The following is a 144,179-nucleotide window of genomic DNA, read 5'->3' as shown; positions in this document are numbered from 1 at the left end:
AACTATCATTGGCTCTCGGTGAAAAATCGTATAAAGTTTAAGGCACTTTGTATTGCCTTCAAGGCCTCTCGTAAAACCGGACCCCAATTTTTAATAAATCATTTAACAACTCACATTCCAAACAGGACACTTCGCTCATCCACCTCATTTCAGCTAAAGATGCCACGTACAAAAACAGCTTCTTGGGGTGACAGACGCTTTGTGGTCACCACGGCAAAACTCTGGAATGCTCTCCCGTTGGAGATCAGATCCTTTCAGTCCTTGCTAACTTTCAGAAAGCTGATAAAAACGTGGCTATTCAACCAATAACATTCTTAACATGGTTTTTGCTTGCTGTCCGTAGTGCAGAGACGCTCTAGGGTATTTGTGCGCTCTATAAATCTAAAAAATAAAATAAATAAATAAATAATAAAATTAGATCAAATGTGCTCAGAAACTTGGCAGAGGCCAAAGTATCTATGAGCTCATCTGCTCTGGGAATTGAATGGGCATTAGTCCTAGTGACTGCATTGAGACCTCTGTAGTCAACACAAAATCTCATCTCTCTCTTACCACCCTGAGTGCGATTTTTGGTACCAAGACTACTGGACTAGCCCAAGGGCTATCTGAGGGTTCAATCACTCCCAAATCCAACATTTTCTGGACAAATAGGAGCTCCTCCACCAAGTTCCCGGGTCGGGGAATACTTAATCGGTATTTATCCCCCCTAAAATCATCCGATCCTCCCGACCATAGCAGTGCAACCAGTAACCAATCTCGTACACACTTTCTAAGGAATCTGGAAGAATTTGTGTTTTTAAGCGACTCACCCCTGGAATCGGTGCAGAGGACCACTGCTGCTCCCGGATTGTGCCCAACTGCTCCTGGTCATGAAAATTCCCCCTGTGAGTCTCTGGAGCCGACGCCCGGGACAGAGACCGCTGTGTCCCGTGGCCATCGCCTGGAACTGGGGGCCTCCAAATCCTTCAAATCGCTCCTGGTCCGACCAAAGCGGACGCCCTGTACAAAAGCCGATTCAAAAGCTGTGGTGCCTGTGGCTGTCGCCTCCAACTTCGCTCCGGAGCAGGTATGCAAGTTAGTATGGCGGACGCCAATTAGATCAGCTCTGCCAGACCTATCTCAAATCCGCCTAAATCAGTGAAGGCTGGCTGCCTGGATCCTATTAATCAGCTCCACAGGTGATCTGGACATGGGGGTGTGGGCAGAGTGTCGTCGTGAGTCTCTGCGGTAGCGGCTGTTGTCCAGGAGCGCTGCCTGAAACGATTATCGAAGAGCCAAATGGAGCCGTTGAACGTGTGCATGCAGTGGGGCTCTGATTATGGCTCGCGACCAGCGCTACTGCTGTAAACCCTCAGAACAAGGAGAGCCGCACGGTTGATGTCCCCCGCTCAGACCAGATCTTGGATTGCGGAGCGGGTGGAACCTCTTGTAGCAGCAGCGGTGTCAACCATGCGGTGTGGTCCGGATCACAGCAGGGCCTGCCACCATTGGGAATGGAAATGAATGGACACCTTTTCCCGTGATGACCACGTCCGCCGTTGCTGGCTCCCACCACGAGACGGAGGACGGTGAGCTGGGGGCATTTTGGTGCTGCTGGGGGACACTGCTGTGCTGTGGGCTCTTGCTACCTGGACCCCAATCCAGTTGACTCACCGGGGCGGACTCATAAAACCGGATCCCAGGAGACCCGACGTTGCTGCACCCGGTCTCCCTCACACCCTGGCCTGAGTCCTGACTCTCGGGCCTGCATCGGCAATTGCGAACTTAAGAACTCTCTGAAACTAGTTTCTGGCGATACCACCTCCCCCTCGCAGCACAACGTTCGCAAGGTGAGTCTGGGCAAATCACCAATGGAGACACACTCCACAACATCCCATCTATGTGGTGTACTGGACAGTTTGGTGCACTCCTTAAAAAAACAAAATAATACGTTTTTGGAAAAAAGTTTGTTACATGGCTCGCCCCCATTTTGTTTTTTGTTCCTGAGACTGGCGCCCCTTTTGTACCTCCTCTACAACTAATACGTTTTTTTTTTAAAGTTGAAAACAGGACGTCTATGTAAATCACGCCCAGTTTGAACCTTCCGATCTGGTGGCCCTCACTGGACCTCCTCTGACCCCTCAAATCGCCTTATTTTTAGCTTTAATTCACTACTATGGTTATTCTTATGACATCTATCTGTTGCCATTATAATTAGTCCTTGAATTAAAAATACGCTATTTTTGTTTATTTTAAGTCACTTCCTAACTGCCTTTTAATTTGACCTGCTTGCACGTCCAATAACCTGTACCGTTCTTATTGATGCCTGAATGCTACCACTTTTATTATATTTTATTTAGCTCTACTGCTCTCACAACTAGGCTTAAACCTTTAACTAAAATACGCTACGATTGATATTCATGTTACCTCCTAAATGCTATTTATTTTGGACTTTATGCACTTTGTATAATCCTGTACTGTTTCGCTCTGTTACCTGAATACTTTTTGCTTGAATGTTTAATTTGACCTGCTTGCACTTCACTTTAATTAAATTCTAGCTCTACTGGTCTCACTACTAGGCCTCAACCTTATAACCAAAATACACCACGATTGATATTTATGTTAACTCCTAAACGCTATTTAATTTGGCCTTTATGCACTTTGTATAATCCTGTACTATTTCGTTCTGTTGCCTGAATGCTTTCACTGTAATCTATACTCTGGCTCCACCGCTCTCACAACTAGGCCTACTATTCATACTTTCCTCAAAACCCCCCTTCTGACCTCTCCCACCACGCCCATATGCGCCCTAGCTCACTCATATTCTTACTTTATCACACTCATACTTTCCTTTTTTGCTAATCCTCACTGTAGTTATGTCTCTCTCTTCCTTTATCACTCTCCCCATGCTACTCCACATAAACTAACCTCTCCCTACTCAGTACAAATCCTCACCATCCTTTATCTCCCTCCCCACCCTCCTCCTTGCAGTGTCCTTAAATCTCACTACACCACTGCACCCACCCCTCTTTACTATGACTCTTCCTTCAACTAATTTGACCTATCATGTCCTCCCACAATCATGCTCCTACTTCCCTCTCTCCCCTCTAAACATCCCTCCAAACACCCCTTCTTCACCAAACACAGTCCCAAATCCTGGAACATTCCTTACCCCCCCAATTCTTACCAAAAATGCCAAGAAAAAGCTTAAACATAAACCCCTTATTGTTGACAACTACCACAGCCTCACTTCCCCCAGTAACACTAATTATATCTTCTACTCCAAACGCCCCTCCAAATGGAAAAGCACCTTCCTACACCACCTCCCTATATCTAAAATGTGTAAAATTCCTTATGGTTTAAAACTTTCCACCACCCCTTCTCCACTTTTCCCTGGTAAAATTGACATTTCCATTTTCAAAACAGGTAACATCTCGATACAAGCCTCCTAACACCACCTCACTATTTTTTAACATCATTTCAACACCCTCTCTCACCAGATGTCCATAGCAACTCCTCTCCCCACACCTGCTGAACCCCAAGACCCCTCATGGCTCTCTCCTGACTCCCCAACGTCAACCCTCACCACACGATTACTCCAAACCTCAATGACATACCCCTCCCCCTGAGCACCATGCTACCACACTCTCCTGTCCTCACCCCCCACATCTCACCTAAATCAGTCACCACACATCATATCACCTTGTCCACTAATGCTTGTCTCTCCTTAACCCCTTGTCATATCCCAACCTTCCCCTCTCTCCCCCAGCGCTGCCCCTAGCTCTAACCTGCACCCCCCACCTCCACCCTTCCTCCATCTCAACACACACAATCTCACACTCTCCCCCCTACTCCACCCCGTAGCCTCAACTGTGATCCCCATCTCAGCCCTTCCCCATCCCAACATACACCATCTCGCACACTCCCCCTAGCTACTACACCCCCTCCTTCCCCTTCTCCATCCTCACAGAATCCCACTCCAACCACCAACCCTCTCACTATTTCTCCTCAATCACCGTCCTCCACTTCCCCTCGACAGGCCTCCACTTCCTCAAGCTCAGTATCACCCCTATACCCCGCCCCTCGCCCTTTGCCCTCTCTGACGTCCATTCCGCCTCCCACAGACAACTCTCACCTCACCCCTTCCCCTTCTCTTGCCCCTACACCATCCCCCCTGTCCCTTACCCTCTCCTGATCCCAAACCTACCACCCCAGCAAATTATGACCATACTCCCTCCCCTCCCCCGGCCCCTACCTCATCCCATCTCTCTTTTTTAACTCAGACTCTTTGTAACATTGAACACAAGTGTTCAAAAACATCAAGTCCCATAAACATAGAACCCCCTCATGGGCCTCTTTATACTATGGCCCTAGCAAATACCTGTATCCCAAACGATGGAAATCCACCCCACTTCTCAACCGCTCACACAGATCTCTTCGCACCTTAAATGACTACTCCGCCTCCAATCTAGCTGACATCTGCGACTCATACCGTAATAAGCCCACCCTCAAGGATTCTTCCTTCCTCCAATCAAACATCCCCGTTAATATAGGGAACAGCAGAATCCACTCTCCTCCTGAATCCAACCTAGCTGACATCTGTGTCTCTAACCCTAATAAGCCCTCTCGGGAGGATCCTACCTTCCCTCAAACTATCATCCCTGTTATTATGGGGATCAGCAGAACCCACTCAGCCCCAAATCTCCTAGACCAACCCAACTCACCACCATCCCTCCATGCCTTCCCCCCAACTCTAACCCTAATCCCCTGTCCTGCATGCTCATAAACTGCCGCTCAGCTGTTAGACAAGCAACCGCAATATCTGAAACCATCCTTTGTGAAGATAGACATCGCCTTCCTCACAGAAACTTGGCTCAAGGACCACTCAACCCCCATCCTTGACTTACTAACCCCCTCTGGTTACTCCATTATAAGGAAAGACAGATCTGAGCAAATAGGAGGTGGTCTAGCAATCATTTTAAAAAAAGAACTCCAAATCTCCCAATCCAAGATTACGGACTACACAACCTTTGAATATCTTGGAGCAGAACTTAATTTAGAGGGCTCACCTCCAATATGACTACACAATATCTACCACCCTCCTGGTGAATCTCTGCCCTTCGCTGAATCACTACTTTCTAACTCCAAAAATCTATTTCTTGGTGACTTTAACCTTCACTGGAATGAACCTGATGATCCCACAATCAAGCTTCTCTCTAATCTTCTGGAGATTAGTGACCTCAAGCAACTCTGCCACTCCCCGACACACACCAAAGGGGCTACTCTCGACGCTATCATCGCAAATGAGGAATTAGCCTCCCTATCCAACATCATCCCTATTGATTAGTCTGACCACCACCTCATATTGTTCAAAATTTCCCCACCAACCCCACCCGCCCCGACTAGAAACAACAAAAACAAGATCACGACTAGAAATCTTACAAAAATCCCTCCAGGTACACTTGAGTCTAAACTCCAAGCACAATTCTGTCTCACCCCACCCTCTCTCAATGCAAAAGAACTCACAGAGCACTACAACATATCAGCCTCTGAGGTCTTAGACCAACTCGCCCCTCTCACAACAAAAACACTGAAAAATATTCCCTCCAAATCCTGGTTTACCTCTGACCTCAACAATGGAAAGACGCTCACTTAGACTCGCTGTAAGAACGTGGAGACATCACCCCTCCCCTGCCCATCTAATCCTCCTTAGAAACGCTAGAGCTACCTACAAAAACACGTTTTCTCTGAAAAGGCTTCTTTCTTCCGAGCACAACTCTCCCGGGCAAAGAACCAACCCAGAGAATTATTCAACATTGTTAGAAACCAAACATCGACGCCCCCCCGCCCCAAAACCTTCTGGCCTCCACCAACAAATGCGTTGAAATTGCAAGCTTTTTTAGCGAAAAAATTGCTAAAATTTATAAATCCTTCCTGATTACACATCCTCCCAATGTCCTCCTGATGCAACCCTAATTCCACTCTCCCTCCTACCCCCACCCCTCACACCGTCCCTTTTCCTCCCCTCACCCCCCCCTACCTGAAGCTAGCCCCACTGAACCTCTGCTTAAAAACAATGCCTCTTGGCATAATTTCAATCCCGTATCAGAACTAGAAGTCTTTAACATCATATCCAAACTTAAGCCATCTTCTCATACAAAAGACCCACTGCCATCTCCCCTCGTCCATGAACTAAAGCACATCATCGCCCACAGGGTGCGTCGCAGTTTCCCTCCAGCTTGGCCAAATCACACCCATTCCTAAAACCCTCAAAGCCGACCCTAATGACCCTAATAACCTCTGCCCCATCTTTAACCTCCCCTTTCTCTCCAAAGCCCCCGAAAAATGTGCCCTTCTCCAATTAGATAAACACATTGAATCCTCCAACCTACTCAACACTCTTCAATCCGGTTTCCGCAAAGGTTGCAGCACAGAAACAGCATGGCTTAATATAGTAGATGATCTCCACCTCGCCCTAGATAAGGGAGAGTCCTGCATACTCATTCTTCTTGATCTTACCACTGCATTTGACACAGTAAACCACTCAACCCTACTTAAGGTGCTCCAAGATCGTTTCGGCTTAAATGGCGCTGTCCTTAATTGGTTTACCTCCTACTTCAAACACAGAACCCAACAAGTTAAAATACAAACCCACCTCTCCTGCCCCACACCTGTCTCTCTTGGTGTCCCCCGAGGATCAATTCTCTCTCCCACACTTTTCAACCTCTTTATGGAACCCCTGACCCTCATACTCAAACAAGCCGGAATAAATTACCACCTATAGGCTGATGACACCCAACTGTACTATAAAATTAAATCACACGCCCATATTCTCCACCTCAACTCTGCCCTAATCAAGATTCAAGCTTGGTTCTACTCCAATCACCTTAAACTCAACCCCAGCAAGACTGAAATCATCCTCTTCACTCCTGACCTTAATGCCCTCAACTGCTCTATTTCCCTCGCTGAAACAGTTAAATCTCTTGACATCACCATCAACAGAGAGCTAACGCTCAATTCCCGTATAAAAAACTTGGCAAAGGGAGCACTTCTCACACTCCGGCATCTTAAAATATCAAACCGTTTATACCAGATGAAGATTTCAAATTAATTGTCCAATCTTTAGTCCTCTCGAAAATAGTCTACCGAAATGCTTTAATCGCCGGAACTCCCAAAATTCACCTTACCCCCTCAAATATGTCCTCAACTTAGCGGATAGGCTCACAACGGACTGCAAATGCTTCAATCACATATCACCTGCCCTCAAGGCCCTTAATCGGCTTCCTATTGAAGGATGTTCCTCCTATAAAATAGCCTGCATTACGCATGAAGCCCTCTACCAAAAAACCCCACCTTACCTCTCAAATAAATTCAAGAAAGCGGGTTGCGCCCGCCAGCTGAGAAGCACCAACTCTCTTCTCATCATCCCCCCGCTTTTAAAAAACAAACCTCAAAATCCCGCTCCTTCTCTGGAAAGGCCCCCAGCACCTGGAAGGCCCTTCCTAAAAATCTACGAGAAAGCCCCTCCTATCTCAACTTCAAAAAATACCTTAAAACACACATGCACAACAAATACTGGGGCTCTTAAGCCCTTGTGTACTACACTTACTACACCATCCCTCTCTCCAATGTTCTTTCCCCCACTCACTACATACCCCTCCTTCCTCCCCCTTCTACCCCTTTCCTTAAACCTCTCCCCAAACCATATATGCCCGGCACAATACATTTACGAGAAAACCCCTCCCATCTCAACCTCTCTCCACACTTCCCAACTCCCCCCCTTATAACCCTTACCCTTATCTTCGCAACTCAATTCAACTCTCATCTCACCTTATTCATGCACCTTACCTGCCAGCCTGAGTCTGTTAAATTAACCTAGCTGAATGCATACAGTTCTAATAATATGTTACAACATCCTCTTAATGTTATATCTTCTTGCTGATCATTCCTTATCTGATCTCTCCAATAACTTTTACGTTCATTATGTTATTTCTGTGTACTTTACTTGATTGCTTTTTTGATACACTTGTCCTGTATTCTTTTGACTAGCATACCTACAATGTTAAGCGCTCCTATACCCTTGGGTGAAGCCAGCGCTATATAAAACTTCTATAAATAAATAAATCACTCCCAAATCCAAAATTTTCAGGACTTCAGTCCTGATACAGTCCCTGACATGAGCAGGTTGCCTGTAAATGTTATTTTAACAGGCAGACCGTCTCCAGTGTCCACTTCATGAGTGCACCAGGTAGTCTGACTTGGAGTCAGTAAAAACATATGTCTAAACTGTTTTAGAACTTGTCTGCAATCAGTTTGATGCTGATCACTTAGGCTGCCTGCTAAGGCTACTCCATCAACTGATCCATCATCAGGGTTCTGAGAGAGCAGGTCTGGGAGAGGGTCACTCTCTTCCTCCTGTCCTTCATCAGCAGCCATGAGCAAGCCCATGTCTGCCTTGTCAACATATGGTTTCAATCTGTTGACATGAAGCACCCTATGGGGGCTCCTGGGAGTTCCAAGATCTACCAAATAGGTAACCTCTCCCTTTTGTTCAACAATAGTGTGGGGTCCACTCCACTTGTCTTGGAGAGCTGCTGGGGCTGCAGGCTCCAACACCCACACTTTCTGTCTTGGCTGGTAAACAGTCAGTACAGCCTTTTGGTTATGCCAGGCTGTCTGTAATTCCTGGATAGCCTCAAGGTTTTTGGTTGCCTTTTTCATATACTCAGCCATCCTGGAGTGGAGACCAAGTACATAATCCACAATATCCTGTTTAGGGGGTTTGAGAGGTAACTCCCATCCCTCATTCACCAGACAAAGTGGTTCTCTGACAGGGTCTCCAAACAGAAGTTCAAATGGGCTACAGCCAACTCCCTTCTGAGGAACCTCCCTGTATGCAAACAAAAGGCAGGGTAGCAGAATATCCCATCTCCGCATGAGCTTTTCTGGGAGACCCTTAATTATACCCTTTAAGGTTTTGTTGAATCTTTCAACTAAACCATTGCACTGCGGATGATAGGGTGTGGTGAATTTATAGTTCACTCCACATTCCTTCCACATTGCAGTCAAGTAGCTGGACATAAATGTTGATCTCTGTCAGATACTACCTCCTTATGAAACCCCACGCTTGAGAATACTCCCAAGAGGGCTCTTGCAACAACAGGTGCTGTAGTGGTCCTAAGGGGAATTGCCTCTGGGTACCTAGTGGCATGGTCCACCACCACTAGGATAAACCTGTACCCAGATGCAGTCTGAGGATCCATTGGTCCAACAATGTCAATCCCCACTCTCTCAAAAGGAACCCCCACCACAGGTAGTGTTATCAGGGGGGCCTTTGTGGTGCCACCTGCCTTACCACTGGCTTGACAGGTTACACAGGAGCGACAAAACTCCTTTGTGTCTTCAGACATGTGGGGCCAGTGAAAGTGGGGGACAATTCTGTCCCAAGTCTTGTTCTGGCCCAGGTGTCATGCTAAGGGAATATCATGGGCTAGTGTCCGTAGGAAGCCCCTGAACTTTACAGGTATAACCAATCTCCTGGTTGTACCAGGCTTGGGGTCTCTACTCTCTGAGTACAGGAGTCCATCATCCCAATAAATCTTATGGGTGCCACTAGCATTCCCAGCAGCCTCAGCAGCAGCTTGCTGTCTGAGGGGTTCAAGAGAAGGGCAGCTCAGCTGCTCCTGGCTCAGATCTGCCCTGGAAGGGCCCCTTGTCCCCAAGAACTCAACCAGATCAGGCTCAAGCTCCTCTGGGACTATTCCTTAATCAGGCTCACAATCAGCTCCCTCAAGAGACTGATACTTACTCTGAGTCAGGGGGGAAGGCACTGCCTTAACCCTACTACTCCTTTTCCTGGAAGTCACTTGGTCCATTATTCCAGAATCCAGGGCCTGTTCAGTGTTAGACTTTCTGACCTGTGACCTAGTCACAGCAAACACATGTGCATGGATCAAAACAAGGCAGACGGTGGAACCTTCTTTGTAAATGCACCTAACCAAGATAACCCCAAGAGTAATTTCCCCTTATGTTCTAGACTGGGGCTTGTGTGCACACCGAATAACCACCCACCATCACAGTGATAGTTCTAAATAGAACCTAACATAATTTCATTCATAAGCACAGGTGCACCACATATAGAAATTGTGAAATCTATATCACAAACTTATTGCAAAGACAATGCGAATAATGTCCAATTTTTTAGAAAAATCCACTTTATTGTTCCAATTGTAAGCAAGAACAGCCGACGCGCTTCGTCCCAGATGGGACTTCTTCAGGGCTGTATTATGATAAAACAAAACATATAAACATAAAATTCAAATCATGACCAATTAATATGCTCAGCCGAGCAATAATAGTCACAAATTAAAAACAGGGCTACTGGTGTTACAATATTCAATCATGTCTGAATATGCATTTGGCACCTCTGATACCAGGCCATCGAACCACGGCCTCCCCAAATCCAGTACAATATCATAATAACAATACATACTGTTAAATAACTCTCATTACATTCCTAATAAGGACATGAAAAAGGATAGATCATACCAGGAAAAAAGGCATTTGTATGAAACTCATTAAAGATGGATCACAATCAGAAATATCATCTGCCTACACCATTATCATTAAAATAGAAGAAAAGTGAGCGCTAGAAAACATTTCATGGCAGCACTGCATACCGAGAGAATTACATGGATAACAATGGGACCTACCGTAAATGATCCTTGTGGGCAATTCAGCCGGTAGTGTCGTGGCGAATAGGTGTTGGAATAGCTGCTGCTTGTTGCACTGTCCGTGTTAATCTATACCAAGACAAAGGAATATCTAAGAAACCAACCTGTGCATGGATCCCTAACATTTCTGCATGGGTCCTCTACTCCACTTCAGACCAGGTTGAAGTCTCTAAGTCATTTCCAAGCAAGCATTCTACAGGGAGGTCTGCACTTATCACAACCTTCTTAAGGCTAGTCACCCCTCCCCAGGAGAAATTAACAACTGCCAGGGCATGTGTGGTCCTGACAATGCTAGCATTGATCACTTGGTAAGTCTCAACAACTATGACTTGTCCAGGGTCCACAAAGTCTGGTGTCACCATTGTGACACTTGCCCCTGTTTCCTTGTAGGCCAACACTCCTTTTTATTTATCAAAGGCCGTTGTCTGTACTTGCCCAAGTTACTGGGACTCACAGAGGAGGTCATATCCATGTCTCCATCACAGACTAACACAGCCTGAGTTGGAACTCTGACTAGGCCAGAGTCCATCTCAGTACCCAGGGTTAACCATACTACACCCTCCTGCTGAGAACCACCACTTGGAGCTGTACTAGGGGGAACAGTTGCCTTAGGGGCAATGGTGGCTGGTGCTGCATCTTTCTTGGTGCAGTCACTGGTCAAATGGCTATTCTGTTTACAGACTTCACACCATGGTTTTCTTTGGCCTTCTTTCTTTTCGGAAGATTGGGATTTGGGGATCTTGTGAAGACTTCTGGTCTTTACCCTTCTCCCCACCTTTTTGATCTTGCTTTTTCTGGTCACCACCTTGGTTCTGTACCTTCTGCTTCACCCTGGTTCTGACCCATTTGTCTACCTTCTTTCCCAATTCTTAGGGAGAGGTCAGATCAGAGTCTACCAGGTGCTGATGCAACAGCTGATTTTGACAGTTATTAAGGTTCTTCTCCCTCATGATCAGATTATACAATCCTGTATAGTCACACACTTTACTGCCCAATAACCAGCCTTCCAGAGCCCTAGTAGCACAATCTACAAAGTCAACCCAGTCCTGTGCCTGTGCCTTTTGAGTATCTCTGAACTGTGTTCTATACTGCTCAGTGGTTAGGCCAAACCCATCTATCAGGCACTCTTCAGGACTTTGTAATCATCAGCATCCTCTTCTCTAATAGTGAGGAGCTTGTCTCTACCTTTGCCTGTAAAGGAGAGCCACAAGATTGCTGCCCACTGCTCCTGGGGAACCTTTTGTACTTTGCAGGCCCTTTGCAGTGCAGTTATCCATTTGTGGATATCATCCCCATTCTGATAGGGAGGGACAATCTTGTTAAGGGGTCTATGGCTATGAGACCTTTCCCTGACACTAGGGAAGTTGCTGCCACGATGTTGAGCTTCTCCCATTCTCACCTGATACTCTCTCTTCTCCTGGGAGGTAGCCCTCCTATGGGAAGAGACAGAGGACACTATGGATGGGCCAGAATGATTAGATTCCAGTGACCGTGATATTGGTCTTCTGGGCACACCACCAACTCTACCTGGGAGGACAAAGAGAGGGCCATTATGGCCATCTTCATCTCCAGTAGGCGCTGGGTTCTCCAGGTCTAGGTCATTGTAAACCTCCTGGTCAGCATCAGAGTCTGAATCCTGTGGGATTGGACCAATGGGATTCTCCTACTCTGCTGCTTCCACCCCACTGCCTTCCCTGGCAGGTTATGTAGCCTTACTAAGGTCATCTAACAGTAATACCTCTCTGAGGCGTTGGGTGTTGGCACCTTTGCCAGTCTTCCGTTTTCTCATAGTACACAGAGCCTTTAGCTCAGCAAAAGGGAATGTGTCATACTTAGATGTCTGTAACATACTGACATCTGGCAAGGACACACTTGGTCCTGGCACTGAAGTCATTACTAGTGAGGGGTGGTGTATGCACCTACCTACTCTAGTTGTTTACTAAACTCTCTTGAGTTGTGAAAAGGGTGTGCTAAGCCCTTGACACACAACTCTAAGTTCAGTAGAACGGACTGTATTTTAAGCTTGTATTATATATACCTATGGTACCTTTAGTGGTTTTCAAATGATCAAACACTTGATATTATCTGGTAAAACAATGGCAAGCTGGAATCTCACACGCTGCACACCAATGTGAGAAGTTGGCCTGGCATATGCTGTCCACTATTCTAGTGGGCACTTTGCACCAGTCCAAATGACCCCTTATTGATGGTAGGTTTAAAGACAACCATATAGAAAGCTATCCTAGTGGTAGCTGTGGAGAGCAGCCTTCAGGCTAAGTCTTGAAGGAATGTAAAGCAGCTTGTTTTACCAGTCCATAATCTCATGAATGACCAAAGGAAAGGAGAACCACACCAGGTATATATATCAAATATATGTATTTAATCTAAACACACCCCTCTTGTCTCTTTATGAGGCTAGAGGCAAAAGTACAATACAGGAACTTAATTAGCACACAGTAAATTAGCACAGTATACGTTTTGCCCTAGGGGCCTCACAAACCATACACTAAGAAAGTGGTATAAGAACCACATGTGACATAGAAACAAGGCCTAGGGCCTGTAGAACCACTGGGGCAACCAGGAACCACCCAAGGTAGGGACGCAGGAGACCCACGTGGGACGCATGCAGTGTCTAAACACCATTGACTTCCATGGAGAAAGTTACGGTTAGAATTTTAAAGATTAGGGACACTTAGGAGGAACAAAGCCCTTCAGTACTGAACACTTCGAGAGTCAAGACCCACGTGAGCACCAAAGTACTTGTGTTACCTCACCTAGGGAAGCCGAGTGCATAGGTGTCTTTTCGTGTCGGGTTTCGTTGTCGTTTCCTATGGAGAGCTGCAAAGAAGTGCTGCAGGCGAGCAGAGGAAAAGTGTCTGGATGGATCCATGGGTGAATCGGAGATCTGAAGAACCTGAAAGCAGAGGGGACAGAGTCTGGGTCACAAGCCAGTGACCAGGAAGGCAACAAGAAGATGTCAGCCGATATTGGGTGATTTCAGGTGATGTAGGTGAAGCTTGACTCGTCAGCCACGAGGTCCAGGAGGCGTCGACGACAACCAGGAGCGGGATTAGAGCTGTCCCACAAAGAATGTCGAGTGCTGCAGCATCGGTATCCGGATTGGACCCAACAAGCCTTGGCAACAGCAACCCATGCAGGAAGTAAAGACGGGCTTTGGTGCAGACCAGCAAGGTCTGAGGGACTCACCCTTTGGAGGGGAGTCAGGGCACATCTGGAGCAACCAGGAAAGCCCAAGAAGTAGAAGAGTTAACTTCGTGGGGACCCACCAGTCGGCGGACCAGGAATCGCAAAGGCACCTCAAGCAAAAATGTTAGAAGAGGGCCCACGGAACACTCGTGGAGTGTAGGCTCACAATCTTCAGTACAAAAGATGCTCAGGGCTTGGACTACGGGTCCCGTAGCGCCCCATATCTACTGTGTGCTGACCTGAGGGAGAGGAGCTGTGACCTCGGGGCGCGTGGAGCTGCCGGCAGGGCTGCGAGCTTGGAGGCAGGGACTCAATCTACCAGGAGTCCCTGCGAGCCCTATTCGTCACACCTGGGCTGCTCTCCCTGCTGGCCCCGCCCCCCTCCCACGGAGTAAAAAGCGGGTGAGGAGTTTGCTGTTGCGGGACCCTTTTGGCTGTTGTTTGCGGGCCATTCCTATTGCTGCCTGCCATTGACTGCTTGCCTTCGTGGTTGACTTTGTGGGAGTGAAAGACCTCGCCGGACGCGCTTCGCGGGTCCCGCAGCGCCCCGTATCTACTGTGTGCTGACCTGAGGGAGAGGAGCTGTGACCTCGGGGCACGTGGAGCTGCCGGCAGGGCTGCGAGCTTGGAGGCAGGGACTCAATCTACCAGGAGTCCCTGCGAGCCCTATTCGTCACACCTGGGCTGCTCTCCCTGCTGGCCCCGCCGCCCCGCCCACGGAGTAAAAAGCAGGTGAGGAGTTTGCTGTTGCGGGACCCTTTTGGCTGTTGTTTGCGGGCCATTCCTATTGCTGCCTGCCATTGACTGCTTGCCTTCGTGGTTGACTTTGTGGGAGTGAAAGACCTCGCCGGACCCGCTTCGCGGGTCCCGCAACGCCCCATATCTACTGTGTGCTGACCTGAGGGAGAGGAGCTGTGACCTCGGGGCGTGTGGAGCTGCCGGCAGGGCTGCGAGCTTGGAGGCAGGGACTCAATCTACCAGGAGTCCCTGTGAGCCCTATTCATCACACCTGGGCTGCACTCCCTGCTGGCCCCGCCCACCCGCCCATAATCTTTCCTCCTTTCTTGTTAAAAGGAACTATACAGGCAGCGGCGCGGGAGCGTCTCGGGAGAAGCCCGGGACAAGGGCGGGACCGTCTGTGGCCGTCAGGGGCCGTAGGAGGCCAGGCTGGGCCCACTCTCTTTTGCCTGTACTTCTTTGATTCCACATGGACTTTTATATAGGTTTTGGATATGCCATCACCGGCTCGGGAGGGAACACCAGCGAAGGTGGGAGGAGGTAAAAATGGAACTCTGGATAATTACTTCACAAGGGCACAGGGTGAGGGGGATAAGGAAACCTCTCTGGAGAAGCGTAGGGCGGAGCGCCGCCGCTCTATTGAGAATATGAAAAATAGGCCTCTTAGTGACATTATTCCTTATCCTATCTCCCAAGAGGGAGGTTCCTTTAACGTTAGCCAGGACTTATTATCCCAAGAAGGCGTCCCTTTATTACTGCGGGATAGTATTCCCAACCTTTGCCCATTTACTGAACAGACCACTGATGTTATCCCTCTCCCCATTCCTAGCAGTACGGCTGTTGACTTAGTCACTCAAACGCCCCCTGTAGTTAAAACAAGGAAAACCAAGCCAAAGCAAATAGTTGTGGCTGAGGTGCATGGCCCACCACCAAATAAGCGTAGAAGGAAGTTGAGGGGAGGTCAGGGCAAGACCAAAATCCCCATTCCGACTTCGGAAAAGCACCTAAGCCCCCTCCTACTTCTGATAGGTCAATATTGAATGTGCATAATGCTATTCCTGTTAAGGGTACTAACACCAATATTACTGATTCTATTAGCGTCCAAGGGGATAATCCACCTAATATATCAACCCCTGTTACTTTTATGGGGAATATAGAATTTTTACTTAGATCACTGCTTCTGCCCATTAGCGAGAGCCTGAAGAAAGTAGAGATCAGACTCATTATCTTGTAGGCAACTATAAGCAGCCTGAAAACCTCGGCTACTAAACAGAGCATACCCCTCGAGCCTAATCCCCCAACTAAAACTCCCCTTAACACTCAAAACCCTCCAATTAATGCGGGACCTTCCTTGGTTACTGCAGCCGTCCCCCTCCCGCAGCCACTCATGGCCAACTTAGTTCCAATACCATCTAGCAAATCTAATATTTCATCTCTACAATCAGTAGGCCCAGTTCCCCCTGGCATAGCCCCCGGCATAACCTTTGGGGATATACCTAATGATAGTATTGTTCTCCTACTCCCTGAGAAGCCTGCTCCCAGACCACGGAGACCCAACTTGCCGCCTGAGGCTAACAGCCTTATGGTGGATTTGGCGGGTGCTCCCCCTCTTGAAGTGGGTGAAGGCGAGAACTTTCACACACTAAAAAGGAAAATTATTAAATGGTTGAACTGGAACAGACCCCTCCCGGCCCATCTCAACAATGAAATTATCATGGTGAGAAGGGTACCTTGGCTGGGGAAAACCAGAAAATCAATAGTAGGGGACTGTATTATGGTGACTTTCCGAGATCCTAGGACAGTATCACACATATGTGCTGGGTCAAACAGATCTCCTGATTCTACCATACAGACTTTGCCAGTGTCTTTTTTCTTTCCCCCTACCCGTATGTATGATGATCTATTACTAGGCAATTGGACGAGGGTTGAACGGAGATCTAGACACCGGGGGTATGCTGCACGACCGGTCTATCGACCTCCGGAGACACCCTTCTATGACTATAACCGATTTAATTGCCTTGATGGATTGGAGGGGGTTGATTGACTGTCCTCAGCCCCTGATTCAAACCTTGTGAATCCTGACAACGGTGAACCATCTGATCCAAACCCACTCACCTCTGACAATGGTCCTGGTGTAACACCTGGTATTAGTTCTCCTCTTACTCCCACCATTGTAATCCCCTCCGCTGCTGCTCCGGCGCATCTGAGGCTAATCTGGTGGAATGTGGCCGGCCTAGCTAATAAGCTGGACACACAAGACTGGGTTACTTATATTGAGACTGGGGATGTTTGTATGTTCCAGGAGACCTGGGCAAGGGAAGAACATATTCAGCAGGGCTACCTGTCATTTTCTATTCCGGCTAGGTGGGAGGGTAAGGGCCGCCCTTCAGGTGGACTTACAACTTGGGTGGCATCCCACCTTAGGTGCCAGGCCTCACGCCTACCGGTGCCATCGGATGACATTTTAGTGGTCCTATTGGCCTGGCCAAATCTAGCGAAACTTGCCTTGATAAACATCTACTCTAGGCCAGTGGGAGTTTCGCGAGAATCTTCCACCATAGATGAGCTTTCAGCTTATTTGTGTGAAATTCCAAGGGGCACCCCCTATGTAGCTGGAGGGGATCTAAATTCTCATTTTGAGCCATTGGCTGGTCTTCTAGAGGGATTTCCCATGGAAGAAGAGCTCAGGTGGTCAGTACCTTCTGTATTAGCACCTTCCCCGAAGGCATGGACACCTTTAGCACTCCAGATTACCGCCCTAACCTTAAAGCATGGAATCAGAGCTTGCAAGGGGCGTATTAAGTCTGATATACCAAGCAAACCCACGTATAACAGAGTGGGAAGAGAGTCCCACTTGGACTACGCCCTTGTACAGCTAGCGAACTGGCCATCCATTCTGGACTTTAGGGTTACCGAAAGACTAGATAGTGACCACAATGCCCTAGAACTAGATCTTATCCACCCTGGTATAGAAGCCTCTATCACAACTAAGGAGGAGAACAAACCTGAACTTCTACTAGGTAACAACAGGAGAAGAATCAGGTGGGAAAAATTAGTCACAAGCCAAGTGAAACTCCCGAGGCTCTACGCAGGATTAATTCCAATTTTGGAAAAAGTGGGAGATTTAGCTAATGATGTGGGCAATAAAGATTCCCATAATAAATTATATCAGGCACATGAGGACCTTATAAAGGGAGTGGCATCTGAGCTCTTTAGTAAGGTACAGAATCCGAGGAGGGGGCAACAATACAAATCCTCATGGTACAATGCTGCCTGCAGGAAGGCAAAGGGAGAACTCCTCAGAAGCATCAAAGAGGGAATAGGTGGAGAGAAGCTTCGTGAAAGTAGACAGGCATATAAAAAAACTAGTTAGTCACGCTAAAACTGAATGGGAGGAGGGCCAATGGGAGGAGCTTACTAGCTCCCTCGCAACAAGAGACTACCGAATGTTTTGGCGAGTAGTAAATGGGGGATCGGGGAGCCTCCATTCGGCAATAGAGCCAAATATTGCAGCAGGGATGTGGCAGGCACATTTTCAGTCACTTTATAGTTCAGAGTTGGGAGAAACCATGGATGCAATCGGTAATGGACTGGCTGAGTATGGCGGGGACTTGATCACAGTGGGGGAGGTTATGGCAGCAATTGCAGGTCTGGCATCGGGAAAGGCGCCAGGATTGGACGGCCTCCCCGGGGACCTGTTCAAGCAGGAGCCCGATGTTTGGGCCCCCTACCATGCTACTATATTTAATGCAGTCCTGCATGGCATGGAAATCCCGAATACTTGGCTGGGGGCAGAGGTGGTTCCAATATTTAAGAAGGGCTCGCCTCTGCTCCCAGCCAACTACAGACCAATCAGTCTAATTGACGTGCCCCAGAAGCTTTTTGGTAGGATACTGTTGAATCGCCTTCAAGACTGGGCGGAGGAAACTGACACCCTTAGCCCATACCAGGCGGGCTTCAGGAAGGGAGTATCCACAGTGGATCAGGTTTTTCGTTTGAACATTATCTACTGGAGGACAGCGATATTCGAAGGCGGCAGCCTGTATACCATATTTGTGGACTTGCGGGCCGCCTTCGACCTGGTGCCCAGAGGGAAACTCTGGAGTGTTCTGGCCGAGATGAGGGTCCCCCCGGACATTCTGGTAATTTTACAGAGACTGCATCAAAACAACTATGCCCGGGTTAGGTGCGGGAAGCTTGGGGAATTAACTGACAGATTCCCCGTTGACAGAGGGGTTAGGCAGGGTTGTGTACTGGCACCGACCCTGTTCTGCCTCTTTGTCAACGGGGTAATCGCCCATCTCAATGGCATTGAATACACTGATGCTCCAAAATTGAACGGCAGCAGGGTACCCGCAATTATGTTTGCGGATGATACCCTGCTGCTGTCCAAAACCCCCATGGGGATACAGAGGATCCTTGATTCTTTTGTGGTTTTCTGCACGGAAAGGGGGTTAGAGATCAATGCTATAAAAACTAAGTTCATGGTCTTGAACCCAACCCAAAGTTCACGCCCGAACCCCTTGCTGGGATCATCACGTTTAGAGAGAGTCTCCACCTTTGAATATCTGGGTGTAACGTTGAATGAAACCATGTCCTGGGGAACACACCAGACTAGGGCAAACCTTAAATTAGTGCAGACCACAGGTGGCATCGTACGGATGATGAAAAGTTCCTCATATCGTCCACTGGGGTCGGTTATCCAGATTTACAAGGCACAGGCCAGGGGTGCCATCACATATGGGGCGGAATTGTGGGGCCATACACCTGCCCACAATTTGTCTATAACTGAGAACAAATGTATTAGACAGATAGTTGCACTCCCGCCTAGTACACCGCTCCTCCCTTTGAGGATGGACTTGGGCCTGAGACCCATAGCAGACGAATTGGGCCTCAGACCCATAGCCTTCTGGCGAAGGTTATGGAGCAGTGAGGAACTCTTTACCTACAGGGTAGAACTGAGGGAGTTTCTAACCCACCCCAAAGCCTTACAGATTCCCTGGATAAAATATATAAAAAAGTCCTGTGTGAGAATGGGGTTCCCAGATCTATGGTCTGATCCAGCTAATGCGTCACTTAGGATCCCACGAAGAGTCTTGGCCAATGCTTATTATGAACAAAAATTGGCCATGGTTTTAGATTGCCAGGGCGAGGGGTCATTAACATCTGTATTTATACAATGCAAGGATTCCTCCAGGCTGGAGAGGGTTTTGGATGGGATGACTCCTGCGCTGGCCAGGAAGCTATTTCTCCAATGGAGATATGGCACACTGCCTCTGCGGTCATACACTAGCTCCTGGTCAACACCGCCCTCTACTAAGCAATGCCCGGCATGTACCTGTGCTGAGGAAAGCGACCTACATGTGGTCTTGTTTTGTCCAACTTACAAGGCCGCTCGGAAATATTGGCTTTTATCACTTATCAGAAACTTTGGTTGTAGGGAATATCTCCAGATGTATAGAATTTTAAAAACTGATGTCTCGGGACCATTGGTGTTTGCACTAGCCAAATTCGTTACAAATGCCTGGCATATTCGCACCCACATTTTAAAGTCGCAGTCGACCACTTCACTATAAGATTATGAATTTTAAAGTATGGCCTTTTATCTGTTTTTCACTCAAGAAGTACTTATTTTTCTAGGGCGGAAAGGTTTTACATTGTATAACATGCGTTTTACTGTATATCTTTGATGGTTTTATATTGTACCATATGTGTTTTACTGCATATCTTTGATGGTCAAATTGGCCGAAATAAAGATTGAAATTGGATATATGGGAATTTCAATGGTTTTGTATGATTAAATTATCCAGCTAACTATATATGGTTTCAAACCTATGGATTTTTCAGTGAATTTTCAAGGTTTTGTAAATGCAAATTCCTAACTATATATGGTCTCAAACCTATGTTTTTTTCAGTGAATTTCAATGGTTTTTTAATAGCAAATATCTTTAGCTGTAAAATATATTCTTCTTTATAATGAATACTATATTTTCTATGCATATTTCAATGGTTTTGTGTGAGTAAAATATCAACTTTAAAGGTTTTCTAAATGCTAATTCATAACTATATATGATCTAAAACCTATGGTTCTTTCATTGAATATATATATATATATATATAGCAATCCGCATTGAAGAATAAGTGGATGTATAAGTGTCTGGATAGAGGATTTAGTAGCAGTGTGATTGACTGTTTACTTGACTAATTTGTAGTGTGTCACTTAATATATTGGATAGTGACTAAACTGTGTGAATACTATTTTTTCCAATTTATTTAATTTTTTTTTTGGATGTATGGAAGTTTTTTGCTTCGGTACGCTTCCGGTGCGTGCCCCGGGGTGCGCCCCGTTAGCGAAACTTTGGATCGCGCACCGGTTCGCGCCCCGGGAAACGTTCCGTTAGCGCAACTGACGCGATCAAAAACAACATCGTGACGCGTCGCGTATGTGTGACCTATCGCGTAGCCGCGTGATGCGTCTTAAGACGCGCTGCGTTAGCGCACCCGGAAGCGCTCCGGAGCACTACAGAGCGCGACGCACAGCACCCCGGAAGCGCTCCGGGGCGCGGCGCGGGGCACGGCGCGGGGCGCGTAACGTAAGCGTAACAGGTCATGTGACCTGAAAATAACACTTTTCATTGGTTCAGAACATTTTTTTTTTCAAAATGATGAAAGCCCCCACCTTTTTACCTCATTCTTACTTTCTACTTCCAGAGAGCAAGACCTGTTTTTGACAATGGCTTCTATAATAGCTGCAGCTGGTGCTTCTCAGCAACCACCACCACCACCACCAAAAGGACCACCTCCAACACTGGACTTTGGTGGAGAGGAAGATAATGAGGACGAAGAGGAGGAGGAGGAAGAGCAAGTAAGGCAGTTCCTGACAGAAACACCAAGGCAGAGCCATATTAAAGAGCACTACATATGGCAATTTATTAAAATTCCACCTGGACTAAAGAAGGTCAATGCACCCCAGGTGTCTTGTTTGATCTGTGAACATGTACTTTCTCGTGGCAACCCCAACATGAAATACAGCTTTGGGAATCATACAATGATTCGCCACATGGAGCGGTGGCATCCTAATAATCTTTCCCAAGCACAAGTAAGGGATCTTGCTGCCAACCCCCCAAATGTCATCCCCAGCACCACCAGTGGACAAAGCTCATTCGCCGGACCAGAAGGCCGAGAAATGGTCTACAATATTCAAACTCCTTTTGAAAACTACAAAATAGTTTGTATATATTGTGGAGGAACTATCAGTTATGGAGAAAAGAGTATTACTTTGATTAACCGAGCTGGAGAAAACCATAAATGCAACAAGAAGACAAAACAATGATTCCTTTTTATTTTTTTTTGCTCCTGTTGAGACATGTTCAAACTCTGCTTTTTTGTTATTTCCCCTAAAAAAACACAAAAAAACCACAAAATAGTTTTCAAAAATCCTAAAAAATCATAAAATTGTTCAGAAAATTAATAAAAAAAATAAAAAACAAGAAAAAGAATTAAAAAACAGTTCTTTTCAGAACTACCTTTTATTTATAACAAAATTGCTAAAATTTTTACACCCTGTCTTTCTTTTTTTCTCTTTGTTGCGCTTCCCGGAGCGCTGCCCGGTTCGCGTACCGGGCGCTTAACCCGCGAAAATATAAAACATTTATTTTTTGCTTTATATGGGCCTTTTCAGCCACCCACTTCAAATCTAGGGGGTCAGGGGGTGTCTACCCTGCCCCCTTTAATTCATTTCCCCTTTCGTTATTGCCACCTCTTGTCTCTCGATCTTAGCGAGAGACAAGATGGCGGCCGCTGCGGACTGTTTAGAATGTTGCCAGACACCGGAGAGCCAATCCGCTTCTCCTCGCGAATTTCCGTGAAGCGCCCGGTGCGCGCACCGGAAAGCTTACCGGAGCGCGCTTACAGATATATATATTTTTTTGAACTTAAATTACACAAAATCCACTGGAGCACATATCTTGAGACCTAGCAAAGGCACATCGGGCAAACAGTCCCTACAATTTTGCCAAGTTTCGTGGAAATCCATTCAGCCGTTCGAGCTAAAAGTGAGTCCAACCACCCTATGGAAAACTCAATGTTAAAAACACGTTTTGGGACCCCCCTTTTTTTACAACCCCCAGTTGATGAAACCCCCCCAAACTTTCAGGGGACGGTCGGAGACAAAATGTGCCATTTTCCTAAAAATTTCAGGCAATTCCGTCAATCAACGCCAAAGTTATTCAACATAGAATTTTCGGAAAACCCTATTAAAAAAAATCCTAACTATATATACCTACTGGCGACCGCCAGTAGGTAATATACATACATATATATATATATATATATCATTTTAGACATCGAAAAATTTGCGGGAGTCGCGCACCCACTGCGTCCAACATGTATATGACATCACACGCAAGCTAGTGAGCGTTGCGTAAAGTAATACGCATGTGTTCCGGATTCGCCTGTAGTCGTGTACCAGTTGCATAGCAATCGCACGGAAAAATATACACCCATCGCACATCCTAGACAACAATCCTAAAATGGAGGCTAGGTTCCACGGAGTGATCAAGAAATGTACGCTTTGGGTGCGCGACTCCGAAAAAAATGTGAAAAATAAATAAATAAAAATAAAGTAAATATTATAAATATATTTAAAAACAATTATAAAACAAATAAAAAACATTAGTTTCAATATTTTAAAAAACATTTTTTTTCCATTTAGATTAAAAATATATAATGTAATTAAAAAATAAAATATGTAAAAATAAATAGTTAAAAAAATGTAGAAAATCAGTATCAAAAAAGTAAATATAAAATGTATTATATTTAAAAATTGTCATTTAAAAAACATTTGAAGTTCACTGAAAAAACCATAGGTTTCAGACATGTTATAGTTAGGAATTAGCATTTAAAAAACCTTAGAAATTCACTGAAAAACCCATAGGTTTCAGGGGTGTTATAGTTAGCTGGACATTTCACTCTTACAAAACAATTGAAATTCCTCCGTTATAGAAAGTTTTACCCCAAAAAGAAATGGAATCAAAAGAACTGAAACCAGCATATGATAACAGCTTTGCGGTGGTAGGTGATTCATCTGTCGTCAATCTGACTACCGCTGCTCTCACCAAACATGATGTCAATGTTTTGTCGCTTGGACTCGCATATAGCCCAGCGAGCAACTTCAATTATGCCAAGACCAGAATAGATGTGTACAAATACACACGCAAATTGAAGTTAAAGAAATATTTTTTGAGCAATAAACACCAGTCGAGAACACAGGAAGCCCCTTTAGACCAAACAACATCGGGGTTGGTTGCCAGAGACTTGGGTCTATTTCAAGATTTGGTAGCATTACGCAATGAAGTTGCACCTACAAGATCATTGGAGGAACAATTGGTTTTGGATTTACTAGGGTATACAAACTTTAAACCCAAATCAACTTTTACACCGCTCATGTTATATGATAACATTGACATTTTTCACGAATTAACAGCAGGGATCCAAAAAAAAACTCCATATTACAACACTAAAGCAGAAACAGAGATTTGGGGCTCACAATACCCATTATAACAACTTGGTTAAGAAATTACAGGCAGACAATACTATCATCGTTCGCCAGGCCGACAAAGGGGGAAATGTCGTGCTCTGGCCACGCTCTTTATATAAGGAGGAAGCCTACCTCCAATTAAATGATTTATTGCGCTACAAACGCTGTGATGTGGTTACCGTCAGGCGAGTTCAGATTGAGTTGCACAAATTGCTGACGGGTTGGAAGAGTGCAGGTTTGTTAAGCCTAGACAAATTCAAATTTCTTAAAAAGGATTTTCCTGTGATGCCTGTTTTTTACTTGATCCATAAGAACTCTGTAAATCCCCCCGGCAGACCAAATATATCGGCCAGGGGTGGACTGTTGGAAAATGTTACTATGCACATTGACTTCTTTCTTCAGGATTTTGTGAACATTTTACCATTGTATGTACAAGATTCTGGTGATTTTTTAAGAAAGTTGAAAAGTGTACATTGGGATGCTGATTGTTGGTTGGTTACACTAGATGTTTCAGCTCTATACACCAGCATTCAACACATGGGCGGATTGAGAGCTATACAGTTTTATTTGGGTAACAGACCAATCCAATTGTCTGAACATAACAAAATGTTAATAACAATGATTTCCTTTTGCCTACACAACAATATTTTTATGTTCAACAACCAATATTTTCAGCAGATCAGGGGTGTGGCCAAGGGGGCCTGCTTCTCTCCCCGTTATGCCTGTTTGCCTATGGGCTACTGGGAGGAGCAGGTCCTCTTTGGCACATTCCATGAGGTGGTAGTTGAGCATGTGGTACATTGGTACTGCTATATTGATGACATTTTTCTTATATGGCGGGGTACCAAGCAGGAGGCTGTTGATTTCATTGACAAGCTTAATCAGAATACTTTTAATCTTGCTTTCACCCATAACATGAGCCAGGAAAGAATTTGCTTTTTGGATTTAGAGGTTTTGGTGAACAATAACAAATTGGAGACTGTGCTGTACAGAAAGCCTACAGCTGGCAACACAGTGCTACACTCCAAGAGTCACCATCCAGCACCTCTGATCCGCAGTATCCCCTATGGGGAGATGCTGCGGATCAGAAGCATTTGCAGCACTGAGGTTCAATGTGGGTTAACACAGGAGGAGAGCAAAGCACGGTTTTTGGCCATGGAGGATTACTGGAGTTATTGGTTCGAGTTGTTTTTGCATATATATATATATATATATATATATATATATATATATATATATATATATATATATATATATATATTTGCGGGCGCGCCAGTTATAGTTAGCTGAACTAACTAGAACGGGGGAATTACAAAGGTTTTGTATGAGTGAAATGTCCAGCTAATATACATATTACCTATATAGTTAGGATTTTTGTGTTTCGGTCAAATTTAATCACAAGATGGAGGAAAAACAATGTGGGAAATGGGTGGGACACCCCCGCGCCGCACGGCCACCAGCTGCTGCGTGTGCCCCTTTGCCCTGCCACTTCTCCTCGCTGCCGCTGCTCGCTGCCGCTGGCCACGCCCCCTCCGGCGCGGTCCGTGATCGCCTGCTGCTGCTAGTTGTTGTTTTAGCCCTGTTTTTGCCCCCATTTGTGCCTGTATTTTTATTAAGTTTTAAGTTTAAGTTTGTTGTTTGTTGTGCCTGTGATTTCGTTATCCTTCCTGTCTGTCCGCCTACCTCGCCGCCCTCCGCTCTCCCTTCCCGCCACCGCCGCTTTCCCCGCCCCTTTTTCTCTTCTGTACCCTCCCCGCTCCCGCCTCCCAGCTGCTCCGCCCACCCGCGCACTTCGCCTTAAATGGCGACCGTGCGAACGCGCAGCGGTCACGCTCAGCGGGCGCGCCGATTGTGTGCCGAAGGCGCGCCAAAGGTAAGCCCATCTGCGCCCGTCCGCGACCGGATCGTGACCAGCGCCAGGACCCCTGGTCCACGAAGACCCCGACCGACCCGCCTGTCGTACTCCTCCGCCACCCTCATCGCACTCAACACCGGCCGACTCCCAGAATGCCACCAAGCCACTCCACGACGCACCCACGGACCTTTCAGCTGCCACGCCTGCAAATTCACCTGCATCCGAACCTGCCTCGCACCAGCACCCGCCAAGCCGAACACCAGCAGCACCCACCTCAAGTGCATCCTGCTCAACACCTGCTCCATCCACAGACACGCCATCAAACTCTGGAACCTTCTAGACGCCACAGCCCCTGACGTTGCCTCCCTCACGGAGACCTGGATGAACGCCTCTTCAGCTCCCGACATCGCCATCGCTATCCCAGAGGGCTACAAGATCGTCCGGAGGGACCGCAACGCCAACCAGATGGGAGGAGGCATCGCCATCATCCACAGGAACACCATCCGTCTCACGACCAGCACCGACAACACCCTGACCAGCGCCGAACACCTGCATTTCCAGATCCACACCAACCCGAACACCACCCTCAGAGGCACCCTGATCTACCGACCTCCGGGACCACGCACACAATTCAGCGAGGACATCGCCGACTTCGTCAGCCCGCACACCCTCCCCTCCGCTGACTACATCCTCCTGGGGGACCTCAACTTCCATCTGGAGAACAACAACGACCGCAACACCAGCACCCTGCTCGACAACCTCGCCAATCTTGGACTCAAGCAACTGGTGTCCACCCCCACCCACCTCGCCGGACACACACTCGACGCAGTCTTCTCTTCCAGCACAGACATCGTCTTCAGCCACGCCACAGAGCTTCAATGGACGGACCACAGCTGCGTCCACTTCACCTTCAAGAGAACGACGACCCACCACCACCAGCAACAGGCCGCCCGCAGAAGCTGGAACTAGATCACAGCAGACCAGCTCGCCACCTCCCTGAGCCAGCACCCTCCTGCCAGCTCAGCGAACCCCAGCCAGGCCGCCGACAACCTCACGAAGTGGATCAGCATCTGCGCGGACGAGCTCGCCCCGCTGAGGACCCCGCCCAGCAGACCCGGCAGCAAGAAAGCCCCGTGGTTCACCGACGAACTCAAGAGCTCCAAGAAGAACTGCCGAGCCCTCGAGAAAGTCTGGAGAAGGGAACCTACACCGGACAACAGGACCTCCTTCAAGCTGGCCAACCGGAAGCACCACCAGTTGATCCGCGCCGCCAAGAAAACAGCATTCAAGGACAGGTTGGACAACAACGCACACAACTGCAAGGAACTCTTCAACATCGTGAAAGAGCTTTCCAACCCCAGCGCAGGAAACAACGACATCACCCCATCGCAAGACCTCTGCAACTCCCTCGCTTCATACTTCCACAACAAGATCGCGGACATACACAACAGCTTCAACAACCAACCAACGCACACCATGACCGAACAACCACCCCCCACCACCACCCTCCACGCCTGGACCCCGATCAGCACCGAAGACACCATCCGCACGATGAACTCCATCCACTCCGGATCACCGACCGACCCCTGCCCTCACCACGTCTTCAACAAGGCCGACGCTGTCATCGCACCCCACCTGCGAGACATCATCAACACATCCTTCGACACCGCCACCTTCCCTGAGAGCTGGAAGCACGCCGAACTCAGCGCTCTACTCAAGAAACCAACAGCGGACCCCACCGAACTCAAGAACTACCGCCCCATCTCGCTCCTCCCGTTTCCAGCCAAAGTCATCGAGAAGACTGTCAACAAGCAGATGGCCGCCTTCCTCGAGACGAATGGATCCCTCGACCCCTCACAGTCTGGCTTCCGAGCCAATCACAGCACCGAGACCGCCCTCATCGCCGCCACCGATGACATCCGAGCCCTGATGGACAATGGAGAAACAGCGGCCCTCATCCTCCTAGACCTCTCCGCGGCATTCCACACTGTCTGCCACCGTACCCTAGTACAGCGCCTCAGCAACATCGGAATCCAGGACAAGGCGCTGGAATGGATCATCTCCTTCCTCGACGGAAGAACACAGAGAGTCCGCCTACCACCGTACAAGTCAGAGGCCTCCGAAGTCATCTGCGGCGTCCCTCAAGGATCATCTCTGAGCCCCACCCTCTTCAACGTCTACATGAGCCCCCTCGCGGCCATCGCACGCAAACACAACCTCAGCATAATCTCCTACGCCGACGACACCCAGCTGATCCTCTCCCTGACCAACGACCCCGCCTCCGCCAGAGCCAACCTGCACGAAGGGATGAAAGAGGTAGCCGAGTGGATGATGACCAGCCGCCTGAAACTGAACTCTGACAAGACGGAGGTCCTCATCCTCGGCTCTTCACCCTCCGCCTGGGACGACTCCTGGTGGCCTCCCGCCCTGGGCACCGCACCCAAACCGACAGACCATGCACACAACCTGGGCTTCATCCTGGACTCCTCCCTATCCATGACCAGGCAAGTCAACAACGTCTCCTCGGCGTGCTTCAACATCCTACGCATGCTACGGAAGATCTTCTGGTGGATCCCCACCGAGACCAGGAAGACCGTCACCCAAGCCCTCGTCACCAGCCGACTGGACTACGGCAACGCCCTCTAAGCCGGTACCACCGCCAAGCTCCAGAAGAGACTCCAGCGGATCCAGAACGCCTCAGCCAGACTCATCCTCGACATCCCACGAACCAGCCACATCTCCGGACATCTGAGAGACCTTCACTGGCTCTCCGTCAACAAAAGAATCACCTTCCGCCTCCTCACCCACACACACAAAGCCCTACACGACCAAGGCCCGAGCTACCTCAACAGCCGGATCAACTTCTACGCTCCCAAACGCCACCTCCGATCAGCCAACCACGCCCTCGCCGCCGTCCCCCGCATCCGAAGAGCGACTACAGGAGGAAGGTCCTTCTCCTACCTGGCCGCCAAGACCTGGAACTCCCTCCCGACCGACCTGCGCCTGACCCAAGACCACCTCTCCTTCAGGAAGAAGCTGAAGACCTGGCTGTTCGAGCAGTAGCGGCACCCCTCCCCACCCCCCCAGCGCCTTGAGACCCTACGGGTATGTAGCGCGCTCTATAAGTGTCATTGATTGATTGATTGATTGATTGATTAAGGGGGCATGGGAGACGTATCCTGACCCCCTAGGTTTTCTGAGGGTGGCTGAGGAGGCTCATATATGTTGGAAAAAAAATTTGAATTTTTTGCGTGGTTAGCTGCCGGTACGCGAACCGGGTAGCAAACCGGGAAGCGAACATAAGTGAAAATTAGTGAAAAAAGGTACATTCGAAATTTTAAAGAGTAATTATAGTTAAGGTGGCTCTGAAAAGAGCTTTTGGGTTATGTGTAAGTTCTAGGTACTTATAAGTAGGTACCAATACACAGTCTTAAATTTTGTATGAAAACTCTGTTGCCCTCATCTGAGAAGTGCACACCATCTCCTCTGTAGATATCTTGCATGTAGTAACGCAAGTTATTGTTGTAGATGGCGCCCATTCCATGGTCTCTCATATAAGCTGAAACAGACTTATTTACATGCTTCCTCGCTTTCTCAATTTGTGGACAAAATTGATTGGACCACCTCCATTTCTATCTATGGCATATATTGGAATATACCAAGGCAGTTTGAGGAAAAAGTGCCATTAATTGCTCAAAGGTGTCCTTTAAGAGCATTTCCAGACCTACCCCAGTCAAAGTGCCCAAATCATTTCCTCCACAGTGCACTATTATGAGGTCAGGGTCTGGCAAATGCAAAAAGGTTTTCACCAATGGTATCAATTGGTGACATCTCAATCCTCTTTGCCCTATCCATTTGATTTCCACATTTTGTAAATTGAGGTTGTGTAAATTTCTGTTATCAGCATACCTGTGAGCCCAGTGGATGTAGCTATGTCCAAGAATCCAGACAGAAAACATGTTGAGAGGAGGTTCTGTTGCAGTCAGATGAAGTGTGGGAATGAAATGGCAGTTGAAACAGTAGGAGTTTGTAAAGAAAAAAAACTGCGGAGTTTGAGTGCTCATGATTCATTAGCAGTGATTGGTGGATTTCCATTGCTGAAAACAGAATGTTAGGGTGCATGGATGTGTTCTTTGAAAGATGTAATTTGAATGGTTAATAAAAAATGATTTTAAGAAAGATTGCAGTGGATTAGCAGGTGTACTGAGAGTTCAGAGTTCATTTGAAACATTGTTGTGTGAACTTGTAAACATGAGAGGTCTGTCAGGAGGTAGTTGCTATGGAAAAAGGGCAGAAAGGGCAGAGGGGGGAAGGGTGTTGATTTGAAAAAAGTGAGGGAAGAGTTTTGATTGGGTGAAATGAGAGATATGTGTGATGAATATCAGCATTTCTGTGCCTTTGTTGGTTGCAGCCTCTGGAGTGCATACCTTTTGCTCTGCTAAAGAAAAATTGGTGTGTTTCTGAGACTGTTTTGAAATTCAAAAAGCATTTGCTAAGGTGAGATATGGTTCCTTTACTTTAGAAAGAGACTAGTACGCTTTTTGGAGAAAATAAGGAAGCCAGCTGTGCATTTAAAATGTTGTTTTGTGTCAAGTGTTTGCATTATGTTTTCCAAGAAGATTTTGCTTCTTTTACAAATTGTAATTGTAGATAATGTGAAGTATTAGTACTCACAAGGTGTGGTTGTATATAGGAGCTGTGCTGTGTTTTCAAATTATGACCAGAAAATCGTTTTTAAGGAAAAGGAATGCTTTTTAAATTAATGAGAATTTATTTACTTGCGATGTGACTCCTGCAATGCGTCGCTTTTGCGGAACAGATGCATGATGCATCTGTGCTGTTTTTGCCCCATGGTGCTCCACATTGTAAATGTTAAAAGTGATGCATAAGTGGTGCAAGGGCCTTGTAAATACACCCCCCATGTGTGCTTGGCCATTTTAAGTCACTTCCCCCTGGTGCAAGGGCCTTCTAAATATGCCCTCATGTGTGCTTGGCAATTTTAAGTCACTTCCCCCTGGTGCAAGTTCCTTGTAAATACGCCGTCATGTGTGCTTGACCATTTCAAGTCACTTACCCCTGGTGCAAGGGCCTTGTAAATACGCCCCCATGTGTGCTTGGCCATATTCAAGTCACTTCCCCCTGGTGCAAGGGCCTTGTAAATACGCCCCCATGTGTGCTTGGCCATTTCAAGTCACTTCCCCCCGGTGCAAGGGCCTTGTAAATACGCCCTCATGTGTGCTTGGCCGTCATTTTCCCCTGGTGCATGTGCCTTGTAAATACGCCCCTATGTGTGCGAGACAATTTTATGTCACTTCTCCCATGAATCTGGGAGACTAATTTGGTAGAGACTAGTATGCTTTTTGGAGAAAATAAGGAAGCCAGCTGTGCATTTAAAATGTTGTTTTGTGTCAAGTGTTTGCATTATGTTTTCCAAGAAGATTTTGCTTCTTTTACAAATTGTAATTGGAGATAATGTGAAGTATTAGTACTGACAAGGTGTGCTTGTACATAGGAGCTGTGCTGTGTTTTCAAATTATGACCAGAAAATCGTTTTTAAGGAAAAGGAATGCTTTTTAAATTTATGAGAATTTATTTACTTGCGATGTGACTCCTGCAATGCGTCGCTTTCGCGGAACAGATGCATGATGCATCTGTGCTGTTTTTGCCCCATGGTGCTCCACATTGTAAATGTTAAAAGTGATGCATAAGTGGTGCAAGGGCCTTGTAAATACACCCCCATGTGTGCTTGGCCATTTTAAGTCACTTCCCCCTGGTGCAAGGGCCTTCTAAATATGCCCTCATGTGTGCTTGGCAATTTTAAGTCACTTCCCCCTGGTGCAAGTTCCTTGTAAATACGCCGTCATGTGTGCTTGACCATTTCAAGTCACTTACCCCTGGTGCAAGGGCCTTGTAAATACGCCCCCATGTGTGCTTGGCCATTTCAAGTCACTTCCCCCTGGTGCAAGGGCCTTGTAAATACGCCCCCATGTGTGCTTGGCCATTTCAAGTCACTTCCCCCTGGTGCAAGGGCCTTGTAAATACGCCCTCATGTGTGCTTGGCTGTCATTTTCCCCTGGTGCATGTGCCTTGTAAATATGCCCCTATGTGTGCGAGACAATTGTAAGTCACTTCTCCCATGAATCTGGGAGACTAATTTGGTAGAGACTAGTATGCTTTTTGGAGAAAATAAGGAAGCCAGCTGTGCATTTAAAATGTTGTTTTGTGTCAAGTGTTTGCATTATGTTTTCCAAGAATATTTTGCTTCTTTTACAAATTGTAATTGGAGATAATGTGAAGTATTAGTACTGACAAGGTGTGCTTGTACATAGGAGCTGTGCTGTGTTTTCAAATTATGACCAGAAAATCGTTTTTAAGGAAAAGGAATGCTTTTTAAATTTATGAGAATTTATTTACTTGCGATGTGACTCCTGCAATGCGTCGCTTTTGCGGAACAGATGCATGATGCATCTGTGCTGTTTTTGCCCCATGGTGCTCCACATTGTAAATGTTAAAAGTGATGCATAAGTGGTGCAAGGGCCTTGTAAATACACCCCCATGTGTGCTTGGCCATTTTAAGTCACTTCCCCCTGGTGCAAGGGCCTTCTAAATATGCCCTCATGTGTGCTTGGCAATTTTAAGTCACTTCCCCCTGGTGCAAGTTCCTTGTAAATACGCCGTCATGTGTGCTTGACCATTTCAAGTCACTTACCCCTGGTGCAAGGGCCTTGTAAATACGCCCCCATGTGTGCCTGGCCATTTCAAGGCACTTCCCCCTGGTGCAAGGGCCTTGTAAATACGCCCCCATGTGTGCTTGGCCATTTCAAGTCACTTCCCCCTGGTGCAAGGGCCTTGTAAATACGCCCTCATGTGTGCTTGGCCATTTCAAGTCACTTCCCCCTGGTGCAAGGGCCTTGTAAATACGCCCTTATGTGTGCTTGGCCGTCATTTTCCCCTGGTGCATGTGCCTTGTAAATATGCCCCTATGTGTGCGAGACAATTGTAAGTCACTTCTCCCATGAATCTGGGAGACTAATTTGGTAGAGACTAGTATGCTTTTTGGAGAAAATAAGGAAGCCAGCTGTGCATTTAAAATGTTGTTTTGTGTCAAGTGTTTGCATTATGTTTTCCAAGAAGATTTTGCTTCTTTTACAAATTTTAATTGTAGATAATGTGAAGTATTAGTACTGACAAGGTGTGCTTGTACATAGGAGCTGTGCTGTGTTTTCAAATTATGATCAGAAAATTGTTTTTAAGGAAAAGGAATGCTTTTAAAATTTATGAGAATTTATTTACTTGCGATGTGACTCCTGCAATGCGTTGCTTTTGCGGAACGGATGCATGATGCATCTGTGCTGTTTTTGCCCCATGGTGCTCCACATTGTAAATGTTAAAAATGACGCATAAGTGGTGCAAGGGCCTTGTAAATACACCCCTATGTGTGCTTGGCCATTTTAAGTCACTTCCCTCTGGTGCAAGGGCCTTCTAAATATGCCCTTATGTGTGCTTGGCAATTTTAAGTCACTTCCCCCTGGTGCAAGGGCCTTGTAAATATGCCCTCATGTCTACTTGGCAATTTTAAGTTACTTTCCCCTGGTGCAAGGTCCTTGTAAATACGCCTTCATGTGTGCTTGGCAATTTTCAGTCACTTACCCCTGGTGAAAGGTCCTTGTAAATACGCCGTCATGTGTGCTTGACCATTTCAAGTCACTTCCCTCTGGTACAAGGGCCTTGTAAATACGCCCCCATGTGTGCTTGGCAATTTTAAGTCACTTCCCCCTGGTGCAAGGGCCTTGCAAATATGCTCTCATGTGTGCTTGGCAATTTTAAGTCAGTAACAATAACATCAACAATGTCTGTTGTGGAACAATCTCTAAATAGAAATAGAGTCTCGAAATTAGTTGAGATTAACATATAACAGAGCACAGGTCATATGTAGAAGGATTGCTATTTTCTACCATCAAGTATGTTGCAAAATCCTTCCATTCAATTGTTTGCTTACTGTTATTGATTTACTGTTTGGAAATAGTATTTAATAACATTTTTTTAATACATTTTCCACAGATTCAACTCAAGATCTTCATAAAAATTCAAACATGCCCTCAAGGCAAAGAAAAAAGAAAGAAGCAAAGCGACTTACACCCCACCTTGGTAAAAATGGAGATAATGGACCTTTGCAGCAGTCCTCTAGAATTAAAAGTTGTCAAGTCACCAAAAAAATTCCGGGTAAGACAACAAAATCTTTTTTAAGAAAAATTTGCAGACGAAAAAGTATCACTAGTGAATATGTTTTAGTTCAGAAGAAGAGAGCCAATTTAAATGGGAAGGAAAGGCCCCTCAAAAATGTAACTGCTAGAGCAGGAGATAACTCTGTGCATGGTAGTAGAAGGAAAAATCTGTTTAGAGACATTCGTAGACGAATGTTCCGCAACAGGATAATTGGCAATTTGTTAAAAATTTTTAAGAAAGGCCAACAGAAAGTGGCTTTTTATAAGAGAAAGAAAAATGTAGAGAAAATTATTGATCAGGCTTTTGAAATTAAGCGAAAGTTATTTATTTTGGTAATCAATAGAATTAGGAAACTAAACAAGGTAATTTATGATTTCAAATCAAATAGTAGATGGAAGAGAGTAGTTAATCGTAGTAATTTTTGTGAAGTTTTCTCAGGAGAATGGATGCATAGTTCAAGTTGTGAGGCATTTTTTAATGAGGAGAGTTATTTTCAGGACAATGATTTGGTGCATGCAGTTGACACCAGTGGTCGAGCTTATGAGGTGAAAGATGGTTGTCCGGTTGAAAAAGAAAAACTTGAGTCAACAGAGGCAGAAGAGGTGTTAGGTAATGAAGTTTTAGGGAGACGTCCTAAGGGACCAGTGTACACCTGGAAGTGCAGTTCTATTTGCAGTGTGCGACAGGATTCCATCAATTGTCTTTGTGATTTTGTACGGACATTTAATAAGAAAAGTTTAAATCAGAAAATAAAATTGTTGCAAGAATTAGATCCTTGCAGAGTGAGAGAAGTGACAGGTTTGCATGGTCATTCACTGGCTTGTCTTTCCAGGAGAGTATGCCAGAGTGTTTTTCATCATTTCAGGATGCTAGCAGTGCATCATAATAAAGTGAGGAAATTAGTGAGAATGTTGTATTATGCTAAGAGTCCAGCAATTATGCTTAAACAATTTAGCACTGCTCTTTTGCATGGTTCTGAAGTAGATGTGAAGAATATTTGTGAAGAAATTGAGTTCTGTTACTTTGCTGGTAAAGAGAACAATGTTGAAATTGACCCAGTAGAAGAAGGTAATGTGGAAGAGAGTGTACTGATTTCTAATATAGATAAGTTTCACAAGGAAATTTTCAACTTTCAGGTGAAATCAAGTGAGAGGCCTAATTTCACTTGTGTGTGTTGTCGACGGACTTATTATAAGAATCAGACTAAGTTAGTGGATTTATATGCAATAAGTGAAATGGAAAACAATAGTGAATGGAAGGATTTTACCACATACTTGATGGTAGAAAATTGTTTTGATTTGGGATCGGACCAACGTATGTGTACTTATTGTTTTAACAAATTAAACCAAAACCGGATGCCTGCTAGAGCGGTTCATAATAATCTGGAATTGGTTGACATTCCTTCTGAATTGAAGGATTTAAATACTTATGAATCTATTTTGATTCAAAGTGTCCATCCCTTTCAGGCTATTGTACGAATGGAGCCCAAGACAGGGAAATTGCCTCCATCAGATTTACAGAGAGAATTAAAGGGAAGAGTTGTTTATTTGCCTTTAGATTTGAAGAAAAACATTAATACAATTGGAGTAGAGAAAGTGGAAGAGGAACCTCTGGTTATCCTAGTTAATGGGGTTCCAACAAAGAGTAAGAAAATCTGGCAAGATTTAGTGGATGTTAGGAAAGTCAAAAAGGCAACATTGTATTTGATAAAAAACAATGAGTACTACAAGAATGTATGTGTTGCAGAAGAGGAAGTAAGTGAAGAAGAGGACAGCGATTTGTGTGCTGGGCAAATCGAGAAAGTAGAAGCCTCTAAAAATGAAGAAATATATGAACATTATAGTGTTCATCCTTTGCATTCCAAGGAAGTCATGGGGAATGCTATTGAGTTGTTTCAAATGAAACAAGCCAAAGGGAGTCCCATTAGTGTTTGGGAGGAAAGTTTGGAAGCTCGGTGTTTCCCACAGTTATTTCCCACAGGTCGAGGAGGACGATATGATGAGCGACCTGACCAAATTCCTGCTTCAGAATACCGGACTTTACGATTGTATGCAGAAGATCCTAGGTTTCGTCAATGCATTCCCTATTTGTTTCATCTACTGTTTGAAAGTGATCTGTCTGGACTGTCTTATGCAGTGAACCACATCTTGAAAAGTGGTGTACAACTGCGAAATATCTCGGCAAGGGACTTTATGGATAAAGTCAATGTGCAAGACAGTATTTTGGATTCTCACCTGATTAATCTCATGGCATGTCAGTGTGGTACTAATGAGTATTGGTATCGTCGTCATGGTGACTTAAAATGTATGCTGAGGAACTTAGGAACTCCCACTTGGTTCCTCACTCTCAGCTGTGCTGAGTATGGCTGGGAAGACTTACTTGAATTTCTACGAGAGGCAAATGGAAACATTGAAAATATTGAATTCAAGACACCTGGAGAACTGTGCTCTTTGGATCCAGTGAATGTATGCAGGTACTTCAATCATAGATTTGAAGCTATGATGTCTTTCATCACGAACAAGAAAAATCCACCTCTTGGAGAGGTGTTGGATTTCTTCTGGAGAAAGGAGTATCAAGCAAGAGGTGCTCCTCATATACATATGCTGCTATGGATCAAAGATGCTCCCAAATTTGGAACAGATCCGGATGACTTAGTATGAGTTTCATAGAACAGTATTCTACATGTGCTGTTCCAAAGACAAAGGAAGACAAAAGTCTAAGAGAACAAGTTTTATGGTTTCAAAGCCATCGTTGTGGAAAGTACTGTCGTCGTAAATTCAGAAACAAGGGCAAGTACTACACCAAATGTCGTTTTGGATTTCCACGATCGGTGATATATAAAGGAAGAGTGAACAATTTGATGTCTTCGCTGCGACATAATGTGAAGAGGAAATCACCCAAAAACACATACAATTTGAAAAGAAACGAAGAGTCCAAGTACATCAACGACTACAACCCAGTGATTTTGTCCACGTGGAATGCTAACATGGATATACAGTTTGTGGCTGACAACTGTATGGCTGTGGCTCGGTATGTGAGGTCTTACATCACAAAAAAAGAAAAGACAGAACTGAAGGATATGTGGGAGGACATTTCCCATGAAAAGAGCCTCAGTAAGAAGTTGTACAGTTTCAGTCTGAAGATGTTGTCGCATCGAGAAATCGGAGCTTACGAATGTTCTGACCGGTTATCTTCAGCAAGTCTCTATGCCAAATCTAGGAGTATCATTTGGGCGAGTCTTGGTCTTGCTGCAACGTGTAATCGAGTTCTGAAACCTGTACGGGAAATTGAGTATTTGGCGGAGAAGGAGCCAAGCAGTACAGATATTTTGAAGACCAACATGTTGGATACATATTATCCAAATAGAAGCAGTCACCGGGAGAATGTTTGTCTGTATGAGGTTTTACAAAATTACATTTTCAAGAGGAACATCAAAGAAGATATTGATTATGGAGTGTATGCTGTAATTGGAAGTGAGGGATGTCTGGTCAAGCAAAGAAAATGTCAATTGGTAAATCATCGAAAATTGAATTGCGAATCTCCAGAAAGAAAAGAGTTTTTCTATTTAGCTCTTTTGAAACTTTTCAAGCCTTGGCGTGCAGAAGAGGAACTGCTTGGAGATTTCCTCTGTTACGAAGACTCTTTCAATGCAGCCAAGGAGTCCATAGAATGTCCTGTTTTTCCAAAATATCTAGAAATGTTGAATGCAGAAATCAAGCAGGAAGCAACAATTGCAGCTGAGATTGCTAGAGACAGTTCTCAGGACAGTCAGAGTTCTGTTTCATTGAGTCAGGATCCACTAGGAGAACCAGTTATCGAAAATGAAGCTGCCACTGCCATGATTGAAGTGGAAATAGCCATGGCACATGCTCAGGAGGATGCGGTTAACTTAGAAGATTTGGAAAGAGAACTCAACGTTGAGCAGAGGAAAATATATGACGAAGTTACCAAACAAATTGATCATGGATTAAGTCATGAGAAGAAAGAGTGCTCATGTACGTCGTTGAAGCCTGTCCGACTGTACGTGAGTGGGGAAGCAGGAACTGGAAAAAGTTTCCTCATTAAAGCAATTTCATGTTATCTGCAGAAAAGGACTGAGTCATCGCTGTCTTGTGTTGTCACCGCTCCAACTGGACTGGCAGCACATAACATTAAAGGTATTACTTTGCATCGTCTACTGATGCTGCCAGTGATAACAAATTACAATACCACAAGTTATCGGGAGATGCTTGTTGTGAAGTATCTAGAGTCCTGAAGAAGATGAAACTTCTTATCATTGACGACGTAAGCATGGTTTCCAATGTCATGCTTGCCTTTGTGCATTTGAGAATGCAGGAAGTTCTTAAAACAGAGTATGATGTGTTATTTGGTGGCAAACACATCATTGTTTTCGGTGATCTTCTTCAGCTGACACCAGTGAAAGGACAACCAGTGTTTAAACTGCTTACGCATGAAGATACCAGGAAGTGCGTAGGGAGCATTGGCATCGTTAACATATGGTTAAACTTCAATTATGCTGAGCTGCGTGAAAATATGAGTCAGGCGAAGGACGAAGATTACAAGAATATTCTTCAAGATGTTAGAATCGGGAAGTGACCGAGCGTGGGAAAGAAGCTTTACATGCACGATTACTGTCAAATTTGTATCCAGAAGAAGACGTTCTGCCAGAGGATATTTTTCAGAAAATTACTGAGAAGAAATCTGGAATATGTTTGATGCCAACTCTTGCAGAATGGTCCATCTTCAACAACAAAATGTTGAATTTAGAAAACCAAGAGATTGTGAAACTGGAAGCTATTGACAGAATAGAGCATATGGGTGCAACAATTATTTTGTCTGAGAATTTGAAATCTAAATTAGACTATATCTAAAACTGCTGGTTTTGAAAAGACTCTGAATGTGTGCTTAAATTGCCGTATCATTTTGAGAAGGAATTTACATGTTGAAAGAGGTCTGGTAAATGGATCAATGGGTAATGTTGTTGATTTTGAGAAATACAGAAATAGAGATGGAATTGAATTTTTAAAAATTAAATTTGATGGCATTGAGGAAGTACAGCTAATTGGTCGTTGCACAGCTAGGTTTTTGCTTGTAAAAGACTTATATGTTCGCCGTAAGCAGTTTCCTGTTTGCTTGGCATATGCGGTGACAATCCATAAATCGCAAGGTTTAAGTGTAGACACTGCTTTGGCATATTGGCAGTTCTGTGTTCAAAGAGGGTATGGCTTATGTAGCATTGTCACGAGTCAGAACTTTATCGGGATTGTACTTGATTGACTGTGATGTCACAAACATTTGTGCGGATCTAGATTGTGTTAAGGAATACAATAGGTTAAGAAGAGAGTATGCGCCATAATTGCCTCAATATCCTTTGTTTGAGAAACGTGTGGTAGGCCGGAAATGAAGGAATATCAGTAATAGTAGGGAGGTTGTAGCAAAAAGACCAAAAGTCGTTGATCCGAAAATTGTAAGCAGAAAGAAAATGAATTCTGTTGAAGATGTTGTTGGTTTTCAATTTGAAAATAGTTCTGGTGTCAACTGCTATGCTAATGTAGTGGTTAATGTTGTCTTTTCTCTAGAAACTTTAAAAGAACAGATTGTGATCAATTCGGAACAAAGTTTTTGCTGTTTGTTGAATTCTGTGTTAGAGAAATGTAGCGCAGATGGAACAAGAGTAGAAAGTGTGTCTGAAATTCGTAATCTGTTAGATAAATGTTCAGGTTAAACACAATTCTCTCAAAATATTCAGCAGGATTGTCAAGAGTTTTTAATGTATATACTTGAAGTATTGCAAGATGAAGGTGTAGATGTAGATTATCTGTTTGGCCTTTCTTATCAATGGCAGCATGAGTGCGAGAACTGTAGGCTATCAAGTACTACTCGTGTAGACTCAGAAAGATTTATATATTTAACTTTACCTGACAGTAAATCAGTATCCTTTAATAAGCTAGTAAAAGCAGCCGATCAAAACATGGAGTGTAGCCAATGTAAGTCTGCAATGCTGTCCACGTTAATTATACGAAGTTATGGCCAGTATGTCATTTTAATGTTCCAACGATGTAGGTCTGATGGAACTAAATTGACAACTTTAATTAAAAATGTTGTGGTTTCGCAGTTGTCAATATCAGGAAGGACTTTTTTAACTACAGCAATTATATATCATGACGGTCCTTCAACAACTTCAGGACATTACACAGCTTATTTAAAATCTGGAAAGGGCTGGTCATTCTGCAATGATTCTGTTTTAACTTTCAAAAAAAGATTGCCTTTTCATCTTAAAAATTCTTACCTGGTGTTCTTACAACCAAAATTTTAGGGAAGGAATCTCGGGATTTGTTCTGAGGAATTTCAAGAGGTTCTAATGGCTCCTACTCTATATGGCCTTGTGGATAAGTGTAGTACAGAGCGAAAACTGTTTGTGTTAATAAGCTAATTCAAGCAGCAGATCAAAACAAGGAGTAGAGGTAATGTAAGTCTGCAATGCTGTCCACATTATTTATAGAAACTTATGAGTGAAATGTCATTTTACAATTTCAACTACATAAACTGGATTAAAATAAGTTGTCAAGACTAATTAAAAATGTTTTGGCTACACAGTCGTCGATTTCAGGAAGAACATTTGTAACTGCAGCTATAATATGATATGAAAGTCCTTTGACAACATCAGGATATTACACAGCTTATTTGAAATATAAAAAAGGCTGGTCTTTCGGCAATGATTACCATTTGACTATGAAGCAATGTTGCCTTTTGACTTGTTTTCAGAAGTGAGAATTTAGGGTAGGTAACTGGACTGTAATGATTCTAGGTGTTGATATAATTTAGTGTGCTGTTTTAAATTGCTTTGTATGTCACATTTTTGTAAAAACGATGGAGCTTTTCTTTCAGAAAGTGGTGGGCAGAAAATAATAACAGCACAACAGAGTATAAGCTGTTCATAGGACATCCTTTGACGTCATGGAAAGTAAGTTTCTTTGGAGGAGTTCTGATTTCTGATTGGTTATATTATATGGGTTTTTAGTGTTTTTTAGTGTTTTTAGTGAAATTTGATATATTCTGAGAACAGCAAAAATAAACCATTAAATTTGTATAATTAATTTTGTACTTTGAATTGTGATTTTTAATACGTACTCATCTTGTCTCATGCTCACTCATCTTTTACTACCTTCTATCAATTTTAAAATTTTTGTTCTTTCTTTCACAGATTGAAAGTATAAAAATAACAAGTGACTAAGTTAATGACAATTATAAGGTAAGTGTTTAGTACTCTTTACGTTACATCTCTATCACATTTAACTTTTATTAATTCCACTGCTTCATTTCTTTAAACCTCAGTTTCCTGCCTTTGCTACTTCCCTCATTACTTTTCTATTACTTACCTATTCTACTCCTTCCACTCCTTTTCTCAGTCCCTCTGTTCTCACAGTTCCTCACTCCTTTTCACTCAGTCCGTTTCTCTAACACAAACTGTCACTGTCTCTTCACTCTTTTACAAGTTGTTCTTTATGTTTTCTCTCTGTAGTTCATGCACAGTATCTTATGTTCATTTCTTTGCTGTTTCAATTATTTTTTTTCTATCACTTCTTCTTTTCTTCTTTCTGTTTTTTCTCTCTGTCATTCTATATGTTTTTATTTTATTCACTATGATACACCTTGTTTTAATCCTATTTACTAACACTCTCTTTTTTTTAACACCTTCTCTCTGGGTTGTTGTTTTAGTCCGGTTCTATCCCTACTTCTTATTCCACATCCCTACTCTGTTTCTTTTTAATTTGAAGATTCATTCACATTCTCCAAGTAACTCTTGTTTATTATTCTTCTACACTCTTTTTTTCTTTCACTTGCTTTTCTATTTTATTTTTCTCAATTTTTCCCGCTTACAACTTTTTTTTGTATAAGTATCTATTATACAGTATCTCTGTGTTACTCCCTCTAGCTGTCTTTCTTTTAACATTATTCTCTCTGTCTCCTTCCCTTATATACACTATTTTTTTTTTCATTTTTTTTTTGGTTCGCTTCCGGTTCGCGTACCGGGGCGCGAACCAGGAAGCGAACCAAAAAAATAGAGAATGCAAGAGTGCTAAGCATTTTAGCAATTTTTTATAAATGGGAGGTAGTTCTGAAAAAACTTTTTTTTATTGTTTTTGTTGTTTTATATTTTTTTTATTATTTTTCAGAACTTTTTTTATTTTTTTTGATTTTTTGGAACAATTTTAATTTTTTTTGTTTTTTTCAGGTGTAAGAACGAAAAACAGGCATTAGAAATGGCTCAACAGGAGCAAAAAAAAAAATCACTTTCTGGGGCATTTTGAGCACTTGTGATTTTCAAATGCTCTGTTCATTAAGTTTACGCTCATCTCGCCGTAACAAAGCAAACCCCCACAATAAATACACACCAGCTTGATGTGTTGAAAATTAGTTTGAATAGTTGGGACCGTCTCCCTCGCCTCTGGTCCCGAAAGACTTTCATGCGTTGAGGTGGTGGCCACAGGAGTTGGTGGATTTTCACGTAGGTTATGCACCTCTGCCGCACTGTAATTTATTGGATGCCACCTTTGCACGTGGCGATGCATTGTATAGTTACCAAAGCTATACTTTGTATCCGTGCCTCGGGAAAGAGCTTCTTTACATATCAGGCATGTAACATAACGGGCATTCACCTTTTTTTGGCCTTCAGGAAATGTAAAAAACTGCCAAATGAAATTGTCCTTGCGGTGTGATTTCCGGGGCTCTTCAGGCAAAAATACTATGTCATGTACATCCTGTTCTTCTTCTTCCTCCTCTTCTTCAGGGTTGGGAATAAACTGGGGAGGTGGTCCATCCTTCCTAGGAGGTGGTGGTGGTGGGGGTCCACCAGCTGCAGCTACAATTGAAGCCATCTTCCAATAATCAAAATAGGTCTTCCTCTCAGAAAGTTGAAAGTCAGAGTGAGAAAAATAGGAGGGGGCTTTCATCATTTGGGAAAAAAAAAAATTCTAAACCAATGAAAAGTGTTATTTTTAGGTCACATGACCTAGCCTTACATCATTCAGAAACCAAAAGTGAAATCAACCAATAAAAAGTGTTATTTTAAAGTCACATGACCTGTTACGCTTACGTTACACGTCCCGCTACGCGCCCCGGATCGCTTCCGGGTAGCTGCGCTTCGCGCCTCGGTTCGCGTTCCAGAACGCTTCCGGGTGCGCAAACGCGGCGCGTCATAAGACGCATTACGCGGCAACGCGATACATCGCGCTTACGCGACGCGTCACGATGTTGTTTTCTAATGCGGTAGTTGCGCTAACGGAACGTTTACCGGTTCGCGGACCGGGTCGCGGAACCAAATTGAGCTAACGGGAAGCTACCCGGTGCGCGGACCGGTAGCGAAACAAATTTTTTTTTTTAAAAAATAAAAAAATTTAAAAATTATATTACTAACATATAAAATATATTTTTGCATTAAAAGAAGAATACATTTTACAGCTTTTGATATTTGCTATTAAAAAAACATTGAAATTCACTGAAAAAACCATAGGTTATAGACCATATATAGTTAGGAATTAGCATTTACAAAACCTTAAAAATTCACTGAAAAAACCATAGGTTATAGACCATATATAGTTAGGGATTAGCATTTACAAAACCTTATTTTACTCGCACAAAACCACTGAAATTCGCATATATAGTTTGTTGTACTAACTATATATCGCGCACCCGCAATCCACTGCTGATGATGTCACATATTACATCATTCATGACATGGTCAGTGACATCACTGATGACATCATCCAGTGACTGTGTGTTTCTGTAAAGTTAAAAGATGTCTTACATATTGAAGAATGAGTGGATGTATAAGTGTCTGGATGAAGGATTTAGTAGGTGCATGACTGACTGTATGAGAGAGTGATTAAATGTGTCTCACTGAGTGCATGGGTTAGTGACTAAACTGTCTTAATTTGTGCATCATTATATCTGTTGTTCTGTAAACTGCTGCATGTGTTGATCAGTAGCTATATGAGTAACTATATGGGTTATTGATTGGTTGCCCAAGTATTTGTATGGGAGAGTGAGTGTGTGTGTGTGTGTGGATGGCTTGGAGGTGTGTGACTCTGTGCATAGATGTGTGAACAGTTGATTCACTAGATGTATGGGTTCAAAACTGCATGTGGAAACAGCTGTATGGGTGGTTGACTGTGTGCATGAGTGTATTGGTGAGTGATTGGTTTCTCAGTGCTACATGTCAAAGTAAGAACATATGTAAAACACAGTACATGTGAGAGTTGACATATATAAATTACTGTGTATAAGAGCTAATGAATGTGTGAGTGGCTCCATTGGATCATTTAAAACATGTATCAGTGATTGTATAAGAGAGTAAATATGTGTTAGAATATGTTTGGATAAGTAAGGTGTGTATAACTGTATAGTTGAGGAAATGGAGGTGTGATTGATTCTTTGCATGACTGACTAGGTGTATGAGTAACTCCATGGATGAGTGACAATCTGTGAGTGTCTGTTTACACTGAGTGTATCTAAGGTTATATTAGAGTCTGAAGAGGTTCATCGTATTATCACATGAATGATGTCATCAGTGATGTTGTCAGTGATGTCATTAGAGTTGTCATCAGTGATGTCATCAGTGATGTCACTGACCATGTCATGAATGATGTAATATGTGACATCATCAGCAGTGGATTGCGGGTGCGCAATATATAGTTAGTGCAACTAACTATATATACAAATTTCAATGGTTTGGTGCGAGTAAAATAAGGTTTTGTAAATGCTAATCCCTAACTATATATGGTCTATAACCTATGGTTTTTTCAGTGAATATATATATATATATATATCGTATATAAGATTATCCGCAACAGCTTCAACGAATAATCATCCGTCACTCCAGGCAAGTTTTATGGACACACTTGGGCTTTTAATAAACTAGGATAAACATCAACGCGTTTCAGCAGCCACTGCTGCCTTGTTCATATATATGTATATGAACAAGGCAGCAGTGGCTGCTGAAACGCGTTGATGTTTATCCTAGTTTAATAAAAGCCCAAGTGTGTCCATAAAACTTGCCTGGAGTGACGGATGATTATTCGTTGAAGTTGTTGCGGATAAACTTATATACGATATACATATATATATATATATATATATATATATATATATATATATATATATATATATATTCACTGAAAAAACCATAGGTTATAGACCATATATAGTTAGGAATTTGCATTTACAAAACCTTGAAAATTCACTGAAAAAACCATAGGTTAGAGACCATATATAGTTAGCTGGACATTTTATTGACATAAAACCAATGAAATTCCATATATAGTTAGTTGCACTAACTATATATCGCGCACCCGCAATCCACTGCTGATGATGTCACATATTACATCATTCATGACATGGTCAGTGACATCACTGATGACATCACTGATGACATCTCAAATGACATCCCTGATGACATCACTGATGACATCTCAAATGACATCACTGATGACATCATCTAGTGTCTGTGTGTTTTTGTAAAGTTTAAATATGTTTTACATATTGAAGAATGAGTGGATGTATGGAAGACTGAGTGTGTGTGTGGCTGGCTGGGAGGTGTGTGACTCTGTGCATATCAATGTGTACTTGTATCAGTGATTGTATAAGAGAGTAAGTATGTGTTAGTATATGTGTGAAAATTATGGTGTTCTGTGTTTAACTGTATAGATGAGGAAATCGAAGTGTGATTGATTCTTCACAGGACTGACTAGGTGTATGAGTGCATATGATAGTCTTGTAATAATGAGTGACTGTATGTATGAGTGATTGTATGGGTGAATGAGTGAATGTGTGTGTAGACGTAGGAATCAGTGAGTGCGTATGTAGTAACTGGTATTGGTGTGTCATGATGTCATCAGTGATGTCATTTGAGATGTCATCAGTGATGTCATTTGAGATGTCATCAGTGATGTCATCAGTGATGTCACTGAAGTATGGTGTTCTGTGTTTAACTGTATAGATGAGGAAATGGAAGTGTGATTGATTCTTTTCAGGACTGACTAGATGTGTGAGTAACTCAATGGATGAGTGGCAGTGTGTGAGTGTCTGCATAGGTGTATGAGTGCATATGATAGTGTTGTAATAATTAGTGACTGTATGTATGAGTGATTGTATGGGTGAATGAGTGAATGTGTGTGTAGACGTAGGAATCAGTGAGTGCGTATGTAGTAACTGGTATTGGTGTGTCATGATGTCATCAGTCATGTCATTTGAGATGTCATCAGTGATGTCATCAGTGATGTCATTTGAGATGTCATCAGTGATGTCATCAGTGATGTCACTGACCATGTCATGAATGATGTAATATGTGACATCATCAGCAGTGGATTGCGGGTGCGCGATATATAGTTAGTGCAACTAACTATATATGGAATTTCATTGGTTTTATGTCAATAAAATGTCCAGCTAACTATATATGGTCTCTAACCTATGGTTTTTTCAGTGAATTTTCAAGGTTTTGTAAATGCAAATTCCTAACTATATATGGTCTATAACCTATGGTTTTTTCAGTGAATTTCATTGGTTTTTTAAAAGCTAATATCTATAGCTGTAAAATATATTCTTTATTACGTGACGTATCACGTAGCCACGTGAGACGCCTCATGACGCGTCGCATAACCGTGACGTATCGGCTCTGCAGCGCAAACAAAACCCGTAACATAAGCGTGCCGGAGCACGCTTACAGATATATATTTTTTTTTTAACCTTAACTAGACAAAATCAATACGTGCACATATCTTGAGGCCTTGCAGAGGCACATCAAACAAACAGTCCCTACAATTTTGTCAAGTTTGCTGGAAATCTATTCCCTTAATTTTTTTTTTACTGTTTCTCTTGGTTTTCCCCTTGTTACGCTTACCGGGAGGCTACCCGGTGCGCGAACCGGACGCTCCAAAAACACAAGATGGCGCACTCCCGTTATGCTGCCGGTTAGCTGCCCGGTTCGCGTACCGGGAAGCGCCTCTACCGCGAAAAATCGCGGGGGACTTTAATATCCCCCTCATCAATCCTAGGGGGTCAGGAGTGGTCTACCTTGCCCCCTTTCCTTCATTTCCCCCTTCGTTTTTCACCACATCTTGTCTCTCGATCGTACCGAGAGACAAGATGGCGGCTGCTCCGGACTGTTTAGAATGTTGACAGACACCGGAGAGCCAATCAGCTTCGCTTCGCGAAGTTCCGTTACGCGTCAGGTACGCAAACCGGGGCGCTAACCGGAGCGCTGTCACAGATATATATATTTTTTTAAACGTTAATTTCTCAAAATCCACTGGAGCACATATATTGAGACATAGCAAAGGCACGTCGGGCAAACCATATCTACAATTTTGCCAAGTTTCATGTAAATCTCTTCAGCCGTTCGAGCTAAAAGTGAGTCCAACCGCCCTATGGAAAAATGAATGGGAAAAACGTGTTTTGGGACCCCCTTGTTTCTCGGCCCCCCCCCTTGACGAAACCCCCCCAAATTTTCAGGGGCTGCTCAGAAACAAAATGTGCCATTTTCCTGAAAATTTCAGCCAATTCCGTCCACAAACGCCAAAGTTATTAGACATAGAATTTTCAGAAATCCCATAGAGAAAAAATCCTAACTATATATACATACATATATAAACATATATAATCTGCATATCTATATAAATATAAATGCATGCATACATATACATATATGCATACATATGCATGTTATTTACATGAAAGTTTTAAAAACACTAATAAAAGCAAAGCTAAAAAGCCACCTCATTACAAACAGAATGGCTTTAACTAAAACGAGGGCGAGATCTATTGCATTTTCAATGCTTGTTTACTTTGGTTCTATCAAGAAGGCATTCAGATGTTTCACACATTTGCCATAAATTCTGAATGTTAGCACTCTAGTTGCTCATTAGATCACTGTAGTAAAGCTAGTGCTCACCAGGGAAGTCTGCTGCTAATCATGGTTTGCAGCCATTTTCCCGCATTTTTTATCCCGCAGACTTTCAGTCCGCATACCAATATCCCGCAAGGTCATTGACCTCGCATACCATTATCCCACATTTTTTCAAAACGCATGTGCATTTATCGCGCATGCCTTTACAAAGAATTACGTTTTAAAGGCATGTATGGTAAATGCATTTGCGTTGTGAAAACCACGATGACGAGAGAGGTAAGTGGGTTTGTGTTAATTTTTTCGTGGGTTAGTGATTGTGTAGTGTAGTGTAGTGTTGTGTAGTGTAGTGTTGTGTTAGTGTAGTGTAGAGTTGTGGTGGTTGTTTAGTGTAGGGTCATGCTGGGGGTAGTGTTTTAGGGTCTAGGGTTGTGTTGTAGTGTTCGCGTAGTGTAGGGTCATGCTGAGGGTAGTGTTTTAGGGTTTAGGGTAGTGTTGTAGTGTTTGCGTAGTGCAGGGTCATGCTGGGGGTAGTGTTTTAGGGTTTAGGGTTGTGTTGTAGTGTTTGTGTAGTGTAGGGCCATGCTGGGGCTAGTGTTTTAGGGTTTAGGGTAGTGTTGTAGTGTTTGCGTAGTGTAGGGTCATGCTGGGCGTAGTGTTTTAGGGTTTAGGGTAGTGTTGCAGTGTTTGCGTAGTGTAGGGTCATGCTGGGGTGTAGTGTTTTAGGGTTTTGGGTAGTGTTGTAGTGTTTGCGTAGTGTAGTGTTGTAGTGTTTGTGTAGTGTAGGGTCATGCTGGGGGTAGTGTTTTAGGGTTTTGGGTAGTGTTGTAGTGTTTGGGTAGTGTAGGGTCATGCTGGGGGTAGTGTTTTAGGGTTTTGGGTAGTGTTGTAGTGTTTGCGTAGTGTAGGGTCATGCTGGGGTGTAGTGTTTTAGGGTTTTGGGTAGTGTTGTAGTGTTTGCGTAGTGTAGGGTCATGCTGGGGTGTAGTGTTTTAGGGTTTTGGGTAGTGTTGTAGTGTTTGCGTAGTGAAGGGTCATGCTGGGGGTAGTGTTTTAGGGTTTTGGGTAGTGTTGTAGTGTTTGCGTAGTGTAGGGTCATGCTGGGGGTAGTGTTTTAGGGTTTTGGGTAGTGTTGTAGTGTTTGCGTAGTGTAGGGTCATGCTGGGGGTAGTGTTTTAGGGTTTAGGGTAGTGTTGTAGTGTTTGCGTAGTGTAGGGTCATGCTGGGGGTAGTGTTTTAGGGTTTAGGGTAGTGTTGTAGTGTTTGCGTAGTGTAGGGTCATGCTGGGGGTAGTGTTTTAGGGTTTAGGGTAGTGTTGTAGTGTTTGCGTAGTATAGGGTCATGCTGGGGGTAGTGTTTTAGAGTTTAGGGTAGTGTTGTAGTGTTTGCGTAGTGTAGGGTCATGCTGGGGGTAGTGTTTTAGGGTTTAGGGTAGTGTTGCAGTGTTTGCGTAGTGTAGGGTCATGCTGGGGTGTAGTGTTTTAGGGTTTTGGGTAGTGTTGTAGTGTTTTCGTAGTGTAGGGTCATGCTGGGGGTAGTGTTTTAGGGTTTAGGGTAGTGTTGTAGTGTTTGCGTAGTGTAGGGTCATGCTGGGGTGTAGTGTGTTAGGGTTTTGGGTAGTGTTGTAGTGTTTGCGTAGTGTAGGGTCATGCTGGGGGTAGTGTTTTAGGGTTTAGGGTTGTGTTGTAGTGTTTGCGTAGTGTAGGGTCATGCTGGGGGTAGTGTTTTAGGGTTTAGGGTTGTGTTGTAGTGTTTGTGTAGTGTAGGGTCATGCTGGGGGTAGTGTTTTAGGGTTTAGGGTAGTGTTGTAGTGTTTGCGTAGTGTAGGGTCATGCTGGGGTGTAGTGTTTTAGGGTTTTGGGTAGTGTTGTAGTGTTTGCGTAGTGTAGGGTCATGCTGGGGGTAGTGTTTTAGGGTTTAGGGTAGTGTTGTACTGTTTGTGTAGTGTAGGGTCATGCTGGGGGTAGTGTTTTAGGGTTTAGGGTAGTTTAGTTGTTTAGTGTATGCTAAAGGCATATTCGTTCTAAAAGTTTTCGTTATTTTAATTTGCGGCCTAATAGTACATGCGGGATTTTTTTTGCGGACTGATGGTATGCGGGATTTCGTCATATATTCGCTAATCATACTTTCTATGGCAAAATGAACCCCCTCATTTTGTTCCTTTTTAAATTAAATGTTTTAAGAGTTACCACTTTATTCCAATCAAGATGGCTTCAGGTGTGCCATACCTTTGTAATAAGTAGGACTGTTAGCACTCTAGTTGTTCTTTAGAACACTCTGGGACATTCTGTCATTGGGCTATAGTTGGGCTACATCTGGCTGATATTTGGGCTACATTTGTTTTTTTTGTCTCTGGTGGCCATCTTTGGGCTACATTGGGCTACATTGGGCTACATTGGGCTACATTTGGGCTCCAACATATATATAGCCCAATGTAGCCCAATATATATTTTTCAAAGTTAATTTTCGTAAAAACCACTGGAGCCTATATCTTGAGACATAGCAAAGGCACATCGGGCTACCAGTCCCTACAATTTTGCCAAGTTTGGTGTAAATCCATTCAGCCGTTCAGGCTAAAAGTGAGGCCAACCGCCCTATGGAAAATTGCATGGGAAAAACACGTTTTGGGACCCCCCTTTTTTCTCGGCCCCCCCTTGACGAAACCCCCCCAAATTGCTGCTCAGAAACAAAATGTTCCATTGTCCTGAAAATTTCAGCCAATTCTGTCCTCAAACGCCAACGTTATTCAACATAGAATTTTAAAAAATCCCATAGGAAAAAAATCCTAACTATATATACCTACTGGCTATCGCCAGTAGGTAATATATATATATATATATATATATATATCTTTATATATTACCTACTGGCGATAGCCAGTAGGTATATATAGTTAGGATTTTTTCTCTATGGAACTTTTGAAAATTCTATGTCTAATAACTTTGGCGTTTGTGTTAATTTCCATAGGGCGGTTGGCCTCACTTTTAGCTCGAACGGCTGAATGGATTTGCACGAAACTTGCCAAAATTGTAGGGACTGTTAGCCCGATGTGCCTTTGCTAGGTCTCAATATATGTGCTTCAGTGGATTTTGAGAAATTAACGTTCAAAAAAAGATATATATCTGTAACAGCGCTCCGGGTAGTGCTCCGGTTCGCTTACTTTTCGCGTAACGGAGCTTTGCGTAGCGAAGCTGATTGGCTCTCCGGTGTCTGTCAACATTCTAAACAGTCCGTAGCGGCCGCCATCTTGTCTCTCGGTAGGATCGAGAGACAAGAAGAGGTGAAAAACGAAGGGGGAATTTAATGAAAGGGGGCAAGGTAGACCCCTCTTGACCCCCTAGGAATGATGTTGGGGTTATTAAAGGGTCCCGTGGGGAAAATAAAAAAAAATTGATTTTTCACGGTAGAAGCGCTTCCCGGGCCGCGAACTGGGCCGCAAACTGGTAGCGAAACGGGAATTCGCCATTTTGTGTTTCGTTTTAATTAAATTACTAGGTATAAGGGGGTACGGGAGACGTATCCTGATCCCTTATGTTTTCTGAGGGTGGCTGAGGAAGCTCATATATGTTGATACATGTCTTCCAGCGGCTGTGCGTGAGCGTTTTATTTTTTTTGCTGCGTGACGTCTGTTAACGCTCGATTCGATGGAAATCAGGAAGTGTTGACCGCCAATTTGTCACTGCGATAAAATATTTTGTTATAAATTAATCCTTATTGATAAACATTGTCTGCGCCATCTTGCCTTTTTTCCAATGCCACAATTTTGTCGTGCACGGCAGCCATTTTAGATGCCTTGACCAGACCCACTCTTTGCACGCCGTCGATTCTCAGCACGGCTCCCCACCCTCGCAAGCATCTCCCCCACGCACTGGTCACCCCCGCTCTCTCTCTCATGCATGGGCCATAAACCTCCCCCCATCTGCGCTGTTCTTCTCTGAGAATCACACCCTGTGCCCGCCCGATACCTCCCTTTCACCCTATTCACTACCGCACCCTCTGACACTTCTCTTCCTCTGTGTCCGATTGTCCAGGCTGGTCCCAGGCTATCACCTAGCCCTGCGGATGTAGTTTATGGCCCCAGCTGTAGAGAATCCAGACATGCCAACCCTCCCGATTCAGGCGTGAGACTACCGATTTCAGTGCTAGTCTCCCGCCTCCCGATTCCTGCAAGCAAAAACCTGATTCCTCGGGGGTTTCAGCTGACAGGGCTTGGTATTGTGTTACGTGCTAATTCTTCCAGGAAACGTCAGAGGGCCGATGCAGGGGCTCTAGAAGGGGTGATAAACCATTTAAGCCTCATTAACAAGCGCATGGTCTTTTAAAGATCTGTGAAGTACTCGGGGTGGCGGTGTGTGTGCCCTGTTTCAGGAGCGGGCGGGGGGGGGGCACTGCCAGCAACTTGCCAGGCCAGGCAGTGTTCAACACTTGCATCACCCTTTCTCTGCCTGCTATTGCGCTCCATGCTTCGGAAAGGTAAGAAAAAGAACGTGCATTTGAGTTTGAAATGTCCGATCCTGCAGCAGCACACTTCCAAAGCCCACACATGACAATAACCCGATTCAAGGCCCCATTCTCCCGATTTTTTAAAAAAAAATCTCCCACTTTGCTCTTCTGAAATGTTGGCATGTATGAGAATCATCCCTCTTCAAAGGAGTTACAGTAGATGAAGGCCCCCACCCCATGAGATCCGTCACACCATACGGGTTCCTACTATCTGATAACCATCCTGTATTGTGCTTGGGGAGGGGATTCTCACTGTGAGGGTGTGTGGGTCCGAGCCTGAAGCGGAAGATTCCAGGGATGCCTCTTTGTACATCAAAGTTTTTACAATTATGTGTCACATTAAAAATATACTCCAACAAAGTAGTAAGATTATAACACTTTAATAACTTATAAATATATAGAACGCAACAAAAACAGTAAATACATTTAAACATTTTTTTGAAAAAAGAAGCAACAATGGTCAGTAGCTGTGTTTTGTGCGAATAGTCCCAAGGCAGCACAACGTGCTGAGTTCTGGACGGCACCCAGGTGATGTTACCTGGGTGCCGCACTGGTTTTTGGTATCCTACAATGCAGCTCCAAAAAACGGCGTGGGGCGTCCCGGGGGGTGCGCGGGGAGGCCTCGTCAGTAGCGGTCTGTTGTGCGAATAGTCCCAAGGCAGCAGAATGCGAGATGTGGATAGCACCCAGGTGATGTCCAGTAAGTTGCCGCACTGGTTTTGGCATCCTACAATGCTGCTCCGAAAAACGGCATGGGGTGCCCGGGGGGGGGGAGGGGGAGGCGACGTGAACGGGCCTCCCCAGGTGGCGGCTCGTGTGCTGTAGTGGGGCGCCCCTTTACCGTTTCAGTTGCCATTCCGCCCGCTTTTGGTACACTGTGCCAAAATCCGCCATTCAGCTGAGTTGCGCCTACTCTTGCGGTTCAGTTATAGGCGGCTGCCACAGGACTCTCAAAATGGCGGCAGGCTCTTTCCCTTTTGGGCCTGGTCCACTAAAATGGCCCTGGGACACCTTGGAACTCGGACGCTTGTCTGCTAGGTCTTGGATCCCATTCTCGAAAGCGTCCCCTCAGCCGTGAAGATTCTACAAAAGTCTTGGGGGCCCTCGACTCCTGCAGGCTTCCGGTGGGGAGCGGCTGCCATGATTGCTCGCGGAATGACCACGACGGAGCCACGAGATGGAGGTGCTTTCATGCTGACGCCAGCTTCAGTCTGAAACATCCAATGAAAAGTGTTATTTTTAGGTCATATGACCAAGCCTTCAATCATTAGGAAACCAAAAGTAAAATGAACCAATGAAAAGTTTTATAAACAAGTCACATGACCTGTTATGCGGCATAGGGCTGTAAAAAGCGTAGAAAATCCGTTGGCACGTGAGGCGGCGTCAGTAGCGGACCGATGTGCGAATAGGCCGAAGGCAGCACAACGCGCCGAGATCCGGATGGCACCGAGGTGGTGTCCAGCAAGTTGCTGCACTGGTATGGCTATCCTACAATGCTGCGCCGAAAGTCAGCGTGGGGCGCCCCGTTGGCCTGTGAGGTCGCGTCAGTCAGTGGGGGCTGTGCGTCTCCCCCAAGATGGAGGCTCCTCGGCTGCAGTGGGGCGCCCCTTAGCGTTTCACTCGCCGTCCAACTGAGTTGCGTCCGCACTTGCGGCTACAGTAGGCCGAAGGCAGCACAGCGTGCCGAGATCTGGATGGCACCGAGGTGGTGTCCAGCAAGTTGCCGCACTGGTGTGGCCATCCTACAATGCTGCGCCGAAAGACGGCGTGTCCAGCTGAGTTGCGGTCACTCTTGCGGTACAGTGACTCGAATGCGCCGAGATCCGGATGGCACCGAGGTGGTGTCCAGCAAGTTGCCGCACTGGTGTGGCCATCCTACAATGCTGCGCCGAAAGTCGGCGTGGGGCGCCCCGTTGGCCTGTGAGGTCGCGTCAGTCAGTGGGGGCTGTTTGAGGATCTGACTGCATTGGTGATGCTGTGCGTCGCCCCCAAGATGGAGGCTCCTCGGCTGCAGTGGGGCGCCCCTTGGTGTTTCACTCGCTATCCAGTTGAGTTGCGTCCGCACTTGCGGCTACAGTAGGCCGAAGGCAGCACAACGCGCCGAGATCTGGATGGCACCGAGGTGGTGTTTAGCAAGTTGCTGCTCTGGTGTGGCCATCCTACAATGCTGCGCCGAAAGTCGGCGTGGGGTGCCCCGTTGGTCTGTGAGGTGGTGTCAGTAGCGGACCGATGTGTGAATAGGCCGGAACCAGCACAAGGCGCCAAGATCCGGATGGCACCGAGGTGGTGTCATAGTTGAGAGTTCTGAGCAGTGCTTGTAAGACTGTCTGAAGCTTATTTGCACCTGCTGCAGCTTCACTATCGCCCTGGTGTGGCCAATGATCGCCCATGACATAGGCGGCCGGCTCCCGGGGTCCGGCGGAACTTTTTTCCTTTTCCTTTCTGCATCTTGTCCCACAATCCGTTTGACCTGAAGACACGACCAGGTCCCTGAATGTGTGCAGGGGGACGTTATTGATTGAATCAAAATTGCGGCTTCACACAAAGATGAGTCAAGCGTTGCTGTTGATGCTATACAGACAAAAATTGGTTTTCAGTTTGTACATTCTTCAGGATTTTTTTTTCCATCCAAGGCTGGTTGAGAGTTTGTAGAACAATGGCTTCAGATTTTCAACATGCTACTCTTCAACATTCTTCCTAAATGTAACAATGCGAGACTCACTAGGAGAACGGCTGTTTATCTTTCCTTTCAAAATGCTGCCAACAATATTTTCTGAATGGAAGACACCATCTTGTAGCATAAAGGGCCGAAAGGGGTTCTGGTCTGGCCGATGGTTGGTGGAGACATTTTGACTATATCTTGGACCTGCCCGGCCTCGCCCAAAATGGCGCCGGTATAAATGGGACTCGTAACTCCTTGTTGTGTACTGGTTGAACAACCTTGATATCTCGAGATATGAATGCAGTTTTGATGCTCATGGCGGGCGGGGACGAGAATTGATTGAAAATTTCGACATCCCTATTGATATTAAGTTCTGATGTGTTATTGATTACTGTACTATTGAAAGTTCGAATTAACGTCACCCATGGTACTTGCCCGCAAATGTATATCTAGATAATTTTATTGTAAGTGGCCCTGTCGTATTTTAATTACAAAATGTACGTCCACCGATTCCGCAACTGTTAGACACCTTAGTTCTTGCAACCTAATGGCCCGCTCGGTACGTTCCTCTACAATGTAAATGTCTCCTCATCATATACGATTTCAGTTTGCTCCGTGGCCGGCCCACGTGGTTATAGGCCCGTATTTGTATACTGACATTTTCACAATAAAGGTTTTTAAAACAAAACATGGTAGTAGTATTTACATTGGTAAAGTTTTTAATTTTAGTCACTGTTTTCGAATCAGTAAAAGGCAAGTGAAATAAAGCAGTCCAATTACATGACGGATAAAAGGTATAATACGCAGGAACGCAGTAAAGATAAATGGTCAAGGGCAGTTGTGTTTTCCACTCCTGCAACATAAAGTGATCGATAAGAATCTGATAATCAGGCGTATCGGCGACTAAGACAGCAGGCCGAGCCTCTTTTACTCAACGGCTCCGTCATGGGACGAAGAAACGCCCTTTTTCTCGAAAAAGGAATATATTTTACTTGCAGGACAGTTGTAAATTTTCCGGGAAAGTACATTAGCCTGGAACAATATAACATATATGTTTAAAAAAAAATAATGTTCGAAACCAATAAAAAGCGTAATTTTTAGGTCATATAACCAAGCTTTTCATCATTAAAATAACAAACACATGACCTGTTATGCTTACGTTACGCGCTGCGCCCCGGATCGCTTCCGGGAAGCTGCGCTTCGCGCACCGGAGCACTTCCGGGTGCGCTAACGCGGCGTGCCATATAACGCATTACGCGACAACGTAGGTCCAGAATATAGTCAAAATGTCTCCACCAACCAGCGTTCGGAACACAACCCCTTTCAGCTTTCTAAAAAGTTCTGTTAAATGACAACAGAAGGGACAGGCAACAAGAACCATCAGTCACAGAGGGGAGGGCAAGTTCTTCTCTACCGGGTCATGTTGGGGCGCTACCGGAACTGATCGAATTGGTAGTCTACAGTGTTTCTGGATGTTTCAGACTGAAGCTGGCGTCAGCATGAGAGCACCACCATCTCGTAGCTCAGTCATGGCCATTCCACGAGCAATCATGGCAGCCGCTCCCCACCAGAAGCCTGCGGGAGTCCGGGGCCCCCAAGACTTTTGTAGAATCTTCAAGGCTGAGGGGACGCTTTCGAGAATGGGACCCAAGCCCTATCAGGCAAGCGTCCGAGTTCCAAGGTGTCCCAGGGCCATTTTAGTGGACCACGCCCAAATCTGAAGAGCCGGCCGCCATTTTGAGAGTCCTGTGGCAGCCGCCTATCGTTGCATCGCAAGAGCGGGAGCAACTCAACTACATGGTGAGCGAGACGCTGTAGTCGCAAGAGCGGGCGGTAAACAGCTGAATGGCGGAAGAGGCACAGTGTAGCAAAAGCGGGCGGAATGGCAACTGAAACGGTAAAGGGGCGCCCCACTACAGCGTGTCTTCAGGTCAAACGGATTGTGGGACAAGGTCCAGAATGGAAGAGTCATCAAAAGGCAGAAAGTTCCGCCGGACCCCGGGAGCCGGCCGCCTATGTCGGGGGCGATCTCAGGCTACACCAGTGCTATAAGACTTGGGGAGGGGGTCGGAGCCAAGCGTCTTCTCCGAGTCCGTGCCATCACACCGCCCCTCGGGGGCCTCCGTCAAGCGGTTTAGGGAGGTACCATATCACATTGTTTTCAAATGCAGTCAGGTCCACAAACGGCCCTCACTTACTTTGAGAATAGTGAAGCTGCAGTAGGTGCAAATAAGCTTCAGACAGTGTTACAAGCGCTGCTCAGAACTCTGAACTATGGCACCCAACATCCAGAACTTATGCCATTTGAGCATGGCAGTGACATCGAAGCAACTCAGGGACCAAAACCATGAACGTACACTCACGTATGAAAATCTTACTTGGGGAGGGGGCAGGAGCCATGCGCCCCCTCCCAGTCTGCGCCACCACACCGTATGTTGAAAATCTGAAGCCATCGTTCTACAAACTCAACCAGCCTTGGATGGAAAAATCTAGAAGAATGTACAAACTGAAAACCAGTTTTGGTCTGCATAGCATCAGCAGCAACGCTTGCTATCAGAGTGCATGAGTTTCATGCTCGATCGATTGAGCTAGCCGGATCGGGCAACAAAAAGTATAAAATAGTTATGTAAATAGTTATTTAATAAAATGTTTTACCCTGTTACTTTGCTGGTGTATTGTATATATTTATAATATTTGCATAGGGTTTGTCGTTATTTTGGGTGGGGTGGGGTGGGCGGCGGAGTCGAGCTGTCTTGCAGCCATCATGGTGAGGAGCTAAGTTCATCTTACTAGTTTCGTATTTCTCATGAGGGGTTGTTCTTAATGTTTCTATTTTAGCGAGGTCAAAAACAGATCCCATTAGTGGCCTACTGATTTTGCTCGATTCCTTTTGTTTTTTTTTTACTATTTTTCACTATCTGCAAAGACTAAACAGAGTATTGCGACTCTGTGCTTGTTTGTAAATACAGAATGAACCAAAGAGAACCAATTCTAAAACAGTAAATGCTTGGATAGCAATCAATCAAATAGAGAGAGAAGCAGGCACGACGGATTACAACGGGGGCAAAGGCCTGCGTTAACTACCCTTCACTATCTGCAAAGAGAGAGTACTGCTAAGAGAAAAGAGGGGGGGAAGAGGGGGGGCAGCGTTCAAAGCACATCAGCGTGCATAAACACGAAAATGTTTTTACCTATCATGTACTTGACATTTGACAGCATTTGATATTTGGTATTAAAAAAAATTGAAATTCACAGAAAAAACCATAGGTTTTAGGCCATATATAGTTAGGAATTTGCATTTACAAAACCTTGAAAATTCACTGAAAAAACCATTGGTTATAGACCATATATAGTTAGGGATTAGCCTTTTCAAAACCTTAATTTACTCGCACAAAACCATTGAAATTCCATATATAGTTAGTTGCAATAACTATATATATCGCGCACCCGCAATCCACTGCTGATGATGTCACATATTACATCATTCATGACATGGTTAGTGACATCACTGATGACATCACTGATGACATCTCAAATGACATCACTGATGACATCTCAAATGACATCACTGATGACATCACTGATGACATCTCAAATGACATCACTGATAAAATCACTGATAACATCTCATTTGACATTACTGATCACATCACTGATGATATCATTCATGTGATAATACCATGAACCTCTTCAGACTCTAATATAACCTTAGATACAATCAGTGTAAACAGACACTCACAGACTGTCACTCATCCATGGAGTTACTCACACACCTAGTCAGTCATGCAAAAAATCAATCACACCTCCATTTCCTCAACTATACAGTTATACACACCTTACTTAATCAAACATATAGTAACACATATTTACTCTCTTATACAATCACTGATACAAGTTCACAATGATCCATACAGCCACTCACACATTCACTGGCTCTTATGCACAGTTATTTATATATGTCAACTCTTACATGTACTGTGTTTTACATATGTACTTACTTTGACATGCAGCACTAAGAAATCCAATCACTCACCAATACACTCATGGAGACAGTCAACCGCCCATACAGCTGTTTCCACATGCACTTTTGAACCCATACATCTAGTGAATCAACTGCTCACACATCTATGCACAGAGTCACACACCTCCCAGCCACCCCCACACACACACTCACTCTCCCATACAAATACTTGGGCAACCAATCAATAACCCATATAGTAAATCATCTAGCTACTGATCAACATATGCAGCAGTTTACAGAACAACAGATATAAGGATGCACAAATTAAGACAGTTTAGTCACTAACCCATGCACTCAGTGAGACACATTTAATCATTCTCTCATACAGTCAGTCATGCACATACTAAATCCTTCATCTAGACACTTATACATCCACTCATTCTTCAATATGTAAGACATATTTTAACTTTACAGAAACATACAGTCACTGGATGTTGTCATCAGTGATGTCATTTGAGATGTCATCAGTGATGTCATTTGAGATGTCATCAGTGATGTCACTAACCATGTCATGAATGATGTAATATGTGACATCATCAGCAGTGGATTGCGGGTGCGCGATATATAGTTATTGCAACTAACTATATATGGAATTTCAATGGTTTTGTGCGAGTAAATTAAGGTTTTGAAAAGGCTAATCCCTAACTATATATGGTCTATAACCAATGGTTTTTTCAGTGAATATATATATATATATATATATATATATATTAGCTGGGCATTTCACTCATACAAAACCTTTGAAATTCCCCCATTCTAGTTAGTTCAGCTAACTATAACTCGCGTGCACGCAATACAATGCTGATGATGTCACATATTACATCACTCATGACATAGCCAGTGACATCACTCATGACATCACTCATGACATCTCAAATGACATCCCTGATGACATTACTGATGACATCATCCTTGTGAAAGAGTGGCAGACCTCCTCTCAGTGTAATATAACCTTTGATACTCACATTCAAAAATAGAAACTAACATTTTCAACAAAATGGAGATGACTGCTGAGAGTCATCCATCAAAATCTCTGGCAGAAAAAAAAGTCAAGAGTCAAGATAATAAACCTCTTCCTCTCTCATAGAGAATGAAACAGACAGCCACTCGGAGACCGCATTGCGTTAGGTATCCATTTTATTTGACAATTCACAGACAACTAAGACAACTATTCATCAGATGTGTGCTGCTCTCTTTCTTGGAGGCCATCATTTTCCTTCTCCTCTTGGACTCACTTGTCTTCAATCTTTACTTTCAGGATGGCCTTGCGGTCATAGGACATTGTGGCTGTGATGCAGTACCCTTCATACTGGAGCTCAATGCTTCTAGTAGTTTTTGACACTTCAGCTTTTTCAAAAAACTTGCCGGGGGCCATTTTGTAGTACATGTGATTATAGAGCGTCTCCAAATTCTGATGTTGTATGGTGTCTTCTGCGATGTGGAGCCCATACCACATCTTGTAGATGTTGTAGTCAAAGGGGTTGGAGAACATTACAGCCAGTGAAAAGTTCACACAGTCGTAGGTCAGAACACCAACGCTGCCTGTGGGAGCCAGGTCAGTTTTAACAAAGACACAATTTTGCTTTTCTCCTGGAAGAATGGTCAATGCTGGAGGAATAGAGTTGTAACCACTTTCACAGAAAGTCCTGTTGGGAGACATGATCATCAAGAAACATTACTCGTGATGATCCTTCATGTCATGTAATCATATGCAAGTACACCACATTATTCAAGAACTGACAACAATTATGGAGGAAATTGTGTGTTATGGTTTTCTAAAAATGCTTCTCAACTTTGTGAAGACATACTGTATAAATCCTCACAGGTAATCATCAAACCTCAGCTGTAACCAGCGACACTGGAGTTTTGCGGCAATTACCAAAGTATGCATAAGAGTTGAATGTAATATGTGCAAGAAAAGGTAAATAATGCTTCGCAGTGTTGCTTATTTTGCGATAGTATTATTTAATTCTTTTTTATTTTTGCAAATGTTACCACAGCCTGAGCAAAGGTTTCACCTCATTAATACAAACTTAACACTCAAATATAGCAATAGTCAACAGAAAAGGCATTCCACCGCATAGCATTGCCACATGTTGGTAACTTTTGATCCATTTGAAAAAGAAACAACATTCTTTTCGGTTTAGCAGGTGATGAATTATTTGGCAAATGAAGCAACTCTTTAATTATGCAGAAAAAGAAGTAGCTACATGTTTGCATAATTCCAGTGGTCTTGGCAATAACAGTGTAGCACTTTAAGTGGCATGCATATCTCAACTGGTCCATGAATTAGCCTCCATCAGTCCTGATATATGTTTGTCGAATAAACCAGCACTGCCCTTCACTGGTTATCCTCCTACCTTTCAAACCAAACACTAGTTTATTCACATCAACACCACCAGGTCCCAAAAGATTCCTATTACCTCTGGAGTGCCCCAGGGGTGATACTGTTCAAAACCAGCTGCTTCATTTACAAAGCTTTCATAAATAGTACCCCTGATTATCTTGCAGTGTGCTGAGAAACACCATCTCAGGTGGTTCTCAGCACACCTGCAGCGGGTACCCGGTCAGACTGCAGAAGGGACTTATTCATCTATACATCCAGGGGCAGATTTACAATTACTGGCGCATCCTTGCAAACTAGCAGGGATGTGCCAGTAATTGTGCGCGGCAGTTCCTCCACCCATGATGCGCCGCAATTACAATGCGACGCACCATGGGGCAAAAACGGCACAGATGCGTCACGCATCTGTGCTGTAAAGGCAGCGCATTGCTGGAGTTGCGTCGCAAGCGCGACGCAGCTCCAGCAAGGCTCTGGGGGGCCTATTCTTCCAGTGCTGCGTCAAGCCTTACGTCTGCTTCAAGCAGGTGCAGGGTTTTGACGCAGCATGGCCTAAAAGTGACTGAGGGAAATCTTGTAGATTTCACTCAGCCACTTTTAGGAGGCGTTCCTGCGCAGGAACGCCCCCCCTGCGCCGGAACGCCTCCTTATGGCGCAGGGCTTTACAACGCGACGCATCTCCCAGATGTGTCACGTTGTAACTTCCCCGCACCATGGCGCATCTTTTGCGCCGCCGGTGTAAAAGATTCAAAAAGGGGGTGGTGAATTAAGCAGAACACTCCTACCCAGTCAACAGATCAGGGCTTGATCCATCACCGTTTTTTAGCTCACTGCACCATCCCAGTTCAGAACCTGGCTACATGCAAATTAGTCTGACCCTGGCCCAGTGCATCATGGGAACAGGGCAGACCAAACTATCAAGCCAATTCTTTTACTGGGAAGGAAACAAGCTTCCGGGGACCGGTTTCTGGCATTACAGCCATCTTCGGCCCGGCTTGCTTGAATCCTGATGGTGCAGTGAGCAAGGGACTCATGTCTGAGCATACCCTTCCACACTCGTAGTGGCCAAAACGATTCAAAAAGGGGGTGGTGATGGACAGAGAATCTGAATTAAGCAGAACACTCCTACCCAGTCAACAGATCAGGGCTTGATCCATCACCGTTTTATAGCTCACTGCACCATCCCAGTTCAGAACCTGGCTACATGCAAATTAGTCTGACCCTGGCCCAGTGCATCATGGGAACAGGGCAGACCAAACTACCAAGCCAATTCTTATACTGGGAAGGAAACAAGCTTCTGGGGACCAGTTTCTGGCATTACAGCCATCTTCGGCCCGGCTTGCTTGAATCCTGATGGTGCAGTGAGCAAGGGACTCATGTCTGAGCATACCCTTCCACACTCGTAGTGGCCAAAACGATTCAAAAAGGGGGTGGTGATGGACAGAGTATCTGAATTAAGCAGAACACTCCTACCCAGTCAACAGATCAGGGCTTGATCTATCACCGTTTTTTAGCTCACTGCATCATCCCAGTTCAGAACCTGGCTACATGCAAATTAGTCTGACCCTGGCCCAGTGCATCATAGGAACAGGGCAGACCAAACTACCAAGCCAATTCTTTTACTGGGAAGGAAACATGCTTCCGTGGACCGGTTTCTGGCATTACATCCGTCTTCGGCCCGGCTTGCTTGAATCTTGATGGTGCAGAGAGCAAGGGACTCATGTCTGAGCATACCCTTCCACACTCGTAGTGGCCAAAACGATTCAAAAAGGGGGTGGTGATGGACAGAGTATCTGAATTAAGCAGAACACTCCTACCCAGTCAACCGATCAGGGCTTGATCCATCACTGTTTTTTAGCTCACTGCACCATCCCAGTTCAGAACCTGGCTACATGCGAATTAGTCTGGCCCAGTGCATCATGGGAACAGGGCAGACCAAACTACCAAGCCAATTCTTTTACTGGGAAGGAAACAAGCTTCCGGGGACCGGTTTCTGGCATTACAGCCGTCTTCGGCCCAGCTTGCTTGAATCCTGATGGTGCAGTGAGCCGGTGTAAAAGAGGCGCAAGGGGCTTGTAAATCTGCCCCCCGTGACTAGAAGGACATCCCTGTATACATTAGGACCACCCAAAATGCTGCTCCAATTTAGGAAAGAGTTGAAGACACAGCTCTTTTAAGAACTCCACATCACAAAGAAGCTACTTTTTCTTTTGCTTTTGACTTTATTCTGATCTTTGCTCCTGTACAGTGCTCCACTATCTTTTGTCTAGGTTTGTGGTACAGAAATATCACAGATATATAGATACGTACAGAGCTAACATTTCTAACATTGTTTTCAGTTATAAGGCAGACCTTTTGGCTTTGCCTTGTCATGTGTGCTATGTGTACATTCGCGCAGTATGATATTGTGTGCATGCTAAGTGTAAACGTTTACCAAATTTGTATTCCGAACATTGAGTTTATCAGCTACCTCAAAAGTGAGAGAGCAAGGGAGCAGAAGGAGCATGTAGATAGGGTGATAGGGAGGGAAGAGTGATGAATGGAGTGATGGGGAAGAGTGAGTAGGTAGAGAGTGAAAGCTTAAAGATGGGAGACTCAGAGGAAAGGGGAAGCAAGAGCAACATAGGGAGATGGGGAGAGTGGCAGAGTTAAGGATGAGGCATGAAAGTGAACTGAAAGACAGGGATGAATAGAAGAATTAGATTTTGGGGTCAAGAATCAAGAATTTCGCAACTTGAAGATCAGGTTAATGCAATACAGGAAGTAAGGAAGCAAACCTTTTCTTTAGAAAATAAAATCAAAGAGCTGGTAAATCACTATGTCCCTCAAGTTTACTGCCTGGTGGGTGTTCCAGAGGGATGTAAAGGCCTGCAGGTCTTACAGTGGGTATACCCATTTATAAAGAGGCATGTCTTGCCGGAGCATACCGGAGATTTGACATTTACACGAGCACATAGGGTCCTGCTGCAGCCATTCCTGAACTCAAAATTGCCCCACACAATATGGGTAAACTTTACAGATTATCTGGTAAAAGTGTTGGCCAAAGCTATAGAAAAGAAAATGTTCGCAACTAATGAAATATCTCACTGTCGACTTTTTTCGGATATGTCGGCAGCGGCAGATCACCGCCTTAACCTCTTCGCCGCTAATGACAAGGGTAACTCGTCATGGACTTTCCATTGATTTCAATGGAAAACAAATGAGCCTTCAAATAATGCCTTAGCAGCCAAGTGGTTAAAGATTACGCCAACATGTTGTATTTGTTTAAAGCACAGGGAGCACAGGCATCAATTTCTCAATAATCAAAATTAATGGTATTGGCATTTTCATATGTTTACAAATTTGGCTGAGCTCAAGAGTGTTTGCAAAGGATTTCTAACTGAGTGGCAGTGGCTAATGGTTTAAGTGGAACAGATGTGTAATGTGTTTCCATTAGAATTGCTTTAAAGGTGCTATTTTTGCCTAACTGTCGAGTTATGAATGTGTATAAATGAAAGTGGAATTGATTGGTATAACTCTGTATTGGCGGTGGTGGAGTTGGGTTTGTGTGTCCACAGAAGGTCCATTACCGTGGCACCCAGAGAGGGTGACCCCCATTGTGAGAGGGGTACTGAGGGCCATTCCTCTCTTGCGTGGGTTCGGGGTTTGGGTGAGTTACAGGGTGAAGGGGGTGTAGGTTGGTTTGGGTGGTGGGGTGCATAATTAGTAAAAAAAAAAGAGCAGAATCATGCTCGTTTATGAATCATTGGGGTTTTATTTGAGAGGGAGGGATCAAGGCAGAGTATACTATCAGGGTAATGGGTCTTAAAGTCAGAATTTTATTGTGTAATGTCGACTGAATGTCCAATAAGCATGAGTATAGGGGGTTGATCAGATGCCTAACTTCTTTTTCCCCACAAGTCTTATTATTTCAGAAGACTCGCCTTAAAAACTACTCCTGAAGCTTTTTATTCCTAAACATTATTCTGGGACTGATTTTGCTTTAGCAGGGTTGGCGGTAAGGGGGTAGCAATGTATCTGGGTAAAGGGGTGTATTGGTTGGTTACTCAAGTCCGTAGGGACCCTAATGGTAGAGTGCTCTGGCTTTCAGTCAGTGCAAATGGTAATTCTCTGAATTTGGATAATTACTACACCCCAGTATCGGATGACTAAAACTCTATTAACCAGATTAATATTATGGCTATGGGAGCTGCAGGACCAGTTTTTTGGGGGGGCGGTTAATTTAGATTGGGATACATCAAATAAAATGAAAAAACTGTTGAAGCCAAATACCAAAAAGGTCACAATGTTCCTGATTTTCGCGGCATTCTCAATCAGCTTCTTGTATAGTCTTTTTTCTTCATTTCACACTCCCTGAAATGTGTAGACTCCAAAATTTGGGCCAATTCATTTTCAGACCACTCTCTGGTTAGCATTTAAATTGAACGGGAGGTAAGGAGATGGGAGAGGTCCAGTTGGCAGATGAATCGAAGCCTCCTTGCTAATCGAGAATGAGTATTAAGGATGAAAACTTTTACTGCCGATTTTTTTTAGCTTAATAAAGGTACAGCTTCAATATTTTAAATCTAGCAGGCTTTTAGAGCAGCTTTCCGGGGCAGATGGTTGCATTTATGGCATTACAAGCTTAACAAGCATTTGCAATGCAATAGGTCTCGCATTAGGAAAGTTTGAGCAATTGGTATGTTTTGTTTTTGAAAACAGCTAAATTAATAGCTTTGTCATTTACAATGCCAATAGTTATAACTTTCGCAAATGTGACACCTGTAGCATTTGTAATGCAATATGTGTTGTAATTACGTGACTTAGATGTATTGATATCACAAATAAAAATAGCTTTTATTTTTTTTTAATAATGAATACTTAAATACAAGTTATTGTAATTTATAATGGCAACAGCTTAAACTTTTGTAAATAACTTTTGTGAAGATTATGTTCAGCGTATTTTATTGTGACGAAAATCCAAGAACGAAAAAGTGAAATATTAACATCTTTTGGTTACATTTGTAATAAAGGTTGAAACATTGAGAGAACATATTTGAACCAGCTGTTGTTGAATGGTTGCACAGATTAATGCTGTGGTGGCGTTGAGTGATGTGATGGCGAACGAGTGATGCTGTGGCGTTCAGTGACGCTGTGGTAGCGCAGTGATGTTGTGGTGCCCCTGAATGATGCTGTGGTGGTGCTGAGTGATGCTGTATGCTATGCTATGCTATGTTTTGTTTTGCTATCCTATGTTTTGTTTTGTTATGCTATGCTAGGCTATGTTTTGCTATCATATGCTTTGATTTGTTATGCTATGCTATGCTGTGTTTTGTTATGCTATGCTATGTTTTGTTATGCTATGCTGTGTTTTGTTATGATGTGATATGTTTTGTTGTGTTTTATTATGCTATGCTTTGCTTTACTATGCAATGTTTTTTATGCTATGCTATGGTTTGTTGTGTTTGGTATGCTACGCTATGTTTTGCTATGCTATTATATGTTTTGTTTTGCTATGCTATGTTTTGTAGTGTTTTGTTAGGCTATGCTATGTTTTGTTGTGTGTTGCTATGTTTTGTTATGCTATGTGTTGTTGTGTTTTGTTATGCTATGTTTTGTTATGTTATGCTATGTTTTGTTATGCTATGCTATGTTTTGCTATCCTATGTTTTGTTTTGTTATGCTTTGCTATGTTTAGTTTTGCTATCTTATGCTTTGTTTTGTTATGCTATGCTATGTTTTGTTGTGTTTTATTATGCTATGCTTTGTTTTGCTATGCTGTTTTGTTATGCTATGCTTTGTTTTGTTATGTTATGCTATGCTAAGCTTTGTTTTGTTATGCTAAACTATGTTGTGTTTTGTTATGCTATGCTATGTTCTGTCGTGTTTTGTTATGCTATGCTATGTGTTGCTATGCTTTGCTATGTTTTGTTATGTATGCTTTGTTTTGTTATGTTTTGTTATCTTATGCTATGTTTTTTTCTGTTATATATTGTTGTATTTTGTTATGCTATGCTATGTGTTGTTATACTATGCTATGTTTTGTTTTGCTATGCTTTGTTATGTTATGCTATGCTTTGTTTTGTTATGCTATGTTTTGTTATGCTATGCTATATTCTGTTGTGTTTTGCTATGCTATGTTATGCTTTTTTTGTTATGCTATGCGATGCTGTGTTTTGTTATGATATGCTATGCTGTGTTTTGTTATGCTATGCTGTGTTTTGTTATGCTATGCTATGTTTTGTTATGCTATACTGGTGAGGGTGTGTGAGGGTGAGTGAGGGTGAGGGTGGGTGAGGGTGTGTGAGGGTGATGGTGTGGGAGGGTGAGGGGGTGTGAGGGTGAGAGGGTGTGTGAGGGTGTGTGAGGGTGAGGGTGTGAGGGTGAGGGGGTGTGAAGGTGTGTGAGGGGGTGTGAGGGTGTGTGGGGGGGTGTGAGGGGGTGAGGGTGTCTGAGGGAGGGGGTGAGGGTGTGTGAGGGTGAGTGAGGGTGTGTGAGGGTGAGAGGTTGTGAGGGTATGAGGGTGAGGGGGTGTGAGGGTTTGTGAGGGTGAGGGGGTGTGAAGGGGTGTGAGGGTGAGCGGTGTGAGGGTGAGTGAGGGTGAGAGGGGGAGTGAGGGGGTGTGAGGTGGTTTGAGGTGGTGTGAGGGTGAGGGGGTGTGAGGGTGAGGGGGTGTGAGGGTGAGGGGGTGTGAGGGTGATGGGGAGTGAGAGTGAGGGGGTGTGAGGGTGAGGGGGTGTGAGGGTGAGGGGGTGTGAGGGTGAGGGTGTGTGAGCATGAGGGGGTGTGAGGGTGAGAAGGTGTGTAAGGGTGAGAGGGTGTGTGAGGATGAGGGTGAGGGGGTCTGGGAGTGAGGGGCTGTGAAGGTGAGGGGATGTGTGGGTGTGAGGGTGTGAGGGTGTGAGGGTGTGTGAGGGTGAGGGGGTGTGAGGGTGGGTGAGAGGGTGTGTGAAGTTGAGGGTGTGTGAGGGTGAGGGGGTGTGTTAGGGTGAGGGGGTGTGAGGGGGTGTGAGGGTGAGAGGGTGTGAGGGTGAGGCAAGTGCTTTATTAATTCAGGAGGATGGGGCAGGGGAAGCAACTTAGGGCAGAAGGAACGGGGTGCATGCATCATAGGACGCAAGCTCCATGGGAGGTGGCAGGGGGCCACTGAAGAAACACACAGGGTGGGGGTTCTCGGAAGCAACCTAGGGGGGTGGAAGGGGGTGGAAGGGGGCGGAAGCAACAGGGGGAAGGAGTAATCAACACAGAGGACGCAAGTGGGGAAGCAAGAAGCATTGAAGAGGAAAGTAACTGGCAGGGACCAGCACTTGGGGTACAGAGAGTAACACTATGCAGGAGGAGAAATGTGCACGAAGAATAGAGCCAAATAGTAAGACCTGTAAGCAGTGAATGGGAAGCAGTAGCAGCCTGCACTCACCTCTCCTAGGCTGCTGTACATGTTTAGCCCCTGCTCGCACTGCTTTCTCCCTCCACAAACATGTGCTTACTGGAATGGGCTAGTGGTAGTGTACCAATGGCCCAGACTACTCTTTCACATTCCGTTGCGTTGCTGTTTTTCTTCAGTCACCTACATGTATCAGCATTTTGGTGCAGCCATACTGGTGGTGGTTCAGTGTCCGCTATACTTTTCAGAAGGTGTAATGTAAGCTACAGAGCTTCTGACTCCATGAGCAAGGAATCGGTTCAAGTATAGGCTCTACCCTGTGCCTACAAAATGTTTTATCAAATTAAACAATGGAAACAAAATTACAAATGCTGATCATACTGGGAATTTTTTCCAAGTATGCTCGGCATTTGTAGTTTCGTTTCCAATGTTTATTTTGTTCTGATAGCATATTTCCTATTCAAAATCCAGGCGTTAGCTCTCGCACATATATAAGAAACCCTCAGCTGTTCAGAGGGTGGGGGTGAGGGCTCCTATTGCGAGGAAGGCGAGAGAAAGCCTGAAATGCAGGCAGCGGCAGAAAGGAAAGATAAGGTGGACGTAATATAAAGGTGTCTAAAACATGAAGCATGGTGTCCGTGAAGCAGACGCCATGCTAATTTACAAGCGGAGGGAAAACAAAAAGAGAAAATAGTGCAGCAGTAATGAAAATATATTTAGAAACAAGCTCTGGCATTGCGTGGCGCGGGAGCAGCTTCCTTTGAAGTCTGATGGGGGGGCGGGGTAGCGGGGGAGTGGCTTCCTTTGAAGTCTTATGCCAAGGCCGATGGTGTTTGATGTGCACGCGCCTGAATCACATGAACTGTACGTGATCCGCAGGCAGCTAGGTAGACTTTTCGGACTGCTTACTAGAATCTCGACAAACAACGCGTATAGCTGAGCTTCAATCCACAGTCGACGCGGCTCAGCAGAAGAGGAAATGCTCCCACACAACACAAGTGTTACAAGACACGCAGTTGGTGAAAGCTAAACATGAACTTAGGTAATTCTTTGTGTCATAGGAGATCAATAGCTTGAGGGTGTTTCAACAGTGATGAAGAACATTAGGGAACTATAGGATAAATGGAAATTACTTCCCCTTACTTTAGTAGGCAGTGTAGCTCTTATTACAATGTCCATTTTACCCTTGTTCATATTTCTTTTTTCTAACGTCCCGATAAAAATCATGAAGGCTTGCTTGAAAGAACTTGAGGCAACATTTTGACGTTTTGTGTGGAGTAAGAAGGCATCAAGGGTAAAAACACCCAGGGGCAGATTTACAAGCTCCTTGAGCCACTTTTGCATCACTTTTCCCATGTGAAAACTGACGCAAAAGTGGCGCAAGTGGCTTGTAAATCTGACCCCCTGTACTTCAACTTGAAGTAAATGAGGGTGGGTTGGAATTACCTCAGATGTACTTAGCATTAAGACTCCCTTATTGACATATTAGTGTGAACAATGGATGCAACGGGGAATCTAGACTGGTATCCTCGAAAAAATGGTACCGGAGCCATGTTCCCAGCTCCCTGTATTTATTAGGACGGCCAAACTTCTGAAGAAAAAAAGAAGGTATAAAGTTGTCCAGGAATTGACTGTGAGACTTCAAGCTTTTTATATATCAAAAAGTGTATCAGCTGGATATCAGTATGTGCAGCTTGGGAAATGTAAATATCTAGGTCTAAAAATCCTACCCGATCATTTGAGGTTTTGGAATGCAAATGTTTTTAAAGAATATGGACACTTTTTGGTGATGGGGAAACATATTACTTGGCAAGATCTTCGTGCAAGTTGTGGAGACCGATGTAAGCTTTTTAGGTTGTCAGCAGATTATTCAGTTAGTGAAAAAATGCTGCCCTGTGTGCAGTTCACTCTCACACCCTGCATTATCAGCGTTTTTCATTGCAAACTTTAGGGGGATTTGACAACTGGTATAGATTATTTCATAATCAAGGAGAGTGCCACTATCTGCAAAGTTTTTTTTAAACATAATCAGCCAATCAGCACAATGCACTTTCTCGGAGGCAAGACAGTGCTTAATTTGTAAAAGAATAAGTGTTGGGTTCTCGTTTCGGAGCCCACTGCAGCTTGCACCACACATTGCCCCTGCCAGCTGCCAGTGACAGTACAAACAGCTACTAACCATGACACTCTTACAAGTGTGGCAATTCTTACCATTCCAGGCCCCAAAGCTATAAGTGCGGCTTGGGAAGCAGGTATTAAATGTAAACGTAATTGTAAATGTAAATGTAAATTAAACTAACAATGTAAATGTAAACTGAACTAATAAGCAGCTGTTGTACTCAAACCTAAATTAGCCTGTCTGGCCATGTGTAGTAAGTTTTATTGTTTGATTAATTAAAATCATTACAAACCCCCCCAATGTCCTTAAAACGTATACAAAATGTCATTACTTTTATAAATACACCTAATTTTGACATGGTTCAACAATTATATAAAAGGATATTGTACTTTTCATTAAAAACTTGTGAGGGGCTACAAAAATTTAGAAACCTTTTGAAAAAGATGATCATATTATGTAAGCCCCAGTGTTCCGAAATTTTAATATTCATGCACCACTTTTTGCGACCTGCTGCTAGACTCTGGTAAGCATGCAGTCCATTCATTAGTTTTATTGCTCGGCTGTTAAAAGGTGACATTGATCCTGCTTATTTTGTTTACTCTCCGTCAGCTTGCCGTAAGAGGTTTCTGACCATTGTCATGAATTTGACGCCCCTGCAGACCAAGATAATGGAAGCACCTTCCAGCCAGCTTATCACTGCTTGTCTGCATGAGCGAATGTTCAAATCGTTGAAGATACATTTTAAATACTGTCTCCTCTGTTCCAGGACTTCTGGACAAGCACATAATAATGTGATTTAGAACCACATAGTCGACAGTTTGCGGATTGATAAGGCTTTTTCCAGGTTGGATACAGGTCTTTTGAATCATGCAAGCCCATGCGGAAGTGTATAAAACTCTTTTTTAACTGTCTGGCCATGGTGCAGACTATCATAAACGCCTGTGATGGCAATTAGGTGCCCGTACCGAGCATCGGAAACCACTGGTTCAAATTAAGCACCGAGTACAAGCCTTTTCAAGTTAAACTAAGGTCAGATACCCCTCACAGAGTTAGCAGCCACAGACGAGAATTTCCAATTGTAGACTCCCGCCCCCAATATCAAGATTTCCAACGTAGCCCCAAACAAATTGCTACATGTGGAAAAGCATCTTGTACATGTTGTTTACACAACCTTTGTCACACTGTCAAAAAACACCAGCACATGGAAACAGACAAGGAAACACGTCATGGCACTGTGATGCAGGGAAAACTCTGAGATAACTGAAAGTGGCTGATTGATAATAAATGTCCTATTATAAAACACAGCACTAAACAACTAATGTTTACTTCTAAATAGAGGTTGCCATCTTGAAAATATCCAACCACCATTAATAAGCAGATGTCAAATCCCTATACTGAAAAGCTTATAGTATTGTTTACAACATTTATGTCAGTTGACAAGTAAATCAGTGAAGACTTCCAGAGGCCCACTCTGCTCCAACGAAGCAGAACGGTCAGAGCTTCTGACTTTGTCTCGGCGTCGGCTTAACATGCAATGATTCTGGGTGTTTTTGCTTTCTGCCCTCCCGGTTTTGACTCTGTTTTTGCTGGTATAGCGTTTCTGCGCGATTTTCGCACTGGCGATCAGTGGTAAATCGCTGGGGCTCCTGTGGTAAATTGTGTTTTGATTGGATGTGCGACTCACTTGTCAGCCCCCAGTAATGGGCACTGCGAGTGCCAGGGTTTGTGAGTCCACTGCTGCTCGTGGACCTGCTCCACGAATTGTGCCACCCACATACGAAGCCCTAAAAAGGTATAAATGAATGAAGTTTGGTATGCCTGAACTCAGCGGTGGCTCCTGATAGTCTAGGTAGGTCAGGAAAGGGCTCAACAGACCTGGGTTACGATGGGGGAAGAGGGAGGGATTCTCCTTGCACCTCAAAGGGCCTGGTCTGCCTCTGACAAAGCCGTCTCCACCTCCTGCCAGGAATTCATGCCAGAAATGGTCCAACTGGTTCTGGCGGGACACAGACACCCTCTGCCTGAAAGATCTAAGGATTTTTGGATACAAATGCTGGGTCCCAGACCCCTGAACTTTAGAACTCATCTGGTTCAAGAAGACTGCTAAGAAGAAGCACCGTAGAAGCTGCGAAGTAACAACTGCTTTGCTGGGTGCTTTGCTGGACTGACCAGCAGTGTCTGCTTCTGTCTTGGGCAGTGAAAGGCCTGGACTGGACTTTCTGCAACCGAAGTGGTGAGACTCTCCACGGGCTTCAGGTAGAGCTTGCCCCCTGTTCACGAAGTCTCAGGAACAGCAAAGACTTCAGGTTCTTCAACTCGCAGCACTGGGGACTGTGTGTTTTGTGCCGCAACCCAAGAACGCCCCTCAATGACTTCTACAACGACCCTGCCAAACCCGTGTCCTGAAGGCACCACAGAGGGCACCGCTGCAATGCCACACCGCGACCCATGTCTCACCGACGGCGGATGCTGACATCATCACCGAGCCGCTGCTCGCACCGCGACCTGTGGACACCGCACTCCACACCTCCTTGCTTCACGCCAAAGCTTTGGCACCACAGAGGGCACCGCCGCAATGCCGCACCACGACCCTGGTCTCACAGACGATGCCTGTTGATGCCGCCACCGATCAGCTGCTCGCACCGCGACCTGTGGGCAAAGCACTCTGCACCGCCTCGCTAAATGATGATGCCGTGGCCTTCCTAACACCGAAACTTCCTGCCGAAATCAGTGCCACTGCCGGCACTGTGGTTCGGGGGCACCGCTCGTGAGTTACACTACGCACCACCCTCATCCCACACCACAGCCTTGGCCTACCAATGCCGGCGCCATCGACTCCAGCTTGTCAGCCGACGACAGATCTTCAGCAACGACAACGCCGCTGCTTGCACCGTGGCCTGCTAGCACCGTGACAAGCACCGCCTCCATAACGCACCGCGACCCTGGTCTCATCGACGATGCCATCTGACGCCGCCACTGAGCCGCTGCTCGCACCACGACCTAGGGGCACTGCACGCCACACTGCTGCGCTTCACACCATAGCACCCGACACCTGCTGGCGCCAAAGTTCCAAATCCCATCAGAATGGAGCTCGACCTGCAACACGAGTGACTTCAAGGGCCCCTTCGGCCTGCATCTCTGAAAGGTACTGTTTGTGGGTATTTCCGACACCGTAGTTGGCCGGCGACCCCGCGGTCAGCCGGAACTGTTTTGGGATTTGTTGTTCACAACGCCGTGATAGCCCCGGATAGAGCTATCGACATTAAGGAACTATTTTGATATGTGAAGATTTGAAGTATAGTATCTTGGATTTTTTTATCGTATTTTGTCTTGTCTCAAGTATATAAAAATGGGATATTTTTCTAAACTGCTGTGGTGTCCTTTTGTAGTGCGTACACTGTATTACTGTGGGTCATGTGCAAATGCTTTACACACTGCCTCTAAGATAAGCCTGACTGCTCGTGCCAGGCTACCAAGGGGGTGAGCAGGGGTATTTTAGAAGTTTAACTCCCTTATCCTGACTAGAGTGGTGGTTTTTGCCTCGCTTTGGCACAAGTCTCAGCTAGCCAGAAATCCCATTTCTAACACTGGGCAAATCATTTAACCTCCCTGTGCCTACCAAAAACAAACGAAAAAAGGAGTGTGTCCTTGTGTAATGTAACTGGTGCTCATGTAAAGCACTTCAATAACTTCAGGTCGAGTTAGCACTATATAAAACTGCAGAAAAAACCTCTTAGTAACACAAAGAAACACAAACAACAGTGCCAGAAGATCTGCCGTCATAGCACACCCCTTTTGGGACAGTCTTCCCTCAGACATCCGCACCACTCCACGCTTCATGCCAACCTCCACACTAACTTCAAACTTATATTTCTGTGTACTGTAACTCACTGCAAATAATGCAATTGAATTCAAATATTGTCATGTTATGTTGCCACTCTCGCAATCTGTCTTCCCCTCGGAACATGTATGTAACTGCTTATTTACAAACCTTGCTCACCGATATATTTGCAACTGTGGATGTCTGTTGCAAGCCCTAGCCCTGGACTAGTTATTTTAACCATGACAAACACGCCATACACGACGCTGCTGTGGCGCCTAGAAGGAACTACCTTGTACAGTGAATGCTATACAAACATGCACATGAATAAGGTGTTCTCAGAGAAGCGAACTCAGGCCTGAATTTTTACAAAAAAAGTAACCTCATCTTAACTCTCACAGAAATTGCAACATATAAAAAGCGTGAGGCTGCCAGAAAGATAGGGGCAAGTAGGTGCAAAAAGAATTTAAACAAATGTCTCAGTGCTGACAGACCTTCATTGTCTCCTGATAAGACAACAACCACCATTAAATAGTTTAAATGTGGTTTGTAAGACAGTTACATGTAGTGGGTACACGCTAATTACCGCCTAAACTCATAACAATGCTGACGTAGGACTCCAAAACCGACAGATTTACTGAGATAATGTGATGCACATTTCAGGCCTGCTTTATTGGTGGTGACCTGATATCTGTGTCTACATCCTTGAAAAAGTCTAAGTACCAACATTGTACAGACGAAACACGTGTTGGCTGCATCTCACACTTGAATTTGAACAAAGAATAAAGAAAACTACACGCATAAGTACTTTGATTGGGTCATCTTGTTCTGATACAATTGAGAATTTGTTGATGTCATTGCTATATTTTGTTCCGTATAGGTGGATTGTTTGTTGAAATAATCTTGAGACTGACAAGATCCCTTAACAGTTAGGATTGGGTTGTGCTTCGCTGACCTTTCTATTTTGATTATTGAGAAGAAGTCAGACAGACTGACTGACTCGTGACTCGGGTCGGGAGACGGACGACGTCGACGAGCAGCAGGCAGCAGACAATACTGCGGAGTCTACAGCTGAGAATTAGTTGAACATAAGTTCAACATTAACACTGTGCCACTGCCAAGTCCCGTAGCAAGGTAAATTACTATCAAATCAATTACGTGCAGCAATGCGTGTAGCCCCGGCCCTGATAATTAGGTGCCGGAGCTAAGCACCGGCAAGCACCGCCACAAATTAAGCACTGGCAAGCAATATCATTTTTAGGACATAAGGCTTTAAGAGCAGCAAATTTGAAGAGGATGTCTTTTTTTATCTCATTGAATGGCATACTATACTTCAAGGGCTCTTAAAAGAAAGTATCCCGCTTTGGAAGATTGCTGTTTTCATTGCCAGCAGCCTGGGGTGAACAAAGTGATACAAAAGGGGATGATGGACGGAGCGTTTGAGCAAATCAAACACTCACCCCAAGTCAATTGATCTGGGTTTAATCCATCACCATTCTTTAGCTCACTCAGCCACCCCAGTTCAGATGGGGGTGGGCAGCTGGTTAAATTTTTTTTTTTACCAGCCTAGTGGTGGCCCTGAAGATGGGTTTGCAGATCAAGTTCGAACCCGAGGTCAGTGTTACACTTTTTGGCTTTTTAAGACAGAGGCAGGACACCCCGGTAGGTAAAGGGGGTCAGAGGTTTATTGTACAGGGGTGTGGAATTTTCAAAATAATCTAATGTCCAAGGGACAAAATGCCACTGAGATCTACATGTCCTGTAAAATCCACTTGTCCCACCTACTCCCGCCCATGCATCAAACATAAGCCTGACAGAAAAACGTTTAATATATTTTGTTTTATTAAAATTAGTGAACCATTAAATGTTTTGAAATAATAATGCAAAAAAAACTTGACAAGCAATATTATCCCTTTTATCCAAACATATTGAAATTGTATAGAAATGCAAGTTACAGCACTAAATTATCTTGCATGGCAGGCTGCTCTAAGACTCATATTAGCAATACTTCAGTAATTATGATAGATGTGGCCTTTTATGTCCACACACATGCTTTGTGCCTCCTGTTGTAAGCCAGAGATCAATAGCTCTGCTGGGGTCATACTCCTCAAAGTTGGGTCCTTCTACCTTAAGAAGCATTAGGTCTTGGGGAACATCTTGATTTAACTGTGTTCTTAGTGGGTTCTTAATGATATTCACTGCAGAAAACACACGTTCAGCTTCTGCTGTAGATACGTTGAATGTGAACATAATTTCCACAAGCTTTAATATATTAGTCAACGAGGAAGGTTTTGTTGCTAGCAGGGTGGAGTATGCAGGCAATACAGGAATGCCTTTGGTCTGAAAGCTTTTCATATGGGTTTTAAGTCCACAAAACTCCTCTACAATTGCCAACCTCTCGTCAGTGGTGAAAAGTACTTCAAAATGTTGTACAATTCCCTCAATATCAGAGAGTCCATATGTATAGAGTTCCTCTCTACTTTCTTGCCACAGTGTATAATCAAATGCCTGAAAACCTTGAACCGGCATGCAATTAAAATTTTCAAACCGCTTATCAATGTACTCAACCATACTGTCAATGAGTTCACTGTCACTTTGGATTGTTGCTGCTGGTGGGCAGTGTCCTGATAACTTTATTTCCCAGCCATCAGTAGAAATGTGTCCAAACTTCTTTTCTTCCGGGTGGTACAGTTTTTTAAACTGCTGCATGTATTCACCCATCTCACTTTTTAGGCCTACTAGGGTCAACGCACACCTCTCTACAGCAGGTGGAACATGCAATAAAAGCAGTTCATTAGACTGAAAGAATTCTGAAAGCTGAGACACTGGCTTCAGAACATCTGAGACTGTAAAGGTTTTTTATAAATTTAAAACTAGTTACAACTGAGAGGTACTTTTTTGCCTTTGCAGCAGAATCATCACTACCAGCTGCGACCTGTCCCAAGTTTAGAACCACTATCTGCAGGTTTTGTTGCATGGATGCCAAAGCCCTGGTTTTGCTGGATACCCATCTAACCTGTTTAATATCGGTGAAATGTGCAAAGTTTTCATCAATTATTCTTGAAATTTCTGTGGCATCTCTTCGCCTCTTAGGACTATACCAATACAATTTGAAAATCCATTTCAAAGTTTGCTCAAACTGACAACTAGAGAGATGGGATTTTACAGCATCTAGAATCCCAAGCTGAAGCTTGTGGGCTACACAGTGGAATGGCAGAAGAAAAGGAATGTCTTTCTTTAGGAGTGCTGCAACCCCTCCCTTAGATCCCATCATAACTGCAGCACCATCGAAATTAACAGCTATTAGTGATAGGCCTGGATGTTCTGTAGACCTCATATCTACTAAATCCAAAGATAACCTTTTGATTGCTTTAACTATACCGTTCAGTACTCCTTGAGCATGTGCATGTTCAAGTGGAACAAGATCTGCAAATAGAGTGTAGGGTTTCCCACCATTGACTACTCTCACTAGCACAGTTTCCTGTTCAGTGATGGCACTATCTGTGCTTCCATCAGCAATAATGCAGATGAAGCGAGAGTTTGGAACTATTTTTTTGATGTTCTGTCGCAGTATATCCGCCTCACATCTTATGAACTCTGAGGCTTTTTCGCGGTTGGCATAATTTTCTCCTATATCCACACCTGCTTTCTTCATAACCCTACATAAGATGTCCATGTCTGAGAGTGGCTTAACTTGTTTTGCAATTAGATATGCATTGTTAAACAAGATGGTCAGTTTCTTTCTTTCTGTCTCCTTCAGATTTTGCAGTGCTTGCATGATGAGGGGCTGCTCTGTACAGACACTGGAATTTGAGGTACCAGCTATAGGAGTCCGAGACTGCAAGGCGGTTTCTTTAATTTCCTGGCGGTGCCATGAAACACATGTCATATGTGCCTTACTAGTTTCATGAGCTCTGATTGGTTCAATGCGCAATTGGTCACATCCACTTAAGAATGCATTTCTAGCTGAACCCGAATAGCTGACTGCTATAGTAGGATATTTCTGGCAAATAGTGCAGTACATTTTTGGTCCTTCTCCCTCTGGACTTTCCTTCAGGACTAGCCATGGCCAGGATTCCACCCAGTGTGGCTGAAAAACTTTTTTTCTTTTTTCAGCATCATACTTTTTGTTCTTAGTTGTGGTAGGCTTCTGTGCAGTGGTACATGGCCCAACCTCAGTTGTTTTTTTTAGTTTCCTTCTCCTGGGTTTTCTATATCACTGTCTTTACTTTTTTTTAATCCAAAGCTGAATAAACTTTGTTGGGACATATTTGCCTATCGACTGGACAAAGTGATGAAGTCCGAGACGATACTTAGTAAGTTTTAAATTCACTGTCCAGAAATGTTGAGCTATTTATGGCAACAGACTTTTCACATAAGAGATTGCATTACATCTTGAATGATACAGGTTTCCTCCTACACTTTTCCAAACTCTTTGAGAACCAAGGGTTGAGTCGGTCTTGTCTGCTGCACTGAACCTCTATGCTGCTGATACGGTTCGTAGTGACTCTGTTTCATGACAAGTTGTGAACGCACTGAATTCTACTCTGGTGCTACACTGGCTGCACTCTAGACCTAGAAGCCAAGAAAAGATTTACACTAAGTGAGAACAAGGATTTGAGCTCTGGAAAAGTACAAATTTACATAAAGGTTATTCAAATCTACCATCCATGTTACCATTATAAAAAATGAAAAACATTATAACGTGTAAAATTGACAGCTTAAGAAAGATTATGGATAAAATAAAGAAAAGAATTAACAGAAAAAAAGGAAAGGTAAAAGGAACTAAGGCAAAAAGAAAAGAAAGAAAAATTATTAAAAAGGAAGATAAATTAAGAAAGAAAGGAAAGACAAAAAAGGGAAGAAAAACAGGAAAGGCATAAAAGAAGGAAGGCAAAATGGAAAGAAAGAAAATGGATAGAAAGAGTACATAGAAGTACTTGCTTCTCAAGGAAAGTATCTATGCTCCGAGCAGATGGCCTGTGCGCACAGCAACTTACACTGTAGGTAGTGCGCACGCACGCGCTTTAAAGTGGCGTTTGGTGCTTACGTGAATGATGCAGGACATTCTTTTCCTTCACCATAAGATCAATGTGAATTTTAATATGGCCTGAATACGCTTGCATAAGACCTTGAGTGCTTTCTAATAAAAGAATGGCATGGTTTTTTTGTGTGCAGTTTTCTAGCGTGAACTCGACCTGATGGTATTGGAGCGCTTTACATGAGCGCCAGTTATATTACACAAGGACACATTTATTTGTAAAGTAGGCTAGCACTAATAAATTGGCAGCTGCACGAGAAATCAAATGATGTGTTATGCAGAGGGGACATTTAGGTTGCAGAGTCCCAAAATGTGACTTCTAATCCAAACTCACATCCCCGCTTTAGCAACGTGGTGTAATCCTGGACAACCTCTTTACCCATCATCAAGTGTCCTTTTACAGTTAGCAATTATTAGCAAGCATGGAAGCTCAAGAAAGATAAACTGCAGTGACTACGCTGAGGCACCGCAGCAGCTTCAAAGAAATTCGCACAATGGGCTTAATTATACCCGATAAAATAGGCACTGGCCAATTGAGCACAAATGGGAAAGATATCGCCCATTTGTGAGGGAAATTGACCATTCTGGCAATTCTGTGTCAAACGTCTGGTGTGAAAGGAAATTTTTTTTTTGATAGTGCTACATTTTTAATAAAACAGGGTAACAAAACTGTACATATGTCAAGAACTGTACATTTCATATAAAATAAATAATTCATGCAGTTTTCCCCTCTGCTCTTACAAAAAACACTGTAGTGTTCTTGAATTTTCACCCAAAGACAAATAAGTAGACTGCTCAGCAGCCCAATTCAGCAATACATGTAAGGTAAAAAAAAATGAACAAGATCAGCAGCATTTGGTGATGCGTCGCGGCAGGCTCCTCAACCCTAGGCCGAGTCAGTGTAGAACTAAAGCAACTCGAAAACCTCAATTTACAGCTTCATTTAAATGTTAATAACAGACGTGCCTGTGACATCTATTTTTCATTATTTGGACCCAGGGCTGGCTTTTGCGCTGGCGGCGTCCTGTGTGACAATGTCTGTTGGCACCCCCCCACCCTCCCACCCCCCAACGACCACCTCTGCCACGGATTCCCTCACTAACATCCTTTCACAGTGCCTCTCAACTCTCCATAATAACACTGTCTGTCAGATTCATTTAGGTTTATAGAACCACTCATACCAGTGTAAGGTGTCGGAGCACGCACACATTGCACAGAGACAAATATGGGTGTGTAAATCAGTGTATAGGAAATGTTACATCAGACAGTACTACAAGGTGTAGTGTAGGAGTGACGTGTCATCGACACTAGTATAGGCAATATAGTTAAAGTTCTTATTCAGGAAAGGCACAAATTCAGAATTTAAAACACACATCATTGTTAAGGGTTCTTTTTCATAATAATAATTGTTTTCTACCCAATTAACCCTTTTCACAAGATTAGGATAATGAAAGACAGGGCAAAAAAACATGCAGCTCTAACATACACCTTGCAGTTTGCAGCAGCTCGGGGTGACAGTTAATAGCTCAATGCTCTATATTAGGATTTTGAATTATAAACGACAAATAACCAAAGGAGCTCTTAAAGAAGCAGTAACCCACTGACATATTTACATCATATGCTGCACTTCTTATCTGCATGGTACACTTTCTTAGCAGCAGGCAGTTTAACCCTCTGCGCTACCTTAGGATGAGTCAAACTTTGCACCAGAGAAACATCTGTCTCTTTCCAGGAAGCCCATTAATCACAAGACTTTTGAAGTTTTAATTGATGTCTGGAAGTTGCTGGAGGCCAGGAATGAGGCAGCAAGTGCTAAAATGATTGGAAGGATCAAAATGAAGGATTCAATACCAACTCTACGAAAGGGATGGCAGCAACTTCATCCCTGCAGCTGGGTGTTATGGTCCAAAAGATCTGTAGGGTAGGTACCAGGTCTTTTGTGCATTCTTTTACCTAACATTGCTGTAGATTAATAAAAGGGAACATGCTTAATTCGATAGGGTAGCGCTGTGCTACTTCTAATTTTGGTACTATATTTTTATCCTTCAACGTCCTCCTGAAAGGATGCTTGGCAGTGGCTCACTTACGGATTTTGCCAGAGCATAATTATACGATCCTATTATCTTCAATAAAAAAAATGTTCGCGCTTGGGGTCTCTCAGCTCCTACAGATTCCTTATCGCACTTCTACTTTCACAGTTGGTTGAGTTTCTTTGATTTCGAATTGATTCAGCACCGCTTTCTTCCACTTAGAAAAAAATTCGGGGCAGTGACATGCACCAGAGTAACGCACGGCCGGTCGGAGAACAAGAAATTCAAGGCAGTTGAATTTACAATTAAGGCTTGAGACCATTGTAGCTTGTTTAATACTCTGTCTCCAGGCCGATCAATCGGCAGTCCCTCTCTGAGGCCCTTGGTCAGGCTCGGGGTCGAGTTTCATTTTATGTCGGACCCCCCGTCCTGCAGCTTTAAATAAGAACTGGTGTGCCTGCTGTGATGGACCGTGTAATGTTATTCGGCTTATGGCTGCAGAAAGCGCGTTTTATGCGGTCTCAGTCACGCTCTAAATGAGAGCCCGCGCTTTTCTGGGCTCTCTGCTTCAGCGCTATTAGAGCGTGACTGAGACAGCATAAAACGTGGGGGCGCAGTGCTGAAGCAGATTTCTAATTTCAGAGCAATCCTCAAGCTTAGCTGGGTAAAATATAACATTTTTGACCACTCTATGGCAGGCACACTATGGCAGTGCTTATTTTTATTAATCTTACCTGGATGTATCTCCTTGCCTGGCCACGAACAACAGCTAGCTGAGACAGTGTGACGTTTCACTCCCTCAGCCAATCACTGCCCAGAGCCCCGCTGCAAGCCAATCAGAGGCCTCCAAAGGCTCCTGTCAAGCTGTTCTGATTGGCTGTGAGCCCCAGAGTGCCCGCAGACAGTTTTTCTAACGTGATTTAATGTCTAGTAGTCCGTCGGACAAAATAGACATTAAATCCTCTTGCCCAAAGATAAAAACAGCATGGCCCGGGCTCGGGCATTATGATTCCCCCACCCGTAATATCCTCTTTAGTAGCTCTATCCATGATCCTTCAGAATTGGAAGTCATCTAGAGTACCCACGTATCAAGACTGCCTCAATAAAATGAACCACACAAAAAAGTTTGAGGAGGCATATGTGTAAAGGGTGGGGGGGGGGGCACTAAAAGATTTACTGCCTCATGGCGGTGTATGGAGGTAATGGAAGATGCCAATAGAGTAGGGTGGCCATCAATGTTATGCTATGTCGGCATTCTTAGTTGTATATGTACTGTAAAATCATATCCCTATAGTTATGATGGAAGCAAAGTGTGTATTTTATCAAAGCATTATTGCACTTTTATTAGGTGCTATTTTAAAAAATATATGTATATTCTTCGATTCATTTTGATGGTTGCTATATTATGAATGTCAAAAGTTAGGCATGGGTTGGCTATAATAGCTTCCATTTCTTAGGCACCATTGCTATTTTGTTGTTCACTGCTATATAGTTCAAAAGTAGATAGGAATTTGAGGTTTGCATGAAGACACTCTATTATTCATAGGTGTAAAATACTGACATTTAGTATGAAGGCAATAGAAGATGCCAATAGAGTAGGGCAATTATTAATGTTATGCTATGTAGGCATTCTTAGTTGCATATATACTGTAATATCATATCCTTATAGTTATGGTGATAGCCAAGTAGACATTTCATCAAAGTGCGATTGCACTGTTATTGGGCCCGATTTTACATGAAATATTATGTGATTAATTTTGACAGCTGCTATAATATGTATATTAAAGGTTAGGTATTAATTGGCTATAGTAGCTTCCGTATCTTAGACACAATTGAACTTGTTGTTGTTTTCTGCTTTACATTTCAATAGTAGGTAGAAATTCGAGCTTCGCACTAAGGCATTTTATTATTTATATCTGTAGAATACTGATGTTTAGTAAGTTTGGCCTGCCTTGAACAGTGACTGGTCTTAAATAGTGTAAATCAGGTTTGTTTATTCATTTATACATTCCAATGTTGTCATGTGTTTTTGATTTTTATATGATTCTGTACAATAACAAATATTTAAAATTTCAAAAAAGAACAGAAGAATTTGAATAGATCAGAGAGTAGTGTCAGGAAGCAGAGGGTTTAGAGGAGAAGACAGGATTTTGATATAGTGGGAGCAGGAGAAGTAGGGGTAACATGGAGGAGTGTAGTTGTCAGAAAAGAAGAAACAGGGATGCAGAGAGTACCCAATGAGCTTAGAGAGACCCAAGTAAACTTAGAAAATAAATAAAAATGAAATCTAGTAAAATAAATAAAGATGAAATTGGAGGGGATGAGCACATGCAAGTAGAGTCAGAAGGCACTAGACAGTCACATAGGGTGAAGGGTTGGGGAGGAGACAGGAACCAGAAGGCGGCAGGAACAGAAGATTGTAAGAAAGTGTGCTATTAGTGAGGGAGGATGTGACTTAATACCTTCCCTTGTAACAAGTTCAAAATCTTGTTATGCCAACACATAGTTACAATATATAAACCTGGGCTCAACACCTCGTACGCATGGCAGAGCAGCTAGAATTTCCATAAAGAAAATGTGTAAAGTATTTCCCACTTGTTAAAATAGTATGGTGCTAGGTAATTACCGTAATTCACTGTCAAACTTTCCATTATCATCATATTTAAGTAGACGTTTGAGATATATCAGTTCAGAATGCATTCTGTACAAAAACATCTCTTGTATAATGTTGCTTAATCCAGATTAACACCCTACGTCACATAGGGTACACATGACATTTCTCGATTTTTAGTTCACTATGGCATCATTATCAGTGCGATTGTGGAGGTGCATTAATGTTTCAAAGTTTATGTTGGAATCTATGAATTGTAATAAATACCACTCAATACAGTGAAGCAATAAACTGTACTAAAGTGAAACACTTCTGCATTTTAAAGAAATACACATTTTTTAATTTTTACGAGTACTTATGCTATTTGTACATGACATTTGTATCATAATTTACATGCCAAATGGTTCAGTTCGTGATATAGCTCTTAGAGCCAGCCAGCTCTTTGGCTCAATATCCACATTAAGTTTCTGGCTTGCCCACCTCTAATGCCTAAGTGTGCCTTGCAGAGGACATGGCTGGGAGCCGATGTAGTGTGGAGTGCTCCATGAAAATTCTTGCAGAAGTTGCCTCACATCAGCTTTGATCCTCAAGACTACAGCCTTTGGGGTCAATGGAACTCATACCGAGGAGAGATCTGCACTCCCCCCTTTGTTGAGGCTCCTGACACTCCTTAAGTCCGTTGACTGCACGTTTCGGTTTCTAAGCTTTCCGTTGTGAGTGTAGAATTGTGTTGCTCTCGACCGCCCCCCCTTCTCCAGGATCTCTCTTCCTTTGTAATGGTACGCATTGCTCATTTGTCTCCCCTTGCCGTATGAGATAGTCACTATATTGCAAGATGCCGCCTAGACTCTTCTTTTTTTTTTTGGGTGTTTCATTTTCGTTATCTATAAAACAGAAAATGTGTAACCTTTTATTTATCCTCTTATTGCCACAAGTTTTCTAATATATCTTGCCACTTCGCTGCCGGGCCTTCGGATTGTCGGCTGATGAGCTGTGTATTATTGTGTTCCTGATATTGCGTACAACTGACCAGCCTCCGCGGTTGTGGGTCTGTAATTGTATTCTCTTTTTACAAAATAAAGGTTTCCCCCCCCCAAAAAAAAAAAAAAGACTACAGCCTCCCCGGTGACCCAGCTGCACCTGTTTATGCCACTGATTGCACAAGGAATACGAAGACACTGCAGATGAGGGTAGAAATGGCCTATTAGCCTCTTGGAATGGAAGAGGGAGCATCCTGACTCTGAAACAAAAAAGCGCCTATGCTCAGAGCTGGCCATGTGGAATCAATACTGATTGCAGAGGGTGGCTGCTGTGGCATAAGGGAGGGGCACTGGAGGTGAGAGGGTCAGATTCTGCTAGGGGGGTTATGATTTGGAGTGGCTTGACATGGCAGGTTACACCATAGGTGCAGTGGATTCCCCCATGAGCCATTGGTGCTGCTCGGTGAGTGGCAGGCCCTCTTCACAATTTGCTTGAATTGGGAGTGAGTGGGAGGTCCCAACCCAAACTAGAGTAGGTGTGGTGAGTGTTGGCCAGGGAGTGGCAGTGGGCCATGCTAGATTCCTTCCTGCCGATAGGAGGAATTGCGGGGGGAACTGGCTTAGCAGGAAATGCAGGGGACCTCATTATGGCTTCAAGTGACTTTAAGTGACTTGATCCTTGAAACTACAGATTGGGCTCACAAGACTATTTCTTCATGTATTGCACGGATTCCCTAGGGCCTGACCATACATTTACTGGTTGGATAGGGATGGGGGTGTTGTTGCCTTTCGGCAGTAAGTCAGACCAATAATAGGAAACAATTGTTAGGACTGCCGTCTGTGCCTCACAGTCTGTGAGTGCTATTACCCTCCTCTACAAAAGCATGACTTCAATTGATGGGTATTTACCAATATAATGAGGGCACTTATAGGTTTGAGCTGTCTGTTGAACTGATTTGATTGGGATTGTTGTTTTGGCAGGGTAGGAGGTGGCTGAAGAGACACAACATCACTCATTGTATCTCGCTGATATACATGCTGGGCTGGAGAGCCCCACAGTAGTGCATGGACTGCCCTGGTCAAGGTACTGGGTTCTTGGGGGCTTCCGGGACTCAAATATAGCGGGAAACACCTGGTTGCAGATCAGACCTAGTTGGATGGTGCAGGTGGCCTAAAATCTGCTGTAACCACAGGAAAACCCAAACAGGCTACCACTCAAGTTCGCCTGACTGAAAGCCGAGTAGAGTGAGATGGGAGCAGGTCCCAGCAGCCCTCAGACCTGACTGATGGCAACTGTGACAAACTATACTCCATCTTTGATTGATTGATTGATTGATTGTGGGTTTCTAAAGTGCTAGAATCAACTCCCGAAGGAGTATCTCTGCGCTGTAGACCGATGGGGAACCCGTCCTGGCTTTCCCTGTGAGATGGTCCCTACTGGGTATCTCCAAGGTGAAACCAGGCATCCCAGGCATATGTGGGGGCCGTTGTGGAGATGAGGCAAGCTAATGCCCAGAGTTGCCGAGTGTGATCCTAGTTAGAGTAGGCACTGAGGCGAGAATTATCGAGCCCGTTGACCCTGGTCCAAGACCCTGCCGCGTCGAGAATTGGACCCTGGTCCCGGGCCGTCCTCTGCTCCCGGGTCTGCCGCCTCTAACCAGTGAGCCGCACCACTCCATCTTTCAGGCCAACAAAGATACAAAGACAGTCCTTGAGACCAAAATTGATGCTGTGGTGCCGCACCTAGGTCTCCGGAGAGCTGACTCGATGAGATGGTCATGCAGACCGAGACTGGAGTGTCTGAAAATAGATTTAGGAGTCACTAGGCTAAAGATCAATTTGGCCGATATCCTTGAAAAGAGTACATTCTTGGACTACTGGGTCGAAGATGCAGAGAGCAGGTCTCAGTGCATGTACTTTAGGATTATTGGGTTACCTGAGGGCAAGGAAGGGAATTGAATCCCTTATTCAGCTCGAACTCAAAGAGGTTCATTCACTGTATGCCTTGTAAAATTTCTTTCTGGAGAAAAGGGCCCAAAAGTGTTCCGATGTTGGCATCAAAAACTTGAGCTCCTCCCAGAACAATTATGGCCAGGCCATTACTCTACAGACACCAGTACTTGATCCTTTCCAAGCCAGAGATAAGTACCCTATCACTTTGAATATCTGTTTGTTACAACTATTTCCAGATCACACAGTGCTGCTGCAGCAGGAGTGGGGCTCATTTTGTGCAGTTAAAGGCCGATTACGATGGATTTGCATGCAAGCTTCGTTTCCCTGTGAAGCTTAAAATCATTGATAATGGTGTAGCCATCTTCTTCTGAGAACCACAAGTAGCTTGGAAGGGGACCAAGGAGCAGAGGCATTGTACACCATCACTACTGGTGGCTGCACAACCCCCAATGTCCTCCAAGGAAAAAATGCAGGTGACATGAACAAATTGGAAGGCCCACACCGCACCAAGTGGTGACTAAATGTAAGGAGGCGGTGGTCATTATGGCGGCTTTACGCAGACAACAGGACTTCCCAGCGCATGTCACTTCGGATGAGGTGAACAATGAGAAGAGCCTATCGTCTAGAGAAGTGACGGAAAGAAGCAAAAATGAACTACCCCATTCCACTCCTCAAGCAGCAGATTATATAATGTAGCTAAGTGACTCAGTAAAAAGTGGAAATGACATCCTATACCTGTGAGCAATATTCAAATGGTCTGAGCAGTGTACAGTGTCCCTACATCGAGATAGAGCTTGGCAAACCTTAGTACAATCCCATAGATGTGAATTGGTGGCAATTGGGGGTCTGTTGGGGCATGTTCCTTGGCAGGCACATGTGCTCCCAACCACTTTTATTTATAGCAGCCTCTTTCATTAGTTTGTTCTTGCCTTAGCTCAGCATAATTGTGTCTAAATACTTGTTTATGTTATTGACATTGCTTTTTACTGGACTACAGTAGTTTTGAGGAGAGTATTTATTGAGGCACATGTCTTGTGACACTCAGACACACTGATGAATGAGCCTTTCAGCTATGATGGCTAAGCATGGGCGGAAAATCCATTCCGCTCACGGATTTTGCGGATTTTCGGTAAATTCGCAATCCGCGAACTCTCGCGAATTTACAGAAAATCCGCAAATTCGCACGCAGCGGATTTTTTTGCTTGGTGATACAATATTGCGGCGTGCGGCGTTCACTTACCGTCATTCAGCGTTTGCCGAGTTGTTTTTCTCGATATTTTGCGAGTGCTGCGCCATTTTGGATCTTGCTGCGGGATCCCGCTGGAGTTTGGCGACGCATCGCGAGAGTTCGCAATTGCGAACATGTAGATGCGGCGGGCAGCAACAATTTCGCACTCGTGAAATTACAAAACTTGCAATTCTGCACAAGAAATCCACCAGCAAGCAGCATAAACCTTCTGAAAATGATGATTTTTATCAGAATAACTCCTCAGGTTGACATTTGCCTGCACTTTTTTGGATTTGAGGCCTTTTTGACTTTCTTTGGATCACTTTTGGATTAGAAATCAACTTTCACAAGTAAGTTTGTTTGGGGCATTACAGTTGCTGTTCTGCAGAAAAACGAGTTTTGCAAAACTGAAAGCACTCAGCAGGTGCAAAAGTTCAAACTCATCATTAGTAACCATTCCCTGTAGTGCTTCCTGAGGGGCCCCTCCAGAGTTCAGTTGCCTACTTGCAACTATTATATGACCCTGCTCTGACCCTCACAGCAGGCTCATAGATTAGCTACAAGTAGGCCACAAAGGTCCTGGGAAAAAAATTGCACTGCAACAGAAAGCAAATTACAGATAAGGAAGCAGGTGCCAGACAGGAAGTTTAAATTCAGTGACACATTAATCAACCCCAAATTAATTCATGTCAGTTGAAGCAGGGCAGGTGTGCTTGCTTTCCCCCCCCCATAATCTACAGTGATAAACCAGAAATTAATTCATGTCAGTTGAAACAGGGCAGGTGTGCTTGCTTCCCCCCCCCCCCATAATCTACAGTGATGAATCAGAGGGTGGCAGTGATGTACCAGAGGGTGGCATGGGTGAATCAGAGGGTGGCAGTGGTGAAACAAAGGGTGCTGTGAACCTGTGATGGTGAACCAGACGTAGAAACAACAAAGTCGCGACCGTTGCGAGCCGACAAGTAAGTTTGCAATTGCGAACTGGTCAAAACCCTCACTCGCGAACTGGCAGAAACCCTTGCGAACACAAAAAAAAAATCCGCAAATTCGCGAGAGTTCGCGGATTTTGCGGATTGCGAGCTCGCAAATACGCAAATTCGTGAACGCCAGATTCGCAAAATTCACCCATGCTTAATGATGGCTGTCAAGGCAATTAGCTAAGAAGGCTCATTTAAATGTAGCAACACTAATTTTCGAGAAGCAACAACTGGCGTTAATCGCAACTTGGCCACAGTGGGACTAGCTTAGCTTTTAGGTCCTTGGTAGGTGACACTAGGGCCTTCACATTTCTCACCTGGAACATCGGGTAGCTAGACAATGTGCCCAAGTGACTTCAATTGCACACATACATGAAGGGCAAAGGCGTTCATATATCGCTAGTGCAGGAAACCTACTTTACTAAGTCATAGACTGTGAAATTGCAGTACGGACTCAAACGGCAGATCTTCACGACCTACCTTGTATATGCCAGGGGCAGGGGCGACTCTAGGCTCATGGTGGCCCTGGGCAGAGAGCGTAGGTAGGGGGCCCCGGAAGAGGGGGTCTGGGTGGGGCGGAGCCCCCCGGAGCTCAGGGGGGGGGGGCAGGGTTTTAGGAAGTGGAACAGAGCCGGAGGCCGCCAAATCCCTGCCAGGGGCTGCCACGCAAATATGTATCCATCCTCAGAGGATTATTATATTAAGGATATATATTAGCGTGGAGGCCCATGTGGTTTGGTGGCCCTGTGCAGGTGCACAGCTTGCACATGCCTAAGGCCGCCCCTGCAGGGGATCGGCATTTGTATAAGCGCTGGAGTCCTGTGTAGAGTGGAGAGCCAGCCTATTGATCAGGTGAGTAGATCTATTTGTATATCTGGCCAACTTTAAAGCAGAGCCCTTCACATGAAAGGAGAGTATTCTCCTAACTGTAAACAGACAGCCCACCTCGATCATTTCTCAAAATTGGTTAGCCAAACATCTAAAAGAAACGTACTTATTTGGGGGCACCTTTAAATGTGTGGTGCTGTGAAATATTTGTCAGAAGTATTTTACTCTCTAGTGGGCTAGCCTCTAGGTGTGTGAAATATGGTGTGAGAGTGTGCCAGACTGGTAAATATTTGTAGCATGTGGTCCCATGAAGTCCAAACTAGTACTGGAAATCAGCAAAGGTCTTAAGCTTAATTGAGTTACCACGGAGTATGTCACCCAGTCGAGAGATGCCAGCAAGGCCCCAGTGCTGGAGCCTCTGTATCCCAGCCACTTGGCATAGGACCTTGCCTGTCTAGAGTGCAGTGTCTAGTGTGAGCCGTTCCGTCCACTGCATTGCCATCCAGGCCTCCCTGGAGGTTGCAAGGACCACATCGGTAAAGGGGGTGCATAGGAGAAATTCCCCCCCCATACAGTAGGTGTGGCCACACACCCAGTGCCTACCCCATGGACGAGTAAGCATGCCCCGAACTCTCCAAAGCTCCAGTCACTGAGGATGGTCCACTGGACTGAGCTGTAGTAGAACCAAATGTGTTGGGTGGCTATGCCACCATCATAGGTTGCTACATCACTTAGAAAGAGCAATTTAAGGTGGACCATGATTCCACAGGAAACCCCAGACTAACAGTCAATGCATGTGAAGAGGGATGCAGAAACAGGGAACTGAACATGTTGAAGTTGTTATAACAAGTGAGGGAGAACCACCATCTTAAAGATAGCTGATCTCCCTAGAAGGGAGAGAGGAAGTGATGCCCAGAGCTTCAAGTCTGTTCCCAGCCTGTCCAGCTGCAGTTGTATATTCAGGGCCCATGCCCGAGCCAGGCCTGTGGTGAGGTGCACACCCAAGTAGCGAGACCCATGACAGAGAACTTTAAGCCCTGATGCCCATGACAGCTCCAGCGGGCCCTCACTCATTACAAATATCTCAAACATCCACAGTTTGCGCGGACCTGAACGCTGGAAGGCTGTTAGGAATATGAGCACATCTTCTGAGAACAACGTAATCCTTTCCTCGGCCCCAGGCCCCCATTCGAATCCCCTCAGCTGCACATCCACCCGGGTCCAATATGCCAGTGGATCAATAACCAGGGCAAAGGGAAGAAGGGCACCCCTGAAGAGTCCCCTGCTCAACCCAAAGCACCCAATTGGCCTTGTGAATCTCAGCTTGGAACCTTTCTGCTCCTGGTGATCTCCCAAGCTGAAGCTGCATCGACGCTCCCCTCCCCCCACCCCAACTCGTCAGGCTCAAAGTATTCGTAAGTTTGAGAGAAAATGGGTCGGGAGGTCTTGCACAAATGTCTCCACCTCAGAGGGGGTCTAAATGTTATGTCGGGCATATAATGCTCCATAGTAGGTAGCAATAGGATGCTCTCCCATCACTCTCTTCACCTGGGTATATGCAGCATATGGAATAGGTTCACTGGAAGATACAATGAAACAGAGCTAGTGTAAGGTTTTTCTAGACTTGTCTCCCCATTGATAAATAATAAAAGTCACCATTGAGGCCAACCACACTTCTTCCATCAGGGTTTGATGCAGACCGGAACTAGTATGCAGAGAATCTTGAAGAATCCCCGGGTCTGTTGAGTTCAAGCACCGGGCCTCAAATCCAGGAATCTTGACTCTAGGTCCTCAACCTCTGTGTCCACCCGGCTGCCTTGGGCGGCATGGAAGATGTTGATGAAACCATGCATGGTAGCTGTCAATGCTTCCCAAAGGGTACCAGGGGAGGTGATTCAACCCATATTATGGTAAAAAAAATCCCCAGAGACATTGTGCAGACCTACCTGAACTAAGCACTCACAAGGGTCTCATTACTTAAATGCCATTAGAGTGGACCTCCCCACTCCCCCATCTCCATCTCCAACAGCAACACAACAGGCACATGTTCAGGCAGCCCGCATGCCTGTCTATGTGCTTTGTGTATCATGTATCCCTGGTACCTGGGGAGGAAATAGTTTAGCCTCGAAAAGGTCTTATGCACCCCAGAAAACAATTAATAGCTTCTGTCTATGGGGTGACAAAACCACCAGGCATCTATCAAGCCCATTTTATCCATGATGCTATCCAACCATGCCTGGCGTGGTGACAACCTCAAGATCATAGAAGATGCATCCACCTATGCACTAGCAACACAGTTCATATAGCCACCCAGGATCCAGGGTCCCGCTGGGAACTCCAAAATTATGTTGCATATTGGTGTGCAGAAAAGCCTCGGACAGAGGGGATGGGTGTATACATTGAGTAGGGAAAATGTTTACCATGAAGAAGGCCAGACATGGCATGACAAACTGGGACGTTATGTGGAAAAGTCTGAGTGTGGTGGAATGGGACGTGCCCTTTCAGTAGTAGCCCCCCCCTTTAAAACCCTCGTGAAGCCCTGAGTGAAACACTCGTGTGAACCTCATTTGAAGTCATAAGGGGCATTTGGTATGGATAAGATGGGTTTCATACCAAAGCAGAATTTCTGGGCCAGTTCTGTTAGCTGCCCTCATGATAGCTCTGAGTTTTATTTTGTATAACAGCCCCTTCACATTCCAGATGAGGGGCTTTATGGACCTGGGCCTTCTGTCCTGATGTAGCCTATCCTCCATGAGCACCGTAGAACTTGCTATGGGAAGGACAGAGGCATTGAGTGGGTGCATTAGGTGCGAGTGCTATAATGGGCACATCAACAATAAAACAGTAATATATAAGAAATACTAAGACTAACCCCACCACCCTATAATTCTAAAACTGGATGTACCTGTCGCAGTACCAACATCGGGGTGATGCCAACTGAGAGTGCCGTAGTCCCTACCGCCCCGAGTGTTGGACAGTGTTCACCCTCACAGAACCTGCCACCATAAATAAAGAAACCGAAACAAAAACAATACCTATGGTAAACTTTTTTTAGACTTAGTTGTCGAAAGGACACCACTTGTCCTTTCTTAGCCTAGAATCATGGTCATAAAGAAATAAATCTCAATTGGATCAAAGACTCTTGTTGTCCTATATATATTAAAGCTACATAAATCACTCATAGGAGAAATATTAAAGCTGTTTATTATTTCTTTTAGCTTATTTTTTCTTTTTTTTTTAGTACCTCATATTTTTACCAAACATATATACAAACCAAATATACACAATTTATACAATAAACACAAATGACAATTCAAAAATAATCAAATTTGCTGGTCTAAACAGCCCACAATTATTTCAGTTAGAAGGACGTTGACTTGTAATTATGTCACAGCATTCCCTTTATATTGTCATCAACAAAAAACATATATAGGAGCTTCAAAGGGTAAATTCATTTCTCCCTCTAAAATATATCAGGCTCCCAAATCATATAATGACATATATTCTAGCTCAATTTTCTTTTGTTGATGCCTTATCAAATACAGTCGACGCGTTTCAGCCTTTTTTCTCAATTCAGGCCTCTTCAGGACTTTTGGGCAATTCAACCAATCTATTCCTTAGATCAACCTCTTTTAAAATTCAATCCAACCAATGGGGTCCTTTTGTAGCTATCAAGGCGTTTGTGGGGAAAATTAACTTCGGTCCACCAGGTATCCACCTCCCGTTTCTAAGGGGTCAATGCTCACGTTTCAAGTAGGGCAGATACATCGTTACCTAAATGAAACACTCTATCTGTAAAATTGGGGACCAAATCTCCGACTACTTCTGCACCCACGGAAACAAATAAATAAATAAATAAAGGAGCAAGGTCCTGTAGCCCTCAGATGAATTAAGAGAGCTGCCCCCGCTTCAAACATACATAATGTGAGGCAATCACTTAGTAAACCACAGTTGTAAGTAGACATGCTGGGCAAGCAAGAAGATTGCAGACTGGAGAGAAAAGAAGCAAAAGTCTTGGAAGACTGAGAGACCAGAGAGAACACAAGGTCCACTTGGACCAGAGTCAGGTTCAACAGTCAGTGGAAAATCTCCATCAGAGGCAGTTTGCAAGTCACGGATCACAGGTCCTGCCAGACTATAAGTGCCCAGTCCTCGGCTGGCCCCCTGCTGTGGTGGCCGTAGCCTTCACCCCTCCGTAGGAGCCTCCTGGTCTTCGGATGAGGTCTCTTTCCACCCATTCCCATGCGGCCTCAGGTGTGTCAAAAAACAGGGATTTGCCTCCAGACAACACTTTAGAGGTGGGTAGGAATAAGTAGCATGTATTGGATGCCCAGGGCCCTTAGTTTATGTTTGTAGCTTTGGAAGGGGCGGCGTTGTTGTTGCACTTTGAGGGTGTAGTCTGGAAAAACCATAATTCATGATGATCCACAGTGCAACAAGTCTCTTATTCGGGAGTACTTAAATGATGAGAGGGCTAGGTTAAATTCTGCGCACAACCGTAAAGCAAGTAACATTTCCTAAATTGCTCTGAATGCTCCCAAGGATAAAGAAGAAACAGCCACCCCATGTTCCAAAGAATTCTGTGGACTAAGAAGCCTCAACATTATAAGTAACAATTAAGTATTTATCCTGAGCAGAAACAATAATGTCCAAGAGTTTGTAAACGTATAGTGGTTGAAAACCTTTTTCTTTAATTCCAAGAATTCACTTAATATCCCATGAAAATCACATCCAGTCGTCATTGGGTCATCATCCATCGACATCCTCAGGGCTACCACAACAAGAGCAGCATGCACCCCGTAACTATTTACAATGTCATGATTTCCAAGGGTTAGTCTGGTTATGGTATCAAGAAAAACCCTCGAGAAATAAGCATTGTGAATTTAGTGGTTCTTAGAGACAGGCCAGGGAAACCAGCTGCTCCTCACTGGATGGTCTTGGACCTCAGACTCCAGGAAAGAGGGGAGGGAAAGAGAGAATGGGGGGCTCCAGTCCCAAAAAAGAAAGCTGTCTACCTGCACTACGGCCCTCCTGGGTAGCGAACACTGTCGAAATCTTCTCTCACGGCCCTGGGAGGGTGAGTGGGCTTCGAGTCGCCTCACTCCCGGCTGGCGCCCCCAACTGGATCGGTTTAGTAGGGGTCCACCTGCACCACTAGTGTCTTGCCAGGTTGTAGGGAGCCAGTAGTTTATAGGATGCCCATGATTTCCTCAGTGGATGTTGCTGGATTACTTGCAGGATGGCAAGAGCTCAGCAAGGAGCGACTGCCATCTTCAGCAGGTAAGCTACGTCCCTCCACTCTAACAGCCTTGAGATGCCTAGATGGACAAATAGTGATTCCACAATTAGACATCAATAAATGCTTTGCAATGTTTTATTATGCCTTGTATAGAGTGATCGCACCACCAGAGATGACCAGGCATTGCACTATGCGCAAAGTGCTGTCCTCCAAAGACTGCCACCAGAATAAGTGATGTATGTTTATGTTTATGTTTATGTTTATGTTTTTTGCAATTTTTATAGCGCACAACTACCCGGAGGTGTCTCGGCGCTTGTATACAGAAAGTTAGCTAAGGCTGAAATTTAATGTGAGAACAACCAGGTTTTTAATTTCTTCCTAAAGCTGATAAGCGTTGGGGCCAATTTGATGTGAAGGGGAAGTGCGTTCCAAAGTTTGGCTGTGGAGATCGTGAAGCATCTGTCACCCCAGTTGGACTTTTTTGTTCGTTGAACTTTAAGCAAATGAGCTGAGGAGGAACGGAGCATTCTTGAATTTTGAATCGGGCAGAGGGCATCTTTGAGAAACTGTGGGCCTAAGTTGTTAGTGGCTTTGTAGGCAATGCACAGTGCCTTAAACTTTGTTCGGCTCCTGACTGGGAGCCAGTGCAGTTGTTGGATATACGGGGAGATGGAAGTGAACTTAGGGATGCCCAGTAGGATTCTGGGTGAGGCATTCTGAACTAGCTGAAGCCTGTTAAGGACTTTTTCCTGGGCGTTCAGAAGAAGGGCGTTACAATAATCTATTTTGGAAAAAACCAAAGTGCTGATTAGGGTTTTGCCGGCTGAAGTGGGAAGGTAGGGCAAATGTTTTTTTATTTTTTTCAGGGTGAAGAAGGATGAGGAGACCACTTAGTTGACATGATGATGGAAGGTCATTTTATTGTCAAACGTGACTCCAAGGTTACGAACCTTAGTGACAGGTTCTGGTGGAGATCCCATCTCAGTTGGCCACCATTGAGGGGACCAAGTGGGTTCTAGTTTCCCGAATGTCATCACCTCTGTCTTGTCAGAGTTTAATTTGAGACAGTTTGATGACATCCAGGAGCTGATTGCCAACATTCCTTTTTGAAAGTCTGCGGCAACTGTCGCTCCGTTGTTGTGTACGGATAGCACCAATTGGGTGTCGTCGGCATAGGTCGTGAGGGCAATGCCGTAGGATTTAATCACCCTCGCTAAGTCCGAAACATAAATGTTAAACAGTGTCGGACTTAGCAAGGAGCCCTGTGGTACTCCGCAAGGAAGGGTGAAAGTATGGGAGGTGAAAGGACCCATTTTTACTGTCTGTGAGCGATTAGCTAGGAAGGAGGCGAGGAGTTCTCTGGCCTTGTTCTGAATGCCTATTGCTGAGACACGGTCGATCAGGGTGGCATGATCGACCGTGTCAAAGGCAGCAGAGAGATCCAGCGTATTAATACTGCCGCTCCTCCTTTGCCCAATGTCATCCTTATTTCGTCTGCCGCTTTTATTAAAGCAGTTTCAGTTGCATGTCCCTGTCTAAACCCAAATTGGGTGTCGTCCAGTAAGTTGTTATTGCTATGAATTTGGGAAGTTGTATATTCATAGTTTTCTCAAACACTTTTGCTGGAAAGGGAAGGAAAGCAATGGGACCATAACTAGCTGGGAGAAGAGGATCAAGATTGTTTTTTTTTTAAAGTGGCTTAATAATGGCCTCTTTCCAAACTGAGGGGTATAAGCCGGTGATGAACATAGCATTGCAAATGTTCGTCAAAGCGGGGAAAATGGCTTCTGGAATGAGATTGAGAATGGCAGGAGGGCAAGGATCTGAGGGTGATCCAGATTTAATGCCGGAAATTAGACGTCGGACTTGCTCTTCCGTGGCTGCTTCGAAAACCGAGCAAATAGGAGCCTTAGTGGGTTAGTAGTGGTAGTGGGGGACGATTTAAGGGTGAATGCTGAGAAAATAGAAGTGACTTTATCTTTAAAGAAATTGGCAAGGGAGTTGCAGAGGGCTTGAGATACGTCGGGGCGAGGAGCAGGGGGGTTAGAAAGTTGAGTAACCACTTGAAATAATTCTCTTGCAGAATTTTTTGCCTGATTGATTTTGGAGGTGTAGTAAATGGTTTTTTCAGAGGCGATGAGATCTTTATATTTGGAGAGGGCGCTTCTGTATGTGATTTTATCAGAAGGGTTGTAATAGCAGCGCCAATGTCTCTTCAAATTTCTGCAGTGTTGTCTCTGAAGACGTAGGTATTCCGTGAACCAAGGGGCCGAAGGGAGTTTTCTACTGTGTTGGGAAGTTTTTAACGGTGCTAGTTTGTGGCAAGCCGTGTCTAGGCTGTTAAGGTAATTACTGGAGGCTAGTGAAGGGTCTGGTTCAGTTGTGGTGATGCTGTCAGACAGCATAGAAGCGAGATGAGATGTATTGGTGTTTTTCCAGTCTCTGGAGGAGATGGGAGAAGATGATAAAATAAATGATGAAGGGGTTTTGAGTGTTATGGAGAAGCAGACTGCCGAGTGATCCGTCCAGATAATAGAGATCACGTCTGAAATCGACACATGCGGATTGCTGGTGAATATCCCATCTAGGGTATGGCCGGCTTTGTGTGTAGGCTGATTAACAGTTTGCTGAAGGCCGGCTGCTAATAGATCATTAGTTAGTGCGATGGTGTCAGGGTCACAGATGGATTCAAGATGGAAATTGAAGTCTCCCAGTATCGTGAAGTGTGGAGCTCCAGCTGTGACCTCAATTATGTTGTTAGGGTTGTTGAGGAATTTAGATCTGGACCCAGGGGGGCGGTAGAGTAACATGCCTACAAATGATTGGTTGTCAGAGAGGCTGAGTGAAAAAGAGAAGGCTACGCAATCCTTGTAGTTAAGATCGGTGATTTTGACTTTGAGGCGGTCCCTGTAGATGATGGCTATCCCTCCACCCTTTCTTTTGATTCGGTCTAATCTGTGCACGCAGTAATTATCGGGGGTGGCTGCTTTAAAATCCATTTTATGTACCAATAACCCTTGAAGAAATTGAACTTTCTATTTAACAAGGTACCACCTGGCAAGGCTCCAGGCAGTGACAACTGCCTCCATAAAACATTTAAGGAACACATGGCCAGGGTGAACAGCCATGACAACGCCGGGATTACCCCGCACTGCCATTACAATGCAGGAATTACAATGAAAGTCGGTACAACGACTTTCGCTGGAGGGCGCTCTTGGATAGGGAATAGTTTAATTTTCTATCCAACTCCTTCCCTACTGTCAACGTGGGCTGGAGTTGGAATAGAAAATTAAACTATTCCACTATCTAGCGCCCTCCAGCGAAAGTTGTTGTAACGACTTTCGTTGTAATTCCTGCGTTGTAATTGCACGCGTGGTAATACCACGCGTTGTCATGACATACAACCCATGGCCAGACATGTGGTTAATAGCTACCTGTCGGTATTCTAGGGCTGTGATCCCACCCAGAGCACCATACTGGTGTTTCCGGAGGCAGACCATGACCCACTGGATGCAGGACCATATCATTCACTTTCAATGCTGGTCCTTAATTGAAAAATTCTGACCAAGTTGATGGTGAACAATGTGCTTCAACACCTGGTCCACATTGACCAAATAGGGTTTAAACCTGGAAGGAATACTGTGCCCAATGTCTGGTGGCTATCTCAAGTCATTAGTGAGATTCCTGTGCAGTCCCCTGGTGCAGTTATGGTCTACATAGATATGAAAAAAGTTTTTGATGTGCATCATTTGAATTATTTTTGGGTAGTACTGTGCTGCATAGGCTTTGGCAGTGCAGTCCCACTGTGGATGTTAATGCTGTACACTAAACCTATGGCCAGGTTCAATACAAGGGGAGCACTTTCGGATACTTGGGATGGGCAGCAGGGCACAAGGCAGATCTGCCCCATCACACTTTCTGTTTGTGCTCACCCTGGAACGCTTGACATGTCAGATGGGCATGCAGAGCAGACAGGCATTATGTTGAGAAATTACTTGCACATAATTTCGCTTTATGCTGATGATGAACCCCTTTAAGTGCCCTGTTTTTGAGAATTACAAACTTTCACTGAACTAATATGGTGGACAGATAGACGTAGAGCAGGGCAGGAGATGCTCTACCTCCCAGAAGTGGGCAGAAACCTGGGTGCTCCAGATTATGAGTCAGATGCACTAACATACAGAATAGGAAATCACTAAGTTAAGTTGTTAAGTTTCAATTAGTGATTCTCAGTGGGTCACACAGCGACCTACCTCATGAAAATTAATACGGGTAGGTCACAGTTTGTGATCCTCTAGGAATGATAGGCGTCACAGATGACATAAGACTAAAGTGTGCTAAAGACCTAGGTCCCGTTATGGACAGATGGGAATGAGATCTTGGGCAGGAGATGATGGATGGGAATGCCGGTTTTAAGCTGACACATCAGCTACATCCATCATACTTACTTGACCCTGGCAAGTCTACATTATGTGTCCCATAATGCAATATATAGTTGCACCCCTCCCTCTCCTCCTGTCCTGTCCCATCCTGCCATATTAAAAAAGCTGGTTGCAGCCTCCTAGGAGCTACCTGTATCCACGATTGTGCTCAGAAAGGGTCTCACCTACCTTCGCTGTTGTTTTTTAAAAACATTTATTTTGCAATGCTGACATAACGCAAGTTCGACCGGAAGGTAGTGGATAGTTTACATGATTTATATTACACAAGGACACATACATTTTTTGTAGGCACCAGGTGATTAAGTAATGTTAACCAGATGCCGGTACTCGAAGCTGGGTCCCCCATTCCAAAGTCGGCTGCTCTAATTGTTACGCCACACCCTCTCCCTGTTCTGCTAGGAAGCATGAGTGATTCCAGTTCCTTAGAGAGCAGACTGCTTGGCACAAGTTCTCCTAGCCTAGCTAACAAATTGTTGTAACTCGTCTGCCATATTAAAGGGGGAAACTTCACCACTGAAAACTGTGATGTTGGTGGACTGTTCCACCAGTCGAAATGGCTGAGGGGTGTTCCCTGGATGGCCCTTCCGCTCTGACGACTATGGAGGAGGCCTGAAGGGGTGGAGGGGAAAGGAAATAAAGGGGACCCGGGAAACCTGCTTGTGGTCATACTGCAGACCAGTACCCAAATGTCGCTGTATTCATAGCCTAGGGGGGCAGTTACTAATGGGCCCACTCCTCCAACAACTCAACAAAAGCAAGAGAACCGGCACGAGAAATAAAATGCTAGTGACATTTTTATTTTTTTCCCTTTAAAATCAAAAAGGGTACTACCGTATTTATATATACCTGGGGGCTTATTTACAGGCCCCTTGCGCCTCTTTTGCGACATTTTTAACATGGGAAAAGTGGCGTACTGGTGGCGCCAATGACATTGGCCTTGTAAATCTGCCCCTCGGTTTGTTTATCCTGTGGGAAGGCTTTACGCAAGTCGTGCCCCGTTTCCCATCTTATTTCATAATATGTAGATTGGTAACGCCTCTTCTGCAGGTTGTTCTGCGCTGTGGGAGCAAGTTCCTGTGCTTGGAAATGGTCCACCTTCCTTTAGTCATAGGAGGCAAACCTAGATCCGGCAGGAGGTAAACTTTCCCTCAGATTGAGTTCACTTAAACCATGTAACAGCAAAACAAGGGGCTGGAAATGGAGAAACTTAACAATCACTGGAATGTTCTGTTAGTTTTGTGCTTTAACTACTCATAAGATAAGAACACCTTTATGCCTTTTTCATGTTATATTTACATTGCTCGCTTTTTGTACACTATTTGATCTCTGTTGCACTACTATGAAGCTTACTGACAACTAGGAACATTTAACATTTCTCTGTAATTAAATGAAGTGCGGGTTGGTGTTTTGTTATTTATCACTGTTTTCCCTTCAGGTTTTTTATCATCACATTGACGACCTGTGGCTGTTATACTGCAATTTGTGTAAATGTAATAATTAAGGATGCAATAGCTCGTCTACATTTAAAAGTGTCTAGTCATTCAAGAGACTTTTTTTTTGCAGACACGTGCATTTTAGGTCTCGTCCTCGAGACCTATTGCTGCCGAGATTCCTCTCAAGGGAGACAGGCCGGGGCACAAGCAGCGATTCAGACCGGGCACACGCAGTGATTCAGACCGGGCACGCGCAGCGATTCAGACAGGGCACGCACACGTCCAGCCCGGCCCCACAATGACGCAGCAAGTCAGCCTCTCCCACTCACGCGCACACACACAGCCACACTCACGCATGCACACACATACGCACACACCCCCCTCCTTACCTCACCTCACTTCTAAAGTTCCCTTCCATACCCCCTTCCGTTGAATAGCGCCCCCAAAGCATCCCCAAAAGGCACTCCAATAGCTTCCCCCTTCCCTACAAGAATTCCTGTGTTCACACGCACACACACCGTTGCTGGGGGCGCTTACTTGAGCATGGCCTCTTCTTTCTCCTCCTCCTACTTCTGCCGGTCCATGACTGCGCTCCTCCTTGGTCAGGTGGCTCAGGCCAGGGATCTCAGGGGCCGGGAGTGGGCCCTGCACCAAGGGGCCCGCCGCTGCCTCTCAATGGGATCCACCAGTAGCAGCGTTCCATCCGCCCGCCCCGCCGGCGCTGACTCGAGCCCCAGCACACACTGTTATTTCGTTTTTACAAAGCACTAGTGCACTCGAGAATGCTTCATGGCGCTTCATGACATCTGTGTGTGCGCGCGCGCCTCTGTGTAATGTGTCTATTCAGTGCAGGTAATAATAGCCCATAAGATAGCTCAGTGAGTTGAACCCTAGCTAAAATGATCTCAGTGTATCCCTTAGGTTGTTGATCACAGTACGTCAAAAACGATGTTGGGGTCGATACTTATAAAACTGGATTTAAGAGCCGTAGGCGACTCCGATCATGAGATGTGCTGCAGAATTGTTCAATGTAAGTATTGCGGTTCATTTTCATTTCAACACCTATTAGGAGCGCTCCGCCCCGATGAGCAAAGGGGCGTTTTGCATCAGCAAAAGCCACAGCACAAGAATTAACAACCAATAGGAAAGCAATAGAAGAAAGAAAAAAATGGTAAATGAAAATAGCACAGGATACGCAGTATCAAAGATAACATTTAATTCATTTTAAAAACTCGCGGGTGCTAGCAAGTGGCAATTCTTAGCATGTGGTGATGCCTCTTTCACCCCGAAAATTAGGACACATGTTCCATTTTAATTGGCTTAATTAACTTGACATGGTCTATTAAACTCAACCTGACTTTGGCAATGGTCGGCAAATATAATTTCCAAAAAGAGTTACTTGCACACCTTTGTTTGTTTCTTTCTTTCTTGAATAATAATCCATTGTCAACTGCTGAGCGTGCAGCCCGAGCACGTGATCCACCCTCATTCACGTTTGAAATAACAGCTTGCAAAATAGGACCGGATTAATTGTTCCTTAAACGGGCGCACAGCGTTTGCTTGAATATAATCGTAGTTTTCGCATCTTAAACAAGTAATCTATGTACTCCAAAATCTTGTGCATATTTTCATTTATTTTCAGATGTTTCATCGCACGTAAGACAACGTGTTTTAAATAGCTTCTTGTGCCACAGATATGCTACTCCAAGCCTTTTTCTGGGCACGTCTCAAAACACAAATAAACCATCTTCAGAAGTGAATCTTAAAATACCCAATGCATTTCGAGCACTGATGTGCTCTTCTTCAGGGGTTTAACTATAAATAGAAAGATATGTATAATCAATTACAACTCTCTAAACATTATGCCATGCATTATATGCGTTTAAAAAACAAACATTACATGTTGTGAATCCATGCATCAAATTACAACCAGACCAACAACAGCGTTTTCCCTCTATAATGGTAACAATCAGTTACCTTAACAATGTCCTGGGGGTCCCTAAATCTAAATTGTTCCCATTACTTACTCTACTCTTCTTTACTGTTACTCAAACCCTCGTAACTATCAGCCCACAATATTATCCTTAAACTTAACACCTGTATTCCTGTGAGCAGCCTGTTTACATACCTTCGTATTCTTTCAAACCTAACATGCTGCTCTTTGCTTGTTGAACGGCAACAGCCTCTCTGATCATACCACCCTTTTAAATGTTATACCGTTGCTCCTCCTCTCCTTACGAACCACTCATAAGCCACCATTAGTTTAACACCCACTCTGCTGACTACTCATCCCACAATGCTCTGTGTTCAGTATTCCTAGGCCACCCGGGCCGAATCCTAATCCGATAGTCGCGGCTGTTCCTGTTGTTCCCTGTTGTTCCCACCCACTGACACCCCTGAACATTTTCAAAATACCCCGCCCTCCCTTTTGATCTTATTTAACACGCTGCTGTGCAAAATATATGTAATGCTGATTAGAAGACTGATATCTATGGTGAACACTGTCCAGCTCCTATACAAGGCAGTTCTGCTACCTTTTTGAAAAGGTTCACTTACTTTACAGATTTTAATCAATCTAATCATAATGCCTTTTATTTTAAAATGGCTGAAAAGTCAATTTCCAAAGTTAGACTTACCGATACTAAATTACTGTATTAGAAGTCCTTTCTAGACCAGTTGGCCGTTGGGGGATACGAATAGTGGAAGGATACAATTGATCTTAAATCAGTTTGGGGTTCTAAAAGTTGGCAAGTGCAAGGCACAGAGGCTTTGCACCGAGCATGCCTCATCCCGAACCATATGTTGTTTTTGAATTCTACTATTTCGCAAACAACATGCTTTGGATTGGCTACTCCTAGAATATTGAATGCTCCTTCCTTTCCTGACTTAGAGGAATATTCCGGTTGGGGTAATTTTACTAAATTTTCCATTACAGAGTTGCAAACTCTGTTAATGAATTCCTCCTTTAACGTATCCGGTTTGGATCTCAAAGGCTGGTTGCTCTGGCACAGGAGTGCTGATTCATGCCAGCATCGTTTTCTGGGTTTAGCTCATGGATTTACACAGGTCAGGGTAGATCCACGTTTTGAAAGTGGCCATTCTGTAACTACCTATTCTGTAGGCAAATTGTGTCAGAACTGGCTCAGACGTTCTACCTTGGCGTCAGTTAAACTGCAATTATCTAAACTGACTGATGATGTTGATCTGCATGATTTTATTAAAGGCCCGGCTAAAGGTAGATCAAAAAGATGGATATATGCTGTTTATAATGAAATTTGGAAAGCTTCCCAGATTGAGGCGGCTACCCGCCTTAGGGCTATAGATCAAGCTAATTTAGAAAAAGTGCTAGAAGTTGTAGATAACAGCATTGACACACTCTCTTCTCGCATTTACATGTTAGATTATATTGTGTAATCTGTTGCAGATATTGTGCAATTTGAGATATCTACCCTGTACCATGGTCAAAATCAATTACGTTCCATTATGCAGTTTGCATGGACATTGCAGACACTTAAAGCCTCTAAAGTGCCTTGCCATTACTTAAATACGTCTGCCTTGTTTGCTCCCTTTAATTTGACTGACAAGCAATGCTTACTATCAAAGAAGGATGCTTCTTTTTCCATGTTGCACATTGAGAAGTTAGAACCTTTACCGTTTTCTGTGGCTGAAGCAAATGCTGCTACTTGGCTTATTCATGGTTTGATTACTCTTCCTTTTACTTTATTTGCATTTACGAATTGTGTGAAGTACTTTGCCATTGGAAGATACGAGCCTCTAGGAAGTTCTTATCTCCATGAAGCCTGGTCGCTTCCTTTTACATACAGATGTCTTAGGGAAGGAAGAAAAGTTTATTTAAATGGTGAAGAATGCACTGAAGCACCAGATCATTCCTTAATGTGTCGACATATCCAAATACATGGCTCTTTCAACCAAGACGAGCCTAATTTAGCCTGTGTTTTGAAAGGTACACCCGTGCCTGCAATAGTTCCCACATTCACGTTGCTGGCTAACAGGAGTTATTTACTTTTAAACAATGAGGATTGCTGTAGGTTAATTAAAGGGATTGCTTATGTCGTTACAGTCAGTGAACATGTAATTTGTTGCAAGAATGTAATGTATCCACCCCCGCATGGGAAACTTGATGTTTCCATCTGGCCTAAGATTCCGACCTCGAAGGCAGAGTTCAATAAGATGAGTCGCATAAGAGCTCTATTGTCCCAGAAAGAAGTTGCCCTCACATCTGCTCGTGAAACATTTGTCCTTCACGTGGCTAACACCCGCACAGAAGTACATGCCTTATTAAATACTGATCTGCCCTTGCACTTCGGTGAATTAGTTCATACAATCTTCAATGCGTACTCCACTTCGGGGCTTACTCACTTTTTTAAAGTTGTAAGCAGTGGCTTAGTGACTTCCTTCCAAAATATTTTTGGAGTCATTCCAGCATTCTTCCATTCTATTTTCTCCAGCCTGTTTCGTGGATTTCCCTTACTACTGGCTCTTGCTGCTGGCGTACTATTGCTGTTCTGTCTATTTCGAAATGGATGCACATCCTGTGTTGCAAGACGGGCTGTCTTGGCTAGGGCTTCTTCGGGCCCGGATGCTTGAGTACTATGGTGCACTGCCGCTTGCCACACTGAGTGCAGCATATGGATTATAGTTTCGGTTTTCCAACTTTACATGCGTTCAGCCTGTTTTCCATTGCCTGAGTTGCGATTTCGAAAGGGCCCTGGATTTGTGTCTCTGCAATACGTTATCTCCTGAAGCGGATTATAATCAGCTTATGAGTCCCTTAGTTGCTCATGAATTGCTTTGTTCTGATGGAGGGATTATGGCCTTTGCAGCGATGCATGGTGTTCTGGGCCGTTGGAATGTGTTCGCAGCGGTGCAAGATTTCTTGGCTCGCAGTTTCGTCGAGAACCCACTGAGTTGTCCTCTGATGGTGCAAGAGGCTCCGGTAATCGAAGAGCATGTATGTTCTTTCCCTTTGTTAAATTGGATGGCTGATCTGTTTTCAGATGATAACAGTGACTTACTGTTGGAGGCTGTTGCTGCTTATTTTGCCTATTCATTATTAGGATGAACTGGGTTTGCAGTCTCAAGTTTTTGACCTGAACATCTCGTTTGATTTAAAAAAAATTGGACACTCCAGAGGATTTTTTTCTTCAAAAAAGATTGCCTATTGACTTTATCAATGTCCAATGCTGAGTTTTTTACGACTATTGCATTTTTTTTATCTCCTCCGATTTTTTTAAATGTCAAATTGGAGACTAGTGTTTGAACAATCGAACTTGAACTCTGCATTCCTAAATTGCCCCTTTATACTTGTCCTATCAATGCTTGGATCAAAGGGAGGCTGTCTTATGTATGGGTTTCACCTTTGCACTGTGTTAAGTTGGCATGTGTTAGTTAGAGTTTTAAACTCCATTTTTCCTTTCCTGCTGCCTCTGCACCCGACACATTTTGTTATTAATGCTTTTCGCCTAGTTAGGTATTTTGCTTTACACGAGAATAACATGTCAGTCTTGCTTGGTAAGCTATGTCTGTACAGTGGGTGCCGAGGCCTTCAAGGTTATCTCAACACAGCGCTTATTGTTTAGATTGATCAGTGCACAGAGTAGACATAATATGGATGCAGCTGTGGCCAACTTTAGTTTTAGGCGCGAATGATATTGCACTGAGTAAGGCAGGAGACACACACTTGATGAATATCCGTATGCATAGTGTTGGTGTAGGAGATAATGTGATCCATTTCCACTGAACCTAAAGGTATGGGCCCGCCCTTCTAAACCCAAAGAGACCTTCTGTAGATATAATATAATATACTAGCTAGGGAGGGTGAAATGAGGTTCTATTTAGACCTGTTTCCTGTAGCATTTTAACAGGCTTTCTCCCTTTTGTATTTTATGGAATAGTAACTATGTTTTTAACCTTCATCTTTATAATATGTTTGCTTGTATTAGCTAAGATACTGCGTTTGAGAACACTGCATTAGAAATAAACATTTCAAACTCGCACGTGTCCTCATTGACTCCTCATTCTGGATTGATATGTTAGTATAACGAAAGAGTGTTCATGTGTTCCACGTTACCTGAGGTGTTCTAAGTCCATGCTCTGTATTGTCTAAATCATTGGGGTTTTGTTAGTACCAATGAGACACTGATTGCTAGTCTGGTAGGGGATTTTGGATACTAAGGTGAGTTTTGGCACACTGAGGTTCACTGAGGTTCTAAGTCTCTATGCACAGTTCTGTGTAGGAGCAGATTCACTGCTACAGTACTTAAAAAGCAAAATAGCTGAACGTAAACCGCCATTTGACAGATACACATGAAAGGCTCTGACAAGCGGGCCCGGTGCAATCTTTCACTCCTGACTAGCTGAATCCACGCCATTAAACCCGCCGACCAAGCAGCCGTCCCAGAATCTGAAACAGAGCAGTCTCGTATTTTTGTTCCCCATTGAGCACACACCACTGGTTCACTTTCTTGTGTTTTGGCAGCTAGGGAGTAAGGACTATTTATTAAAACCCCTCTTAAAACGAGTCTGCCGGAGAATCCGGTGTTTCTATGTCACATCAAAAGGGGAAATGAATTATTTACTGGAATTACTAGGCCCTGGAATCTTCTCTAACATAAACATGACTATGACAGATGAAAGTGCCAGTGGAAGAGATTGCCAGAAACCTGCTGCCACCTCTAAAAAAGCGGGTTGTCTGGTGTATATCTAGCATGAGGCACCATTCCCCTACATGCATTTAACAAAATGAAACTCAGGAGGACTTTAAAGGTAGTCTGAAGGAAACTGGAATTCAACCAGCAGGAACAAAGCAAAAATGAACCTCTGAAGTAGACAACATGAACCCCTCGCCTGCACTCCCATAACCACTGACATTTTTGTGGGATTGCCTTTATAGTGCACAAAAGACAGGTTACTCAAAACAGCACTGCTGTGCCACTGCTGTGTAAACTGTAATACAGCACACACCATATAAGGCAATTGTGCTGGAATCAAAGCAGAATGAGTTAGGTGATTGCTGCTAAGGTTGTATGTTTATATCCTGAAAGGGCAAATTCAGCCTTTCATCCTTCTGAGGTCAAAAAAACGAGGACCACTTAGTTGATAATAATAAAACCTGTTAACAACTTGTATAAAACAAGAAATGTGTGCTTACATGTGCTATATTGTAAAACATTTGTAATATCCTAGTTCAAACAGAGGGTTATGTGGAGGTTTAGGCAAGAACACGTTCAAGATTCTACCTAATGCACAGGTCACCTTAAGATGCTCTAAAATAATATTTGCAATAATTATGCAGCAGGGAAGAACCAGCAGGGAGAGTAAGTAATGCAGAAAGAAAAGGCAAGTTATGCTTGGTAACGCAGCACATTTTGTCTCCGTTTTTCGTCACTTTATTGCTTTTTTACACATCTTGTATGTGCAAAGATTTCACCTCATTAATATCATTTTGCTTAAATCAGCAGGTGAGAGGTCACCTGCTTCTGAAGTGGACACAATTGTTAGCATTTTTAGTAACTTGTGATCCATTTGCGCAAGAAACTATTATGTTTTTGTAAAAATCGGCAAATTGCGTAGAAGATAATGGATTATAGGGTAAGTGTGGCACATCCATAATTATGTGGAGAACTTCTGGCCACAGAATTGCATAATTCCACTGGCCCTGCTAACAGCATATGGCATCGCCCTGCTGGTTTGTTAATTACCAGACAGGGACTCCGTGTGGATTATAGACTACCTCAAATGACATATGTTGATTACTGCTCACAGTTGGCTCAATGGCCAGAGGATGGGGGAGTTTGATGGTTGAAGAGTAGGTGAGGTTGAAGGGTGGTCCAGACAGCAAGCCAGTTAGTGATGAGATAAACTCAAAGGCGGAAAGACAAAGTGAACCTGATCAAAGCTGAAAGCACTTAAGAGCACAGGACGGAGCCCAAACAGGATAAGAGAACCGGGCACGGCCACGCAGGACAATGTAGCACTTCCCAGCCTAAATCCCCCTCATCACCCCCCCCCGCCAGCTCCTTCATCAAATGCTATTTTTAGGTCTCGTCTAGCGTAGGCTGCGCACATGCGCAGTCTCGCTGGCGAGATTTAATGTCTGGGAGTAGCGACGTTAAGCCCCGCCCCTCTTCTCCATTGGCTGGCCTCCTAAACGGCGGCCAGCCATTGGAGAAGAGGTCCCAGTGACGACATTCTCTCGATCTAAACCCCGTCCTTTTTGGATTGGAGGCGTGTTTTTTAGTTTCTTTCTCACCTCTTCTCCATTGGCTGGAATAAACAACAGTCAAAAACACACCCGTTGTTTACATTCCAGCCAATGGAGAAGAGGGGAGAAAGAAACTAAAAAACACACCCCCAATCCGAAAAGGACAGGGCTTAGTGACAAATGGTGAGCGTTTGTTGCCAGCAGTTTGTGAGGCGGACAATGTGGTTATTAAAGTAATGCTAGATTGCAGAGAAGAATAAAGAACTGACAAGGATGGTAGCGTGCAGCAAAATTGACAGGACTAGTTAGAATAAGCAGCTGAGTGTTAGGCAGAAGTGGGAGTTCGACAAGAACCAGAGGGTGTTTTGATATCAGATGACAGTTGTCAAGAGGGGATCAGAATGGCGATAGCTTAGTGAGTTGTTCCGCTAGACAGCTCTATTGCCAGCGCATACACGGGGCAGGAGCTCAAGTTCTTTGCTTTCCTTACCTTACCTTTAACAGATTAGACGTCGCCATGTTCCCTGACGTTTTCGTCTCGGGAGATCCCGCGAGCTTGAGCGGCATGCGATTCCTCCTCCCTCTTAGCGTGTACATCTGCCACAAGCGCTGATAGTGGAACGAGTAGTGAGCAGAACCATACTGGCGACCTTTCGCGAGACATATGTCATGGGGGTATCGCACGGCTGAAAATTTGAGACAAAGCTGTACACGCTTGGTCCTGCCTGGCAACACCGGTCTGGGGGGGCTTTACGTAATGCGAGAGACGTTTTTGATGTACGTGCCATTGGGCGTTGGAAGAATACAGTATCGCATTTGAACTAAGCGCCCAGCAGCGGCTTTGCAGGGTTTTGTAACAGTCTCATGGCGTGAGAAATTGTGCTACAATCGTGAGTGGAAGTAAAAAAAGGCTGAGATTACGTGTGAGTGATAAAACTTTGAGATTTTCTCGGGGTGTTGTACCTCCCCACCACACTTATCAATCCAGCATGAGGCGGCATTTCTGAAACCGGAGGAACCAGACAGCGCACAGGAAGGACGACTTGTTCGGATTGGGGGGCGTGATTTTGGCATTCTTTCTACCTAGTGACGTTCTCAGTCAAAAACACGCCCCCAGTCTGAAAAGGACGGGGCTTAGACATTTTTTATTTGCATATTTCCAAAACAAGACCTAGACCGACCAGGCATAGAAAATTCAATCAGTAGTTGGTGCACCATCAACTGCAAAAACGTTTTGCACAATACTCCTCTCTTTTAATTATTGAGATTGGAGGTACATCCAAAGCATGCCATAGTATAAGAACAACTGCCCAAACCCTTGAGAAAACTAAAAACAGTTGTGAGACAACAAATAACACACACCTATGTGCCTGGATAGGTAAATAAAGAAAGGTAGAAAAAGTGTGATTGAGCGAGATGGCGCCTCACGGGCGAACCACCAACGGGAACCTGGCAGGTACTCACCAGGATTGCCCTGATCTCATCATTGGCGCCATAAAGCTCAAAAGAAAGATAAGTGTCCACAAAACAAACAAAACAGTGTTTGTGAAGGAATGCAGTGTGTGGGATAAAACAAACAACCACAAAACGTGTGAACAAACAAGTACGTAAAAGACCACAAGCAACACAGAACTTATCTTTATTCTGTTACTTTCGTGTTGGTCATGGAATGTAAAAAAGTGAGAATGGCTAATCCCTATCTAGCCATACTCCACTTGCCGACATGTTTCATTGCCACTTCCATCTCGGGCAATTTCTTCAGGGCGTAACAGATTTTTGAGCCACTGCATGAGGACAACGTTGTCTTCACAACTGAAAAACAAATAAAAATATAAAAACGCACACATATGGTTTGTCATCCATACAAATCTGGAAGCCAACTGGTAAGAGGCTTCAGAGCATGAGTCCGTCCCAGACCACATACAACATCTAGCTATTTACCCTCAAACGACCACTTGGGCTCATACCAGTCGCGAGGTCCAGACCAAAATTGGTTTCAGGGTGACTCCAGATGTAAGTCACTCTTCTTTCCGCAATTTTGCTATAAAAATAGAGCAAAATGTGATTCATAATCGCTTTGCACTTTTAATTATGACCCACCTTCAAAAGTGGAGACCCCTAGCAACATCCTGTATTCTACCTCTATGTCCTTGTGAATTTGTAGGGGAAAGAGGGAGTCAATTGGAAAATAACGCTTAGAGACTCGCGCAGACAACACACACATAGCTAACTCAAAGATATAAACTATGTATAGACGCGTGTTCACTAAAGTGTCTACTAAACGCACAGAAACTGTGCTCTTCACCCTGGGCCATTCAGCAAAATGTTTTGTTTTTACAGTTTCGAACACCCATATGCCTGCTCGAAAAAAAATGTAATCTTTACGTGTATCGAAAAGATCATTTGACCATAATTCCAGCATGATATACAACATATGCGGCCACTTTATTAAGATATTTTTCAATTGGCAAGGTTCTTTATACCAAATAAAGAGAAAGGAGAATAACTGCCCCCGTCAGAAAAGCTATAGCAGACTCGCCCCTTAGACCTGTGTCTCAATCGGGCTGTCACACAAACGGGCCATTGGACCTTTATCTTACCGGTGGACGGAGGGGAGACAGGTTCTCTCAGCACTCGCGAGTTTATTTGCAGCCTGGGCTTTTTTTTCCCTAAATGTTTCAGTTCCTTACTCCACATACATACTATATATAATATGTTTCTGGAAGGTTTCCACTGTTTTTGTAAACCTTGTTTTGGTTCCAGCCTACCTATTTTTTTTTCTGAATGCCACTGCAGCGTTTGTGCAATGTTTTGTACGTCTTTGTTTAGAATCTTACTTTTTTTGCATTTCGTGACCCTTGTGCACGATTTTTTGTACAGCTTTGTTTCAATACGTTTTGGGAAGCTTGCCTCTGTTTTACGAAACGAATGTGCAATGTTTTGGGCGGGTTTCTTTCTATAAGTCTTCTGAAGGTGGCCATTGTTTGTGAAGAGCTTTTTTCAGTCACAGTGGGCTTTGCGGGGGGTGGCCGACCGGAGGGAGGCTCTCCCCCCCGGGGAAGTTTGGGGCTCCGGGAGGAAGGGGAGGGGGGAAGATTTAGACATGGACACAGGAAGGGATATGGAGTTTGGGCTAGCTAGTAGGTTTTGGGCTCGTTTGGGCTAGTGGGGTTAAAACCGGCCATTTTAGGACTCTGGGCACCATTTCGGAGATAGTGACCCAGCAGCCGGTGGGCTTAGTGTAGCGTTGTGTAGCGTGGTTGTGGTAGGGGTAGGCCTTAGGTTTACATTGTCGACGGTGTCGGTTTTCGGGGGTAGTGACAGCGGAAGGTGGGCAGCGACAGGGAAGAGGGGAGTGTGCCGGGCGGGAGAGCGAGGAAATTAAGTGAGGCTGTGGAGAGCTTACCTGTCGGAATGGCGGCGGAGGACATGGCGGATCCGCGAGTACGGGAGGCTTTGAGGCTCCTCGGGGAGGCTGGCAGGACGGACCTCCTGCGCGACGATGTGCGGGTAAGGCCACCACGGCGCGCTGCTGATGGCGCCGTGGCGGCGGTGCTGGCGTGCGAGCCTCCGCGGTCGCGCGCGAAGACAGGGGAGGGGGCGGGAGCGAGGGGTGGAGCGGCGCGAGGCGGCGGGCCGCAGGCGGCTGGGGCGCGAAGGAGAGGTGGAGGAGGTGCGGCGAGAGGGCGCGGCGGCCGGAAGAAGGCGCCGCTGGTTTTCAAGAAGGGGGCGGAATGCCCGGGGGGGGCAGGGGGGAGCGGGACCGTGAGTGAAGAGGTGATGGGAGGCGCGGGGGGAGGGGCAGGCCCGGCCAGGAGCCGAGGGAGTGTGCAGGCCCGCGGGGCGCCGCTGGTTGCTAAGAAGGGGGCGGAAGGCCCGGGGGGGGCGGGAGGGAGCCAGAATATGCGTGAGAATGTGGTGGGAGGCGTGGGGGGTGGGGCAGGCCCGGCTAGGGGCCGAGGGAGTGTACAGGCCCGCGAGGCGAATCCCAGGGTGGAGGGAGGGGTAGGAGGTGACGGGGGGAGGGCAGGGGGTGCCCAGGAAGGAGAGGGGCAAAGGGTGGGGGGAGAGGGTGGGAGGCAAGGGGATGAGGCCATGGTGGTCGAGGAAGAGGCAGGGGGGCAGGAAGAGGCAAGGGGGCAGGAGGAGGCAGGGGGGCGGGGTGAGTCAGGGGGGGGATCGCCATTGCTCATTGAGGATTCTGGGGAGGAGGAGGTGGGGGGGGGAGGGGGAGGGGGGAGCGGTTGAGGTAGAATTGGGGTCTTCAGCAGATGAGGATGTGGTGCCTCCCAGTAGACCGGTTTCACCGCGGGGTCGGGGGTGGGGTGCCAGGCAGGGAGGCCGGGCGAGGGGGAACGGCGAATGGGGTTGCGGGGCGGAGGGGTTGCCTCGGGGGTCACGGGAGGATGGAGGAGGGGGGTGGGGATGGGGGAGGGGGGGGTACGGCGGAGGAGATTTCGGTTTCGGGGGGGCCATGGGAGGTCGCGGATGGGGGCAGAGGGGAGGCGGAGATTATTGGGGTTCGAGGGGGGGCGGATGGGGGGGAGGAGGCGAGGCAGGGGCTTGGGGGTGGGGGGAAGGGGGTTGGGAGGAGGGGCTCCCGGCGCGGCGAGGAGGACATTCGGCGGCAGGGGGGAGAGGGGGGTGGGGAGGCGACGGGGTTTTTGCCCCGGCATGCTGGACTTCCCCGTTTTTCTCTTGGCAGGAGCAGCTGGTAAGGGGCTCGGGTGAGCAGCATGCGGCTCCAAACCGCCGAGAGGATGGGCCGGCTCTGCCTAGTACGGGCGGTCGCGCTCCCGCGAGGGACCAAGTGCGTGCAGGCAGCAGATGGCAAGGTTATGGGTCTTCAACGCCCCCCTCCCGATGGGTCGCTCCGGCCTCCGGGGGACGGGGATGGAGCAGTAATGTGGCAAGAAATGATGATCACCAAAATGTGGATAGGAGTATGGAGGGTGTAGATTTAGGAATGTTGATGACGGCATGTAGGGACAAGGCAGGTTTGAGCAGGATGTCAACAGGAGCGGTTATGGGAGGAGGTGACCGTGAGATGGAGTCGGAGGAGGAAGGGGAACTGCGGGAGGAAAGGGGGGAGGTTGGTAATGTTGTTGGTAGTGTTTTACAGGAATGCCCCCGGCAAGTGGTGCCGAGAGTGACGGCCCCCCCTACAGACCTGGTTAGGCGGCGGGATCCGGTGAGGACGCTAGCCTTGACGCCAGGTAAGACCAATACGGGGTCGGGGTGTGGCTTGGGCAGGCCTCATGGAGGCCAGGAGGGTGGGAAGGCGGATGGTGGAGGCCAGAGGTCCGTGGGGACAGATGCTGGCGATGGTGCGGAAGTGCGCTTGGTGAAGGGCAGATATGTGGCGGATGCAGGGGTGGGTACAGAGGGGGTAGGGGGCGCAGCGGCAGGGAGCACGGCGCCGGGGGACGCGGCGAAGGACGGTGAGTCGGCCACGGGATCGGTGGGGGGTGCAGCGGCGGGAAGCGCGGTGCCGGGGGATGCGGTGAAAGACGGTGGGTCGGGGGCGTCTAGTGCGGGGGCGAAGGAGAGTTGTGATGTGCCGGTGAAAAAGCTGCCGTACATGGGGGTGGCGAAGCCGCTGGGGGCACACTTGTCGCTGGCAACTAAAGAGAAAATATGGAGGGGGGAATACGTGGAGATTCTGAGGTTGCTCCACAGGGAATTGATGGCCAAGGAAGGGTCGAAGGAGGAGGAACAGGAATTGGCTAGGCGTCCGAAGGTGCCGGTCACCATTGAGAATTGGTCGGCTGCTTTTCTGATCTATGCCAGCGTGTACTGCCAGAAGTACCCGGACAGGGCGGTCGCGATGTTCAAGTATATGGATATTGTGCGGCGGGCTCAGGTGACTTATGGAGGCAACGCTTGGTCGCATTACGATGAGGAGTTCCGGGCGCGCATGGCGTCGGACCCAGAGACGAATTGGGGGGAGTTGGACTCCGACCTCTACCAGCAGACGATGAGTGGGGCTAAGTTTGGCCGCACCATCTTCACGGCCAGTGGTTTACCACTGGCGCCGCCCCCCTTTTCGGCCCGCCCCACCCGGGTTGGGGTGGGGGCGGGCGGTGCCGGAGGTAGTCAAGGTGTCGGAACCTGTTGGGATTTCAACAGGGGTTCCTGTCTGCGGCAGGCGTGCCGTTTTCGACACGAGTGCTCCGCATGTGGGAGACGACATCCAGAGGCGCGATGCTGGGGGCCTTGGGGAGGCCCAGCGCAGTCACAATACCCGGCGCCCGGGTCCGGCAGAGGGAGGGGTGGAGGTAGAGGGGGGGCAGGTACCATGGGAAAAGGCTCGTACTCCGGTTAGGCTGGATCGGATGGAACCGTTGTTGGATGCGTATCCGCGGGCGGATGATGCGTCCGTGCTGCGTCGGGGTTTCAGGGAGGGTTTCCGGCTGGGGTACGAGGGTCCGCGGATCGCGCGGTGGGCGGAGAACCTGAAGTCCGTGAACGCACACAAAGGTATCGTCCGAGAGAAGCTTTTTAAGGAAGTGAGGGAGGGGAGGATGGCGGGGCCCTTTTCAGAGGCGCCGGTGCCAGACTTGATCATCTCCCCCATTGGAGTGGTCCCAAAGAGAGAGCAGGGCCAATTCCGGCTGATTCAACATCTATCATGGCCGGAGGGCGCGTCGGTGAACGACTTTATATCGGCGGAGTTGGCGTCGGTGTCGTACTCGTCCGTGGACGTCGCGAGGCGTTTGGTGACGACGGCGGGCACGGGGGCGCTCATGGCAAAATGCGATGTGAAATCGGCTTTTCGGTTGCTGCCGGTTCACCCGGCGGACCATCAGTTGCTTGGGATTCAGCTGGATGGGCAAATTTTTGTGGACAGAGCGCTTCCTATGGGATGTTCCGTGTCGTGCGCCTTGTTCGAACGATTCAGCTCCTTTTTGCAGTGGGCTTTTTCCTGGCGCACAGGCTCTGAGGCGATTACGCATTACCTGGACGACTTCTTCCTGGTGGGTCGGCCCGGTTCGACGGACTGCCAGCAGAGTCTGGACAGTTTTACGGACCTGATGGGTCACCTGGGGGTTCCGTTGGCACCAGAGAAGACGCAAGGGCCCAGCACGGTGCTGTCGTTCCTCGGGATAGAGCTCGATTCAGCAGCCATGGAAGCACGCCTGCCGGAGGAGAAGCGGGCGGTTATGGTGGAGTTGGTGAAGAGCATGTTGGCCAGGCAAAAGGTTTTGGTGCGTGAGGTTCAGGTGTTGCTGGGGCACTTGAATTTCGCTTGTCGCGTGGTGCGCGCGGGGCGGACTTTACGTCGGTGGCTGGGTTTGGCATTGTCCGGTCTGACACGGCCGCATCATCATGTGCGGATCTCGGCGGGCGCGAAGGAGGACCTGAACATGTGGTTGGCTTTTTTGGAGCTTTTCAATGGCGTGCCCATGGCACCCCCGGAGGACTGGGAGTGGGACGTGACGATGTCATCGGATGCGGCGGGAGTTGGAGGTTTTGGAATCTACTGGGCAGGCAGATGGTGCGCGGAACAATGGCCGGAGCGTTGGCAGGCAGGGGGTAGGAGCATTGCTTTCTTGGAACTGTTCCCGCTGGTAGTGGCTGTGACCGTGTGGGCTCAGGAGTTGGCGCATAGGCGGGTGTTGTTTAAGGTGGACAACATGGCAGTGGTGCAGGTGGTTAACCGGCAGTCCGCAAGGGAACCCCAGGTGCTGAAGCTGATGCGCGTTTTTGTCTTGAGGTGCTTGGAACACAATATCTTGTTTCAGGCTAGGCATGTGCCGGGAGTGGACAATGACATTGCTGATGCTTTGTCTCGTTCCCAGTGGCGGAGGTTCCATGGGCTAGCCACGGAGGCAGCGGCGGTCAAGACGGAGGTGCCGAAGGAGATGTGGTTGGTGGGAGAGCGCGGGTCGTTCAGTTGGTGAGGTCATCCCTGGCGGCGTCAACATGGAGGAGTTACGAGCAGGCCTGGACGGAGTTTCTGCGCTTTGGTGCGGTAAGGCAGCGGGGCAAGTGGTGTCGGGAGGAGCAGGTGGTGCGTTTCATGCTGGGATTGATGGACAAAGGTTTGGCGAGAGTGACTATCGCGGGAAAATTGGCAGGTGTGGCCTTCATGGGCAAGCTGTGGTGGGGGTATGCGCCCTCGGCGGGAGAACTGGGGGGGAGGCTTTTGGAGGGTTGGGAGAGGGAGAGAGGAGCTCGGGCGCGGAAGAGGCGGTCGATTACCGAGGAGTTGTTGGCAGGCTTGCTGGGTCAGTTACCGCGGGTGTGCAGGGACCGGGCGGAGACGGTGCGGTTTTCCACGTTGATGTCGTGGCTGTACTTTGGAGCCTTTCGGGTGTCGGAGTTGGTAGGTTTGAGGGGCGCTGCAGGTTTGAAGTGGGGGGATGTGGAGATCGAAGGCCGGGAGGTAGCAGTGCGGCTTCGGCGGTCCAAGACTGATCAGCGGGGGAAGGGTACGTGGGTCTTGTTGGGTCCCGGGGGGAACGAGTCGGTGTGCCCGGCGGAGTGGGGGAGACGGCTGGCGGAAGAAAGGGGACAGGATGTGGTGGAGGTCTTCGGCAGGAGCGAAGGGGGTCGTGTGACGGCAGCGCAGTTGTTGTGGGTCCTGCGGCACGCCCTGCGATCTATGGGTGAGGACCCGGGGGCGTTTGGAACGCATTCGTTTCGCATCGGGGCAGCGACGGAGGCAGCGAGGAAAGGCTGGGGGAAGGAGGAGATCAAACGGCTGGGGCGATGGAAATCAGATTGCTATAAGTCGTATGTTAGGTTGCGAGGGGTAGCGTTGGATTGAGAATGGATGATGGGCTCGCTGCTTACATATGTCTCTTTACAGGTGCGGTGGCGGGGCCTACGGCAGCAGCAGTGTCTATATATGTGGTGGGCCATTCGTTTGTCAAAAGAGCGGAGAGGGCTGAGTGGGAAAAATGCAAGAATCTCAACTTGGAGCTGGATGAGAATTTGTTTAGGTGTCATTGGAGGGGCAAAGGGGGCATGCGTTGGCACGAGTTGGTGCCTGTGTTGAACAATGTTGTGCGAGGGGGGATTTGCCCAGATGTAGTGGTGATTCACCTGGGGGAGAACGACTTGGTGCAGTGCAAGGGACTGGCGCTAGTAAAACAAATGAGGAGGGACTTGCTGGAGATCAAGAGGCAGTGGGCAGGGTGTTATGTCATATGGTCCGAGTTCATACCCAGGAGGTGTTGGAGGGGAGCTGAGAGACCGGGGGCCATAGATAGGACTAGGAGGAAGATAAACCGAGAGATGCGGGCCTTTTGTGACAAGGAAGGGGTGGGAAGGATGGAACACCCAGAATTAATATATGGGGCGGTATATTTTTTCCTTGAGGATGGGGTTCATTTGTCGAGGTATGGGATGGAGCTGTATATCGTACAATTGAAGGAGGCGTTAGACCGGGCAATAGGGGTGCGCAGGTATCCTAAGGTGCAGGGGCCCTAAGGGGGGGGTCGAAAGCCTTACGGGGGGCTTTCGAGTGGCGCTTTCCTAGTCAAATGGGGGGGGGTAGGATAGGAGGAAGGAGTTTTACTGGCAGAGGAGGGAGTGTACAGAGGGGGATGTTCAAAATAGTGATAAAAGTTTGGTTTATTGATAATGATGTTATGTTGTTGGCGGGGAACTGTTTAGGGGAGGGGGTGGGGGTTTCTGGTCAGGTACGTGTATAATTAGTTAGGCTTAGTTTTGTACGGCAAAGGCCAAGGTTTGGGGTATGTTTCCAGGATGCACCTGTTTCCCAATAAAGCGGCCTTTATCACACCTACACCTGTGTCCGGTCGGTTTCTTCCCCTCCCCGTCTCCCGATGGGCCCCAATGGGCTTTGCGGGGGGTGGCCGACCGGAGGGAGGCTCTCCCCCCCGGGGAAGTTTGGGGCTCCGGGAGGAAGGGGAGGGGGGAAGATTTAGACAGGGACACAGGAAGGGATATGGAGTTTGGGCTAGCTAGTAGGTTTTGGGCTCGTTTGGGCTAGTGGGGTTAAAACCGGCCATTTTAGGACTCTGGGCACCATTTCGGAGATAGTGACCCAGCAGCCGGTGGGCTTAGTGTAGCGTTGTCCCACCCGCCCTCCCTCAGATCAATTTCTGGGGATGGGGGGGTCTTTTATTTGTCCCAGGATTTTCAGCTTGGCGGGATGTCCGGGGGATGTTGTGAAGCAGGTGCTTTCTGTGTTAGGGCTTCTGGTTGTGTTGTCGCTGGGGGCAGGTGCTGCAATGATGATTTATGATGGCGCTTTCCTAGTCAAATGGGGGGGGGGGTAGGATAGGAGGAAGGAGTTTTACTGGCAGAGGAGGGAGTGTACAGAGGGGGATGTTCAAAATAGTGATAAAAGTTTGGTTTATTGATAATGATGTTATGTTGTTGGCGGGGAACTGTTTAGGGGAGGGGGTGGGGGTTTCTGGTCAGGTACGTGTATAATTAGTTAGGCTTAGTTTTGTACGGCAAAGGCCAAGGTTTGGGGTATGTTTCCAGGATGCACCTGTTTCCCAATAAAGCGGCCTTTATCACACCTACACCTGTGTCCGGTCGGTTTCTTCCCCTCCCCGTCTCCCGATGGGCCCCAAAGCTCTCTCGCGCCCTCCCTGCCCGTCCTCCTCCTGCCACTCCCTATTGCTCTCCCAGCAGCTTGTTATTTGATCCTGTGATAGCGCCCCTGCTCCTCCATGACCTCCATGGCTCTAGGTCTCTGAAAGTCCGTAGTAGGCGAGTACAATCTGTGCCCACAGCCCCGAGTTCCCAGATAACAATCTAACAACAAGCATTTGCAATGCAATAGGTTTTGCATTTGCGAGACTTTGCGCCATTGACATTGCAAATGACAATGCATTTTATATGTGTTAATTTTTCAAAACAGATAAATAAAAGGCATTGTCATTTACAATGGCAAAAGCTTAAGCTCTCACAAATGTGAGACCTATTGCATTGCAAATGCTCGTTTTACTTTCTTAGAAAAAATGGCTAACAGCATACTGCAATGTTTCTGTTTGTGTGCAAATGTTAATTGTTTACCAACAATCGTGTGAGAATATCATGTTAGGTTGGGCTTCAGGCCGCTAAATTATTCAATGAAAGATGCTATACGTCTCTACACATTTATTTTTCTATTCAGTGGCGCAGTAAAGGGAGGGGGAGGTCAACGACCCCCCCCCCCTTTTACGTGGCCGCCGTGGGCATGGATAGCAGTGACCGCTACCGGTGCCACCAGGGCTGGCTACGCCACTGTTTCTATAGTAGTGCTTTTAACGTATCTAGTATTATACAAGTTCCTGATAATTTTTGACACAGAACTTAATAAATTAGTTTGTAAAGAAGATCAATAACGCTCTCAGAGAGAAAATAATTTTACAGTTGTTATCATTACTCATGTCGAAAGACCAAATCTGTTGGATGCATGGTACTGTTAGATCCACTGCAGCAAAAACAAACACATGTAACTAAACATGGAAAAAAGAAGGATGTATGAATTTTCATATAATTTCCTTTGAGGTGCAGCTTGATTTAATCCTTCGAAATGCACATACATAGAAATAATCAGTATGCTCACGCAGTGTGGCTCACTGGTTAGAGGAGGCAGACCTGGAAGCAGAGGTCAGCCCGGGACCAGGGTTCAATTCCTTGCTCGGCGGGGTCTTGAGTCCTAAAATGTCCATGGACTCGACAATTCTTGCTCCGGTGCCACAACGGCCCCTCGTGGCGGGATGCCTGGCTTTCACCTTGCGGATACCCTGCCGGGGTTATCTCACAGGGGAATACCAGGACGGGTTCCCTAAACAAGCGCTTAGAAACCGCTTGCTGATTTGCGCTATATAAATTCATTTACATTTACTTTTCATTAGTGTGGTCTAGCTTACACTTTTAAATATCTGCACATGGGCTAGTGTGGTGGAGGTCTTTCTCACATTTCAAACAAGCACTGGTAAAATCAACAGGTCGCTTATAACTAAAAGTACCTCTTGATTGGTGAAGTTGTGGGCTACTGGAAGAATGTACACAGTAGTCAATGGTCAATGAATGGAGAATTTAGTTTAAGGACGTGTGACCTAAAGCATGGACGATGAGCGATTGAGAGCATGCACATAGCGAAGAGTCAGTGTTTGAATGTAAATGACCGCACTTTCAATTATCGGCCAGACCAATTGCCTTTGCCAATGCTTTTTTCCATTGTATAACCTACTGTACATGATAGCAAACTCCTGTTATAGAGCACAGCGTAAAAGCCCAGTCAAATAACACGCTTGGCAGCAAACATTAAGAGGAAGGTTGGGTACCAAGGAACAGAGGTTCCGATGGTGGCCACGTGTACCTCACCTGGCGCCTTTCAGGGTGAGAGACTTGGTGGCGTTGGCGATCTCGACTCCCACACACCTGACAGTGTTAAGCTGCAGCACCATCTCCTCGATGGACATGCTCTGGGCCATCCTCATTAAAGACCTGGTGTCACTGAGCGCCCTCCGGACTCTCTTCTCTTCTCTTGGTTGAAGGGAGTGGAGTGGCAAAGGTATATGAGAGCCGGCTTCCGCCCTCCCTCCTCCCAGCGCAGCAGCGGCAGGTATTTCCAAGACGCGCCCCGGATATTGAAGTGAGCTGATCTCAGGCCAAGGTCCATCAACCTCTGATAGGATTAGAAGGATGAAGGGCGGCCATGCGACACGGATGTAGTAGACGTGCCTTGATATTAAATGTTGTGAGCGTTTGAGGACTCATCTTTTCTATTCTGTTTTTTTTTCCAGAAGAACATATTAAGATTAAAAGGACACTTTCCGTTACACGGCTCTTTCGAGCGGCAGGAGTCCAGTTACGCCCTGTGTGGTTTTCTGTAGTTTTCCGGATCGCTGGATGCGATTCTATCGGTCGGTAATTTCACCTGGTAAAGACCACACGAGGCTTCGGCGGTTGTAACCGCAGGCCTTGTCTCCTGTTCCTTGCCAAGCGCTTCCTCTGGCTGAGGGGAGCGGTTCTCTTTTGCCGAAACGAGCATTTCCATTCCAGTTCCCCCGGCACCTCTTCACACAGAGGCCTCTGCTCCCATTCACAAGACGTCCAGCGCATGTTTGTACCGGCCAATAATGGGAATGTATTCTTGTGATGGCTAGTAAGGCTTCTGTTCATTTGCAATGAATGTCTCTTCCAAATGTTTTCGAACCTGACACGGGCAGCCAGTGAAGAAATAAGTAATGACACGTTCGCCTACACGCTGTTTATAATTAATTAATTGTCCGAAAAGTTAGCATCGTGTTAGTTTGGCAAACACTTGGCTTGCACGAGCGTTCATCGAGAGACCCTTCTGGGTCATCATACTAGCCCCACCGCTGCTTAAGAGGCTGTGGCGGGGCGGGGCCCATGCTGAGGGGCCCCTTCAATAGATCCAATAGCGAGGGGGGTGGGGAGGAGGAGAGCTTTCCTTCAGCCTACAAGTTCCCGCAAGGAGAGATGCTGGCAATCTGCACAGCACGTCATAAATAAATATCACATAGAAACACACCTAAATACTTCACATTGTCACTCGAACTTGCTGACAATCATTTTTCTCTAACTCATTAAAGACATTAAATTGCGCCTAGGTCAGTGTAGCACGAGAACCCCAGACATTTCAAACCCCCCAAAACACAAATAAATAAAACAGAAGGTCTGGTTAGTGTAGTATTGCAGAGATATGTTCTAGTGTTCCAGTATGCTTGTCACACACTGAACACCCACCCACCACAGGCGTCATCAGTCAGATGACCCTGCTAAATAAAAGGGGCTGAGCGCACGTGCTCAGGGACAGTTAAGTAACCCCCTAAACTGTGTCTGCGTCCATCATTTATGTAGCATGCGGGCCTAGCGCCCACTCATCACCACATTAGTGACGAGGGGGCTGTGCCCGTGCATGCAGCAGCACAGCAGCTAAGGGAAAGGGGGAGAGAGATGCCCATGCTGAGGGCACCCCCTGGAGAAGGCGTGAAAAGCACCTGCTCTCCGTGAGGCGTGCCACGAGCCCCAGCGGGAAATGCTTAATCGCCTGCAGGACATGTGAAGAGCCCCAGGGGTGAAAACAGTGACCGGGAGCCAACCCCGCACCAACGTGATGACCCACGGGGCGTGAGAAGAGCCCAGTGTGTGCGAGAGCTAAGTGGGGCCCACTGGTGTCAAAGAGATCACCAGCCGGGCAGGAGTGTGAGGCCGATGAAGACAGGTGAGAGGGAGAAAGCTGCCACGAGGAATCAGCATCGCCCCACCCCACTGCGTGGAAGACGCCAGCCGCCTGAATGCCCGTGGGGCAGGTGACGAGCTCCGGGCCTGCATACAGGAACGAGGTGACCGGGAGCCCACCCCGCACCTCAGGAACCTGCCTGCGTTAGCCGCCCTGTGTGGGAGCGCCGTGGGGAGTAAAGTGCGAGCCGAGCGGAGCCCACCCGCGTCAACCGCGACAAAGTAACCCCGCATGTAAAGAGGCCAGCGGGAGGCCACCCTGCTCCTCAAGTACCTGCGTTCCCAAGCGGAGCCTACCCGCGTGGAGGAAAAGCCCCGCTGACCGAAGGTGAGCCCTAGCTGAGGAACGAGGGGGGCGAGGACGAAAGCCCAAGAGGGGCTTGGGGGGGCAGCCGACCGCAGGGAGGTCCCCCCCCCGGGCTTTTTGGGAGGGCTGCGGGGGGGGTTAGGGTTTAAAGCTAGAACATTCCAGAAGCTATTGGGCTATTTTTTGGTAGCCTTAATAGTTTTGGCTACATAGGCCCTTGGCTCCTCCTCCCAGCCACCATTTTAGGTTTGGTGACCTGGTGGCTGGGAGGTTTAGATTGTGAGAGAATTTTTTCAATAAGTTTAGTACTTTAGGCTAGTGTTCTTTCCGTGTATTATGGAGGATTACCGTGTATTAGAAGCATTGCGCCTGCTCTCTGAGGCCGGCAGAATGGATTTGGTTGTTGGCGGGGGGGTCGCGCGCCCCCAGCGCCAGGCCTCTGCTGGAGTGGCTGCGATGGTTGCGGCTTGCTCCTCACCGAAAAGCACCAAGCGGGTCAGGTGAGTGAAAGGGGCCGGTCTCGCACGAGGAAGCCGGCCCCTTCTGAGGCAGCGCGCGCTGTTTCGGGGGCTGGGGAATGTCTTGTTGCGCCCGGTGTGCATCCGCCGGTATCTGTTGAGGCGGGGGGGGGGTCTTTGGTGATGCCGATAGTGGAGCAGTCGGCTTTCGCGTCTCACCCACAGACGGGGGGCGTTGAAAGTATGCATTTGAGGCCGGGCTCCAAACGGGGGGGGCGGAGAGGATCACAGAAGCGCTCTGCCTCTGACCCTGTATCTGAGCACTTGTCTGTGCCGGTCGCGAGTCTTTCGAAGCGTGGGTCTCTCACGGGGTCGTTACAGTTGGGTGATGGTCAGGTTTTAGGCCCGGGGATGTTGGATTTTGTTGGGCCGAATACTGTAGAGCAATTTACAGCTGATTCTCATCGTGTTGATGTGAGGAGTAGGAGCGGCAAGGAGATGGCTGGGGCTGGAGACCAGGGGGAGTTTGTTTTGCAAACTGGTCATGCTTTTTCTGTTCCTGATAAAAGGATTGCGCTTTATAATGAGGAAGGGAATGTGGGTAGCCCTTTGCTGTTTTCAACTCCTGCTTCTCAGGCAGTTCCCTTATCTGTGTTGGGGAGTTCCAGGGGTGAAGGGGAGTGGGCTCAAATGGGGGTTGGGGGTCCTAGTTCTGGGGCACATTTTGGAGCAGATGATACATCAGTAGGGGCTGGTGGTTCAATGTTAGGTGTTCAGAGTGATTTACAATTTTCTCCTGTTGATGCACAGCAATTGTTTCCTTGTTCTTCTTTGCATGGTGGTTTGGGACAGGTGGCGAGTTTTAGGGCTCAAGGGTTGCACGCTGCTGGTTCAGAAGGGGTTGGGGATGTTATGAGTACAAGGGGTGCCAGCAAGTCAAGTCTTTCTTTTCCAGGTGAGGGTAGGCTGGGGAAGGAAGGGCCAGCAGTTTCTAAGTTTTCTGAGACTTGGCAGAATGTGCCTGAGGTTGCTTTCGGAGATGTGGTGCCTGGTACTTTTTCTCATTATAGTAGTGGTTTTGGCCAGGTAGGTGGTTTTTCATTCAAGGGGCCTTCTAGGTCGGTTCCTTATTGGTCAGGAGGTGTGGGTGGCCCCCAATTTGGGCCACATCAACCTGGTTTGGACATGTTTGGTCATGGGCTTGTGGATCATAGTGGGGCACGTAGGCAGGATGAGGATCAGGCAAGGTCAGAGGGTTGTTGCGTGTAGGTGGTTCTGCGGCGTTTTCCGATACTAATTTGGATTGGAGTGATGAAGAGGACGTGGTAGGTGCTTCTCCGGTGAGGGAGGTATCTTTGACACATGTTGGTAGGGGTTTTTCACTGGATAGGTTGCAGGGGAGGCCAGTTGGTACTGTGGTTTTGCAGGGGCCAGAGCTTGGATCAGGTGTTTTGAACAGGGACCCCAGCACACTAGTCCAAACTTTTTCTTTGCAGGAGGGGGTTCAGTGCGGCGGTCCAGACTCGGTAGGGTGTGGTCCAGCCCAGCATCGCCGAGGTGCAGTGAGGAGAGCACCTAGCACGGCCCTTTCTGTTCCACCGAGGGAGCCCGTCGCGGTCAGCACATGTAGGTCTGGCGCAATCACTCTGGCCCCGCCAAATAGCAGGTCTAGGTGGTCTACCTTACCATCGGCTATGGAGCTACAGAGTCAACGCACGGGGAGGTACAGGCGGGTACAGTCTGCTCCCCCACCAGGAGGATCTTCTTCTAATCAGTTTAAGAGTAATATTGTTGATAAAGGGTTGGGTAAGACCCGAAGTGTTTCTTTCCCTCCTGATTTGGAGGACCTGGTGTTGGATTATGACGACAATACTCCTGAAGAAGGTGAACTTCGTGATGCGGATGGGGGGGAGCCATCTAATGTGTCTCGTAGTGTTTTTCAGACCCAGAAAGTATCAAGGCCAGTACAGGAGAGACAAGAGCGCGGCCCGCCACTTAGGGCTCCTCGTGGGCGGCCTACGCTTGAGATTTCAACAACACGGGCGGAATCTGGGCGAGCCATTTCTCTGTTGCCAGGTGAGAAGCCAGTTACACAGGCCAAACCTTCGATGGTGTCTGTGGGGACGGCAGTGGTTGGTCTTGCTGAGGTTGTTGAAGGAAGCTTATCAAAAGGGAGGTATGTGAAAGATATTGCTGTGGGCACGGATGCAGTTGTTGAATCTGCGGGCAAAATTGAAAGTAGTACAAATACTGAGGCTGCTGGAGGCGTTAAGGAACTTCTTGACAGCAAGGAATTGAAAATTAAGAAGTTTCCCTACATGGGTGTTACGAAACCTTTGGGTGCTCACTTAATGTTGGCTACAAAGGAGCGCATTTGGAAGGGTGAGTATGTTGAAATATTGAAACTCCTCCATCGTGAAGTATGATCTAAGGAGGGTTCCAAGGAAGAGGAATATGAGCTTGCAAAGCGTCCAAGAGTTCTGTTAACTATTGAGAATTGGACGGCAGCATTTCCTATATATGCAAGTGTATACTGTGAAAAGTTTCCAGAGCGCAGCGTATCTATTTTTAAATACATGGATGTCATTCGCAAGGCGCAATTAACTGGAGGGGGTTATGCTTGGGCCCAATATGATGAGGAATTTAGGGCTAGGATGGCATGGGATCCAGAGGCTAAATGGGGTGAGTTGGATACGGATTTATGGCAGCATACAATGGGGGCTGCATCAGGGGGTAAGACCATTTTTACAGCCAGTGGCCTACCCTTGATTTACCGGCCCTTTCAGGGCAAGCCCACCCATGGTAGGGTGGGGAGTGCGTCCAATACACAGTCAGGAAGTGGCACATGCTGGGAATTTAACAAGGGCTCATGTAATAGAGAATATTGCAAGTGTAGGCATGAATGCTCCGGTTGTGGTAGACATCACCCCTTGTTTAGATGTTGGGGTTACAACCCAGAGGGTGGCCTGCAAGGTAATCAATCACAGGCAGGAGGTTCCGGGTCCCAACAGTTTAAAGGGGGTAGAGGAGGTAGAGGCGACAGTTAAGTGGGAGCAATTACAGCTGGCCCTTCAGGGATTTGAGGATGTAGTGGTTAAACAAAGATTGCTGGAGGGTTTTCAATTTGGTTTTAATTTAGGCTATTTGGGACCAACGCAGAGACGTTGGGCTGACAACTTGAAGTCAGCATATGAGCATAGTGCTGTGGTGCAAGAAAAATTGAATAAGGAGGTACTTGAAGGAAGGATGGCAGGCCCTTTTCATGATTGGCCGATCCGTGACCTCATTATTTCACCTATTGGAGTGGTCCCCAAGAAAGAGGCGGGGCAATTCAGACTTATTCAGCATTTATCATGGCCGGAGGGGTCATCTGTAAATGATTTTATTGATGCGGATGCTTCTTCAGTTTCATATTCATCAGTTGACGTGGCAATGTCACTTGTTGTGACCGCGGGCGCAGCTGCTGAGATGGCTAAATGTGACATTAAGTCGGCTTTCTGGCTGCTTCCAGTCCATCCAGATGATTGGAGTCTTCTGGGTATCCATTTTCAAGGAAAATGGTACGTGGACAAAGCATTGCCGATGGGTTGCTCCATATCATGTGCCCTTTTTGAATGTTTCAGCACCTTTTTGCAGTGGCATTTTACGCACCAGTCTGGTCATGCACTGGTAACGCACTATCTAGATGATTTCTTCTTTGTTGGGTCTCCGGGCTCCGCGGAATGCCAGACAGCTTTGGACACTTTCCAAGGGCTCATGGAGAAGTTGGGGGTGCCTTTGGCGCCTGAGAAAACAATAGGCCCTGCCACAATCTTGTCTTTTTTGGGGATCGAAATCGATTCAGTGGCAATGCAAGCTCGCTTGCCTGATGATAAAAAAGTGAAGATGTTGGAGTTGTTGAGTGTTATGTTAACCAAACGGAAGGTGTTGTGAAGGAGATTCAAGTGCTATTGGGACACCTCAATTTTGCGTGCAGGGTGGTGAGAGCAGGAAGGACTTTTTGTCGCAGATTAGGCAGGACTCTGTCAGGACGGCATTTGCCTCACCATTGTGTACGTCTGTCAGTGGGTGTTAAAGAAGATTTGCGAATGTGGGGATTTTTTCTCACTTCCTTTAATGGTGTGCCTTTGGTGAGAGATGTTGATTTTCATTGGGATGTGCAAATGTTTTCTGATGCTGCTGGGCAGTGAGGGCTTTGGCTTATATTGGAAAGGGAAATGGTGTGCGGAATGATGGCCTGAGGAGTGGTTGAATGGTGGTCGGAGCATTACTTTCTTGGAGCTTTTTCCTTTGCTGGTTACCTTGTCTCTTTGGGGGGAGGAGTTGGCACACAAGAAGGTTCTTTTCCGCGTCGACAACATGGCTGTGGTAGAGATTGTGAATTGGCAGTCTTCCAGAGATGAACAGGTATTGAAACTTATGAGAGTCTTTGTGCTGGGCTGCTTGAAACATGACATTAACTTTCGCGCTTTGCACATCCCTGGTTTGGACAATGACATAGCGGATGCTTTGTCTCATTCACAGTGGGAGAGATTCCGTGGACTGGCCAGGGAGGCAGATGCATCACCGACCCCGATGCCGATACAGCTGTGGCACGTAGGCAACGTCGGGTCTTACAACTGGTGGTAGGTTCTTTATCTGTGTCTACGTGTTCTGCTTATTCTTTGGCCTGGAAGGAGTTTTTGGAATCTAGAGCTTCTAGGCGTGCAGAGGTTTGGCGTCGTTCTGAAGATGTTGTTAAGTTTATTTTGGACCTCATGGACAAAGGCTTATCTAGAGTGACTATTTCAGGAAAGCTGGCGGGCATTTCATTTATGGGTAAATTGTTTTGGGGTTATTCCCCCTCTGCTGGTGAGATTGGCAGGAGAATGCTTGTGGGTTGGGGCCAGGGAACAGGGGAACACTAGAAGATTGAGGGCTCCATTATCTTGGCAGACCCTGGCTCGTTTATGGGCTATTTTGCCATTTGTTTGTTCAGATGACTTTGAGGCCTGCCTCTTTTCCATGTTAATGGTTTTTATGTTTTTTGGTGCTTTTCGGGTATCTGAGTTATTAGGTTCTAGATCCAAGAAAGGGACTTGTTGGCGAGACTTTTTTTGCTCAGAGGAGGGTGTTCATGTGTGGCTGGCTAGCTCAAAAACTGATCCGAAGAAGTTTGGTAAAGGAGTGTGGTTGGAAGCGAATTCACCTAGAGTTACATGCCCTTTGTTGTTGGCGCGTCGTTGGCATTCCTTATCAGGGGTTGGTGATGATGATCTTGTATTTCAGCATATTAATAAATCTCCTGTTACAGCTTATCAATTTCGCATGGTCAGTTTGGATTGTGTGGCACTCGTTCGTGAAATGGGCCTGGGTTCAAGCGGCTCAAAGTTATTTTGGAGAATCATTGGGTTTCAATGTTAGAATGTTTAATATTGTTTGGAAAGGTAAAGGTGGGATGCTCTGGAGGGAACTGATTACATGCCTAAATAGCGGTGTGGTGGGGGGTTGCTGCCCGGACATATTAGTGATTCATTTGGGGGAGAACGATCTTTGCGCAACTAAGGGTGTGGTTTTACTGCGGGCCATCAAGAAGGATTTGGCGCTTATTAAGGAGCATTGGGCTGGCTGCCATGTTTTTTGGACGGAATTGATACCCCGTCATTTTTGGAGAGGAGCAGTGAATCCTAGGGCAGTTGATCGAGCCAGAAAGAAGGTGAATTCTGAGGTTTCTAGATTTTGCCGCCAACTTGGTTTTGGGAGAATTTCTCATAGAGAGATTCGCTTTGAGTTGGTAGAGTTCTTTAGGGATGATGGGGTCCACCTGTCCAGAGTAGGTATGGATTTGTACTTGTTGCAGGGGTGTTTTAATTTGTAAATTGTCGCTTGGAACAGGTGTGGTGCGTGGTCTAGTTGTTTCAGGGTTGTTTGTGTCAGATTTTGGTGATTTATGGTCAGGTTTGTTTATTGTCAGGAAACGATGAGTTGGTCATTGGTTGACCGTTTAGACGTTTTGGGGGGGTTTGACAGGGGTGAAGGGTCAGGCATGCGATTGGTTTATGGAGGGCCTGGTATTCATAATGTTATTGGGTTTGTTGATGATGTAATGTTTTATAATGATGACGTATTTTTATAATGATGATGACATGTTTTATAATGATGACGTTATATTATATGATGATGTAATGTTTTATAATGTTGTTGTAATGTTGTATTGTTGTATTGTATGGGTGGGGGAGGGCCATGAAATTTCAGGGGTGGGGGCGGGGTTTAGGTTATTTATTTATTTAGTGAGGATTAGTTTTGGTAGGCTTTTGCCAAGGTTTATTATTTGTAATGTGCACCTGTTCCTAATAAAGCGGCCTTTTCCACATTCAAGTCTTTTGGTCTGCGTTAACCCACCCCCTCGCCCTCCCTCCCAAGGCGGGAGGACAGAGAGTGGAGTAGCTAACTACTCTCCCGTCCCCGCAAGGAGAGATAACCTGTGCCCCTACAAAACTGTGAAGCCCACGGGAGTAGAGCAAACCTCCCCCAACCGCGCAGTGTGTGAAGTGTGAGGCTGCAGCGGCGGGGCGGGAGAGAGAGAAGACAACGTCCGGCCAGCTGCCGACTGGAGCAGCAAAGCCCACTGTGTGGCAGGAGTGTTTTTGCGAGGCCAGGGGAGCCCAATGCATGTTGCCGCAAATTTAGGGAGAATGGTGCCGGCATGCGTGCACCCTCCCTCTCAGGACTTAATGAAATAAAATGTACTTACCGGGTGAGCGTGAAGAGGCGCGGCTCCCCGATGAGTGAGAGAGTCCCACGAGATGCAGGGTCGAAGAGGACCAGCCTCCGGCGTTTGTGCCCCACCCCCGCAGGGAGCGAGCAGTGAGGTGGTCTGCTTGGACCAGACATTATCAGGCTATCTCAGCAGCAGCGAAGCGCAAGGAAGGTGAGGCCTGCAGCGTAAGGGAAGCTACGCTCGCTGGTCGGAGTGCTGCAGTAAGAGAATAATTGCAGCTGAGAAGTGCCCCAGCGTGTGGACACAAGAAAAGGGCAGTTCCACAATGAAATGTATACGAAGAGCCTACCCGGGCTACAAGAGACTGTGCCCTGTAGGAGTGTAGCAAGTGGGGACGGGGTCACGAGAGGCTCCATTCAGACACACCCAGTGAAGGAAATCCACAAGGCCCGTACCATAGAGAGACCACAAGGCTTGTAGCGTTGGGAAGCTACTGCAGCCATTAAAAGGCAATGCGACAACGCCACCTAGTGGCCATTTCGCAATAATGCAGCAATGCCCAAAGAATGTACGGCAGAACAGGGACAGAGTGACTGATGGGCATGGAGGGTGCTCAGGTACATTTCCAGGCTGCTGTGGACCTGCGCAGGAGTTCAGGACATGGAGAGCTGCCCAAATAGCAGGGGAAGGCAACAACAAAATAAATAGGTACAAAGGAAAAGAGTAGCACGAGGAGGCTGCAAAGAATGCACCCAAGACACTGTGAGGAGTGTGCAGGGAAGCGTCAGGAGCACCACCGGACAAGCGAGGGAGACTCAGGAACTCCGCACCAAGCAACTGCGCAACAGCACAAGGTAACTGCGGAGTGAAAGCACAGGCCTGCAACAACGAAACCGTTTACTGCATTCACCAACCAACTCCCTCCTGGAGACGAAAAGCGGACGCAAGCAAGCCCCTCCCCCTTCAGAAAAGGAAAGCCGGAGTCACCTGGGGATAACCAGTGGAAGAGAGATGGCTATCATACAGCTGAACAGAGACTGCCAGGGCTAAAGATTGAGGTCGCGGTGATGCCTAGTGGCCACAGGTAATCACCGCAGAACCAGGAACAGAAGATGACAAGACAACCGCCCAATGCAGCAAGTCATGGAAGGGACCGGAGAGCGCAATCAGAAGAACGCCACAGCACTTCAACCGCGGAGAGAAGACAGAGCGGTTGCGCTGAACATCAGAAGCATGAAGATTCACAAGGTGGAAGCAGCCGACCACCCAGTTTGTGGCAAAGAAGGAAGAGGCCGGCCAACCAGATGGTCCCAAGGAGAAGAAGCCGACCACCCTGCTGGTCGCATGGAGGAAGAAGCTGACCACCCCGTTGGTCGCAAGAAAGAAGAAGCCGACCACACTTTCTGGTCGCAAGACAGAGGAAGCCGACCACCCCGCTGGTCGCATGAAAAAACCAACCTGCCAGTCAGGTCGTAAGAAGGAAGAAGCCGACCTGCCAGCTTGGTCACAAGAATGATGCTGACCTGCAAGAAGACAGCAAGCGAAGAATCTGACAAAGACATCTGACAAGAGGAACTGAGAAGACATCTGTGAAGAGAACAACGGAGGAGATGTCCATGAAAAAGACCAGGAAGAAGACTGAAGCGAAGTCTAACAACATCAACTAGAAGTCATAAGGAATCAAGTGAGAGAAGGTCGCGACGACAGGTCCAGTCACAAATGGATATGAATATTGTGTCCTAAGGGGAGGACAAGACCAGGGAGACGCGCGTAGAGTGCACGCTACACGGTGATGCCTGGTGAGGGAAGACCAACCAGATAGAAGACCAGACCGCGTCGCGAAGAAAGAATGAGAGGACCAATCCTGAGTGGCACGACGCTACGATGTGCTAACAGACCCACACTCACTCCCAAAGCCACAGGGAGAAACTGGAGTCGCATCACCTTAGAGACACTCCAGGAATACTTAAAAAATTCCCAACCTATTCCGGCGTCTGACCTCGACAGGGACATTGACTATCTGGACGCCTGCATCAGTCAGGCCCTAGAGGCCTTGGCCCCTCTGAAGCCCATTAAAACTTACAGGGCAGCACCATCAGCACCTTGGTATTCCGATGAGCTCCGCCAGAAAAAAGCCTCATGTAAAATCCTTGAACAATCTTGGAGGCAGAACTACTCCTTGGAAAGCAAAGCTACTTATAAGACGGCCCTCAAGGAATACCGCAGACTTATTGTGGAGCATAAAAGGGACTACCTGGCCTCTAGAATTAAACAAGCTAGCCATAGCGCCAGGGAGATCTTTAGTATAGTCAGATCCTTCATAGACCCTAACGCGCTGATTCGGAATCAGCCTGCCTCTCAGTCCCTTTGTGACAAACTCTCGCAATTGTTTGAGGAAAAGATTGAGAATATTTACACCTCCTTCCCAATTTCCAACTGTGATGAACTGGAGGAGGAATCCATTACTCATAATTCAAGGACCCCTGTATTCTCAGAATTTGCAGACATATCTGAAGTCGAATCCATGGTAGAACTACTCAAATGTAAATTCGGATCACCAAACGACCCCTGGCCAGCGAAGCAATATAAGAGATTGGCAGCCTTTCTTAATCCCTATCTAAATCATATTTGGTATGAATCCCTGAGAACGGGTAGATTTCCCGCCAAATGGAAGCATGCTTCCTTGGTCCCCATCCTGAAAAAGCACAATTTGGATCCTGACAGTCCTAGCAATTACAGGCCAATTGCTCTCTTGCCTGCTCCAGCTAAGATCCTGGAAAAATTGGCACACTCCCAGCTTGCAAATTTCATTGAATCCAATGAGCTTCTGCATGACTCTCAGCATGGCTTCCGGTCGGGCCACAGCACAGAGTCGGCCCTGATTGAAATGGCTGACTCGGTGAGATGGACGCTGGACCGGGGGTCGAGGGCGGTGTTAGTGCTGCTGGATCTTTCAGCAGCATTTGACACCGTCTCTCATAAGATCCTGCTGGGGGACCTGGGTGTAGGGGGCTCTGTGTTGCAATGGCTCGCTTCTTATCTATGTGACCGTACACAGCAGATATATACCTTTCCCTACACCACCTCTGCTAGACCACTTAAATGGGGAGTCCCTCAGGGCTCATCCCTGAGCCCGCTCCTGTTTAATGTTTACTTCACCCCTCTGGCTGAATTGATTGTGCAAACTGGGATTAAAACTACGTCCTACGCTGATGACATTCAGCTACTCTTTACCTTTGACGAACCCTCTGCTTCTGCCTTTGATGCTCTGAAATCCTGTCTAAGGGATATCTCTAAATGGATGGATTCTAATTCTCTCAGACTCAACGCAGGAAAGACAGAGATCTTGTTTTTTAATTCACCGTCCCCTCTGGATTCCTGCTTGTGGTGGCCTGAGGATTTGAGCCAAGCCCCCACGCCCAAAGACTCTGTGAGAAATCTGGGAGTTCGCTGGGATAACCATCTTAGTTTCAATGCCCAGGTCCAAGCAGTAGCAGCATCCTGTCTTGCGAAGATTAAGACAATAAACAGGCTTATTAATTATCTGCCGGTTGACTGCCGTAAGACTGTGGTCCAAGCATTGATAACATCCCACCTTGACTATGCCAATGCGCTATACCTTGGTATCACAGCAGGTCTATGTCATAAACTCCAGACTGTCCAAAACGCTGCTGCTCGGCTAGTGGAGAGAATTCCTTCAAGACATCACATTTCCCCACACCTCCGCAAACTGCATTGGTTACCCATCGCTAAGAGATGTGTATTCAAGGCCATGACGATGGCTTTTAGAGCTTCAAAGGGTAAAGGATCGGCCCATTTGAAAAGCACTCTGCGGCCCTATCACAATGCCAGGACATTGCGCTCCATATCCCTACTCCTACTTGCCGCTCCCAGATTTAAAAAAACTCGTTCAGGAGGGAAAACATTTGAAGTTTGTGCCACTCAGTGTTGGAACAAGCTCCTGATTGCCCTGCGCGTCGGCCAGACAGAATCGGCATTTCGAAAGTCTCTTAAGACCTATCTTTTCTGCCTATAACTTTTCTCTTTCTTCTTTTTCTGCGTCCCCTGTTTCCAGATCTACCAGCGCCGGGACGCCCTGTTGGGGCAGCTGCGCGCTTTATAAAATACACAAATAAGGAAGGACGAAGGAAGAAGAGAGGAAAGGAGAAGAGCAAAGAGGTGTGCGTACAGTCCGACACAACACACACCAGAAGGAGAACACCTTAGGAGGAAAGGAGAAGAGCACCGAAGGGTACGTGATGGAACACCACAACACACTCCAGAAGGGGAACACCCGATGGGGTAAGAAGAGATGCATGGACATCCGGACACAGCAACTGGAAAACATCAGCACCACTGGGAGCACACATGTACGTGCAACCCGAAGATCACCCGGGAACGACAGAGGCGAGCAGGCCGGTCCTTTGGCAACAACCACCTCTGGGATGGAACGGACACAGACCCATGGATATCCAGGGGCAGAGGCCTCAGGGACACAGGTGGCAGCGGATCCCAAAACGAGAGATGGATCGTTGAAGCTTGCTCTGAAGGTCCAGGGAGAACAACGGTAGCATACGACAGGACAAGTGCCAACAACACCCTTTTCAGGTGGAGCTTCGGACACGTAGAAGGGACCCGTAGCGACTCCTCCAACGCGCTTGGAGCGACAAGGCGGCAGCCCACCGATCAAGTGGAAGCCTGGCAACAAAGGGCCTCTGGGTCGTCCAGTGAGAGGGGACACCCACGAGAGAGGGGTATCAGTGAGAGTGATACCCTGCAACTGCAGATCCAGTCAGAGACAGCCACCAGTTGGAGAAAACACCTCAACCAGGAGTATACAGTGGACAGCAGGACACCAATGTTCCACCATCATTCCATCTGCACCTTTTCACCAACTGCGGTGTCGGAAGAAAGGAACTGGAAAGCGTACTTTCATGGCGCAAGTACACAAAGGAGCACATCTACAGCGCATCAGAATATTGTGCCAAGCAGAACTAATGGTCCCGGCTGCAAGGACACCCTCGCCGACAGATGACCAGCAGTGAAGAGACTATGTGGAAGTCGTCCACAGCGAGTTATGTTTGTTTGCAATTTTGTATTTTTCTCCCGCAGGTTCGGACTTCAATTTGTTTGGACTTTCATTAAAGTTTGGGAGGGATGTAGTATCGCAGAGATACGTTCTAGTATTCCAGTATGCTTATCACACACTGAACACCCACCCACCACAGGCGTCATCAGTCAGATGACCCTGCTAAATAAAAGGGGCTGAGCGCACGTGCTCAGGGCCAGTTAAGTAACCAGCTAAACTGTGTCTGCGTCCATCAATTATGCAGCATGCGGGCCTAGCGCCCACGCATCACCACAGTTAGGAACTGCGCGGGTGTGTTTTTCAGACTGGAGACATGTTTCAGCAGCGGGGCTTCCGCCCAGTGAGCCTTGCTGGCAGAGTGAAGGGACCCCAAAGATTGCTGCAGGAAAGCCACGTGGTGCACTGAAGGCGCTCTGCGCCTGCGCAGCCTGGGCTGCCCACCAGGGGGGTGTGTGTTCTCTGGGGGAAGCAGGGGCTACAGAGGAGGCGCAGAGTGTGCTGAAGGAGCTGCAGGGACAACAGCACATAGAAAGGGAGCTTCTCTGGGGAGCTCCTTTATTGAAGATAGCACCAGGGTGCTAGAAACAGCGAGTGGCTCAGCTGGTCTGTAAGCAGGCCCCTTTCAGTGTGTGGTACCCGGAGGTTTCACAATTCTAGGCTAGAGTTTTACTCTATGCACTGAGAGGCTTTCATAGAGCCCCCAAGTGCAGATACTCTGATCCTTAAATATGGGGTCAAATTAATCAAACCCAACAGGCTTATTAAACTTTTAAGTAAGTCTACAGTAACTTGTTGCAGGAGTTACACCAGAGCCACACACATTAAGTGTCACATGTGGGTTGCAGATTGTATTTACATCACTTCCAGGTGTGATTGCAATAGACCTGCTTATGATCTATGAATAGATCCTAACTGGGCCTCATTTATGGCATTTCGGCACAGGGCAGTGCAGCAAGTCAGCTTGTTGCGCTGCCCTACTCCAAAGTGAGAGGACAGGAATGCGCCGTATTTAAGCAATAAAATGCATCCCTGTCCTTTCTGCCTGCGCTGATGCCATTTCAGCAGCATAGCACCAATGTAGGCACCATGGCACACTAGTGCAAAGGTGCCTCTGTTGCATGCAGGATTGTTGTGGTGAAGGAAGAGACACCTTCCTGCACAAAAATAATTATATGAGGCATTTTCCTCTTTCTATGTGCGCTGCAGAATGCAGCACACATGGAAAAAGAAAAAGCAAGGAGAAATAAACACATTTACATCACTTGTAAATCTGGGGCAGCGTCAAATTCCATGGGTGTTACGTGGGAAAACCCACTGTGACCCCCATGGAACGCTTCCTGGGTGCAGAGTTATTTTATTTATTTTTTATTTATTTTAAAAGTTTTATATAGCGCTAGCTTGACCCGTAGGTATCAGAGCGCTTTACATGCATACAGTAAAAAACAGAAAGACATTACATTACATAGTAGGCCGGCAGTAAGGAAGCAAACCTCAGAGAAAAAATACAGCATGGGAAATACATATGCAGTGCAGCAGAGGGGGAGAGAACAATAAAAAAGAGAAAGGTGAGAATGACATAGTCCGGTCACTCACTGTCCTTGAATGTCCAAAGAGAGAGGAGACAACTCAGATATAGAAGACTAGGTTAGTTGACGTTGGTCAGGAAAGTATTTGTTTAGAAGATGGAGTTTCAGGTCCCTTTTGAAACAGGAGAAGGAGGGGTTGCATCTGAGGACTCCCGGGAGAGCGTTCCATATCCTGGGAGCGTTGCCAGAAAACAATCGGTATTGAGTGGTTTTCTTTTTCAGTTTCGGAGGAATAAGAATGAGTGAGTTGGAGCTTCTCAGCATTCTGGATTGACCTGCTCTTACCAGTTTGTTATTCAGGTAGCTGGGGGCAGGAGAGTGAAGGGTTTTGTGTGTGATGCAGGCCAGCTTAAAGATACATCTCCCTTACATGGGAAGCCAATTGAGGCAGTTGAGAGCTGGAGTGATGTGTTCAAATCTTATAACTCCAGATATGAGTCGAGCAGACGTGTTCAGCACGGCCCTTAGAGGGGCTAGGTGAGCTTTTGGAGTCCCTGTAAGGATGGCGTTCCCGTAGTCAATTTTAGAGAGAACTAGGGATTGGACTACTGTCTTGAGGTCATCGTGGGGTAGAAAAGGTTTCAATTTCTTTAGGTGTTTTAGAGAGAAAAGAGCACTTTTGGCAGAGTTTTTGATGTGGGCCTCCATTGATAAGTTCTTGTCAAGGGTGATGCCTAGAGACTTAACTTGAGTCAGACAGGGTAAGGGGGCAGTTTAGGGCAGGCAGATCCCTGAGCCACTCTAGGATTGGACAATGGTTACTTTTAGGAGAGAATAGGATTAGTTCAGTTTTTTCTGGGTTGAGTTTTAAGTGGTTAATGTAGAACCAAGTTTGGATCTCAGGTATAATGGTATTGAGGAGTTGGATGTCGCTGGGAGACTTAAGCCTGAAATAGATTTGGGTGTCGACCGCGTAAAGGTGGTAATTCACTCCAGCTTTTTTCAATATGATTGTGAGGGGCTCCATGAAGAGATTGAAGAGGGACCGGGAAAGGATCGAGCTTAGAGGGACCCCAAGTGTGATTTTTGTTGGCTTTGAGAGACAGGAGTTGATTTAAATTTGTTGCGAGCGGTTTTGAAGGAAGAAGGTGAACCATTTAAGTACTGTGCCATTGATGCCGGAACGCTTCAACAGGGTCTCCAGAAGGGCTGGATGGTTTACTGTGTCGAATGCAGCAGATAGGTCAATAAGGATGAGTAGGTAGGCATCACCTTTGTCTAGGGCCTTGTGAATGTCGTCGGAGATGTTGAGCATAGCTGTTTCCGTGCTACAGCCTTTTCTGAATCCAGATTGAAAGGTGTTGAGGAGGTTGAACTCATCAATGTGTTTATTGAGTTGGTGGAGAACACATTTCTCCAATGTTTTTGCAAGGAATGAGAGGTTAGAGATAGGTCTGAGGTTGTTAAGATCCTTAGTGTCCGCCCCAGGTTTCTTGAGAATGGGTGTAATTTGTCCTAGTTGAAGGGACTCTAGGACACAGCCTGAGGTGAGAAAGGCGTTGATGATTTTTGTCCAGAAAGGGGAAATGGTGTGGTTGAGTTCTTTTATAATTTTGGATGGGAGGGGGTCCATGGTGTGGGAGGAAGGTATTAGATTAGAAATTATATTAAAGACCTCGCTTACCGACATTAGCTCAAAGTCGAACTAATGTGCATTGTTTTTTAGCTGGAGGTAGGTCTGTTTGTCCTTGTTAAGAACTCTTTCCGAGTGCTCAAGGGTGGTTGAAGGGGAGCAGGTTAAGGGGGAAGGAGGGTTAGCAGATTCCAGGAAGGATTGGTCAATTTTAGAGACGTTATTGGTGAAGAAGGTGGCAATTTCTTCACATCGCTCATTGGTGGCTTTGATTTCTTGAGAGGTAGTGCAGTTAGTTTGGTTTTTAACAATGTTGAAGAGTTCTCTTGGTCTGTTTTTTGCCCAATCTAGTTGACAGCGGAAAAAAGATGCCTTTTTCACTGAAGATGTGATTTTTGTATGACCGCTGAGCAGATCTAAGTTGTGTTAGGTGCAAGGTCGAGGGGTTTTGTCTCCAAGACCTTTCAGTTTGTCTGAGCTGACGCGGTTCATCATTCAGCTCCACATTAAACCAGGGTTTTGATTTGGTTTTCCTCAGTTGTTTCAGTTTAAGGGGAGCTTCTTGGTCTAAAACCTTTGTCATTTTTAAGTTAAAGTGTGAGGTGAGGTCATCAGCCGTCCATGATGAGGGATGTAGTTGAAGATGGGGATGAATCTTGGCTTCAAGTTCGGATAAAGGTATTTCTTTGATGTTTCTGGCCGAGAGTTTAGGTTTGACAACACAAATAGGTTGGAGGCTGGCAAGTGTGTCAATCCTGAACAGAATGAGGTGGTGGTCGGACCAGTCAATGGGAGAAATCTTGCATCCAGTGTTGCACCTTTGATGTGAGTTGGTTTATTGAAGAGTTGCTTGAGGTTATATATTTCCAGAAGGTTGGATAGGTTCAGGACAGTGGAGTCTTCTGGGTCGTTCCAGTGGATATTGAGGTCACCCAAGAACACGTCTTTGGTGTCTGTCAAGGAGTATCGTGGTATTAGGTCTGTTAGTTCTTCGGGAAAAAGGGTACGCTCTCCAGGAGGATGGTAGATGGTGTGGAATTTGATGGGAGGGGTGCCCTTGGTAGTGAGTTCGATGCCAAGGTATTCATACGATAGGTATTCTGCAGGTTTGAGTTTGGTAATCTCTATTCCAGCTCCATGAATGATGGCTAGTCCCCCCCACCCCAGTTTTGATCGGCCTGTCTTGTCTGATGATGTTGTACCCTGGAGGGGTGAGAATGTCAAGAATGTGGGTGGAGTGGACATTGAGCCAGGATTCTGTGAGGAAAGCGATGTCAATTTCTTCAGCGAGAAGAGCTTCAGCAATGTCAGTAGTGTGTTGTACTGCTGATCTGCAGTTTAGGAGCATGCAAGAGAGAGGGCGGGGAGCCTCGATGATGGGGGGAGTTAGGTGGATGGAGGTGTATTAAGCAGGCGGTCTCGGCGAGTGGACAGTATTCTCGATTCTGTTAGAGCCGATAATAACAGGGATGTGGAAAGGGGCTGACTTCTGGTACAAAGTGAGGTGAGAGTCATGGAGCTCATCAGGTTTCAGTACCGCAAAAGGTTGGCTATCCTCGTTCGGACTGAGAGCCTGGCTCGATGATGGGCTGGAGGGTCGAGGGGTGCTATGAGGGGCCATGTGAGATGTATTGAGAGGAGTAGGAGCACAACACATCGGGGGGAGGGAGCACGTTGGCTTGGTCCTTTTGAGACGGTCTTGTTGTAAGAAAAGGATATTAGCAGCAAGCAAGTTATTTTCTGCTCCATTCTGTTCAGTTGCTGTGCTATTGAGCTGAGAAAGTTTTAAGTTTTAGGCAGGGGTCGAGATTGACTTGAGTCAATGGAGGGAGATTGAGCAGGGGTCTGGGATTGGATGGAGTCACTGGGATTAGGAGAGGAGAGGGGTTTAACGCGGGGAGTCGGTGTTGTAATGTTCTTATTCGAGGAGTTCAGTGGAAGAGAAGTGGGACTAGAGTCCAAGTGAGACGGGAGAAAAATTCTGGGACGGGCGTCAGAGATCCGGGAATTGTCAGAGAGATTGGCGGTGGAGGCAGGTTGTGAATGTAAGAGTGGGACAGCGGAAGGGGAGTGTGCAGTAGTGGAAGGGGGGAGAGAGACAACTGGATTGGAAATGACGTTAGCCAGGGGGGAAGTAAGGATCGGGGAACAGGGACAGTGTAGGTGGTAAGGGAAGATTGTGAGGAAGGGTTCAGATTTTCAGGGGTAGAGAGGGGAGGGTTTGTGAGGACCTTGGGATAAGGAGAGGGGAGGGGTTGGACGCAGGGAGCCAGATTAGTAATGTTCCCATTCGAGGAGTTCAGAGGAGGAGAAGTGGGATTAGTGTCCAGGTGAGGAGGAAGAGAAATTATAGAAAGGTCATCGGAGTACCAGGGCAAGTCCGAGAGGATAGAGTTGAAGGGGGGGATGTATAAGGGGGGTGTGACAGTGGAAGGGGATAGTGCAGTTGTAGAGGGGGAAGAAAGACCACTGGATTCGGAATGACGTTAGACCAGGGGGAAGTAAGGGTCGTGGGAACAGGGTCTGTGTAGGTGGTAGGGGAAGGTTGTGGGGAAGGGTTCAGATTCTCAGGGGTAGAGAGGGGAGTGCCTGTGGGGATTTCAGTTGCAGGTGGGCTGAGGTTAGAGACCAAGCTGTTAAGATTGGCCATGAGGGGATTGTTAGTTGTGAGTTTGATGCTCCTGGTGTGATCAGTAGATGTGAAAACGGTGGGTGTTAGGCATCGGAGAGTAATAGGGGTAGTGTGATTGTAGTGAGTGATGGTGGAAGTCCATGAGTTGAGGAGAGGGTCTTCAGGGCAGGGAGGTTGGATCGGTAACCCGATATTAGTGAGGGCAGTGGGGGATAGGGGAGAAAGGGATTGATGGCTCAGTTGAGTTAGCGAGGAGAGAAGTGTGGGGAAGTGGCAGTCAAAAGATGTGAGGTGCATGTCGTGGCCTGTATGAGAATAGTCCCAGTTCAGTAGATAGAAATGGTGCGATCCCCTTTGAAGGTCGGGGAGATGTAGTGGAGATTTTTGCACCATAGGGGATTGTTACTGACTTGACTATTTGAAGGTGAAGAGAGAAGGTGTTTTTCCATTTAGCCCGGCGATTAGTGTAGAAACTGAAGTTTGTTTTCGTGCTACCGTTGGTCGCTGAGTGATAGTTATCTACAAAGAGTGTTTCAGGGTGCTGTTTTACAGTACTGTGCTTGAAGTTCTTTTTTGCATTACTGGTCATTTTGTTAGGGTAATTAATGGACCAGGAGTTGAGTCCGTAACGCACGAGATTAAAGTCCGGGTGGGGTTAGATGGGGGCATGATTGAATGGTAAGAATTTCGAGACGTGAATAGCAATCAAGCAGTAGGCTGGACCCACTCTTGTGTTATGTTAGGTTAGGTTAGTTTGTATAGCGCAGGGCTACCCCAGCAATGGGGCGTCCCAGCGCTGCGGACGAACATAACAGATCAATTGTATGAAAAGAGAGAGTGTGATGGTGGCTGCCACGATTGTGGAGCCACGAAGGTAGGGTGACGGAGGGCACACTAGAGATTATAACATTTTTACAGACTAGAGAGTAACTACATGCATAGAAGAGGGTCCACGAAATGTACGCAAGTTATGTTAAGTTAAAAATAGTGATTCAGAGGAATATTTCAATCGAAAGTAAAAAATACAATCTGTATGTCACACATGCCTATATGTAGCTTAAGCTTGGTGTAGTATCCTGGTAGAGTTATGTGTGTGGAGCAGGAGGCGGCTAAACACTAGTAATTTGGTTGGGATTGTTGAACTGGCAGATGGATACAAAGTTGTAAAACAGAGCATCACTGCTTGATGGCCCCTATAAGTTAAGTGTGGCGCAAGCTCATTTCTCTTGCATGGATTTCCGCGCCAGTCTATTTCTCTAATTATTGCAGGGCAGCGAAGGCAAATGGGGTCGACCCTTGTCAGTATCCTCAGTCGGAGGACCGAGTGAATAAACAACATCAATAACAAAAACAATTATAAAATAAAATAAAATAGAAATAAACAGACACAATGGGTCTTTTAAGTTTCAGTTAGTGTTAAAGAATGTCTGCTTGTGCATTATCCTCAGTAGGAGGACCGAATGAATGAACAACATCAATTACAAAGTCAATTATAGAATAAAATTAGATAAACAGGCACAATGTGTCTTATTAAGTTTCAAAAAGTGTTAAAGAATGTCAGCTTGTGCATTAAATGGCCTGTAGTAGTCTGTGTAGCGGGGGTTAAATTGTAATCAGGCAGTTTCCCTGTGCTCTCGTGAAAAACGTGGCCTCACCGAT

General features: G+C 45.9%; 1 protein-coding gene across 1 annotated transcript; it reads right to left on the bottom strand.

The window, feature by feature from the left end:
* Positions 1 to 60,481: 60,481 nt before the first annotated feature.
* LOC147700852 (DELTA-actitoxin-Aeq1b-like) lies at positions 60,482 to 122,521 on the bottom strand. Its single transcript, XM_086928513.1, has 2 exons — positions 122,292 to 122,521; positions 60,482 to 61,008 (listed from the first exon to the last, which is right to left on the bottom strand). The coding sequence occupies exons 1-2, from the start codon at positions 122,405 to 122,407 to the stop codon at positions 60,594 to 60,596; spliced, it is 531 nt and encodes a 176-aa protein (XP_086784639.1). The 5' UTR covers positions 122,408 to 122,521; the 3' UTR covers positions 60,482 to 60,593.
* Positions 122,522 to 144,179: the final 21,658 nt, after the last annotated feature.

Source organism: Lissotriton vulgaris, chromosome 7 (genome assembly GCF_964263255.1).
Source record: "Lissotriton vulgaris chromosome 7, aLisVul1.2, whole genome shotgun sequence".
Taxonomy (NCBI): domain Eukaryota; kingdom Metazoa; phylum Chordata; class Amphibia; order Caudata; family Salamandridae; genus Lissotriton; species Lissotriton vulgaris.
This window is presented reverse-complemented; position numbering and strand designations above follow the sequence as displayed.

What these genes read in the sequence shown, in the direction of transcription:
- LOC147700852 (XM_086928513.1), bottom strand. Translation starts at nt 122,407, where the DNA reads ATGAGGATGGCCCAGAGCATGTCCATCGAGGAGATGGTGCTGCAGCTT. An exon ending in CTCACCCTGAAAGGCGCCAG is followed by an intron (nt 61,009 to 122,291) that starts GTGAGGTACACG and finishes GTCTCCCAACAG; the next exon opens with GACTTTCTGTGAAAGTGGTT.